At 39.2% G+C, this 129775-nt stretch overlaps 3 protein-coding genes across 4 annotated transcripts; all 3 read left to right on the forward strand.

Annotated features, from left to right (window-relative positions):
• Positions 1-7726: 7726 nt before the first annotated feature.
• LOC129766412 (peroxidase) lies at positions 7727-77330 on the forward strand. The gene is made up of 6 exons (XM_055766943.1): positions 7727-7931; positions 74366-74541; positions 74606-74982; positions 75044-75794; positions 75857-76184; positions 76252-77330. The coding sequence occupies exons 2-6, from the start codon at positions 74366-74368 to the stop codon at positions 76669-76671; spliced, it is 2052 nt and encodes a 683-aa protein (XP_055622918.1). The 5' UTR covers positions 7727-7931; the 3' UTR covers positions 76672-77330.
• LOC129766413 (uncharacterized) lies at positions 35095-36739 on the forward strand. The gene is made up of 2 exons (XM_055766944.1): positions 35095-36106; positions 36163-36739. Exons 1-2 carry the CDS (start codon positions 35159-35161, stop codon positions 36685-36687), a joined length of 1473 nt encoding a protein of 490 aa, XP_055622919.1. The 5' UTR covers positions 35095-35158; the 3' UTR covers positions 36688-36739.
• Positions 77331-89008: 11678 nt separating the features above from the next.
• On the forward strand, positions 89009-111253 carry LOC129768507 (uncharacterized). Of its 2 annotated transcripts, XM_055770206.1 has the most exons (10): positions 89009-89859; positions 89980-90145; positions 95589-95732; positions 95789-96407; positions 96468-96886; positions 108537-108717; positions 108785-109127; positions 109194-109341; positions 109406-110033; positions 110198-111253. In XM_055770206.1, the coding sequence occupies exons 1-9, from the start codon at positions 89265-89267 to the stop codon at positions 110016-110018; spliced, it is 3228 nt and encodes a 1075-aa protein (XP_055626181.1). In that variant the 5' UTR covers positions 89009-89264; the 3' UTR covers positions 110019-110033; positions 110198-111253. The 2 variants fall into 2 exon arrangements, with proteins under 2 accessions (XP_055626181.1, XP_055626180.1); XM_055770205.1 differs by having other exon boundaries at positions 89010-89859; positions 109406-111253.
• Positions 111254-129775: the final 18522 nt, after the last annotated feature.

The following is a 129775-nucleotide window of genomic DNA, read 5'->3' on the forward strand; positions in this document are numbered from 1 at the left end:
ATTCTCGGTACATACCTGTCATTTCTTACGTTTCGAGTTACCATACAGCTGCAGAAGTCGCTGTTATAACAAGCAACAAAACAGAACCGGTCAGTAAACAGGAGTTAGGCCGTGTAAACTTTCGCTAGTGGATTTAGGTGTTTTTATCGGAAAATTTAGAAAAACTCGCTACTTCTGTAAGCCTAAGTCATCATAGATCATTGTTCAATGTATTTTGTGAGACGGTAGGTGGTTTTGTTACTTATCGATGCTCGAAAGCTTTGTTTTGCAATTTCGAATCTGTTCGAGGTAAAGGCGCGTCTACATTATGCCGAATGATGCCGATCGGCCTGTACCAGGTGGCATATTCCGTTCGTTATGTAATGTGGACGCCCCATCGGGTGCACGAAGCCGAAGTCCCATCGGATGCACGATGTCGTCACGAACACACGAAGCACTATGTCGTCAACGCTAATTTACTTCGTTTTGTTTTGGTTCGACTTTCTCAAACCGGACCCACTTGTTTCGGGTTGGGTTCGGTTTGATTCGAGTCGGTTTTCGGCACGTCGGTAAGCCCGGGCGGTACGTCCACATTTAGTCGGCTTCACCGGGCGGCCACGGCCGATTGGCGTAATGTGGACGCGTCTTAACACTGACACCTTCAGTCAGGATATAACCGACACCAGGGTTTGTGTTCCACTGACAGGAAAAATGTGTGTAAGGGTGGGTTTAGACTAGGGATATATTCATGTGAAGAAATATGATGAGATGTATAGAAATCGCATCAACCGTTTACACTAGCACGAACTTATATAATAAATATATTCATATTTTCGGTGAATTTCTTCACCTCAAGTAGAACTGCATCCAACTTTAGTGATTTCTCACCAGTGAGATATATATATATATATATATATATATATATATCTCGAAGAAATGTATCATATATAGTCTCACCCGTTTACATCTATTTTCGCGTGAATAAATCCATCTATAGTTATAGATCTCCCTAATGTAAACCCGCCATAAGGAAGTAAGGTGTAAGGTGTAAAGGCGCGTCCACATTATGCCGAATGATGCCGATCGGCCTGTACCAGGCGGCATACTCGGTTCGTTGTGTAATGTGGACGCCACATCGGGTACACGAAGCCGAAGCCTCATCGGATGTACGAAGCCGCCACGAACACACGAAACACAATGTCGTCAACGCTAATTTACTTCGTTTTGTTTTGGTTCGACTTTCTCGAACCGGACCCATTTGTTTCGGGTTGGGTTCGGTTTGTTTCGAGTCGGTTTTCGGCACGTCGGCAAGCCCGGGCGGTACGTCCACATTTACTCGGCTTTACCGGGCGGCCAAGGCCGCTCGGCGTAATGTGGACGCGTCTTAAGGAGTAAGGTTCTGTAAATGCCGCATGTTATATTTAAAAGACAAAACGATAGAGCTGGATTGACAAACAGTCAAAACCAACGATGAATCGGGCATGCAATCCAAAAAGTCTGACAGAGCTTCAACGCTCACGCTCAAGCTGGGACATAAACATAAGTGCTGACTGAGATTTCTAGACCGAAATTCAGCGGAGAGAGCTGTGGGGTTCAATTGCATTTGAGTTTGTTTACTTTACTATTCAAAATATGAGCAATCCAATTACACACAATTTGCTAATAAACTCGCCGCCCTCCCCCTGCCCTCTTGAAGCGTCCAAATAGTTTATAGACAGCCTCTTGATACTTAGAAATTATTGTAACAAGTTTACATTCTTTTCTCTAAAGGTGTCGGTTTTACCCGCACAGTGTTCGTATTCTATCAAAATTCGAGTTCTACTCAAAAATGATCATCAGATACTGTAGAATGGTTCATTAATAGTTGAAAATAAGTTCTGTAACCATTTGAAATCGAAGAAACATTGGAGGTCCTGGAAATATGTGGAAATCCTTAGGGTGTTGGTTTTACCCTGATTTCCCCATTATAGGGCAAGAAACTCTTTTTTTACCTCCTCATTATATGATCTCTTTTGATATTTCTACCAATTTGAATCTATTCGCATGACCCAGGTGGTGCATGGTGCATCCATTTGTGGTAATCAATATTTACATTTGCGTAAATTAAGCAAATGTAATTGTTGATTCCTACAAATTTATAAAGTAAAAATATTCTGAAAAATTGTAGCGCTATTATGAGCTGTGAGAATATTGCGAGAGGTTATAAAGGGTGTGTCACATCAAATTGCATCACGGAAAAAACGCTGTATAAATTTAATTTTGAGGAATTATATCTTCAGCTTTCGCTTATAATCAGATAAGAGTGTATAGATCACGTTGGCCATGTTTCACTGTCATTTTTTCGTAAATTTGGAAAAATGTCGTCGAATGAAAAAGATCGTCGTGAATTAATCCTGCGCACTCATTTCGAGAATCCGGAGTTGTCACATCGGGACATCGGTAAGATGCTGGGAATCGTCCAATCCACGGTCAGCAGAGTACTAAAACGATACTTTGAGAGCCTAACCATCGACCGGAAGGTGAAGAACGGCAAAAATGGATGCTCCGTCAGTGAAAAAGATCACAAGCGCGTAGTTAAGCAGTTTAGACGTGATCCGAGAAGTTCGGTCCGGGATGTCGTCAATAAGCTGAATTTGTCAAGTTCATTCGTCCAGCGGACCAAGCAGCGGGAGGGCCTGCGTACATACAAGGTTCAGAAGGCTCCTAACCGCGACGAAAGGCAAAACATGGTGGGGAAGACGCGAGCCCGGAAGCTGTACACCGAAATGCTGACGAAGCCGCAATGCCTGGTAATGGACGACGAAACCTACGTCAAAGCGGACTTTCGTCAGCTGCCGGGCCTGTTGTTCTTCTCCGCAGAGGACAAATTCAGCGTTCCGGAGGAGATTCGCAAGCAGAAACTATCCATGTTTGCCAAAAAGTACATGTTGTGGCAAGCGATCTGCTCTTGCGGACAGCGGAGCGCCCCCTTCGTGATGACCGGCACGGTAAACGGGCAGGTTTACCTTAAGGAGTGCCTACAGAAGCGCTTACTACCACTATTGAAGCAGCACGAGGGCCCGACCATCTTCTGGCCGGATCTCGCTTCGTGCCACTATTCAAAGGACGTGTTGGAGTGGTACGAAGCCAAAGGGGTCACCTTCGTGCCAAAGGAAATGAACCCGCCCAACGCGCCGGAGCTTCGCCCAATAGAGAAATATTGGGCGATTATGAAGCAGGCCCTCCGGAAGAACCCAAAAGTTGTCAAATCGGAGGCGGACTTCAAGAGAAAATGGATTTCTGTTCAAAAAAAACTACAACCTGACGTTGTACAGAACCTTATGGACGGGGTAAAGAGGAAGGTGCGAGCATACGGGCTTGGGCTCGAAGTATGAATAAAAAGAAAATGCCAAAAGTTGTTTAATAGTTTTTATTTTACTGTCTAAAATTTTCAAAAGGATCGGTCTACTGGGCGAATTTCTACAGCGTTTTTTCCGTGATGCAATTTTATGTGACACACCCTTTATGAGAGCAGTATAGAGGAGAATTTTGAGATTTGAAATCCCTCTCTTGTTTGGAAGTATCGAAGTTCGTAGTGTTTTCCCATATTCTTCCAGTGCTTGCGATGACTTTAACCCTGCACAACCGACTCTCCAGGATATCGCAATCGAGAAGTGCGTGTGAAAGATTCTCTGTCGTATCGACCAGGGCCGAAAGGGGAAAAACTAGAACAATAAAAGAAACGTGTTTGCATGCAGAGGTTTTAAAATTTGAGTTTTCTAATTCAGGTTCCACACGTGGCGGCGAATTATGCATCGGGCTCGACTCCGATGCTCTTTTCTAAATTTTATGATTGTGTAAGGAAGAAACTAGTGACTACAGGCAGACATGTTATTATGCGATTCATCGTTTGTGCGACTATTTCTGTACGATTTTGTTATGCAATCCGAACTTGAATCCGACAAACCAATCGCATATATAATAGAATTACACAGGGACGCTCGTTTTTATAAAGGTTTTATAATTAGTATTCTCGTTAATTTATATCGCCGGTCCGATTGGTTTCAGAAGAGTTCTTTCGGTTACCTTCTAGGGTTTCCAAAAAATAACGCTTCGCCGTTGAGATAGGATTTCGATAAAAAGTACGTGTGATAATTAACAGAATATATAGCCGGTCCAATCAATTATTTAGGATTTTCCCCTTAGCTTACCTAAGGCGTGTTGTGACACATGAGATTTTAGGATTTTCTTTACATCAAGCGATGACATAATCACGTCACTTACCTTAGTGGATCCTGATTCTTACCTTTACCCACTAACAACTATCCTTTCCATGATAATAGCAAGGGAACAACGCTATAGAGGCGAAATCTATCTTTTCCTTTTTGGAATCCATGAAAACACAGAATGGCGCCAAAACGCTAGAATTGCTCTTATTTCCTTCGTGATTTTTCCGGTCACGTTTTGAGGAATGTATCGAGAAGTGAGAAAATGAAAACAAACAATGAGATTTTAAAAATAGCCCTGCTTGGCTTATTCAACTATGACATACAGCAGTTGCAGCAAATATTTGAACCAATTATCTGAAACTAACAAAAGCGACATTTATTTGCTAAACAGATTAACACGACATATTTTAATCATTGTGTTTCCACACTTATGTCCCTACAAACCATACGTGGAACAACTCAGGCACACCGAGGTGTTATTAGATGACAAAACAGTTGTTTCATTGATATCTGCATTCCAACTGAAGGTAAGATTATATTTATGGATTAACTATTTATTGTTATATCACCCAGGTTTCCAATATACCGGTCCGATGCCGTCCGGCATAGTGAGGCGTTTTTTCTCAATCAATCACCAGTTTTGCCCGCTACACAGTTGAACTTAATTCCGGTAAGGTCGATGCAGCAGCAGGTTACCGATCAGGGTATCACGCAAGACTTGGATCCAACGCTTGTGAGAGAGGTTAGGGGAGGGTCTGGAGGTCACTATTGGCTACAGGTTGAGCACAATATTGCATGCGTGTTTGAATCGTGCTTTGCATAATTTACAACTATTCTGTGCGCTATTTTCCGCAGTATTAATATATACGAGAGGATAAATCTCATACCAGAACTAGCTGGAACCTAGACACGATTGTTCCGATATGGTTTGTAATTGCGTGATAATGATAACAATAATTAGCTCTAATGATAAATTCAATTCCCAGTAGATTTGCCAATGAAAATGAATCTGCTATAGAACCGACAAAACAACACACTTGAAGCGTAAATATTCATTTATTTGGATCTTCTCTCAACCAAAATACCCAGGGGATAACCAAATTATATCATAACTTGCTTTCGCTTTTTATCTCCTCTTCGGAAGAACTTGAGTGAAGGTCATTTTCGAAGATATCTGGCGCTCTGCAGATTCGCTCGCCACGGATCGCTGTTGTTTGCCGAATTTCTGGTGTTTCCCAGTTTGCGCTGCATATAAACAACTCGATTAGTTTGGACGGGGTTTCACATGTTTCATACATCCGCTGATGCACTAATGGCTTTTGAGGAGATGGTGCCACAGCTAATGCTATAGCCGAATAATGCATAACATCTTAATTTCTAGGTTGTTGATTTGTTTTCGCATTATCACCAATAAATTATAGGACGTATATTCGGAGGATAATCACTTTTTTTATTAGAAGTAGTTCGGATAATTATTTATTAAAAACTATTATTACTATTACAGCGATGCAATATTATGTGATCGATCTCAAGCGCTGCATCTAAGTTTCGATTCTAAAGGGATTGATAATAATGGGTGTTTCAGATAAAAAAATCGAATTGCTCCTTATAATTTTTTTTTTCGCTCCGTCGATGGCAACACTGCATTCCCCACTTCGGGACGATAATATTCGAATACTCGTTCAGTCTGATCGGATGGTTTTTAGTGTCAAGATGTACATTTTACAAGAACGTGTATTTTTAGTGAAATCGTATTACTTAAGCAACCGAAGCCTTAATGAAACTTTGTTCCATCAGAACAACGCAAGGCCATACAATTATTTCAATAAATGTGAACAAACAATATTTCGCGCAACTGCGAACCAAATTTTATGAGCTTAGAAATGATATTCGTCTTGATAAATCGTTGATTGAGTGAATATAGCCCAAGTTCTTCCAAAAAAATTTTGATTATAACTTAAATCATATCCATAAAATTAATTATTTAAACGGCTTGTAACTAGTGTTGCCACATTTTAATCTGTACCAGAAGGGTAAAAAATCTTTCTTATCTGTACTTTTTCTTCCAAAAATCTGTACCATCGAACATATTCGTTGTAGAGAAACATTCATTTTAATAGCATAAAATATTCTCATTCATTTACTACAAATATCATATTTACATTTCATTCGTCATTCGTGTGGTTGATGATGCTTATACATAGTTTTTCTGAATCTAGATTGCATACTATCATTTATTAAAAGTTTCGAGCTGTACCAAAAATAAGAGAAAAAATGTGTACCTTTCTAGATAAATCTGTACGCGTGGCAACACTGCTTGTAACCGAATAACCTTTGATTTGTGATGTGGTCGTTTGAAAGATATGGCTTAATCTATTGTATAATATAGGCCCAGGATGATAAAAAAAAATGTCTCAAACATTCCAATCCTTGAGCGCAAATGGACTAATGTCTTCTATAGACAATATGATAATATATTCAGACCGCTTGAAGTTCTGCAGAATTTGAAGTAAAAGTCGCTTTGTCGTTGAATTAATTCAATATGCTTGTGGATTTTCTGCTTGGGAAAGTTTGAAGCAAGTGACTGACCCCGAGATAAAAGTTTCTGTTGATTACTAAGAACAAAAGTTAACAAGTGAAGATAATAAAGAAGCTAGCGAATGACACTAAGACAAAAGCCCTATTTCTTTTGACGATATTTTCGGTCAATAGTTAGAATTTCATGGAAATAATATCTCTCAAAAACCCACTACGCTATCATACTAAAATGTCTGCAAATGTCTTTAAAAAATCAAATGTCTTCGCAGTAAGTCAAATGTCTTCAAAATGCAAGAATAACAGATTTATTTACATTACACCTTATATAACATTACTAAACAAGCAGGTACTCAAATATCTATCCAATCTATCAGAATCACTCAATAAGCTGTTATCATTCAGTAGTTTTCCGGTTATTACATCTCAATGCTCTCCGAGAATTCCCAAAAAAGGCAAAGCCTCGCTCCAAGGTAGACAAATTAATACCTCGGCCCCATCGACAGCCCACCCAAGATCAGTGCCAAATGCCCGATTTGTTAAGCCTCGTGGAAATTTATAGCTAAGAAACGAAGAGAAAATATGGAGAATGAGAGCCCATTCAAACTCAACCGGCTTGTAATTTTATGGCAAACTCTGGCGGAGAATTGGCTCCGCGGGCTCACGCTATTTAGCTGAGCGTGAGCGCCACTTGCTCTTTGCTGCTCAGCTACTGCATAATGCATCGATTGTTTATGTTTTTGGATCGCTAATGTTTACTACGAGCGCTGCACACCTTGCCGATCAACCCATTGATTCCCCATTGAGAAAAAGGCTCCATGTAGCTCGTTCGGCTGAGCGAGAGAAACACTGAGTGCACTCGAGTGAGAGATCGAGGAAAACAAGAGGAAAACAAACGGTTGCGGTAGCGAAAAAATGTGTGCGCCTCCTGGGGCTTTCGGACCCCAGGGGGATCTAACCGAACAGCCATAAATTTATCGCGCGTATAAAAACAGATTCAGCCAGGTGCCAGTGATCACAGTCCATTTTTGGCATCGGTACCGGGTGCCCGAGTTGTGAGGGAGTAAGTGCGCAGAGCTACATTTTCGGCTATTTCGATAGTTGACAAGCGGTGTTCGCGGTTTATTGTTTTTGGGGAGCCTACAAATTCGTGCGTTCCAGAGCTTTTTGGATTAGTAGCGGTCGAGAGTTCAACGAGTTTCGATCAAGGTGAGCAGATTGGGCAGTGTGTGTGTGTGTGTGTATCTTCTGCCGAAGGAGTCACCGAGTTCACGTGAAAGGAACTTGAAGTCAGTGATTGATATTGAGTGACAGTTTGAAGAGCAGATGAAATGGACTCTTAAGGATTACAAGTGCTTTGTATCACTGAACAGATTTTATTTCCTGCGGATGATTGTGTTTGGAGAACAAGGATATTTGTCAAATAGGACTTCCATATCAATCAGAGAAAATAATAGTGACCTTTTTGTGGAATATTACACATTCTTGTGTGTGAGCTATGAAGTAGTGACACGGGATTTTGCGGGATCTTCTGATAAATGTTTACGCTGTTTTTCCTCTCTCAACCATCGAATCGTTGTGAAATGTGTACCCAAATTACACAAAGTGTGTCATGTACAATCTAAAGATGGATTAATTCTATTTTTATGTTGTAAATCTCAAAAAGATTAAAACCCCTCAATCATTTATTCATCTGTGAGCAGGCTCATATAATATTATCCCGAATACCATCCACCTGAATGTAATAGTAATGACAAAGTGTCACAAAAACGCAAATGAAGAAAAAGAAGACGCTCCAAAAAATTTGATCTTGATTTTTGCAAAATCGCCTGATGATAAAGAAAACAAATTAAACACATCATGAAGAAGCAACAAACATACAAAGTGAAAAGAAAAATTCAAATGATTAAATTTAAAAAGGATCGCCTCTGTTGAAGTCTTTGTTTTTGAAGAAGAATTTAGTTTTTGATTCATCAAATTCAAATTCGTGGATTTAAATAACATTTTGGAAGTGAAAAACTCAGAAGTTAGTGATTTTTAAAGAAACCTTGCATACTTATTTTACCCTAAAAATGCATGATAAACAAGATTGTTTCCATCAACCAAATTGAAGCTCTCTAATTTGTTCTTCCACATCCAACTTCTTTTCTAATTTCTGCATTTCTCTGCAATATAATTTCCAACAATTACTGGCGATCCTTTAATTAAAATCTCCAAAAATCACGAATTATACTATACACATTGAATTTTTCTTGAAATAAGCCATAAATGAAATAGAAATATTTTTTTCGACCGTATATAATCGAGTCTAAGATTGTATACAATCGAATCATATATAATCGAGTCCGACCTATATTATGACAGGGATCGAAAAAGGAACAGATAAATCTAACACGAAAATAACAACACCATAAGTTTCCGGAAAATGGCGAAAACATTGACAAGCAAAACATATTTTGCAGCATTTTTTCCTAACAGAAATAAATTGCCATGAAGTGTTATATATTAGGCTGTCAAAAAAGTCCTGCGGTATTTTTTTTTTAATTTTCATTTGTTCATAAAATTAGTTACAATCATTACCCAACGAGATGCCAACTTCATAATACCCCTGTTATAGAAGCTCGCTTCCTTATTGGTAAAAAACTCGGATAGCCAATTTTCACAGGCCTCTTTTGTGGCTAACTTCTGACTACCTAGCTCGTTCGCCATGGACAAAAACAGGTGGTAGTCACTTGGTGCAAGGTCCGGACTATACGGCGGATGCAAAAGAACCTCCCATCCGAGCTCCCGGAGCTTCTGGTGCGTCACCAAAGAAGTGTGTGGCCTGGCGTTGTCCTGATGGAAGACAATGCGGCCTCTGTTTATCAAAGATGGCCTCTTCTTCATGAGTGCTACCTTCAAGCGGTCCAGTTGTTGGCAGTACAGGTCCGAATTGACCGTTTGGCCATAGGGAAGCAGCTCATAATAGATTATTCCTTGACAATGAGGGCTTGGCCACCGTCTGAGCCGCTTCAGCGGGTTTCGACCACGACCGTTTGCGCTTCACGTTGTCGTAAGTGACCCACTTTTCATCGCCAGTCACCATCCACTTCAGAAACGAGTCAATTTTGTTGCGATTCAGCAGCGATTCACATGCGTCGATACGGTCAGAGATGTTTTTTTGCGTCAACGTGTGTGGCACCCATACATCAAGCTTCTTTGTGAATCCAAGCTTCTTCAAATGGTTAATAACGGTTTGATGACTTATCCCCAGCTCTTGGCCGATGCTACGGCTGCTACTATGCCGGTCTTTCTCGGCTAATTCAGCGATTTTGTCGCAATTTTCGACGACAGGCCTTCCGGAGCGTGGCGCATCTTCGACGACCTCTACACCAGAACGAAAACGTTGAAACCATCGTTTTGCGGTGGAAATGGAAAATGTATCGGGTCCATAAACTGCACAAATTTTATTGGCAGCTTGAGATGCATTTTTGCCTTTGTCATAGTAGTACTGTAAAATATGTCGGATTTTCTCTTTTTTTTTTGCTCCATATTTGCGACACTATAACTCACGAACGACTTAACCAAACAAAACACTGTCAAGGACTATATGCGCGCAAAAATACCTTTCCAACAAGCTATAGTATGACTCGATACAATGAATACAACTAGAACTACGCGCTTACAACGGCACCTCGCGGAAATACCGCAGGACTTTTTTGACAGCCTAATATATACAGCCATTCCATGCCAAACCGATATAGTGGTACTCAGATTTTCGTGAAAAGTGGTAGATTTGTTCTTAATCGCAAAACATTAGACTCACATTTTCTTTTATTTTGAAAAATCATAACTCAAAAACGAAAAAAAGCCCGCTTTTGATCCCGAGACTGTGAAAACAATAAAAAACGAATACAATCAACAATAACGAGAGCAGAATTCGAATTTTCTGCAGGAACAGGTGATTGGCTTTAGTTTGATATGTCGATCATCTTAATCGGTCTAGTAGTTCAAAAGTTATGAATTTTTGAAAAACTGTTTTTTGAAAATAGAGGCAAAAGTTGTTTTTTCGAACAACCCTAAAATGGAAATGGTCACTCTAATGAAAAAAATAAAAAAATACAGGTCGAATATTTTGCAATAAAGAACAAAACTACGAATTTTCACGAAAATCTCAGAATCACTATATCGGTTTGGCATGGAATGGCTGTATATATAGCTTTAACTAGTCATTTGCCTTTCGTTCCAAATATTTAAACGAGACATTCTACAGATAGCAAAAAAAATAATGATATTTTAGGAAAATTATTCCTTCTTTGGCAAAAAGAGCTGCCCACTTTAATTTTATAAAATTAAACTTATTTATTATTAGGATATTTATGAAATAGCATAATGCAATTTTTCATATTCCCTTCTTCTCAATTCTGGAAATTGTCTTTTGAACAAATATAATTCAGATCAATGTTTTAGAATCTTCAGAAAACCAGTAAAAGTAAGTCCATTTCATTCCAAAATAAAATCATCAAAATCAGTTCAAAATCCGCAAAAGTTTTCATCACACCTGCAATAAACCAATTGCCACATATTCATCTGATTGTCTCCGACCCCCAAAGTATCAGATCGAGCATGTCTAATGGTTCGTTTCCGCTGAAAAACTATTTCACTTCCCCCAAAAAAAATGGATTGAGATTAATACAGCGATAATCCATGTCGATTTCGACTCCGAATTCCCAATTTCCGCTTATCACAAGGCCCCCTCCGCCAATAAACCGATTTTGTAATTTACCCCGCTGCGGATGGAGACTACAATTCACCTCCTGTGCTGCCCCGCTGCTAATCAAGAAAACAGAAAGTCACGGACAAATATAAACACATTTCATTTCCGGTCCATAAATTTCCAAATCTGTGTCATATGTAACGCTGCGGCCGCGCGCTCTCGACATCTACCGACCTTTTTTTTCGGTTTCTTTTGGCGATTCCGCGTGTGAAAGTGTATATTTGCCGTGCCGTTCTGCGCATCTTCGCACTTTGTAATTTTAGCTTTAATGGCTTGTGGGTCCATGGCGCACCATGGCACGCATCTATCGCGGTTCAGGAGGCTCAAGGTACACCGAAATAGGCAAATTACCATCGAACCCATCGCGAGAATCATTAGTTCTCGTCGGATCCGCACGCAGAGTCGTCGTCCGTCGTGGGTAATCCGATTAATTTGCCGTTTCCGCGCCTGTGCGCGCTCTTCGGCCTCTCTTCCCGATCATCAGAGCTCCCCGAGGACCGAAAGAATGACCCAATTGTTCGATTTAATTGGACCCTTCTCGAAAGAGAAATGATAATTTAAAGCCACCGCTGTTTCACTTTCCGATCGAGAAGCTGTGAGGCTCACCGTCAAACATCAAACCAGCGAATGTGGGGTGAGTCTTGTGCAGATCTGTGGTTTTCCATGGCACACAACCATGGAGCGTTCATATTCATCGCCAAAATTCCCCGCTCAAGTTGCAGCAAGCTGACGTCCTTGGTGGTGAAGTTTTTTTTTCCGTACATTGGACCGAAACGAAAGGTAAAATAGTAAAAGTATTTCACCGGTTGTCCAAGAAATGAGAAAAAAAATTAAATAACTGGTTCCCGATTGGTTCCAAAAAGAACCGCAAAGACGCCCAGGGTGATCGCAAAAGTAAGCACTTTGCAATTGTGCTGGATCGGAATTTTCCGAAACACTTTTGTAGTACATCATCTGAATGAAAGGAAAACAACTGAGTGGACAACACGCAGCTAACTGCAGCAGTTAGTCACGGGTTGATCGTTCGATCTCATTGCTGTCCAAGTTACGCAATCTAGTTTCGACAAAGATGTTGACAATGGACATGCAGGTTTTGGAACAGTTTTTGTTGTCGATTGTTACAGAAGCGAGGATTACAAGTTTTTTTTTCATTGTCGTTTAGAAAGTGTAATTCGGTTCCAATGATAGGCAAGGTGCTTTTGAGAGTAAACAGGACTGTTCTCAAAAAAGGAGAACAGATATTTATGATCCATCAAGAGGCAGACCAATTTTACATTATTTCCTTGATGTTCCGTACACTCAAAAAGCCAGCTAAATGAGTATTTAGAGGGCGTCCTTGGATATATAATCTTCCGTTAATTCTTTCTCATCTGAATTATCTTCTCTACTCTGCTCTTCTATTTTTCGTCTTCTCATCAGAGATGCCAACCTTCCCGATTTTTCAGGATTTCCTAGACTTTTCAGCAGGCTCCCTGATATCCTGACGAACACTCAATTTATCCCGATTTTTCTGAAATTATCCTGACTTTTCCTGATTTTTGTACTCTTTACATTATTCGTTATAAATATGCTGGTTTTCTTGCCAAAGTTTTCTGTTATGATAGTTTTCCGGTTCGCACTTGTATCTTACATTAAGTTAAATTCTCTAGACACAAAGCTTTTGAATCCACAGTCAATATAAAATGATTTTATATGTAATTTGTTCGTCTGATTCAAAGTAAAATCAACTTCAATGAAGGGACTATGGTAAACATATCTATAACCGTGCTAAATATCATAAAAATTAGGAAAAATTGAACAAGTCTTTCACTGCTGACATGCTTTCCGAATTTGTCGAGTAAAGATTCATTCCAAAACATGGACGATGGATTTAGGGAAAAGTTGAATATTGATTTCTCTGCAATTGGCTGTAGTGATGCTGTAGGTTTTTTGGAAAAACGATAAATAAATCAGGCGAAACACTAGCATTTCCGCTTATGCGAGGGATTTATATCATGCTTATTAATTCTTTTACATATCGGGTCTTCGCCCGAAGGAAGATATACTCTGTTTCTGGTGGGATTTGGCATGGATTCTGTATTATGAGCTACTACCAAGCAACCTGTTTTTCACATGTATGGCTCGCAGCAGTTTTCGACGAGGAAGCAAACATGTTCTGGGAGGAGAGAATATTTTAGCTATGTGAAAGATGACGAAAGATTGTTAAACAGAATTAGCGATATAAAATTAAATTGTAATGCGTTGATTGAAAATGATATTTTTGTTTTCCCAAAAATCGACATTAACTTTTCAGACAACCCAATATGAGCAATCCTGATGTATCCTGATTTTTATTTTCATTCTTCCTGATTTTTTAAAATTATAGTTGGCAACCCTGCTTCTCATAGAATAATACGGTGTTGGCTGGAACATAGTTTGTAAATAATTATTGAAAAAGAATGTGCTTGGCTTAGATCAGTCACCTATACTACAGATCTCTTACTAAAAACTTTGACAGCATTTCGTTGTACGATTTTTTTTGTGTGATTTCCTTTTTGTTTGATTTTGACATGGTCATTTTTGATTAAATTTGGCTACAACTTTGTAGTACGAGGTTTTGCGTTAGAATGTTATGTACCACAATGAAGCTTACCTTTTACCCTTTCAATGAAAAATAACCAGAGGATTATTTATTTGATATTTTTCTTTTATTTAACGTCTTTATATTCCAGAATAAATTGACCAACTAACCCCACGCACAGGTTCAGTTGGTCAATCGTTTTTCCATCATAAATTAATAATTAAATCAAAACAAAAACAGTTAACATGTATCATGTAGTCAAGTAAAAAAAACAAATTAATGAAAATTTCAAATTCTCATCTTTGTTGGAAATTAGTCAGGCAATCTTTTTCAGCCTTTTCGTCTCTCTTCCACTTTGCGGCGCACCGGCGCAAGTTCTAACCAAGGCGCGTAGAAGTATATCCTAAGGTGGGCCAACTTGCTAAAACCACTCTTCAGCCATCTTGGAAGTCTACTGTGTTTTGTTTGTGGTTGGTATCAGGTTGTCTTGTATCATATGCTTTATGCATTTGTTTACTAGCTGACCCGGCAAACTTCGTCCTGACCAAAATTTATTTTTCGTTATCACATTCACGTTTTTTTACTAAGCGCACATTCATAGGTCCCATCGCAGAACTGTTCATTGATTGATTTTCTAATCTACCCTTTAAAATTAACTTTTACTATAAAATTCCTAGTACTTCTATCAAAACTCGTCATTGTAATATTAAATTATTTTCAGACACAATTCTCGTTCAAGATTTTTCATCCACTTGCAAATAACATGTTCCTCCGTTACATGGACAATTCTTTTCTCGAGTTTTGCTCTTATCAACACATTCGGTGATCCATTTTCATTTATATAGATAGAAGAAGATAAAGGAGTGCGTTTTATCACATTAAAAAAAAACAATTGTCATGTTTAGTTGAAATATGTTTGGTTGAAATATGTGTATTATTTTTGCGGGACCCTCTCTCCATTTCAGAGGGGGGAGGAGTGTCATACCATCATAGAAACATTTCTCATATTCAAAAACCTTCATATGTCAAATTTGGCTCCATTTGATTGATTAGTTTTCGAGTTATGTAGAAATTTATGTTTCATTTGTATGGTAACCACCATAGAAACGTTTATCGATCCCTAAAACAGGGGTTTTCTGATTTCTTTTACGGCAGAGCACTTTTTATAGCAGAAAAATTTGACGGAGCATCTCCAATTATTAACCAATAAAACAAATCCTATTTGCATTGGCATTATTCAATTGGGAACAATTCTTTTTCGATTGTGTGTCGCAGTAAACAAAATAAATCACTATATGCCCAGTGAAATTAATTTAAAGAATGTTTTTTTCAGAGTGGGTTTTCAAGCACTTGCTATAATTTCGCGGAGCACAAATTTCCCGCGGAGCACCAACTCCTGCCCTAAATCCTCTATATGCCAAGTTTAATTCCATTTGCTTGTTCAATTCTGGAATTGTTCCGCACCCTCCGCTCCTCCTCTTTAGAGAGGAGAAAGGAGTGTCAAACCACCGTAAAAACATTTATTGCACCCTAAAACCTCCACATGCCAAATTGGTTTCATATTTATAAATTTGTTACTGACTATTTGTCTAAAAATCCATACGTACCCTATGATCAGAAAGTACCGGGATTTTTTAAATAAAACAAAATAGAGTTAAATTTCAGGCAAATTTATTTTATCTTTTTCAAGATACGTTTCATCTGAAGCAACACATATGTGTCAACGCTTGACCCAGCCTTCCATGCATCCCTTCAAGTTTTCATCGGTGTTCGACCACGTCGGGTTCTCAATGTGATTTTGCGATTTTTTTTTTCGCCTTTAGCGTTCCATCGTCGATAGCTTTTGGATGTATCCTTCAATTTTGAAGAACCACCCGGATCAAAACGCTGTCAATAGTTTCACCATGTGACAACTAGGGGCGCTGAAGTGAATAAAAATAAGCGATATCACCTAAAACAGGGTACAGTTTATTTAATTGAATTTGATTAAAAATCAAACTTCAGCAATATTGCCGATGTATTCCTGGAATGAACTTTGTCTCAAGCCTAAACCGGTAAAGTGCACGGTACATAATCTCACTGAAATGACCGTCAACGTAATATTAGGCTGTCAAAAAAGTCCTGCGGTATTTTTTTTGAATTTTCATTTGTTCATAAAATTAGTTACAATCATCTGTTTTAAGTTAAATATGCGCCGTTTTGTTCGATGACTTGTTCCCAACGAGATGCCAACTTCATAATACCCCTGTTATAGAAGCTCGCTTCCTTATTGGTAAAAAACTCGGATAGCCAATTTTCACAGGCCTCTTTTGTGGCTAACTTCTGACTACCTAGCTCGTTCGCCATGGACAAAAACAGGTGGTAGTCACTTGGTGCAAGGTCCGGACTATACGGCGGATGCAAAAGAACCTCCCATCCGAGCTCCCGGAGCTTCTGGCGCGTCACCAAAGAAGTGTGTGGCCTGGCGTTGTCCTGATGGAAGACAATGCGGCCTCTGTTTATCAAAGATGGCCTCTTCTTCATGAGTGCTACCTTCAAGCGGTCCAGTTGTTGGCAGTACAGGTCCGAATTGAGCGTTTGGCCATAGGGAAGCAGCTCATAATAGATTATTCCTTGACAATTCCATCGAACACACAGCAGAACCTTCCTGGCCGTTAATGAGGGCTTGGCCACCGTCTGAGCCGCTTCAGCGGGCATCGACCACGATCGTTTGCGCTTCACGTTGTCGTAAGTGACCCACTTTTCATCGCCAGTCACCATCCGCTTCAGAAACGGGTCGATTTTGTTGCGATTCAGCAGCGATTCACATGCGTCGATACGGTCAAAGATGTTTTTTTGCGTCAACGTGTGTTGCACCCATACATCGAGCTTCTTTGTGAATCCAAGCTTCTTCAAATGGTTAATAACGGTTTGATGACTTATCCCCAGCTCTTGGCCGATGTTACGGCTGCTACTATGCCGGACTTTCTCGGCTAATTCAGCGATTTTGTTGCAGTTTTCGACGACAGGCCTTCCGGAGCGTGGCGCATCTTCGACGACCTCTACACCAGAACGAAAACGTTGAAACCATCGTTGTGCGGTGGAAATGGAAACTGTATTGGGTCCATAAACTGCACAAATTTTATTGGCAGCTTGAGATGCATTTTTGCCTTTGTCATAGTAGTACTGTAAAATATGTCGGATTTTCTCTTTATTTTGCTCCATATTTGCGACACTATAACACGACTATATCACGAACGACTTAACCAAACAAAACACTATATTATAGCGCGAAAAAATACCTTTCCAACAAGCTATAGTATGAGTCGATACAATGAATACAACTAGAACTACGCGCTTACAACGACACCTCGCGGAAATACCGCAGGAGTTTTTTGACAGCCTAATATATAAGTTGCCACCATGATGTCTCTAGGCCAGGATTCGACGATCTTGAATCGATATTTAGATGCTCACTGTGCCTCACTCCTCGGCAACTGTTGAGCGATTTATTCTGAATATAATCAGAACAAAAATAAGCGATACGATGAACGCAATTTTAAGATCTAAGGATTTGGTCAAACATCGTAGTGGCAGTATGCAATCTAGATTAAAAAAAAAAATTATGTATAAGCATCATCAAACATACGAATGACTTGCAAATGTAAATGTAGTATTTTTAGTAAATAAATGAGTATTTTTTTAATGCTTATACATTATTTTTTTCTCTACGAAGAATATTTTCGATGGTACAGATTTTTGGAAAAAAAAGTACAGATGACAAAGATTTTTTACCCCTCTGGTACAGATTTAAATGTAGCAACACTGGTTGTGACCTACCTCTTTATGCCACGCTTCAAGTAAACAATCCCTCTTCCGCCTTTTTTTCGTTTTGTTTCCACTGTTTCCACAAATCGCTCCCCTAGCTCACTTAACACGTTGAGCCCCGCGTCGGTCCCTAGGGGCCGACGTTGAGCTTTTTTTGTAGGAAACTGACTGACTAGAACTGACAGATACAAAATAAAAAAATAAAAATATACACGGTTTGTTTTCGGATGGTTTACAAAATGTGAATACTTCCTAGTCAAATTTCTGACCATTTTCTGTTTATAAAATAGGTCACTTTGGAAGGTGGGACCGACACTGATACTGTGCAAACACTTTTGATGCGGGTTGAATGGAAAGCGCGACAAGGAAACTTTGGGGCTCAACGTGTTAATGATCAGATAACCTTATCACGTAAGCGTACTCTCTTTTAGCTTACATGTATTTACGTTTCTCTATAGAAAACAACTTAAAAGCAGAATCACATTAGCTGTCAGAGTTATCAAGTCTCTCAAAACTAACTCACAAAAGTCGTACCTTTCTTGCCAAGCAGCTCTCGGATTTGTGTTCAAATTAGTCTGCGATTAACCTTTCGACAGTAGAAACAATAGTATATGAATCATCGGCAGCATTTGTCAAACATCATACAGGGGAATGAAAAAAGACATTATGAACGCCTCAAGAGCAAATCAATTGGATAACCACAACAGACACCACCTCAATGCCACCCAATCGATGAGGGCATGAATCTCTTCGATCATTCAACCCAACAACAAGTGGCCTTCCAATGCTTGCGTGAAAGTTGATGTTTTTGTTGATAGTTTGCGACTGACATATAAACACGTTTTGAGCTATTCTCCGTGGCCACAACCGGCGAAGCAACATCCAGATCTGCGAGATCTCCGCAACTCGCAGCAGCCTGGCCACAGTCGTTTGGCGCGAAAAAAAAATCGTATATATTTACAGGGAGGGCCAAACATCAATTATGTCATAATCTTGTCATAGAGGCCACTCTCGTCGGTAAGATATCGACTCACACAGAATTGCACAAATTTGTGCTTTGATTTATCGATCCGTTAAAAATGTAACGAACGTGTCGAAAGCCAACGAATACCGACATAGTTTCAATTTCGCCCTCGGCGGCGCTCGTTTCTGCCATTTCTCCGATGGCGTTGGATCTGTTGCTGATAAGCGTAGGCCGCCGCGGTCCCGTACCATACTTGTTGTTGACGTTAACTTTACTCCCATTACTCGCTCTGTTTGTGGCTGCTGCAGAGCAGCGTTGATTAGGTATTCATTTATTCCGAATGATCAAGATTATGACCAAGCAGAATGGAACCTGTATGGTGGTAACGACATGAGAAATTAAAGGTTGAAAGTGCGGATTTTGTTACGCGGCGATAATTTGTCATTTTAAATACCCTCCCCAGTGGATCTTGATGGGGACACCGCAAAATGGATGCAGGTAGCGAACGTGAGAAACAATCGAGTAGTTAGCTTGTTTTCGAATCAAACGTTTTTACGATCGATAATGTTAGGTTTATGAGCGTAAGCAAATCAGCTGAATCACCCATTAAGAAAGGCTCGATAGTAGTTCGAGTTAAGGATACAACAAAAGTTAATAGGACCTTATAGGTTCCTTTCTAAGACAGGACATGACAACTGGCCTCTTACTCATCTCTTTGCAATTTCTGCGACCAAGTGCTAGATAACATGGAAGCCGAGTCACGCAAGATGTGAAGGTTGCCAATTGTGATAAAATTTCGGAAGATTATTTTCCCATGAGAAAAACATGTGTTCCTTGTATCGGAGCTGTACCATTTTTTGTATTAATTATTCAACCGAATGTCACATATATTAAACAATTAGTATTTTCCTGCTCGTCTCAGATATACCTAAGACAAGACTGGCTTCTTACTCTTCTTTCTCGTCCTAGCGCGAACAACAGGGATGCCGAACCACTCGAGATGTCAAGTTTACGAATGAGAGTTTCTGAAGACTATTTTTCCGCATCCCTAACATATGTTTTCGTATCATATATTCATGAATAGTTTCATTTGGTTGAAGTTGTGCAAAATTGTTGAATTAATTAGTTGATTTGTCATGAAAACTAGTTTGAGAGTATTTACCATGAGTACATTATGTAGAAGTGTATTTTCAAATATTATTGGCAACCCGTAAATGGCCCCCTATTGTCTGATCTCATGTTAGAGATATACCACTTTCATCAACAAGATCCCAGGGTTGGTAGATATACTTAATTATCGCAGTAGGAGAGTCGATCGGATACGATACCCGCTTGATTAAATAATTCACGCAACTTAATCACTAATTAGTGTTTGGTTGACAGTTGCTAAGACGTTGTTAGAAAAGTCACACATTTTATTTATTTGTTCTTCAAATTTTCAAATGTAAAGAAAATGTAATTCAGCCTATGTATGTTTCACGATTTTCTAATCTTATTGAACCATTATTGTGAGTACTCGTCCTCGGTTTTAATCGATTACAAGAACTCATTTAGCTTGAAGATTTTCAATATGTTAGATTTCATGAGCTCGCGCGTTTTTTGAAATCTTTACGTTGTCTACAGTTTTTTCATTTAGGGAAGTATTCTAGTCTAGAAATTTGAAATGAAAAACAAAAATTTTTCCTTCATACTTTAGGCACTCAAGAATATACTCTACAAAGGACTTATCGAAAATCCTATTACTTACCGAGTTAGAGCCATTTTAGTGATGCGATAACAATGAACTTCAAATGCGTTTTTCTCGAAACTAGTTTTTTCAAACTGGCGTACACGATATCTCAAGTTTACTGATCCGATTTATGTCGAATTTATATGGATATAATCTGCAGGCATCTCTCTATCGCATGAACCTTTAAAAAAAATATTGTTTGATTTTTACTATTTTAAAAAAATCGGGTAACGTAAGAAAAAACGTTTTAAACCGCATTTTGTTCTTCAAACGGCCGCCATTTTGCCAAAAAAAACATGTTTTTGACTTGTCCGAGGTTCATGCGATAGCGGCATCTTTACTGATTCAGAATCTGTTCGATTTTTTTTTGTTTCAGATAACCAGAAGTTTTTTTGAACCTTCTCACTTCATCAGCTCGTAACTGTTCTAGTTATGAATATATTTTCACCGCTCATAGTTTGAACTCTCTGTTGGTCAACCTCAGCGGCCATTTTTTACTCCCCGAACTCTTCATGTCTACAGCACCGCGAGTCACTTCGGTACCCTTCTTCAATTTACGTTTGACAATTGCTCAATATTTTTCGATTAGGAGGACACTTTTCCCGATACATTTTCGATTTCATTGTCTTGTTGGTGACGAGACCCTTGGTTTTCTGTTAAGAGCTGCAAATCCCTTGCCAAACCAAGATTTTACTGGCAAAGTTATCAACAAAAACGAACGAAAATTTGCCGGTGACATCTCCTATGACAGTGCTTATATAGAATTTCCGGCCTGGGAGCTGTCCAAAATCGTGTTGTACAACCTTCGAGCTCGTCTTTTGGCTACCAAATTCTGCTTCAGCTTTCTGTTTTGTTGCTTGCAAGCACGGAAATTACGATAACTTTCTCGCATACAGAAAGATATGTTTTTGGAGATGTCGTAGTCCGAGAATTCCGGGATTGCCTCAACGGAAACGTTTCAGCACAACATAGAAGGTCGATTTAGCCACTTTCAGCAAATCCAAACTCATTTTTTTTTGTCTCGGCTTCCATCGTCCACAACTTTTTTGTAAAACGAAACGGATCATCATGAAATTATCACCGTGGAAAGATACAGGTTTTCCAAACAATTTGCTGTCAAAAGATTTCAAATACGCCTACTACCATCGGTGATATAAAATGAACAGTGATTCCGGAATTCTAACTCAATCAAACCGCAATTTAGCAATTTTGACATATCGTTTGCCTCTCTGAGATTGCTTTGATCTTTACGCCAGTATTTTCTATTTTGAGTTTTTGTATCCGACCAAGACGGATTTTTTAGATGTGTGTCCAAGATTAATTTTCTCCATTCGATTTCGCTTACGTACAGCTTTTGTTAAAAAAAAAATGGACCGTAACTAAACTTTCACCATCATTGATAGAAGAAAAAATTTGAAACAAGCTGTTGTCAAAACATCACCGATTCGGGGCACTGATAGGAAAGAAATCCAATCACGGAACTCCTTCATTTTTCCAATTTTTCAGTTCGCATGTACTTTTCTTGGGAGAAAAAAAATCGTTTTATATTTCAAGTTTTAACACAACTGCTACCATATACAATTTTACACTTACACTTGTGCCAAAAGTTTTACAATGCACGATCGGTCGTTGATATGAAATTGCACGAAGCAACCAACGCATCGTTTGTTAACCCTTTAACGGGTGCTGGCAACTGTATTGTCACCAACAAAAAATATTCTTTTCGCTGCACTTGGAATATTATTTAAATATTTTACTTAGCCAGAACCTTCTATAGATATCTGGCAATACTTCAAATTTCTTTTTTGGCTGTTGAAAATGTACCAAATTAATAGGGAGTCATTTTTATGTAACCATACCACGATTTTAGAGCGCCGGCAGAAAATTCTGTTCAAATTCGTTGAAAATGTCGTACTATTTAGGATGTACTGTGTAAGATCATGCAGTGTTTTCAATGAAAAAAAAGGTGTATTTGATGAAAAATTGAAATTTTAATTTTTTTCTCTGAAACTCTATAAAAAAAAGGTTTTTTCGCTGCACTAGTAATATTGTAAATCGCTGAAATAATCGGTACCGCTGCACTAGAAATATTGTTTTGATTTTTGCATAACCAAAGGCGCAATATAATGAATTTACAAGACAGTGTTTTTGTGGTAAACGAGCAATGGCAACACTATTGCAATTATTTTTCTCAACTATTTCAACAGTTAAAATTTTTTCAAAGGTAAATATGTGTTACTCCTCATGTAAGGATTATGTTCTCTGAAGTTGGAGACGATTCGTTGCTTAGTTTCCACGCCCCGTTAAAGGGTTAAACTATCGACCACTAGCGTATTTATATGCTGATTTCTCCCAGCTACCTTGAATTTGAAATCCCTGTTAGGGAATACATGTCGGTGGAAACAAAAGATCCTCCTACTTTCATGTATTTGCAACGCCGATTTCCCCCAGGTAGCTTGATTTTAATGTCTCTGTTAGGGACCACACGTCGGTGGGAACAAAAGTTCCCTTTATTTTGATGTAGGGTAGGGTGGAGCTAGTTGGTCATTTTTGAATGAATTTGGTTATAATTTTGTAGTACGAAGTTTTGCGTTAGAATGTTATGTACCACAATGAAGCTTACCTTTTACCCTTTCAATGAAAAATACCAAGAGAATCAATTATTTGACATTTTCTTTTATTCAACGTCTTTATATTTTAGAATAAATTGACCAACTAACCCCACACACGGGGTAAATTGGTCAATAATAGGCATGTCAATTTTGAGCAAATAATAAGCGTTTTTCCATTAGAAGTTTACTTCATTAGTAAACTAATATTATGTAGCAAGTAAAAAACAAATTATCATCGTTGAAAATTAGTCAGACAATCTTTTCTAGCGATTTCGTCTCTCTTCCACTTTGTGTCGAACAAGGAGATGCCAGGTTTGAAGACATGTCTTCATTTTGAAGACATTTGATTTTGTGAAGACATTTTGAAGACATTATGAAATATGTGAAGACATTTTAGTATGATAGCGTACGTGGGTTTTTAAAAGATATTATTTCCATGAAATTCTAACTATTGGCCGAAAATATCGTCAAAAAAGTAGGGCTTTAGTCTCAGCGAACGAAGCGGTCTGAATACATATTGTCTCTTGAAGACATTAGTTCATTTGCGCTCGAAAATTCGAATAATTGTGCCATTGTTCGCCCCAATGTATATATAAATAGCTACAGTAAAAAATATAAATATGACAATTATATTGCAAGTGCACTGGGTTTAGCAGTAAAACATATGCTTTCTATATTTGTTTATAGCCTGCGTAATGAAACACGGCATACCTGAAAATTTTATATGCGTTGCTCTCAAACGAGCAATTTGTGTGACCAACTAGCCCCTTTCTATATGAAAAAGAATATTCATAAAACTTAAATAAAAATAATTTTCAAAGCGATTTCCATTAACACTTAAAGCTAATACGTACAATAAACCTTTGTTTTACCAGTTTTAGAACACATTTTATTATGCGCAAACCGTGAATGATTTTTGGTAAAATCGGAACCATGTCCGTATTTTTTAACCTGCTTAATAAAAAGTTTTTCCAATTTGCTTATTTTTTTTGTATCAGCAATTCGCTATTTTTCATCCATAGATCGCTAATTTTTTGGACGCTCAGATTCCAACATATCGTCACTGACCAACTTACCCCTATGACCAACTAGCCCCGCCCTACCCTATTTGCAATGCCGATTTCTCCGTATCTTCAATTTCGACTAATCAGTACTATTGTGAAGTTTTGGACCGATTAAGAACCGCGATTAAGAACAAAAGGCCAAGTTTATTGACGAAAGGAGTGTTCCTCATCCACGATAATGCGCGGCCCCATTCTGATCGCGTAACGCAATAGTAAGAGCAATAGAAAAAACTCAAATGGACTGTGTTCGAGCATCCTCCTTACTCCCCAGTCCTCGCCCCTAGTGACTATCACTTATTCCCGGTGATAAAACAGGCGTTCGGCGGTTAACGATTCGATAACACTAAAGCAATTCGTGACGCAGTTACATCGTACTTCAAAAAGTTGGACGCTACGCACTTTGCGCTCGGAATAGAAAAACTCGTGCCGCGCTATGAAAAATGCCTCGAACGTTACGGCGATCATGTGGAAAAATAGAAAATAAAACGTAGATTACGAAAATCACCTTGTTTTTTGTCCAAAATTTATTTTTCCGCGATTTCCGCGATTGCACTGAAACTTATTTTTTGAACGACCCTCGTAGAAAAACCATTCAACTTCTTACTGAGCGTCATTAATGGTGCTTTATGTCTTACTAATGCAACTCCCCTCGACAATGAATTGTGGTCGCGAAATCAAGGCCAATACATTGTTTTGTTTGCTTTCGATTTTCCCCGGCCCTGCAAACGGGTGGTCATGGTTGTCTCTCAGTGTTCTGAATTAAGGTGTAACTCGTCCATGACACGGGAAATTCATGAAACAACTGTAGCCCACATTTAACAGTCGACAATAGGAGGTTCTCTTCCGCTTGAATTACTTGAATCAAGATTTGTATTCCAAAGGGTCAAATGAAGGCGAATGATATGGATACATTGTATGTGTAAACTTATGTAAAAATATGGGACACTGGTTTAATGGGTCATCTCTTCGCATTCGCCTTCTTCCAAAAGCAATTATGACATTGCGTTATTTTTTCATGCCACCTAATTTGATTAAATTATTCAACTTTCTAATAACAAATACGACTTTGTTGCACCAATAAAAAACAACAGAGAAAAACGCTTAATATGTTTTACAAGTAGTTCCATTCCAAAGCCACGCAAAGTTTGGCACGAACGCTTATCGTAGATAATAATAAATTTAAGTTTTACAACACACTAACACCCATTTAGTGTAAGCCGGGTAACTGCGAAACCGCTATCGATGCGGCCAGTCCGTGACTTCAGATTCATATCGGATTATTTTACTATTTTCTGCCCTCTTCGTCCCGGTCCAGTGATAGAAACGCCACCGCGGTGACGACGATGACGGTTATGGTAACTTCTCACACAGCTAATTTTCATCGAATTCAGGTAATACTCTCGCCGCGTGTAGGCCCCACTTGGTCTCGTCTCGGCTCGACTTGTTAATTAACTGAGATTTTTTTTTTCCCAAAATATATTTTTTATTAAGGCACATGTGGCGTTAGCCTGACGGGGCCGGGAGTCCAATATTTTGACAATTTTTGTCTTACAACTATGTTAGTAATATGTAACCGATTACTCGCGGTTGGCTCGAGGTTAGTATTATAATTGGTATAATTAACTGAGATATTTCAATTATTTCAATAATTAACAAGTTCGGATTATGCGAATTTGACGAACAAAATGAGGATTGACGCTCCATATGTGACAATGCGAGAGTAACGGAAACGTGATACTAAATTGGCGTCAATCCGAAGAATTCTCTCGCTGTCATCTAGTGGCGCTGTCTTGTTTCGGTCTGGTATGATAGGGTGGATGAAGCAACAAAGTATTTGGAAATTGGAGTGTTTTGGTCTGGGAGATATATTATCTTGATGAAATTAAAGAAAAAAAATGCGAAGCGTTGATCAATCACTCCGAAGTTGTCGCTTATGGTTAGTGCACTGAAGTGGTTAATTATGAACATCATCCAACACATGTTTCCGATGTAGGAGCACAGGCATTGACAGCGGCAAATGATGATTCTAGCGGAATTTGATTGCAAACTCGTATACGTGAGCGACCGTTTTTTTATTAATTCATTCAATTTTGCTTCGATTAATGAGCGATGTCGATGTAATAACGGAAAGCGGGGCAAGTTCGGCGCGGATTGTATAAACACGGAATGCCTTGCTAATTCGATGGTATTCCGGTACAGTCGAACGAGTTGCACAATATATACAACGCACACACCCCCGTAGCAAATTGGCGAACTGAAGGGTTGCCAGCTGTGACTTACTCAAACCTGTCAATTGAGAGATGTAATCTTTTTATCCATTACAAGCCATCTTTGCATGAATATCACGAATCTGACATTCAAAGAAGACATTCTGGCTTCGAATTCTCTCATACGATTTAGTTTTTGCGGAGGAAGCAGATCAATCTAAACACGCTACTGAACCAATATTTGCAACGCGAGAAAATGCTAAACGGCTGCTGATCGTTTCCAAGCGTGTTGCACACGTTCGAGAGAGAGGACTCATTATCAGCTGGGAAAGAAATATATTTTATTCGAACTCGACCTCATCAATACACTCGGTGGCTAGGGTACTTAACGGTGATGTTTGTACGCTGTGCAGACCAAGGCTAACCGGAGTCGAGCACATGTTAAATGCGGTGCAACAGCTAGACAGTTTGCCAGTGTGCAACGGATAAATAATAAAGGCGACAGACATTTCGCAACGATGATCGGTACATTAGTGCGTTTCAATTTAATCCATTCATTCCTGGGAAGAGCCTGGTATTTTGCCTTGTTTTCACATTTAACTTGACATAAAGATGACACCTGTACGACTTTTGTCACATCACTTAATGGAAATTCTGTCATCTCATTCTCATCGTGTTTCCGTGAAGAGTTCACATACGCTCAACAGAGCGTCTTTATACGAATATTTAGGTTATTATTCAATTTTCCCATTATCTCGTTATCTTCGAGAAGTGGAATTGAATTATGACAAACTGTGCTTCCGAAGTGAACCGCAATTTGTCGCTTTACCATTTGAACAATTTGTGTTTGTGATAATTCGTATCTTGTATCCTGTTGTTAGATCTAGTCTCGGCTTGAAATTGAGACTGGATTGCGGATTTTGACGACTAAGAAAGGCACAATTACATAATGAAAATTGTCAAACAAATTCTCCGATATTGCTAGTTATGCTCGAACAAAAACAAAAATAAGTAGCGACATGATCTGATGGGATAGGTACTGTATTTTAGATGTAAGCAGGCAGTAAGAACAAAGCATCGAATGTAGTTGCTCGACCGATAAACCTCAAATATCTCAAATATGGATAATTGGCTGCTACTAAGGGGATAAGCTGCAAAGAGTTGATGTTTTCTAAATTCCAGAATCCATAAGAGATTTCGCACAGATCCACTCGATCCAGAGATTCACAGACCCTCACTCGTAGTGAGGATTTTGTGCAATTCGAATTTCTGTAATTGAAATTCGCGTTGGGATTCATGTTCCGTTATTGTGTAACAAACATGATAATGTGTTTTCATGGTTTATTCCACCTTTCACGATTTCAAATAAAATTTGTGAATAAAAATCAATTTTTCTATATCGAATATTTTTTGTAATTTAAATATTTTTTTTTTTTTATGTAATTTGAAAATGTTAAATGATTTTTTTATGTATTTTGGGTAGGATTCAGTCAACGAAATGATATTTTCAGTTGTGTTAACTCGATAACTTTTTTATAGTATGATCGTTATCGTTGTTGGATAATTTTCTATCATGGAGTCATTTCTAGGCTGGTAACAGAATCCGAACGCGCTCATCGACTTTGAACACTGCGATAACCGATCATCTCGGTTCCAATCACTGTCAAGTCGAGCAAAATATCTTGTTGCAGAAGACGAGCGGCATTGAAATGTATCACCATGTAGACTAGCAAGACTTCTGTCACGTTCTATGAATACGAACAGAGGTGTTAGATGAGAATATTTTTAATTTAAGAAAAAAAACAACAACAACAAACTTTCAAAAATCTATATGCATTTATTTTCCTCAACTGTTATGCAATAATATTTCTAGTATAATACTTTTTACATTCATAGCAAGATAATCATATAATAATATGAATCAGAAAAAAACATTGTATGTTTTATCTTATAATATTGTTAAAAAAGTTTAACAATGAATATTTTTTCATGGATCATTATAATTGTCTGTTCGTGCCGTGAGGTACAGTGGAACCCTTATTATCCGCAAGTGGATGATCCGCGGTGTGGATTATTCACTACAGCGAGTTCCATAGTAAATCTATAGGCCTTCCCGGAATTTATCAGTGAGTGGTAGACTCATGCTCTTTTGTTTCAATCATGGTTTACACATTGTTTGACCACTGGTATACATGACCTTTATAAGTGGATTGTTTAATGATTTTTGTATTGATAAAGCATAATTTTCAAGATCTTTATTGCCTTATCCGCGATTTCCGCGTTTGTAACATTTTCCAATTTACTATTTCAATTAGGTGGTTGCAGTTGAAAATATTCATTGCTTATACAATTATTGTTCAGTCGTGAAACAATTTCTGGAGATAAACGCGGAATAAAGATGCACCGATGCTTTGAATCAACCAGGTGAATAAACTCATCAAAACGAACTAGACGACGACTCGACTGATTCACTAGCGACCGCGACCGTAAACGGTCGAGTCAAATGACCTACTCGTCTCTTTTTTTTGGTCGAGCTCGACTTCTGGAATATTGAAACAAATGAGACGAGCGTAAAACGTTCTACTCGTCTTCTGAAAAAGGGTCCATAGTCTAGTCTCCATATTATTCGTCGATATTCGACATAACAAACTGCAACGGCCTTGATTCAATTAGTTCGAAAGGGAAGGGAAACGTTGCTCTGTATGCTAGCAATGCTGTTAACAGAGGAAACTCTTTCGGGAATTAGTTCTTTTCGATATAACGGTGCAAACAACACGTTACGATTGGAGTGAAATATGAATCACACTCTTGTTTATTCAGGTTTCTCCATGAATCGAACACTACGTCTGATGCTGCGCCTGCTGCCGTTGTTGATGCTCCTACTATTTACCTTACAGGAGAATCACAAGGGGTGGAAATTGCGATGCAATACTCCCTTCTCTTCCATAACTGAGCAACAGAACTTCTACAACGAACCTGGTACATCTTCATATTTGCGGGAATTCGTGAAGTGTGACGTCCTCTCTTTTGCGGGCTACTTAAAATCACATTCGCATTTTATAGCATACAATCGTGAACGTTATCTTTATTCCCGAGAAAAACTCAGCGTTCGATTGACTATATCGCCAGCCCCAATGAAGATTGTTGTCACTTAACCCGTCCATCATAACTATTTTATTTTCGTGAAATCTTTCGAAGTAGGCAGCCTTTGTACCATAACGTCTCCAAAATTTGTGATAAAGTCATTTATGAATTGCGAAAAAACATACGAAATTGTTCGTTGAACAATTTCGTAATCATGCAAAACAAATCAAATCATGCGCCTAACATCGTGTCTTGAATTTGTCAATCGTATATAGTGTGTTATCGTCGGAATAAAAATTGAATTTAAATTAATATTGATTTTTTTCTCTCTCCTTGCAGGTATTGTTCCTTCCAATATTACACGCTTTCCCTATAAATATAGAGTAGCCGAAAACAGTGAGTAAAATTTAAAGTAAATCCTTGATTGTGAACTAAATCAACGTGATTGAGTTAAAACTGGTTGAGAACATAGAAATTTACTCGACTCACTCTCGTAGTCGAGTGGTTATCATGTTCATATCATGTCGAAGGTTAGAGTTAAGATCTTTTTCAGCCCGGGAGATTTTTTTCGACTGGCTGATAAACGGAATTTCTCGAACTTGTTGCAATCAGAACTTGTTAAATGGAAAACAATGCTAAATGAACATTACATCGTTCAATTAAAACAACGCAAGGGCCACAAACTTTCATTCAATTTTTTTTTAAATTATTGCGTTGTTCCAAAAATAATGCCGTGTCGTGCTGTTCGTGGAAATAAGAGACTATTTGTTTATTGTGTGTCACGACGTAATCATGAACGGTCCAACTCAATGCCTTCAATCTGTATTGAATTCCGCAAGTTGTTATTCAACAGTTGTTCGAACAGAGCCTTTGTTTTGTCGTCATCAGCATCACTTTGCCTGCTTCTTTATCTTCCATATAAAATTTTCCGAACAAATTTTTTACGAAGTGATTTCAACACTAGCGTAATGTCAATTCTACCACACACTCATTTTTTTCTTATTGGGACCGTATTTATTCCTATCCAACAGTGAAAGTGAAGTAAATACAATTTTGACTGTACATGCGGCTTAAAAAATTGACAAAATCAAACAAAATTGTTCACTTGATATCGAGACGACTTTGAAAGTAATCCAAAAAGTTTTACTCCCATCTTGATTTATTGGAAGACTGAATTGCTCATGTATAATGATTAATTCAAATGCTGCAAAGTTTTCATCATAACAAATGTTATAAATTATAACACAAAAGGATACACAAGCAAAACCTAACTCTTAATTGACACGTGTATTATATCATCATTGTTAAACTAATCCACAATCTCCCTAGTAACCCCATTAAAGCCCGTCTCGATTATGGCGTGAAAGTGCATTGTCATGTTTCGCCAACCACCAATTTGTCACTTTTCTCGTCACCACCTCTCATAACGATCGTGTGTGTGTTCTTCACCCCCACATGATTGTCCGTACAATGTGTATGCTGCAAATCTGACCATTAAATATTTTTTTTCACACCGTCATTGCTTAATTAATAAGATTGCTGATATTCCCCTCCACAACGGCTTCTCCCAGTGGTTACCATATGTGGGAACTAGTCTAGCTGCTACTAAATATTAGTGGTACCGATCCGATCAGCAATCGCATCATCTATCAATCAATGACACTTAGCGCACGCGTATGTTTGTCTTCCACCATTGGCGTGGGCATGAAACGTGAGGGATGGATCTGAGGTACTGATAGAGGAATCCACTAAACGATGTGCCATTGCGGCGCAATGAACTGCATCGTGTCGTGTGTCACGTGTCACGTGAGCTGATGGGATGTATTCAGGTGTTTTGGAAATTTGGATTTGGATTAACCTGAATTGAAACATGACAACTGGCTTCTCACTCATCATTTTGCTTTTTCTTCGACCAAGCGCGAACAACAGGGATTTCGAGCCACACTGAAGTCTTGCAAACATCGAATTTCTGAAATTTCTCGAATATGCGTAGGAGGATTTTTTTCATCAAATATGGTCGTCTATCACCTCCTGAGAGAATCTGGATAAATTAATTTTTTTCATGTGAAAAAGGTGTTTTCTGACTTTAAGGGGATGAATCAAAAATCAAATTCCTCTTTAATTTTCAAAAACCGAAAAATACATGCAAAAAAATAAATAAAGAAAAAAAATCAATACTCCCGATAATCGAGTCCGAGTGATTAATTCCCGAGTAATGCAGAAATTTGTGTTTCATTTGTATGGCAGCGCCTCCCTCGAACTATCATATATATATATATACATATATATGTATATATATAGGTACGAGACACATTGCAAAATAAGTACGCATTAACTCTTTCCTCATCCCCTATCCGAAAAGGATACAGGTTCACGATTATGTTCTTCTTTTTACTCTTAGAAAACACTTTCCATGTATAATTTGGGATCTAACTTCATTTCATAATGTTGTGTAATATTTTCACATATATGTGCAATAGCACCAGTGGCTATGTGGCTAGCGTGGTCGTGTAAAACAGCCTTGCATTCCATCCAGCATTGGTTCGATTCCTGCTTGGCATCATTTACACTTTTTTCTTGGGGTACAAATCCATACCTACCATCAATGTGCAGCTTTTGAAAAGGGTGCTTGTATTTGTTCATTTCACCCTTTTTTGCCGAAGATGATATTCTTTCTGCCGACGCCAACGCTAGTAGGGTTGTATACATTATTCCAATATGACAAATTGTTATTTTTATTCATTTAACATTATTGTCATTCAGCAAAAAAATGGTTGTTCAGCGTATTAAAAATGTCAGATATCGTTCTGAATGAGGATTATTTTCGGCATTTGCTACTTTTGTTTTTTTTTTCATTTGAAAGAAAAAGCAGTAGAAACACATCGTTTGCTTCCTAGCAGCTTATGGTGAACATGTTCCAGCAGTGAAATCGTGTGAGAAATGGTTTCGGCAATTTTTTTTTTTATCTTCGCTTATTTTTTGTCGGCCTATTTCCGCCACTTTAGTGCCAATCACCGACATCAGGGAGGCGACTCCACCTGTTCCTACCTATCAGACTCAACAACTCATGAGCCGGGCCAACTTCTTTTACTTCCGCTCCGAAGGAAGACGTAACCAGAGATTTTTCGCCTCAGAAAATCCCAACGACGCCAGCTGGGATTGAACCCAGGCCGATCGGATTGTGAGGCTGTTACGCTAACCATACAACCACTGGCGCCGTCTATATTTCGGCAATTCAAAAGTTGTAATTTCGATCAGACAATGGTCATCCTGGTGTAGCGAAACGATTTGAAGACCAGAAGTTGCAGGAATTGTTGGATGCAGACCCAACCCAAACACAACAAAAGTTGACAGAAACGCTGAAAGGGTTCCGAACATCCGGAATCCGGAAGCAAAACGAAGATACACAGAAACCAAATAGCACGATGAAAGTTCACGATAGAAGTTTTTAAAAGTGGCAAAATAATGTAAAAATGGGCAAGCTCACAAGAAACTCTCAGGAAAGCGTTGGTGCAACCTTATAATGTTCAGTTATGATCATCTGCCGCATACATTTTTCAGATAATTGGAGCCATCCAATTCACAGATCATTTCCAGCGAACGAAACCATGCACATTCCGGCGTGAAAATAATATTAGGCTGTCAAAAAAGTCCTGCGGTATTTTTTTTTAATTTTCATTTGTTCATAAAATTAGTTACAATCATCTGTTTTAAGCCAAATATGCGCCGTTTTGTTCGATGACTTGTTCCCAACGAGATGCCAACTTCATAATACCCTTGTAATAGAAGCTCGCTTCCTTATTGGCAAAAAACTCGGATAGCCAATTTTCACAGGCCTCTTTTGTGGCTAACTTCTGACTACCTAGCTCGTTCGCCATGGACAAAAACAGGTGGTAGTCACTTGGTGCAAGGTCCGGACTATACGGCGGATGCAAAAGAACCTCCCATCCGAGCTCCCGGAGCTTGTGGCGCGTCACCAAAGAAGTGTGTGGCCTGGCGTTGTCCTGATGGAAGACAATGCGGCCTCTGTTTATCAAAGATGGCCTCTTCTTCATGAGTGCTACCTTCAAGCGGTCCAGTTGTTGGCAGTACAGGTCCGAATTGAGCGTTTGGCCATAGGGAAGCAGCTCATAATAGATTATTCCTTGACAATGAGGGCTTGGCCACCGTCTGAGCCGCTTCAGCGGGCTTCGACCACGACCGTTTGCGCTTCACGTTGTCGTGAGTGACCCACTTTTCATCGCCAGTCACCTTCAGAAACGGGTCGATTTTCTTGCGATTCGGCAGCGATTCACATGCGTCGATACGGTCAAAGATGTTTTTTTGCATCAACGTGTGTTGCACCCATACATCGAGCTTCTTTGTGAATCCAAGCACCTTAAAATGGTTAATAACGGTTTGATGACTTATCCCCAGCTCTTGGCCGATGCTACGGCTGCTACTATGCCGGTCTTTTTCGGCTAATTCAGCGATTTTGTTGCAATTTTCGACGACAGGCCTTCCGGAGCGTGGCGCATCTTCGACGACCTCTACACCAGAACGAAAACGTTGAAACCATCGTTGTGCGGTGGAAATGGAAACTGTATCGGGTCCATAAACTGCACAAATTTTATTGGCAGCTTGAGATGCATTTTTGCCTTTGTCATAGTAGTACTGTAAAATGTGTCGGATTTTCTCTTTATTTTGCTCCATATTTGCGACACTATAACTCACGAAAGACTTAACCAAACAAAACACTGTCAAGTACTATATTATAGCGCGCAAAAATACCTTCCCAACAAGCTATAGTATGACTCGATACAATGAATACAACTAGAACTACGCGCTTACAACGACACCTCGCGGAAATACCGCAGGACTTTTTTCACAGCCTAATATGTTTTCGGTCCACGCTTGGAAGGATGATTCGGTTTGTTTCTACTAGAACCTAATTTTCATTTGTTTTCATTTCCCGTTTCGATCGAAAGACCAATTAGTTACGGGTTTGGTGCGCTATGGTAAAATAATCGAAGTTTAGGCTGACTGCTTCAGTCAGATGAATGAAAGGCGGGGGCGAACAATGAACCATTGGGGGCCGAAAGTTAGCCTTATTGTGAATAAATTAATTTAGTTACGTACACAAGCACAAGGGTGATTTAGCATCATCTCTGTTGGGACGCACGGAACGATTTATTGGCGGATGATGTGAGCGTAACTATAATCAACGCTGCTGTAAACGCTCAATTTTTTTCTATCTGCTGTTGAGGCCTGCGGACCATATGCGGTAATCAGATTGTTCCACTGTGTTTTGATGGGTCTTACGAAACCTTGGACGGGGTAGAAGGGGAACAAGGGAATAAGAGGTAGCGTTTTTTTCGCTCGATGGAAGGTACGTTTGTGCAATAAATCAGCTAATCGCTGAGGGCTGTAATTAGAGAAAGAGGCGCTTTCAGAGGCTGGATTGTAATTTAAAGTGTATGTTGCAATTATGCAGTTCTACTGATAGGGTTCAGTGTATTACCTAGAATCGGTGTTTGATTCAAGGACCCTGATTGAATTTTAAAAATACCCAAGTAGACTGGCGTCAGTAAAATTATTCGTGAAAATTTCAGTGACAGGATCAAGTCTAAATTTTGTGCACTTTCAAAAATTACAAATTTTCTCATATCTTGCGATGGCCCCCAACCGGATTTTTCTAGTGGAGCTGATTGTGGAGGAATTGCAAATGTTTCCGACGGACGACGAAGTCCCCCCTGAGGACCCGCCGAAGAAATCCCCTGAGACTAAGGAAGAGGAGAACGGTACGAGAGAGGAGCCCGATACCCTTAAGTCTTGTCCGGAGCGTTGCGTCCGGTTCGAGCTGGGCAGGCTGGTGCGATGTGAAGTATGCGAGAAGGACTTCGGATCCCATCTGGACATGACACACGCCAAACAGGGTGAAAGTTGTATGTTTACGCTCAACGAGAGCGATCTGGAGGATGACTCGCTGAAGTATACGATAAAGGCAATGGAGAAGCTGAAGGATGGCGGTGGTAAAAAGATGATCGGGAGATGGGACGAACCTGCGAATGAAATTTTCGCCACATTGGCCAGCAATTATGACAATGTGAACGGGACCGAAGGTGCCAGCGAATCGAAGGGAACGATTCGTTCCGAGGATTCGATGTCGAAGGGTAGCATTCCGGTGTCCGATACGGTCAAGTCGATGTATCCTTTGCAGGGCGAAGGGGAGAAGATCTGTGGCTATGCCATCTGTACGCTACGATTCTCCTGTTTGGGTTCGAGAATCACTCAGAAGGTTTTGTTCGGTGGAAAGGAAGATCAGCCGGCGCTAACCTGCTTCAAGGCAGTCACCGAGGAGAATGACGAGCGATACATGAAGTGCGTGGCTTACGACGAGGTCGCGCATCCCCATCCGGTCATTTGTGGGGAATGTGAAGAGTCCAAGCTGCCATCCACACCGGTGCCTCCGGTTCCAAGTGTGGAAATGGCTTGTTCACCTTTTGACGAGTACACGGCCGAACTGAATGGGAACGCAATCTCGATCCGGGTGGAGAAAAGCTCCGAGATAAAGGTTATGTTAGATGGCGAAGAAAGCAAAGGATGCACCAAGGGTTGCTGGGTGAGCCTTGTTTTATATTCTTCAAGAAATGCTTGATAATGTTGATTTTACTACAGACCTCATTAACCCTCCCGGAGGGAGTTTATGCGCTCGAAGAGCGCTACGTCAAACGGCAGGAAAACGCCTGTCGGCTTCCGGTTGTTCGGGGGAATCTGAAGTATCCGGCCGAGCAATGGTCGACTGATTTTATGATGTGCAAACGGAAGCGTCCCTTCTGTGCCGAGGATTATCGCAAGCGGCCCGAACCGATGCGCTCCATCTGTATGCAAACACGTGACCCTGAGTTGCAGGATCCGCCCAGTAAAAGCGGGATTGAAATCTGCAAAAAAGGCTGGCATGATCCTAATGTGGACGTGTTTGTACTCAAACTGGGCAAGAATAAAACCCTCCGAGGGGATGGTGCCGCCAATCAGATCGAACTCGAGCTGAGAACCCCCAAAGGTCCAATGGTGGAAAAGCGCCCGAAAGAAACCCGAGGTGTCCAGGTTATCGAGGAGGAGTTTGAAGACTTCCGAAAGGCTTCAGTCCCAGAGGAAGCTAAGAAACCCAAGAAGGCGGCGAAGAAGAGCAAAAAGAAATAAGTTTTTGTTTGAGTTCCGAGCATGAATCGCACATAACAAAGTTTGAACTGGTTGAGACGAAAAAAAAATCCATCGATCATTATCGCAATTTCGTTTTCTTCTGGTCGTCGATAGCTTTCTCGCTCAACTGGTTAAATTTGGGGCAGTCGGACAATTCGTTGCGTAAACTGCAGTTCGACGGTGTCGGTAGTTGTTTCATAAGTGACTTAATTGATTTTTTCCATCTGATTCCGAACGCTTGCAGGTTGTTTTTTTTCCTTCGCACCTTAACACCAAGCGCAAATTTCACGCTCTCAGTTGCGTTGGTTTGGGAACTCGATGGTCCAAGCGATTGCGATACTGAGGTACGACAAATAATCGTAGAGCGTATATACGCATGATAGGTTCTATTAGAGACAGAACTTCCGTTTCCAGGAGTGTCAAAATGCCTAAGAGAACGAAAACAAGCTGAATGGGCCGATTCGATTTGATTTACACAAAGGTAAACTTTTACATCAACAACCGATTTCGGTCCGGCCACAACAGTTGGGAACCAATGGATCGGAAATCAGTGTCGTAAAGTGCACACAGTGAAACAGATTTTGAAACTCGTACGGCTTAAACGTTCAGAATTATCGCGGTTCACTAGCTTCCCGTATCATTACGTCCAATGTCGATTCTCTCCACAGCCCCTTCCCGTGGCCATTCTGGGCTGCTACAAAGTAGAGAGCTCAAGATTGCATCAACCGCAGCGCACGCATTCAACTTTTGCTTCGCTCATTCACGATTATGCTGCGCCGTTGAATTATCCGCTTCTCATGTTTGCGGCTCATCTCTTTCCGTGACGCCCCGATATGTTTTGCATGAAAGTGAAATGATGTAATCGGCTCCCTCTCACCGGGAGAAGATCGAGAAAAAAAACATGCAAAACAAAACGCGTAGATATTGGGTCACTCACGAATTTGGACCTGCATTTGGCCATCCTGCAAGGAGGCTCAATCACGTTTTTTACGGCCAGATGGCGCATTCTGTGCTAGTTGGGAAAGTGCAATTCCGATTCCCATGTCTATTGCCGTATATGTAGATTACATCAGCGGCAGAACCTTAACCATTGCCAACTTCTCTCCTTCCGTAGTCTCATGCGGCGGTCGATCCGTACCGCAGTCGTTCAGAACCCATGTGCAGACAAAGCATACGAAGTTTCCGCTGTTTTTGTTTTGCTGCCGCTTTGAACATTCCTCTCAAGAGCGTGTACGCGTGCACTATGGCCAGGTGAGGTCACAACACAACAAGGTTTCCACTAGGTTTACATTTCTATGAAAATCTTGTCGGTACTGTTTTTTTTCCTTCTACCTTCTACCAATAAGCGATGATAATGAGACGACGCCCGGGTTGGGGCGCGTTGCCACACGAAAGTGGCAGTGGCAGCGGCTGATAGCGTGAATGAGCAACAGCTGCAGCAGCGGCGCGAAAGGAGGAAGGGCCCCTGTATGGGCGATTGTTACCGTAATACGTGGGAAAGTGCCGAGAAGAACACAAGCAACGTGTGATTTCAATGGTTGAATTGAATGGTTGAATTTTGCGTGTCAAAAACCGCACACAAGAACCCTGAGCAGAGCAGATTAATCAATCATGATTACCCTTGGTGTGAATGCATTCAAAAATTTAAAGTCACTCCGACAATTTCAGTGGTAATCTCCGGTCTCAGGTGACATTGTCTATTTTAGTACGGAGCCCAATTGATGCTCAGGCGGAGTTTCGTATCATGAAAAGACGTCCGATGGGGCCAATAATTTTAATATATCTACCCAGGACATATTTTTATTTTTTTTTTGTCCTAATCTTTGGGGCATTCAGTTTCTTGGACTGTTTCTGAAGACAGTTTGAAATATTAATTTGAATTACCCAAATCGAATCATATGTCTATTGTACAACTACGTATGGTTGATTAATGCTCTGTTTCCGGAATAGCAAATTTTGGTTCAAAGAAAACAATCGACATTTCCTAACCGTTCAATAATTCACAGTTCAATAATGTTTATTTGTGATATGGATTAGGTAGTAGGGGAAATCAGGGAAAATCCAACACCCCCTGATTTTGTCAGTTAGAAGCAATTTTTTGAAAATTTTCGATGTCCCCTGTGCACACTTGTCATTTCTTACGTTTCGAGTCACCCCACAGCGGCGGAAGTCGCTTTGCTGTCAAAACAAACAACAAAACAGAACTGGTTATCAAACAGGAGACAGTTCATATAACATTTTGCTCGTGGAAATTAGGTGTTTAAGTCGGAAAATTTTGGAATATTCGATACTTTTATGAGCTTAATTCATCGTAGATCATTGTTCAGTGTAGTTTGTGAGACGGTAGGTGGTGGTAGGTAGGCTTATCAATGCTCGAAAACATTGTTTTGAAATTTCGGGTCCATACGGGGTAACACCCCGTCGGGCATGTTGAGTCGGGCATGTTGAGTCGGGCATGTCAATAAAAAAGCCTGGTAGAGCTCATTTTATCCCTTCGTTCAACGTTCATCGGCACATTTCACGTGGATGTTCATCTAAATTTAAGATCATACAGTGTCCACATAGTGTATAGATAACCGCTTAATAATTTTAAATTATTGCAACAAATTTTCATTCTTTTCTTCAAAAATGTCGGTTTTACCCGACAGGGTGTCGATCCCAGATCCCATTTATTTCACCTGGAAACATCGATTTGTGTATTCTATTAAAATTCGAGTTCTACTCAAAAAATGATCAACAGATACTGTAGAATGGTTCATAAACAGTTGAAGAGAGGTTCTGTAACGACTATAAGCCGAAGACACATGGTAGATCTTGGGAATATGTGGAAATCCTTAGGGTGTCGGTTTTACCCTGATTTCCCTTACAGAGATTCGTCAAGTTAATTGGATGGACCTGTAATGCGACAGGAATAATTGAACATTTGATGCTCTAATTGAACATTTTTGTAAACATCCTTTTCTTTAACATGATAAATTTTTAGGAGTGTTTTCAACCATTTTCCAACCATTTTGCTAGTTTATGTACTATGCACACTTTTCTAATGGTGGTAAAGGGTGCAATGTTTCTTGTTTTTATAGTGACTTTCAACACTTTCGGCTGGTTCGTCACTTTTACCTTCCATTTCGGAAGAATTTCGGGAGTGAGAATTGAACTCGTGACCTTTGGCGTGAGAGGTTTGGATGTTACCACTAGGCCAGATCGCCTCCTCAGGTTATTGGTTAGATTTTAAATGATTTTCCTGTTTTAACTTGTTTTTCATATTGTGTTGTGTTTGTCGATGAGTCCAATCACAGGTCACAGTCGTCTCTAATGCTAAACTGGGTGGTGACTCGGTATCTCCCATTAGAGGCAAAACTCTGTATTCGTAATAATGGATTCAGAGCTCTTAAAGGTGATGGAATCGTTCTAAACGAAATAAGAAGCCGTTTAAATTAGATTCAAGGCTGGTTCAACGATGCTTGTTTGTTTGTGCATAACTATTATAACAACAAAGGGGAAATGAGTTCTTTACGATAACTCCCAGAACAGCAAATCATGACAAGGTCCAAATATTCAAGGAATGTTCACTGTATTTTGGGTTTGAGGTACTCGAAATTATACACTTCTCATCAACCGTAGCTAAAAGATGCAAGCAACTCTTTCATTTATACTATAGAAACAAAATCTCTGAAGTGGCTCTTTGATTACCTATTGGTGTTTTGATGTACGACTGCATTTTAGCAAACAGGTCACATTTTTATGAAATAATGTCAACGTTAATACCTATTTTTGCTACGAACAAATTCGAAATTTTTGATGTGTTCGAAATGTTATATATTAGGATTCCTTAATCCGCAAACAGTTTAAATTGATAAAAATTGGAAGAAGTAAATTATTGCCATACATTCGATCTGCTCACCCTCAACAACATGCAACATGTAACACATGTATTCGTGTCTTATTCACATTCTACTCGTTTCCAACTTATTTGATAGAAATAAGCGATTCGCGATAAGAAATCACTGTCTTAATCCAGCTAACGGGCAGACAGCATTCATTTGAATGCTGATATCACACACATATACACACAGCTCGATACGAGAATGGAAAGAATGGAAGATATTGCAAAACAGTGCAAATCGCCAGCTTCGAAGAAGAGGAACGCTTTGCTACGCGTTCATCAACAAAGAAGATGTCTGCAGTAAAAACGTTCAACGGGATAAACGTGAAATAATTCGCCCAAAGTACAAAGTCATTGCCGGGATGACGTTTCGTGGATTATTTGAATTTGTAGATTATTTCTTCTGTAGATTGCTTCCTGACAGCGTGGGGATATGCCAGAAGATGCTGTAACTAAGAGTTACTGAAAAGCTACTTGGATATTCAATAAATTGAGCGTTTCAGTGTCGCTCTAGACAACGAGCAATCGACAGTGCAATGTTAATTCTTCTTGAATGGCGTTAACGTTCCCTGTAGAACTTTTGCCGTCTTAACGTATGCATTAACTAGCGTCAATTATTGATACTTATTTGCGATTTCTATGGCCAAATAATACGCCTTGAATGTATTCCGAGGGGCAAGCTCTAGAATACGCGTGACCACAGTGCAAGTCGAAGGAAATTTCTCTGAGAATAATCCCCCGGTTAGAACGGGAATCGAACCCGAACACCCGGCATGATAATGTGAGATGCTAACCACTCGGCCACGGGTGCACTTAGTGCATGTTAATACTTAGAGTTATTTTAACAATTTGATCAAACTGGCTTTCTACTACATGGGCTGAAAAGTACCGACATTTTAAATGAAAACAATCGTTTTTTGGGGAAAGCTGCATTTATTCCTCAACGTAGTTTCCTTCGAGGGCAATACACTTGGTATAGCGCCGCTGTTTTTGGTCGACGGTCGGCGTCCTCGACGTAGCATCTTTTGGCCTTCCAGACCGAGGTGCATCTTGTACGGTCCATTTTAAATTCACTAAACCACCGATAAACTGTTGTTCTCGAAGGTGCAGGAGTGGAATAACATTCCGTTAACCACCGCATCGATTGTTCAGAAGTTTTTCCCATCAGAAAACAATGTTTGATCAAAATACGATATTCCTCCATTTTCTATTCTTTATACGAATGCTCAGGTGTACTTCTTGAAATGAATCTTGTTCATTTTTATTGGCGCCATCTGTTGAAAAATCTCGGGATTTTCCAGCCCATGTAGGATATGGCCGAGTGGATAGCATCCCACACTATCATGCCGGGGGTTCGGGTTCGATTCCCGTTCTGGCCGGGGGATTTTTGGTCAAAGAAAATTCTTCAGGCTTGCACTGTGGCCACGCGTATTCTCGAGCTAGCCACTCCGGAGTACATTCAAGGCGTGTTATTCGGCCTAGAAATCTGAACTACTAATAAAAATGATGCAAGTAATGCTACGTTGAGAAAACAAAAGTTCCACTGGAATGTTAGTGCCATCCAAGTAGAAGTATATGAAAGATCACATGAACCGCCACTTTTCCTAGCATTTCAAATGGAATTATACTTATAACCCATGCACGAGGGTAGGTTGATAAGTAATGCACATATGCTTGTAGATGACGAACTAAATAAACTTCAGAAGCGCGCCTGGTGGCATGTGGAAATACTATTTCTGCTCTGCACGAGTACTACTCCTGGCTACTCGAATACCACTCCTGGCTTGGATGGAATTACGGTTAGGCGTGGTGTACAAATTACTTAATGCTAAAAATTCAGAATTTGGGACCCGCTTCCCCCCTTACGTAACGCAATTTATATCTCCAACACACAGTTAGTAACGCAACCTCGACCCCTTCCACTTTCTCGCGTTACTTAATTTGTACACGACGCCTTTTTTGTATTGCCTGTATCTGATCATCTCACAAATTAGGTTTGTTCCTCTACTCACCGTATTTAATTGGTACTCGCCCTGTAATACACGGCGACCACCCTTTCCGTCTCGAAGCTTAGGAGCTATCTAGGGATATGGCCCAACCACTTGTGCAATATGGAGTCAAGCATTGTCATACTACAAAATCACATTATCCTTTTCTCGATGGATTGTGTTCGATCCATTTGCCTCAACTCAAACACAACCGACAATTGCACTTTTGAAGTCGGTTTTAGGAACCCCTAATACACTCGGCCAAGAAAGTCTCATCTAATCCAAAAAATAACATGAGTGTTTAACTTTCGATGTGGAACAAGATGATTTTAGGGCTCACTGATTCGGTTCGGACGACATACCCATTTCCATCGTCCACATACCGCCTAAAACCCCGTTTTCGAAGAATATTGTAGCTCAATTTATTGTTGTTCAATATAGCAAACGGCTTTCACTATAAAAATTAGGTCGCAATTTCGCATAAGGAGGCTTGGTTTTGCTGGTGTGGCATATTTTCCAGGATCAAAGTTACAAAAGCAACCCCTTCAAAAGCAGAATGTGATAAGTTATATCAGTTTTAGTAAACTGAACATTGTAAGTCCTTATCTTTGACTGACCACTTTGGCCCCAAACAACAAAGTAATTCCTATGTGAATTAATCGCCAAGATTAATCAAAATTAATGTTTACCTCTCCTAGAATATATTAACGGTCGTCCAAACTGATGATTTGTTCAAGGTATCAGATTGAATGAACTAAATTCCAGGAGAAATTCCTTAGATACGATACACACAGAACTACGGCCGAATGGCTATCGAGAGAGCGGTTTCTGTTTTTATTTAAATTTTGGCATGCGATTGCTTTACCGAAGTACGGAGTGACTCAAAAGTTATGAAACTCCTCAAACATAAGGTGACTATCAATATGACATCATTATTCAATAGTTATACTACCAAACAAGCAGGCGACCACTTTGCCCTCACAACCCTACTTGTTTCGCTTACCAAGGCACTCCCGATAATTGCGGCTATTCTTCTCTGTTTCGACACGACGCTCAACCCTTTGCGGTCGTTGGTCTGCTCTCAGCCACCACAGCAAGGAAATATACTAAACTTGTACTTCATCCAACAATATATCAGTTCACACTTTTTCTAGAAGAATTTGTATGTTCAGTGAATCTGTTCACGATTCCAAAGGGTGCTATAAACATAGTATAAACAAAAGTTGTCACCCATGCTTGAGGAAAGGCTTAATGTAATGTATGTTCAATCAGAAAAATCAAAGGCGGAAGACACAAAACTTATTGTTTTTGTGGTACATGCGAACACCTGAACTGCTTTTTGGGGACTGTTTCGTAAGATATCAATAATATAACATACATTTTTCATATGAAAACAACAAATTAAACGTATTGTTTAGTAAATAATTATCTTAATATGTAAAAATCTTGTTTATCCTTCATAATCTCGCAAGTTGTACATATTCTGCATATAATCTCACAAAGTTATACATCACTGATTTTTCAAGTAAAAATAATTCCGACCGCAAAACGTTAATCAAACTGTGCATATAAAACTGCATCTTCAGAAACCTGCTCTAATCCACCCTTTCGAGTTTAACATCAACTGTCTTGAACCGTTGATACATTTTTCTTCTAACAGGGGTCTGACATGATTTTTGAAATATACTACGAGACTGAAAAGCAGATATTCTTATACGTCAGCACGTGAACTACAATCTCCCGTAAAGTACGAGAATTTGGCCCATAAAACCGACATTTTCAATCAAGAATAACTGCAGACAAAATTAACTAATGTTTTTATGGGATTATAATGTCCAAGTGTATTTGTACGTCACGGTTAACCTCAGCGTTTGACAGCGTTTGTTCGCCGTGGAACTACCTTCTCGAAAACCAACTTGGTATTTGTCGACAAAGGATTCCGTCTCAATCTGATGAACAGAATATCTGAGGGTACTACATCTGTTGAATTGAGCAAGATAATTGCCATAATCGACTTGATTTACTTGATTACCAATTCAAGACTTCCCTTTTCAGAAGACATGAAAGAGAATTTGTAACAAGAAATCAAGCTGGTTTCGGAAAATAAGTTAGGAAAGCGTTGTTATTCTATGGCATGCTTGTATCATTTCGGATGTATTGTGTTTTATTGGCCAGTTCCTAATACTTCTCTGAAAGAATTCATAAAGCCACAGCCACTTGTGCGATATCCATCTATCTCGATTATCGTGTGATCCGTCGCTGGCTAATACGCACTGTAACCTTTTGGTGTTTCTCGCAGGGTTTTAGTGTTACGCCAATGAAGGTCATGTTGAAGAAATTCATGGTTATGACACGGATAATCTCCTCGAATAACCATAACTAGACTTGTGGAATATAATGAAACTCGATTATTCAACGCTTGATTCGCATCAAATCTGAAAACGAACAACTTCCAACCAAGGCTCAATTTGATGAGCCGCTCCACTAAATGTCGAATAAGATTGATAATGACACCATTCGGTCAAGTTCCGCCCTTCGCTCGATTCCATCAAAACCTAGCACTAATGATACTTAGTATTTCAAGCTCGGAACTACCGCCTCTGCGAGAGCGCAAGGACCAGTACGAAACGCTACACAGTTGATTTCCTTCGGACCTCTGCAGCAGCCACCATTAGCCCATGGCGCACACACTCAGTTGACAGATTCAAGAGACACGCGTAATTATAAATTATTTTTTCCCGCTACAAACGCGGTTACAAAATTTTTGCGACCACTAATGGTTCTTAATAGATGGAACCTTTCGGTGTACAACATGTTAATTATGAGCTTGGTGACTCTCGTCTCTCGATTCGGCCAAGTGCTTCGTGCTAATGACTTGCCGAGATAGAGCTGGATAGACATTCCTGCTCTGAGCGAGAGTGCACTGGGTCGTGTGAGGCTCACCCTCCCCTTGTTCATTACGCTGGTACGCAGAAGTCATCAACTGCAAGGTTGCCTGCGCCGGGGCAAAGGTGGAACTCGTGACATGCAGCGGTAATTGTTTTTGTTTCAACTTTGGTGCAAGTAATTTTGACAACCGATCGTCACAATTGGGTCAGATCCAATCGGTAATTGAGGCCTTCATTTTTTCAGAATCTTTCTTTCGATTTTTTTGAGAGAGCAAAAAAAAACACATAATTATCTCGATTGATCAGTTTGATTATTGCCAATAACACCTGTGTTAACCAGAGCGCTACTAGTGGCCGAAGGCCACAAGGACGTATATTGAGACACCTGCGTACGTAAAAACAATTCCGGCTTCGAGGGACCTTCACTTCAGCGTGCTTTTTGGGTACACAATCCTTTTCCAGGAAATAGTGTTACTTTCAAATCGCCTTTTTATTTCTGGCTGTGACCTCCAAATCTAACAATTTACAGCATGGTGCTGTTTGGTTCCCCTCTCGCTTCAAATAGTGCTGCTGACAAAAATACATGGAATCGTCGCCACTGCATCAATATACGATTAGTCTAGGACAAGTTAGCAATTCTTGCAATGGTTAATTAGAGTTCTTGTTTTTTTTTGCACGACGCACACTATCGTAACTGGTTCCGCCCCGGGGCGGCCAATACGTTAATGGAGATTATGTTGTTTTTTTCTCATTTACTATTTCACATATTTTTCGACGGCTTTTATGATTCATGTTGACCGGTGCAATTACTACATGTATGGGAATGTGACGCTATGAAGCGAGGAACGACTTTTTATTTGCACCAGTTCTGTGCGTCAAGGTTTGGAGGAAGGGTGTTCAAGCGCATGGAACCTATTCACCTCGGGACGCATGATTGACATTGTGCGTGTGCACGTGTATGTAGCAACCTCGCCTCGTTGAAGATTGAGAGGTGCAACCATATTCGATGCCAATGGAACTTAGCGGAAATATTAATGTCAAAATATAGTTATCAACACCAGTGCGAGGTATTTTGCCCTAGACTGAATGACTTACTTGTCGCAGAAAAATGGTGGTCAATTGGTAGATACCGGATAACCTTATATGCGCTGAAGCGATGCGGTGTACAAATGTCTCTTTTGAAGATACCGCCAGATTGATTGGCTACACGGCATGTTTGATTCATAATGGATTTCCGAAGCATATTTAAGCATATATAAAATTCATAAGAACGCACCCTCGAATCCCCAGAAATGAACCGTCAATGTGGGAACGGATGGTTTCATGAGTGTATTCTTAAGCTCATAGGGTGTTGCGGCTCATTCGCATGTTAATGTCTCGTGCAGTATAAGACTATAGTTCGAACAACTTTCTTTTACAATTTCCAAAGAATGATTCCTGGAATATTTACTTAAGTATCTCTTCGGTTCGGCTTAATCGGGTATACTCATCCACCTATAGGTAGACTTAGGTATACGGATCCAAATTATCGAGCCTTTCGCTTTACACCTGCCGTCAGAACCTTTGAAGTCATCTCGTCCAGTTTGTTCGACGCAGAACCCTAACATGCCTTAAACTGCTTCTGACTTCCAGCACTTCTTCCAATCTTCTCAGGTTCCTCTTATTGATGGCTCAATATTCCTCAAATAAGATAAGCTAAGGCGTGTTGGAAAACTTCTGGTCCCTAGGCAACATACCACTCCATGGTCGTTGTTCCGTAATGGAAGGATGCCTAATTCAAATCCAAAAGATCACGAAACAATAGTGTTGCTTTCTGAAAGGCAGCGGACGTTTCTCCAGTTATTCGTTCACGTGAATTTCCCGGATGCAATGGAAATATCGCTATGGCATAGATAGCCTCCCAAGCCATAATTTTCTTAATAAGAACTTTGACACTTTTACATGCTTCAAAGGTGGTAGGTGGCCACTACTGCCCAGGAAGCTGTTTTATGTCCCGCTTCACGTAAGTTTTATCGTTCATCACCACGCAATCGAACTTCGTCCGCATAACCGTAAGGATGAAAGTCGAAAATATCAAATTGGGGAAATAGTAATCCATTATTTATGGGAGAAATTCAAAACTTTTTTTAATAGACTTCGGATTTCTTTATTTTTCTTTTCCAAATGTCTTAAAATTACATGACACGTCGAGATTTACAGTTATCTAAAAAAAATTTTTTTTGTCAAAAATCGATTTTTCAGGCAAAAAAACGACCAAGTGCCAAAAAACATTTTTTTTGATAAAAAAAAATTCGAGATAACTCTAAATCTCGACAAATGCAATTTTAAGACATTTGGCATCATACTTTTTTTCTGATAACCTCCATTTTCGGTGATTTTTCGTTTTTAAAAAAATTGTAAGGAGTTGTATCTAGGATACGACCGCATATTTTCGACGTAGAACTACGCAATTATATTATGCAATCCACTTGTTTACCACTTCAAATATTATTTAAGAATGCATCGAAATTTGTGTGATAGATTATGTTCTTCGTTACAAATAAATTTTATGAACGTCCTTTTACGTTTGATATGATGCCTTGGACTACCAAAATATGTGAACGGAAGAATTGTGAAACGATCATTCACCTCTAATATCTGAAATGACGATTCTTCTCAGTTTGAAAGTACTGTTTAGGGAAACATATTCCGGTTTGCACAACGACAAGCGAGTACAAAAGTACTCAACACAAAAAATATCCCCGACTTGCATGTATTTGCAAAGCGGCATCCCCCAGGTACTTTAATTTTGAAGTCCGTGTTAGGGAAACACAGCTTGGTGGGAACAAAAATACCCCCAACTTGCATGTATATTTGCAGAGCGGATTTCCACAGGTACATCGATTTTGAAGTCTGTGTTGGGAAAACCTTAAATCGGGCCAATCAAAACTTGGCAGTTAGGGTGTTTAAATAACATTTTACAGTTATTCAATTGTTCATCTCATGAAAAATAATATTTTATTAATTGTAATAGACGCGTAGAAATATTTCCTATCAATTTATGCAAACATCTTTCTGATCTGTTAAGAAATGTTCGAGTTATAAGCACTCGAAATACGGATAGGTTTAGCACACAAATCGGCAGAACAAATGTATGGAAAAAAAGGAAGTTCTTCCGGTTTTCATGAATTTAAACCGTTTAGAGATTAGCGAATAGTAATGAATAATAATTTCCGATTCGATTGGTATGCAAATCATGAAAATTCGTTCACAGTGAAAATAGTTGTTAACGTTAACATTGTTTCATAAAAACGTGACCTGTTTTCTGATTTGGTACCCTTCCTGAAAGACGTAGTTCTACGTCAAAAAACTCAAATTTTAATGTCTGCTATACCAGTAAATGAAGTCCGAGTGAGCTAATATTTTGCATAGCGTATATTATCGTGCAAATCAACATTTCGTAGCAAGTTCCGAATGAAAAATTGAGGTAACTATTTTTATTGGCACCCAAAACCATACTTTTTCATACTAAGTCCTAGAATGCCGACTTTTGACAATATTTTTTTTTCGAGATGACACTAGATCTCAACGTTTCATTCATTTTTAAGACATTTGGCATCAACAAAAAAAAATCGAAAACCCCGATTTCCTTTACTCCCCCCTTGGGTGATTTTTCGATTTTCAACGAACTCAAACTTTTACCGCATTGTGTCACTCTCCCTTAAGTCCGATTGAGCTGAAATTCGGCATAGGGTGTTTTTTCGTGGTGGTGAACATTTTTCATGGGGTAACTTTTTGAAATTCGAGATGACCATAACTGCATGACCAATGGCACCCTTGTAAGTAGTTTCGTCAGTGCGTGTGAAGGTACCTATGAGAAATCGGCAGTTTTTGTACATTTTCTCTAATGCAAACGTTATGTGAAATTCAGCTAGTTCAGGTCAATCAGATCAGTAACTACGAAGTGTACAGTCTACCCAAGCTCAAGCTCAAATTCAACTGTCAACTTGGTCTTCAGACAAGTGGATAACACCAAGTCATGTTACGCTTGTGACATATCTTATGATTCTTTTTTGCTTGTCCTGACTATTTTACATATAATTCTAAAATTGTGAAGAGATATGAATATGATTTTTTAGAAATCAGACCTTGCAGTTCCAGGTTAATTTTGACGAAAAACACAGATTATATACAAAAATAAGTGCACATAGTGGTAAATGAAAAGAATAATCTTTCAATCAACTTGTGATCAGTGCAACGGACGAAAACCGTCATTGTGACAGGCGTTTCAACTGTCCATCGTGCCTGTGTTTTTTACGAGCTGCAACCGATTTAGCTGTTACCATTAGGATCCGCTCTGGTATGCATGACTCGTGCGAAAACGGTCACATAAATCGCTCACCTCGGCTGAGATCAGATTTTTTACGCCGACTGTCCGTTTATTTCCGCGTAGGGCGTTTTAATGCGCACAAAGCTTAGCCATGCACAATAATAGTGGGTACTTTCTACGACCAACTGCCAACCACCGGACCATGCGCTACCGCAAGCCAGTATGCAGGTGGTAATTATTCGCAGACAACAAGTGCTTTCACAGCAATCGATCTTGCAAGGAAATTGTTATTGAAGTTGGCAGATTCAAGCGTTTAGCATGTAATAAAACAAACAGGTCCAATTCGTCGTAGATGAGCGAATTGCTAATAGAATAACAATCCAGAGAAAATAAGAAAAACAAATGATCTGCCACAAACTTCCTGCTGTCCAGTTTCCATCGGTTGGCCAAATACCCCAACAGAAAACAATCCGGTGGAGATCGGTGCATTATTCAATTATTGAAACGCTTCATAACATGAGGTAACGTCAAAAGCTCTCACACATCTCGCTGATGATTGATCCACTTCTGAGCCTCTGGCGTAGGAAGTAATTTGCGAAATGCTGTCATATTGCTTCTGATCACGCCAATTTCGTTGCAGGCAGAAATGCAAACACGAGAGGCGGCCGCGGTAATCATGGGAACTGAACCACCACCCACAAAGATAATGATAATATTATAAAAGCATAACTCTCGGGCCTGCATCCCCCGCAGCGCAAATTGATTCCATACGCCGAGGCCTCGGTGTGATCAGGGTGGGTGTTTATTTATGCATGCTCTGGGCTGAGTATGAAACCAACATGTTCAAACTGAGAGCCGTTTGGCATGGCGTGTTGCTTACCGCCGAAGTATGAAGGAAACTTAATCTAAATGGCAGTTTATCAACATAGGAAAATCATCGAAGGCCTTAGATGGAGCGGTGTTTTCAGATGTTTGTTACAACAGTGACCTCCCCTCGCGAGAAGTTGGCATTGTTTGCTGTCGTTTTCTTATTGGCAACATATTGGCACAATGTGCAGTTCTGATTAATTTTCGCAAATGCAAAACGCAATTATCCGGTTGCGTTCCGGATCAGATCGTAACAAAATTACAGCTGTTCGCATTGTGGTGTTCTTTGCGTTCGGTCGAGCGAAAATTCAAAGAATCGCTAATAATTTGGTATGTGTTTTTTTTACTGTCGAGCAAATTGTTGAAGAAGCAGAACGCTTGTGAGATATGGTGTTAAGTGCTCGTAAAACGCCTTTCGTTTTGTAGATACATACAATGTTGCGATACATCCAACTCGATGAGTGCCCATTCCGAATCGCATGCTTCCGCAAGGTAGCTTCAACGACCCGTAAACTATCAAGGATGCTCGGAACATTGTTTGAATTGTAGCAGCATGCCGATGTTCAACAATCGCGCATGATCAGTGCTGTAAGGTGGTCAATAATTCGCGGTTTGATAAGGTTTTGGTTCACACGTTTCGCTTTGCATAGCATGCCTTCAAAAGTGGCCCACTGGACCGATGAAAAAGGTTATATTTATGTTCGTTGTAAAACTTCAAGGTTCACGTTTCCGTCTGAGTTTCTTTTAATCAGCATGCAATAGGTCATCTGTTGGGGAACAAATTTGGTGATGAACGTGACTGTCAATCAAGCGATGTGATGGTATCTAACTGTGCGCAAAACGATCTCCTCATCATAAACCGGACGAGCAGATCCCACGTGCCCTTTTAATGGGATTTCAAATATTACATCTAATTCTGCTAAAATGTTGTGAAATAGGTTCGTTTGTTTCGTGTTTAGAATTGGATGAAGGTCGTATTTTGATAAAACAGTACGTTACACCTCAAACAAAGATACCAGACGGTGCTGGTTGAATTAAAAAATGTGTTTTTGGTCGAAATTAACCTGAGACAACAAGAATTGGTTGTAATGACATCCTACAATTAGTTGGAACGATAAAATGTCGAAGTCAATTAGTCGTTACTTCACCTAAACTGAACCAATGCTGGGGTATTATATTTCGATGTCATCCACGTGTTTGAGTAACAAGACTGCTGATTATGAAACCTATAAAGACAACATAACGGGGCAAATATGGATCGGCTTCAACGTATCCGAAGTAAACATCTTTGAAAGCTTCTTCAATTCCACCTTGGGCTAGAACAACACAAATTCATGATGTAGGTGGGAGTGAAACAATCCTTCAAGCTGAATATATTTCAATCGAACTATTGGAGTCGATGCTGAACCTGATATGGGTCTGAGATTGATGATATGAGCTCATTATAGGTGGGGTAACAATTTTATAGTTACGTCATTAAAATAAAGAATGTCCAACTTATGTAAGATGAGGGGCTTAGAATGCAAGGGGTGTAAGTGACTTGATCGATTTCTTATCATCAACTGTTTCTTTAGTTAATAACTCAACTGCAAAAACGTTCAAATTTAAGTTTGCTATATAATCCGATAGTTGAGTCTATCGGATTATATCTATAAAGTTTATAAATATAACTGTGTTTGTAGAAGTGACATCAATATCATGTATGATTTCATCTCTTTGTGTGTTGGTGTGTGTGTGTGTGTGTGTGTGTGTGTGTGTGTGTGTGTGTGTGTGTGTGTGTGTGTGTGGGTGAGTGTGTTTATGTAAGCACGAGATGTTTCCTTTGTTTTTGCAGTATCTTTTTTCAATATGTGGTGAATATGAAATCCAAAGGAGAAGTTCTTATGAAGAAACAAAAAGGACAAATTCAATTGAATCATTTCATCATGACAAAATTTCGGAAAATATGAAAAAAACTAGAAAGACTCCACGTTAATCGAGGCTCTTCAGTTAGATGATCGGGACACAATATTCACTGCTTCAAATACCTCAATTTCGTTGATGAAAATCAAGCTATTTTCAAAATTAAATGGAGAATTATCATCAAAGGGACTAAAAGGGAGAAGTCTCTTATCTCACACATTTACAATTTCAATTTTTAACTTACATGGATCGACAATTGAATGAGGTAGCGTTACGTACATTTCAGTTTCTTAGGTCTTCACTGTGATCGTCTTCGAAAGAGAAACAATATGGGCCCTATTCCAGAAAACAAGACGAGAAGACGAGAGCTTATTCCCCCGTAAAATCCATTTGTTTGCCGCTGGATATAATTCTCAGAATGGTACAAAATTTTCGATGAGATATACATCTATTCCAGTGATTGCAGCACTGGGCTAAGGATCGGAAAAAATCTGCGCGCAGTGTTTCAGTCGTTGGTGGTACCGTATTCAGGTTTCGGCTTGTCAACTATTAAACTCATTTAAGCCTTAATTTAACTTTGAATACATACTCCGGACTATCTTCTGGCAGATAAGTGATCAGATAGCGAAATACGCATGAGGTTCTGTTATTTTCACTACTTTCCAGCCACTTTTCAGAAATTTGATGATTAAGGGACGGAAAAATTGAATACTTTTTAGAACTGTAGAAAACTATACCTCAAAGAGGACACATTTTGCAATAATTCTACGGAGGTTTGCGAGCGGAAGTCGGTGAAAGTTTTTTAACACTTTAGATATCGTTTGAATTTTGATGTCATCAACTTCAAATTCAACTTCATCGTTTCACAAGAGTACTATTAGAACCAAGCCATTTTTACATAAAAATATTCTCTACTTACCTTGAAAAGCCCATTCCACTTCAGTTGATTTGATGGCTCACAAAATTTGACTTTTGAAAACGAATTGCAATCCGTTTGAAATTTAACAAATACCTTCGCATGCAACAATCTCGGCAGAAGTTTACAGTTCAGCTGCTTTCGCTAGTGATTGTGATGCTTTATCTAACGTTCCAATACATGTTTAAATTGTTTTATGCATACATAATAAAGTATGAGTGCATTGTTCACCCGAAAAAAAAACTTGAAAATTGATTTTTGTCTACGGCTCAACGCATTGTGCGTCGTTTAGAAAATCGAATCATCAAGATCGATCTTTTTATAAAAAATTGACACGTTTCAGCGATTCTGCCAAGTCCGCGTGGGAATAAAAATAAAATAAAGAAAAAATAAAGAAACAAAACTCAAAATATTTATTGGCGATCTAACGTACAAATCTACACCTAGGCGGCGCTGCGGTGAAAGTGATGATGGTTTTAAATTTTGCCATTTGAGCTTATGGAAGGTTTGTAGTTCTTTCCATAAATTACAATGTTATAATCATAAAAGATTATTTGATTCCGATGAGTTTGTAAGAAATTTAATTCGGCGCAATTTTCTATATAACATGTTATTTATTTCGAAAAGTGAAAACTATAAAAATGTTGATAATGGTTGAATTAAAGAAGGAAATTCGAGAGCACAATCAAACACAAGTAGAAAAATGCACGATTCCTGCATGTGAAGACTACCTTGGAAAGCCCGGAAGTAAAATATACGTGATTTGTTTTTGAGTTTTAGGTTACATTAGCATCATTTTCTTAGTTCAAAAACAAAATCCAGATGTCTCACCGATCGTTTACGTTTTGCGTTAGATCGCCAATTGATATTCACGAATTTACGCAAAGCTGAATCAGCTCATGCGACATCTACATTAGAGCTCAGAACCACAAAAGTGAGGGTGCTTGTTTATTTTACGCACTGAAAAGCAATATTCGGTGGTGATTATTCATTTTATTTCAATTTAGATTCATTTCAGCCATTGAATGTCGTCGGTATATGGTAAGAAAGTTGGAGTTCTGTATATTTACGATGGTTTCAACACGCGATTTGACCAAAGTCATAGATAATCTTCGAAAATTTTAAATTTGATAATGCATACCGGTTATTGATACTATAGAAAATTGCGATGAAATCGATATCATATCAAATTGGCTGATGTCATTGATTATGTGGGGGCCGATACGAGAAGGATTTGCAGTATTTTTAGCGCAAAACACCCTATTCATCGTTTACTTAATTGAAAAAAATTAAAGTTACAATACTTATAACAAGCCATTCCTCGTAATATACACAGCACATTGTAAAATGATGATTTTCTAACCTTTTCAGTGTGGAAAGTATACATGAAACCGGGAAATTTGAATATAAATTCTGATTTTTCTAGAAAATTTGAACGAATTTCATACCAAAAAAACAAAACATCCTCATGTTGCTCGCTGCGCCATCTGGTTGTAAATCCAACGTAAATTCGTCAATTGGCGATCTAACGTACAAATCTACACCTAGGCGGCGCTGCGGTGAAAGTGATGAAGTGGAAGGTTTGTAGTTCTTTCCATAAATTACAATGTTATAATCATAAAAGATTATTTGATGGCGATGAGTTTGGAAGAAATTTAATTCTGCAATTTTTTATATAACATGTTATTTTCATACGTCTTTCAGTAGTGAAAACTGTATGAATATTGACAATGGTTGAGTCAAAGTAGGAAATTCGAGAGCACAATCAAAAGCAAGTGGAAAAATGCTTCGTTCCTGCATGTGAGAACTACCTTGGAAAGCCCGGAAGTAAAATATGCGTGATTTGTTTTTGAGTTTTAGGTTACATTATCATCATTTTCTTAGTTCAAAAACAAAATCCAGATGACTCGCCGATCGTTTACGTTTTACGTTAGATCGCCAATTGGTTGCGATTTATTTATCTTCTGCGTTTCAAATAATCGATATTCCGTCAAGTTCGAGCCTTTCAGCACCTCGGTCACAACCAGTGTTGCCACCCGTACAGATTTATCTGAAAAAAGGTACAGATTTTTTCGTTAGTTTTGGTACAGAGTACAGTTTTTCGTCAAAAAGTACAGATTGGAACAGATTTTTTCCGCGTTTGAAATTCCTTACATTCGATTGTTCGAAGTTTACGCCTTTTACGCCGCAGTATCGCTGGGAACGATTTTTTTTATAAATTTTAACTCATGATAGTACGCAATCTAATACACAAAAACTATGTATAAGCATTAGATAGCAAACGAAGTAGTAAATTAATGAGTATTTTTTCATGCTAAATTTCTACAACGAATATTTTCGATGGTACAGATTTTTTGAAAAAAAGTACAGATGAGAAAGATTTTTAATCCCTCTGGTACAGATTAAAATGTGGCAACACTAGTCACAACTTTTTAGAGGGTCTCTACGTCGCAAAGAGGAATCTTTGAGTGAGACTTGCCTTATTTCTTCAAGTAATATTCTCTGAGTATATTTCAAGTATGGAATTATCTGGTTGGATGGTGTTATTACATCTAATAGATCGACATCCATCAATTTAGGCGCCGTGCACAAATTACGTAACGCTAAAAATCCGGATTTTGGACCCCCTCCCCCCCTATGTAACGCAATTTCCTATCTCTAATACACAGAAAGTAACGCAACCTCGACCCCCCTCCCCCCTTATCACGTTACGTAATTTGTGCACGACGCCTTAGTAAAGCGGCACTTAGTACCGATCACCACCCAGTCCTAATGTGCAAACTGTGTGTAATCTACCCTCGTCCATAGACTGTTTAGATCCGCTAGATAGTCTCTGCAGCGCAACAAAAACCCAAGTCATGACACCAGCATCGTCCAATCGAGGTAGGAATCCATAAAGCTACCGTTTGGCGTTGATGGACAGATGCAGCCAGCAGTCATCGCGAACGCTGCACCGCTTTTTCCCCCGCCAGTATTGTACCATCCATCGATTACACTAAAGAGTACCTGGCAATCCGTTGCTGCGCTTATTATTAAGTCATTATATTATATGCTCAAATGGTCGCATCGTGGTTAGGTACGGTAGACGCGAAGAAAGGCAGTGGTAGCGTGCGAAATGTGCATCGATTTGTTGTCCGCTTTGTTATAGTGCAAAAAAACATAAACATAACCTAAACGATCAGTGATTGATTGAGTTTATTTTATCGTAGACAACTATGACACAAGCGATAATGTCAAAGCGAACTTCTTCGTTCTGACAACAAGGTGGCTTCACTGTTGATTATACACATTGTGACAATGAAGTTTCGGGATTGACAGCGCAAATGAACTTTTAACCCTCAGTGTTCCTTTTTAAATGTTGATATGGGTGTTGAACTGGTCGGAAATAATCTGCCTTGAAAGTGATCCTCCTATCTTTCCTCACTAATAATCTTTGAATACGAATACCGTTATCTATTATTCATAGATTCTCCATGTTAACAGGTTCACTAGGGATCAGAATTAGTTTAGAAAAATGTAAATGTAATTACATGGTTGGATATAGTATTTAGTATGATTCCTTGCTGTGGTAGCTGAAAGAGACATATAACCACAAAGTGTTAAACAAATTATTTTAATATTTGTCAATTTTATCATCCAAAGTAGTTTCTTTTAGTTGAAATCATTTTTTGTGTAGATTTAATAGCGATTCAAATGCGTGTTCTGGATCATTTTGGTAAATGACATTTAATGCTTCAGTTGAAGCCATCCTAATGATACTAATGCGGTCAAAATTTCCTTAATGTTGCTTTAATTTTTAAGACAGGCGAATGATTTAGGATATCGTGTAGGAAAGCTCAACTTTCTGGACTCAGATATTCGGGTCGAATTCAGCAGCGTTTCGAAACTCTAAGGTAATATATTCCGCTAACCGTTTAGTCAGATCGAGAAAGTTCCTTGTAGATAATGTAATAAATGTAATTAATGTTATAGTGCTCAATTAACACACTGTGTATGAACTGTATGCCTCATAACCATTTCCCCAAATGCAGGACATTGCTGAACAACACCAAAAACCACTCAAAAATATTTGAGGAAAACACCAAATCCAATCGAAACGAACACCGCAGTGTTGTTTTTCGGTAGGGAAATTATTGGTTGAAAACCAAAAACACCTCACCGAATGCAACAGGCAAATGCACTTAGTGAAATCACCATTTAGCTGTGCAGTTTTCCGCCCCGTCAGAGGGTTGGCAATCGCCAACGGCCTAACCGAACGAATTTTTTGCATGTTCAAGAAAGCCCCACAAGTGGCATAACAGATGTGGCGTTTGGTGATATTTGCGGTTTAGGTTGGATTGTTGTGGCTAACGGGTCTATAATTATGACGGTAGCTAATAGATATTATTATCGATTATTAGAACATAAATTGGTGGTGAACAATATATTAGCTCGGGGAGATGCCGGTTCTGACGATCACTGAGTGTACCTTGATTGCTGCCGCAAAAATGTGTAGATTAATTTATTACTGACCACTGGCCATGGGCGTATGAGATGGAATAGATAATTAGAGTTATTAGAAGAAAAACGAGACTCCCCTTATTGGAAATTAAGCAAACAATCATGAAAGCCACCAATGGCTGATACTCAGTTTAGAGATTATAACACTTTTTTAAATGTGCGCTTTTTCCAGCTGTCCATGTGAATTGTTTTGACGTACGACTACGTCTTTGATTTCTATATATGGGGGTCACTCTACGAAAAATGTAACGAAAAATTGAGATATTTCTAAAGCATATTACGCAAAATTGATACTGTGATATATGTAGATAGGAAATGTATTTAGAATTTTTTTTATTTTGACACAAACAGTGAAAATAGTAAAACGGGCAAACAATTTAGGGAGTAAAGTAAGTATTTTTTACTTTTCATGAGCTACTTGCGCTGCTACTTGCTACTTGCGCTCGATAAAAAGATTGAACGAACGGTCGTTCTTAAAAACGGTAGTTCGTCATAGGAAATGAATCCGAACGAACTGTTTAAGAATGAATGCAGCTGAACTGAATGCATGTGGAAAGCACAGTGCTTTGGACGAAACTGATGAATATAACGACAACGCTTTGAGAAAACTTGAAAAAATAACGATTTTGTCATTCACAAGCAAAATACATGTAACGATTGAAATAAGATCATTGCAATTAACTCTTTGTGGTCGTTTGTCTGCTCTCAGTCACCATACCTTTCTTACCGTTCTGGTCGTTTGTCTGCTCTCAGCCACCACAGCAAGAAACCATGCTAATCTTATATTTTACCCAACCAAGTATCAGTTTATGCTTTTCCTAAACGAAGCTTGATGTTTAATGAGCCTGTTCACGAATCAATACGGCGCTTCTATGAGCAATAGATAACGATACTCAGTATCAAACAAAGTTGTCACCCACACGAGATAACGCACAGTGCGTTGAATGCATAAGAATGTGGGACAAAAAATCATAACAGCAGAATTTAGCCATTGTAACACCTTGATGTGATGGAAAAGATTGTTCATAAATATCAGAACTACTGTTTGCATAAATGTCTCATGTTGTTTGAATAATCGTATAAGTATCTCAAGCGACAAAATCTTTTTTCCTCTAAAGTGAAAAGTTCTGATCATTTCGGATACGCTGAAACCAATAACCGCTGGTTTGAATTATGTTGAAGTAGTTGTTTTTAAAGAGTAGAATTGTATGCATAAGTGTCTTATGTCATCTGAATAATCAGTAAAAAAAATCTTTGTAAAATTTGAAAAATGCTGATGTTTTCGGATACACATAGCTGGCATTAATTATACATTTATTGCATTAATGGCAAAAGTGTTTCATATTCAACGGATAATAAAAATAAAATTATGTATTGATTATACTTCATATGATTATATTTACAAACAATATGCGACTATTAAAGAAGAAGCACCTTTCTATTCCCAGTAATTAGAAAAATTTTATACAAATTGGAAAATGTCATATTCAATTAAACGATATCAATGCCAGGACATGAATAGATGTGGAGCTACTTGTGTTTGTTGGGTTCCAGCTATCATTTAATTGTATTTTTTGATACCGGTATTGATACCGCTGAACGAACGAAACGACGAAAAATCGGTTCAAACGAACAGGTTCACTTAGGTGAAAGGTTAACGCCTGACCCTTACACCAAAGCCCATTTCTACTCTACTCTCTACTCTGGTCTGGTTTCCTTATACGTTCTCACGTGTTTTTTTTCATAACGGACAAGGTGAGTCGATGCGTATTAAAAATTATTGTACATTTGGCGATAGCAGGCACTTATCATGAATTATCCTCAAAGTCCTACGTCAAGTTTCCGTCTGTAACTCTAGGCTCAGACCGTTCTACTTTTGTGTTTAATGAATTTAATTTCTGAACGTTAGAATCAATCAGGTACCAAAGAATAATTACAAACATAGTGAGTGATGATTCGTTGCCGTTGCCGTAAATCTGGAAGACAGTAAATGATATATCATCGGTGGAACAATTCGGCCAAAAGGTGCTAATACGGCAGGCCATTTGCACATGTGGGAATAAATTGAAGAAGCTTGAAGAAGAGACCAGAGAGTACAACGAAATAGGCATCTACCCAACAAATTACCCCTAACTGCGACCAATCGAACGTTGTCAGGCAATTGTCAAGAATACATTCAAGAAGGGTGGTACAGTGTATCAACACATGTCAGACTTCAGGAAGAATTTGATCAGCAGCGTCCATGAAATCTACTGTGAGGAATTTTATGGGAGGTTTCAAATCCAAGGTACGATCATTCACCGAAATCAGCTATCTGCTCAACTGTCTGTCAACACTGCAAAACACATGAATCCGCCGCTTACAGTTAAACAGAACGAATTTCGATTCATGCTTTCAGAGAACCGTTTTTCAGAACTTCAGTGGCTTATAAGCATGTTCCTCAGCAAAATTAAGCCGTGTACAAATGCACCAGGTCGGGCCGTTTGTTTCAAAATAGAGATGGGCAAACCATTCATGAACTGATCAAAAGAACTAGTGAACCAAAAAGAGTGAACGAACTGTCGTTCCTTTCTGCTGGGCAACAGTTCATATGAACTGTATACCCAGTTCAGAACGAACTGTGTACGGTGAGCAGAGATGCCAGGTTTGAAGACATGTCTTCATTTCGAGGACATTTGACTCGAGAATTAATCAAGCAAATGAAACCAAATAAGGCATCTGAAGATTTTAGGCTGCAATAAATGTTTCTATGGTGGTTAAACACTCCACCCCCCCCCCCCCCCTTCCTCTCTAAGGGGGTGCTACCATACAAATGAAACACAAGTTTCTGCATTATTCGAGAATTAATCGAGCAAATGAAACCAAATTTGACATGTGGAGGCTTTAGGGTGCAATAAATGATTCTATGGTGGTTAGATACTCCTCCTCACTCTTTTAGAAGGGGAGGGAGGGGGGTCTGCCATACAAATGAAAGACAAATTTCTGCATGACTCGGAAACTAATCAAGAAAATACCAAATTTGGCATGCGAAGGCTTTAGGGGACACAAAACGTTTCTATGGCGAATAGACACTCCTCCCGTCTCTCTAAGGGGGGAGGGTGGCTGCCATACAATTCACGCATACATTTTCGCATAATTCAAGAACTTATCAAGCAAACAGAACTAAATTTGGCATGTGGAGATTTTATGGGGAAGAAACATTTATAAGGTGGTTCAAGGTCGATTAGAAGATCAATCAATGAACTGTTCTGCGATTGGACTCATGAACATGCACTTAGTGAGAAAACGTGATTTTCTGAAGGTATTGATAACAAAAAACTAATTTTGGGCGGGACGAAGTTTGCCGGGTCAGCTTGTATATAATAAATTCAACAACAAACTTTTACTTCAAATTCTGCGACTTTCACTTCAAATTCTGGAGAACTTCAAGCGGTCTGAACACATATTGGCTCTAGAAGATATTAATTCATTTGCACTCAAGATTTCGAATGATTGTGATATTGTTTTTTTATTATTTTGGGCCTATACAATACAATAGATTAACGCAATATATTCTCCGTTCACATTTATTGAAATAAACTTCAAAACCTCAAGATAGGTATAAGGAAATGCGCTGTATAACAATACCAATTAGAATAAACGTCGAATAAGGTATCAAACTTAGTTCAAAAGTAAGTTATGAATTTCAGTTTCCTCCGATATGATCGTGAAGACATTTGAATGCATTTTTACGTCCCATGTGAAAACATTTGATAAAATCACCTGGCATCCCTGACGGTGAGCGGTGTATAAGAAGAAAAAAATCGCATAAGTGATAGGTGAATGGTGCTGCTAGGTAAATAGTCCTCAAATTAATGAATGGAAACAAACGATAGCGATTTGTTTAAATGGTTTAATGGTTTAAATTGAATAGTCTGATTATTTATCAAATGAAATTTTAATTTCATATTTTGGAGGATACATATTTCAGTAAGTTGATATGCAAATCTACCTCACTTGGAAAATACAGTTAAAAACGGAAAGATTTAAACAGTATTGTTATACAGTAAAATTCGCGTCGCTGATGTGCAATATGTTTTATATTGTTTCATATTGTGCTCGATAATTTTGAGATGGACGTTCGCGGTTCGGGTACAATTTTGCTATAGCAGTTATTGCAATACATCGTAAGCAAAACAGCACAAAAATGAGTAACGACTCAAACAAAATCAAAGTTTGATTTTCTATTGTTTTACTAATGGTCACAATGGTACAATGCTCCTGCAGATGATTGTGCTACATTATTTCTAACAAAATTCATACGAATAATTATTAAAACGGCATTTTATGAATGAACAGTCCTACATAACATCCCACACTTTTTATACTTGATTTGACATATTCCTCCACTGCACGAAAGAGTGAGTGAACTGCTCAAAAGAACAAGTTTACTTAAGTGAACGGTTTATCACTGAACGGTTCATTAAAGGGAACCATTTTGCCCACCTCTACTTGAAAACATGCCAAAATGTCAAAACATAAACTATCGAGGGGTCTTTCGATGGAAACTTATCGAAAACATATCGATATTCAATTTGGGAACTTTTTTGTCACGGTATATATTTTATTTAAATGATTTCTTGTTTCTTTAAGTGATTTAAAAAATATATGGGGTGTGCACAATGTTGTAAACGGTCGACATTTCTCTCAACCATCACATACTGCTCTTGCGCGAGAGTCTCAGCTCAATATGTATTGCGAATGTGACCAAGAAAGCATTGCTCGGTTCCAACAGTCACCTCTGAAATGAACGCACAGCCGCAAACACGACAATCAATTGAACGTTTATATATTCTCTCTTTCTGTCGAGCGTACCCAGAAGAGCGGTGAAAATATGCTATTTCCATTCTACCATTCGTGCTCATAACCATTCTTTAATTCCGGCTACTTTGACTGTAGTTTTAATGTCATTTGACATTAAAACTGCAGTGGTATGCATTCTTCTTCTCTCTTTATTCTGCATTCAAGCGTAGCTGCTCACATACATCCACCTTCTCACTCACACATCCATACACGATGGATGATATTTAGACGGATTGTTTAGATCAAAGCAACCGACAAACTATCCCCTATCAAGTGCGAATGTGTTGAATGAACGTTTCAAGCGGTTAGCGTTCCCCGTGAACACTGTTGTTTAATTACGGGACGATGAACAGCTAATGAATAAGACGGAAAAAAAACCGAAATGTCATATGACATTTTTAGGTAGACGGTACTTTGACTGTTCATGTTATGATGTTCATTAATGACACAGCACATACGTCTCCATAATTAGTGATACGATGGTAACCATTAACAAGACTGGGTGTGCACTTTATTCTGCATGTAATGTGTAATGTTAATATTTGGTGGTTAAATCGTTAGGACAGTTCGAGACAAAACCCCAAATATTTCACATGAAAAGTATTCTCTCACCACTAAATCTGATAATGTTGATTCTTTGGTTTGGTTGAAAAAACACCATTCGTTCCTCTCGGTATGCTGTGTATTGCAAATATCCATCTCCATTTATATTAGATTAACTACTGTCGTGATCTCTAAAGGGTGTGTCACATCAAATTGCATCACGGAAAAAACGCTGTAGAAATTCGCCCAGTAGACCGATTCTTTTGAAAATTTTAGACAGTAAAATAAAAACTATTAAACAACTTTTGGCATTTTCTTTTTATTCATACTTCGAGCCCAGGCCCGTATGCTCGCACCTTCTTCTTTACCCCGTCCATAAGGTTCTGTACAACGTCAGGTTGTAGTTTTTTTTTAACAGAAATCCATTTTCTCTTGAAGTCCGCCTCCGATTTGACAACTTTTGGGTTCTTCCGTAGGGCCTGCTTCATAATCGCCCAATATTTCTCTATTGGGCGAAGCTCCGGCGCGTTGGGCGGGTTCATTTCCTTTGGCACGAAGGTGACCCCGTTGGCTTCGTACCACTCCAACACGTCCTTTGAATAGTGGCACGAAGCGAGACCCGGCCAGAAGATGGTCGGGCCCTCGTGCTGCTTCAATAGTGGTAGTAAGCGCTTCTGTAGGCACTCCTTAAGGTAAACCTGCCCGTATCGTGCCGGTCATCACGAAGGGGGCGCTCCGCTTTCCGCAAGAGCAGATCGCTTGCCACACCATTGTACTTTTTGGCAAACTTGGATAGTTTCTGCTTGCGAATCTCCTCCGGAACGCTGAATTTTTCCTCTGCGGAGAAGAACAACAGGCCCGGCAGCTGACGAAAGTCCGCTTTGACGTAGGTTTCGTCGTCCATTACAAGGCAATGCGGCTTCGTCAGCATTTCGATGTACAGCTTCCGGGCTCGCGTCTTCCCCACCATGTTCTGCCTTTCGTCGCGGTTAGTAGCTTTCTGAACCTTGTATGTACGCAGGCCCTCCCGCTGCTTGGTCCGCTGGACGAATGAACTTGACATATTCAGCTTATTGGCGACATCCCGGACCGAACTTCTCGGATCACGTCTAAACTGCTTAACTACGCGCTTGTGATCTTTTTCACTGACGGAGCATCCATTTTTGCCGTTCTTCACCTTCCGGTCGAGGTTCTCGAAGTATCGTTTTAGTACTCTGCTGACCGTGGATTGGACGATTCCCAGCATCTTACCGATGTCCCGATGTGACAACTCCGGATTCTCGAAATGAGTGCACAGGATTGATTGACGACGCTCTTTTTCGTTCGACGACATTTTTCCAAATTTACGAAAAATTGACAGTGAAGCATGGCCAACGTCATCTATACACTCTTATCTGATTATAAGCGAAAGCTGAATATATAATTCCTAAAAATTAAATTTCGACAGCGTTTTTTCCGTGATGCAATTTGATGTGACACACCCTTTAGGTCGACCTGACCGTAGGGTGAACAAAACACATTAGGTTCCCAGAAACATGGTTTCATCTGGTACACCTTGACACGAATCCTTCATATCCATCGGAATAAGAGCTTTTTTTGCAAAGAAACATTTCATCTGGATATGACAAATAGAACTCACCCTGTTGTCTGCACATGTCCTCTTCTATCTGCACAATTGATCCTATAGCTACTGGGGTCGTGTCGGACCCAGCCGCCTCATTAGTCCTACTCAAACCGTTTGAGGCTCCATATCTGTCATCGATCAAATCGCTGAGATAAAAACCATTCATTAGCACAAACTCAGTCACTTTTGATGCCATCGTTCAGAAGCATATTCTCACAATAAATAACCGACATGTGCCCTTCTCGACCGGTGTGGCTCGCGTATGCCCCCTGGGATGGCGTTCGCAGCTTCTCTGTGTCGTTTAAACGCCCGACAAAATATCGAGTTGAATGATCAAGATTATAATCGCAAATTACTCTTAAATAGTTCTCGTATCCGCCTGTTCTACCTACCCTCTGGTCTGATAGATTTCACACGTGCTCGTAAGCAGTAGTTTTCTATTCAGTTAGGCTAAGGGTGGGCAATTTGATCGGAATTAGCCGGTTATTTGTGGATGGAAATTGTTACAAGTGCAAGCCGTTATAATTGCGCAAAACTCATCTTAACGATTGCAATAATAAAACAATTGTGCAAAATTCCAATAACTTTATAATTGTGCAACAATCCATCGTCTACAACTGCGATGATGTGACTCTATTAACGGTTCCACCCACACTTCATCCTATCAGTTCAAAAGTCCAGTAACATTGAACTAGGCACAACCTTACCGCCAATAACCGTTGCATGATTCCGTGCTGCGCTAATAAACTGAATAATTCTCTCTCTATTTGGCGTCCTTCGCGTAACAACGCCCCTCTGTCCACCCTCTGGCGCGAATGAAAACAAGCTTCCATCTGCGCTTGCTCGCGGCTTTTCCCTCCTGTCCTCTTGTTGGAAGCCTGGGCGATGACGCACCTCATCGGCTCCACAATCACAGGGACTTGAACGCGCCAAGAGTAACCCGGCGAACGTTTCCAGGGAGGAAACAGAAAACAAAACAAAATCTGGACCTCTTTTATCCGCACCCAAGTCACCCTCTCCGGAACGGAGCACGAACAAGAATGCTCTTCCACACTGCGTTGTAAATTACGGCAAGGTCGTCCCGTCGGAAGGTGTTATAGCGTAACGTGGGGCTGCGGGTCTATTTTTGCACAAACCTCGGAGATCGAAGTTGCAGTCGTTGCAGAGAGCAAGTCGTGATCGTAATCGCACTCGCGCATAAATTCTCCTGCTTGCTCGTTTTCAATTTTTTTTTGTCGCAGGTCCCTTGCGACATCGAGCCAGAATTCGTTTGGAGACAGCGTGTCGCAACATGTTGCTTTGAACTCGAGTGAAGCGAGTGAGCAGCCTACGGGTTAACGGGATCTGCACGATGTGAAGGTCTACTAAGGAAGCGGCAGCCGTAGCAATGCCGCTATAGAAAGCGAATGTCGTTCGACGTGGGTAATTTGAAAGTTGCCCTGCTTGGACCAGTGGATCAGTCCAAATTTGGTGCGGTGGACTTCTTGCAAGAATTTGTGACCGAATGGTGATGGCAATGAGAGATCAAATCGCTTGCGGGGAATTGGGAATCACGATGATTACTGTCATCGTGGACGAGTTATTACACAACTACGTTTGGGATAATTGAGTGAGTTGGGTTCTCGCGCAGAGCAATCGGAATTAAGACAAACTGCTCCCAGGCGGTTTCTGTTTTTTTTCCGCACTATATTTCACGAATTTTCATCGAAATGTAAAATTTATTTGCCCTACAGACAATCAACAACCACGTGTTCTTGAATAACCGATCAACCCTCAGCAAATCACTCCTCTCGACCGTCTCGGTCGAAGCATGTTTATCTCGGTTCTGTCATCACAAGAGCACCACCGAGAACAATTATGCTTACAAACCAAGCTCAGTGTCTCACGAGTGTGGTGGCAGCAAAATAGCTGGTCCAACCAAAACCCGTAACCGGCTTGTGCACCCGGACAGAACTCGCGCTTTCCGCCTAGCACAAGGAACGAGTCATTCCAAGCTGGCATTCTGTTGCGGCTGCACCTGGAATTCCATTCCTGATCGAGTTTCACGAGCGATGATCGTGCCGCTTGCCACTACGGCAGCATTATGTAAGTCGAGCATAGCATCGGTGGTCTATGCATACACCGGAGCCCTAGCTCAACAGCGACAATAAGCGTCCATTATATTCTGAACTTAAAATTGCTTTATTATCGGAAGATCACGAGAATCGGTGCAGGTCGAGTACGAGACCGTAAATCTACATAACACGTTGATCCTGGCCAGCGGCAACTCCATTGACTGCGGTGTGATCTCCTTCCAGGGCTTACCAAACGGTTGTTGATTTGTTTGATCGTTTTGAATTAATTTATCTTTTCACAGTCCATAAACTACGTGTGGTTTTCCAAGTTAGGGATTATAGCTTGATTAAACAGCGCACTTACGTTAATAAGACGTTCAAACAATGGAATCGGCATCCACTCCCACGAGTGGTGGCACTTGCAGCGGCACATGATAATGCAACACGATCGACATGTGGTCGATTGCTGTCAATTTATTGAACTGAATAACGCGGAGACCGCAGTCTAGATCCTTGAGCGACCTCAACTACAAATGTGATCTATATAGTTGCGATTGTGCAAGGCTGTTGGGCATCGGGCATATGTTGTGTCAATAATGTGATCTTGATACCGTCATGTTCTAATACAATATTCAAATCCGTTTCGATTACACGAGACGCGGATTCATGCGCCGTAATTGGGGATGAAAGTGGTACTGACTGCTAGTCCGACAGAGCATGGGAAAATGTGAACGCTATTAATCGTAGTTATGGAAATTATCTTCTACTTGAGATATAGCGGTTCCGCAGATGTCAGACTTAATGGGCATACCTATTGGGTCAGAATTCATCGGAAAACTTATGATAAAGTATAAGAAATATTAAACACAGAACGATTTTGGTATCGTATTTGAACCTTCCGGAACAATTACTGTTTCATTCAGAATTTTACCACAACAACCCGATAAACTTTCAATTAGCGATTGAGCGGCTGCACTAAGTGTTTCAAGTACTATCTGATGATATCACTGGTTTGCAGTTAGTCAAAAATCTTCTCTAACCGATTGGTACGCTTCCATTGGGATATATCTCAGAATCTATCTGATTTAGGATAAAAAGTTATTAGAAGAAATTGTACTGTATTTATTGTGGTTTGAAGATACAATATTGCTTGTTCTCAATGGTTGTTTCACTTTGTTACAATATTGGCGATTTCCAATCCTCTCGAATGAAAATTTGAACTTTGGGGTTCATACGTTCCACCAACTTCTGCACAGTCTACTGATCACTGCAGTATCTGCAGTAAAAGCAGTATCTGTTTTTTTTCAGTTTCTGATCATTAAGTAGCATTTCTGGCAATTTTCCGCTCTTCTTTAGTTTAGCTTTGATGATACCCAAATACACTTCGAATTCTGGGTAGTTTGTCCGTTCATATTATTGGTTGAGTTTGAGCTCTTGAGCTTGGGTAGACTGCACACTCCGTAGTTTGCTCTTCGTGTTTAACTAGTCGTCGCCCAACGCGACGTTTTTGAGTTTCTTGCAGAGCCCAACAAGCGATAAATTATTAAATGACGATCAAACTTAGTTTGTAGATAACTTTTACATGATCTAGCAATGTTTGTCCGTACTATAAATTAATAAAAAGTATCGTATAAACAGTATAATATTATGGTTATGATTTTATTATTTTTCTTCATAACCAATAGTTACATTTAGGTGCCTATTCTATCAAAATCCTTCTAAAAATCCTACTCAATTTGAGCGAGGAAAGTGTCACCCATATCTGGGTGACGGGGCGTCGAAAGTGTTAACCTACACCAGCGAAATTGCACAATAAACACACCGAATGACGCTTGGGAGTAGCAAGTCATTCTCATTGTGCAAGTTACGGTGAATCGAGCTTCAAATAGACAATAACGACACCGGCCATGTCCTTACAGGCTGCAGGGAAAGGGAAGGAATGTTAGTATGATATTCGCCGCCCGAAGACCAGAATGGTCACCTCTATAGCGTGGTTCCCTAGGGAAGGGATAGTTAGTGGGGGAAGTAAGAATCAAGATTCACTGTGGTAGTGATATGATTAGGAGTTTATCCATTTCTTTCTTTGCATAATAACCATGGATAACAGCTATGACAACCATCCTCCTAAGGGATTTTCGACCCTTCTGCTCTAGTTCTCAATAGATTCAGGTTGTTTTACGGACATGCTACTATAGAAAACCGTCATTCGCAGGCGGAGTTGCTGTCCGTTCATATTGTTGGTTGTAATCAAACTCGGACTCTTCCGATCACCCCACAAGACCATCGCCTTACCGGCAAACTTTCACGCAAAAACAAGTTTATATTTCCTGGAACCAACTACGCGACCCCTGGCTACACAAAACTTCTGCCGCGGAAGCTGTTTGAAGTTCAATTTCACATATGATTTATCGTCCACAAAAATGCATCCGTTGAAATTGGTCAGCACCCAAAGCTTTCGGGTTTGCGTTTTTACCGTAATGTTTTGCTTTACGGTTCTGTTTGGTTTCCTAAAAGCCCGATACTTGTAGAAAACTTCCCGAATGCATATATTCCGAACTGTTTGTCAGCCACATCCACGTTCAAAAGTCGTGGATTCGCTTTGAAAGTCTTCATGCAATTCTAGTGTTGTTCCCACTGTACCGTTTTGACGTCTTGACTGAACGATTCAGGATGCAAACAAACGTTTCTTGAAATGTTTTAGCTGATGGTTTTGGCTATCTACAACTCCCTTACGATCCAATTCCATATCTTTTGAGCGAAATATTTTTTCGTTTTGTTTTTTGCATTGCAAGGCAATTTACGGGAGCATCAACTTTTGACGTAGGACCACGTATTTCAGTAAAGATGCTGAATCAGAAAACATTCACGTTTTCATGGAATAAAGTTGAATTCAATAACTTTTTTCATTACGAACGAATTTTAATGATTTGCATCCCAATCGAATCGTAAATTCTCTAAGATTTGCTTAACATGTTAACCATCGTAATTTCCCAATCCGTAAATGACTCAAATTAATTGAAAATCGGAAGTAATTCCATTTTCCTAAACATTTTTTCTCTGCATTTGTGTGCTACAACGAGTCGCAATATCCATATAGAGGAACCGCGGGTAAGACGGACAGTGGGGGTATAATGGACAGGTGGTTGATTTGTATAGTTGCATTATGAAATTCAAATTTCTGTTGATGGAAATACCTTCTACATGCTATTCTATAATTTTTTCTGCTTCGATATTAAGCATTTTGAGTGGTTCAATTGCAAAATTTGAAATGGACAGTCATAACCATAATCACATCCAATGCATGTTCTATTTCAGTTACTGGACACACAAACACTGAGAGAGAGCGAAATTATTTCTCTCACGAGCGATAAACTTCTACGCTTCATATATTATCATCCTGTCCATATTCCCCCCACTATATGTCCATTACACCCGCATCGATAAAAATGTTCTACTTTTCGGCTTGTTTTAATTTCAGTGAAAAACACAAAAAAACAATTTTTCATTAAACATTTGGTCAATTATTTCGAAAACCAGTATATTGAACTGTGAGAAACTGCATTTGAGTTTTGGAAAACATGAGTTTCCAAAGATATAATTGAAGTTCTTCTTAACATGTCCGTCTTACCCCCATTTCCCCTACCACTACCATTTTGAAACCGAAGACGAAGCGAAAGGGGGAATATTACAACATAAGCTCCACTCATTGACAGCTTATTGCGATGATCGAATAGTGTGAAATAAACCATTCTCCGATGGTTAATATAGCTCTGAGAGGCTCCAGCCAGCGGGCGGTTAACAATATTTCTTCTGATTTTTTTTATCCCTCTGTTTATTTTATTAGGCTCATTTAGCAATTCAGCTGTATCAGAGCCGAATTCATTCGTGTACATTTTTATTTCACGATAATTTGTTGTATATTACACAGTATCCATGTGGGCGTAAGAGTATTCCTAACTTATCGATACACATTTTTATCTATTAAACAGTAACTATTTAAACGTAAGAGTATTCCTATCTTATCGATATACATGTTGCCTTTTTCGGCGTAAGAATATTCCTATTGTTCGATTATTCACAGTTGGATCATACACAGCGGGACTGTTGATATTAGGCTTCCATTATTGTGTTATGTGACGCAGACTGAAACACTTCAATCCTGATACTAACTGTTCAAATCCGTTGCTCCGTTCTTGAGTTAAATCGTGAGGAACGGATACCAAATCATTTTTATTTATATAGATGCGTTGAAAATAGAGAAAATCGGTGCGGTCCGTGTTAGGATCCAATCCCATTGCGGTCTTCGCGTTTCTGGTGATCTTCAAGCCGAAGGCGTCTTTTGGAACAAATAAGGTTAACTTAATTCAGGAAATATTGAAACCAAGCCATTGAAAATACTGATGATGGCTGATGACTCTGGATGGCTCTAACTGGAATCTGTCGTTAAACGTAATATAGAGAACTACGACCTAAAGAAACCACAATATATGTACTTCGGTGATAAAGTTGTAAAAACAGAAGCTACTGAACTCATCGAGAGCAGAAAAAAACATAAATCTAAATAAAAATATACCCAATTAAATAATTTAGAATGAGGAAATTCTATCAGAGCCTGTCCGTATCTTAAGAAATTGGCTTCGAAGCATCTTTATGGTCATATTTCAAGCGTTGGCTGTTTTCCAAATTTTTGAATTGGAACCTTATTATGTTACATTTTAGTTCCAACCACTACATTTTTGTGTGTACCTGAGGTTTATTATGACAAAGCTACCCACGTAGCGCAAAGTACAGAAGCATGCCCTAGTTAATCTGTGAACTTTTAATATACCTCAATGAAGCATTGTATTTTACTACAGCTCTGGCTCTACGTGCATATCATCAAAATCATCGAATTCCTAATAACTATTTAAATCCATACTAAAGTCAATATTGTACTTCAAAATTGGACTTATAGATTTAATACAGATATCAATACAAATTCTCTGAGAAAAAACTGTGATAAAAAAAGTTTTTTTAGACCAAAAACACAGATTTTATCATGGCAACCTTGGACCCACACTAAACTATACATTTTCTAGGATTTCAGCTAAAACTCCATAATTATAATATAAAATAATATAAAATCATTATTAGAATCAATTTTCGAATAATTTATTTTACAGTATGTAAAAATATTCTATTTTATCGCATAGAATACATTCTGTTATATATATACCGGGAATTTGACCGATTTAATCCCGCCAAACATTTTTTAATTTGTTTATTAAGTTGGTATTACTGTCAGTGGTCTTGATATCTATTCGATCTGTCATTTAGTTTGTTTACAGCGTCTTCAAGAACAAGTTAACTTTTTTTTTGCTCGGCGTTTTTTCATATGAATAATTCTGTTGATCGAAGATATTTTGTGAAATTTTGTGTTGCAAACAAAATTTATTGTGCCGAAACGTTGAAAATTATTCAAAATACATTTGATGGCTCAACTATGTCAAAAACACTTGTGAACTGATGGTAAAAGGAATTCAAAGGCGCCCGAAAAGAGATGAACATTTTTTGGGACGTCAAGGATGTCCATCCTGAAGGGGTGGATAAAAACATCGACAAAATAGAAGGAATGGTGCGCTGAAATCGTCATTTAAGTTTGAAAGAGCTAGCCCCTGAATGAAATATTCCTCACGAGACCGTTCGTCATATTTTGATTGATGTTTTGGGCATGAGAAAAGCACGACTATTGCCGACTATTGTTTAATTTTCTTCGCAATCGAGTGGCTGAAGGCATTCTGGTACAATTAAATTATGGTACAAAAAATCCCACGTTCATCCAACGCATAATTACTGGCGACGAGACACGGGTGTACTTTTTCCTATTTCCGAAACTCAAATTACCATTTCGTGGGGCCTGTTTTGCGAATTCGCTGCGTGAACTGAAGGCAATTTCTGAATACAGCTACAAAAAGTGTTTCGATGACTGGATTCGTTCGTTAGAATTCGTTTAAAGAAGATAATATAAATTCAGATTATAAATGAAGCATTTTCTTCAAAAACACAAATTCTCGGTATATATTTGACAGGATGTACTATGAATAAATAGTTCTAAAAAGGTAAAAAAAAGAATCATATTCACACATTCAATATAATTTCGGTATTTCTTCAGAATGTATATATTTCATATAAAAGATGAAGTTCTATGGCTATCGTTTCATGCATAAAACAAATTTTCGGAAAATGTAGCAACTCTTCTTTCAATGTCAATAGGAACAGGATTGCCAAATTGACTTCAACCTATAGTTGAATTCGATGAAACCAACTAAATTTCATCATAACACTTCAATTGAATTAGAACTGCCAAACAATTGACTCGGATAATTTCGGAACACTTTGGAACGATAAAACAAACGCCAATTGAATCTATTGAACAATTGGTGGCATTTTTGATTTACCAACAGTGTCACCAACGCTGGTGTTCGGAAGCTTCAAAGCGCCTGATGCAGACACTGAATAAACATGAACAAAACTGTATCAATTGCAAAAAGTGGCACCTCTCGTGCCACTCGCCAACCCTGGTGCCGTAAATGAATTATGAATCAAAACACAAACTTCAATGGTACTCGGCACCGCCAAGCGCCAAGATGCCTAAACGTAAACGGTAGCGGAGCTAAAGCGCGCCGATTCCAAAGGGTGCTGCTGCTAGACACACAACTCCGAGGGGAGCTATTGCAGATGTATGCCCGCATACACTCCCGCAGTCCTCTCGTGCATCATTCCATTCAATGATCTGCAATGTCTACCGTAAACATACCGTACCGGCGATCTACTCGAGGTTCGTCGGGGACCATATGGGGAGAATTTCAACAACAGACAAGAGTTGAAGAATGATTTGTGCCCCTTGGAGTGTAAGCTTTCGGCATAAATTTATTCACTTGCATTGGCGATGAGTTACAACGCTTAAACGTGAACATTGTACAGGCTCGAGCGTGGTGATCTTGACTGCAGCGATTTCCACGGGTCAACAAGAAGGGTTGCCGAACGTTTTATTTTTCCCATTCAAATATCCACATTCTAGCAGTGGCAACTCGGTCGGGCATAATTAAAGTTCAACCGTGATTCGAATAGAAAACTTAGATTGTGCATGTTGCTTTTTTAGTCGCCATAGAATAACATGTAGGGGGAAAAAATTACGATTGAGGCTGCGAGGTGAAACGAGAATGTGCCTTTTCCCTTGTTTATTCTACGGCTACGAACGATTGAATTATAAACTAACGAAAAAAAAACAGAAGTCACGAATTTTGATGCTAATAGTAATTAGATCACTTTGAAAATGCTGTTTAAAGTCTAACGTCTTTCTCTTTTTATTCTCCATTCCAGATGATGCTGTTTGTTGTAGCATCAACATTGCTTGCGCTTGCGCGAACAGACGCAATCAACGTCGCCACTTCGTACAGTTCGTTCCACCACGAGCAGCATCCACATGCCCAGCTTCATCAGAAACCTTCCGTGTTTGCCTCATCGGAACACGTCGTCCATAGCATCCCACAATACGCGTAAGCATAGTTAAAATTAGTGCACTCTTACTTGCTCCAAACTCTCTATTATTTCATTCCGTAGCCCACTGATTGCTCCAAAGTCCAAGTACACGGTCCCATTCTTGAGCGCCTACAACCAGGCCACCCAGTGCCCAGCTCCACCAGTCTGCACTAAGTCACGCTACCGTACCCTCGATGGCTCCTGCAACAATCTGCAAAACCCAGCCTGGGGTACACCTAACCGCCCATACGGTCGTCTGCTCACTCCAAAGTACGGAGATGGCGTCTCTAGCCCAACCACTTCCGTCACTGGACAGGATCTGCCAAACTCCCGACTGGTTTCGCTGGTTGTTTTCGGCGAAGAGGATGTCCCAGATCCACAGTTCACTCTGGCTAACATGCAGTGGGGACAGATTATGACGCACGACATGAGTCTGCAAGCTGGTGGTACTCAGTCCAGTAAGTATACCCGACGACCTCATCTCGAAAAATTCGTCTACATACCACCAAAATCTTACAGAGAAACACGCTACCCAATGTTGTACCGACGATGGAAAACTGATCGACAAGGCCACCGCTCACAAGACCTGTTACCCAATGTTGGTGCCAGAGCATGATCCAGCCCACTCTCAAACCGGAACCGAGTGTGTGAACTTCGTTCGTACACTGACCACCCGCGATGATCCATGCTCGCAAACTCATCCCAGCCAGCCAGCTGAACAGCTCACTACAGTCACCTCGTGGTTAGATTTGTCTCTTGTGTACGGAAACTCCGACCAACAGAACGCTGGAATCCGTGCCTTCACCGGTGGACGTATGGCAACCGTTGAACGTAACGGCTACGAGTGGCCACCAAACAATCCAAATTCCACCACCGAATGCGATCTGGTTTCTCGCGATGAAATTTGCTACCTTGCTGGCGATAGCCGTGTAAATCAGAACCCAGGTCTTACCATCCTGCAGATTATCCTCCTCCGCGAGCACAACCGCATTGCCGATCAGCTCCAAAAGTACAACCCACACTGGGACGATGAACTGCTGTTCCAAGAAGCTCGTCGCATCAACACCGCTCAGTATCAGCACATCAACTACTACGAATGGCTTCCAATCTTCCTTGGCAAAGAAAACATGCTCAAGAACCGTCTGATCTACAACGTCAAGGGAGGAGACTACATCAACGACTACGACCCATCCCAGGATCCCTCTGTGCTGAACTCTCACGCTACCGCTGCTTTCCGTTACTTCCACTCCCAGATTGAAGGCCGTCTGGAGTAAGACAACCACGATTATCTCTATTTGTTTCAATTTATCTAACAACGCATCCCACCCGCAGTCTCGTCTCCGAAGTTCGCAAGCCCACTGGATCGCTCCGCCTCAGCGACTGGTTCAACCGTCCGTCGATCATCGAAGCCGGTGACAACTACGATTTCCTGACCCGTGGTCTCGCTACCCAGCCCGAGGAGCTTACCGACATCAACTTCGACGCCGAGATCAAACACTTCCTGTTCCGTCGTGGACGTCCATTCGGTGGTGATCTGCGTGCCTTCGACATCCAACGTAACCGTGACCATGGTCTGGCCGGATACAATGACTACCGCGAGTTCTGTGGATTCAAGCGTGCCAACACATGGGAGGACTTCCTGGATCTTATCTCGGCTCAGGTAATTTTGTTTTTTTTCCTTCTTATGAGATCCATACATCCAACATCCAGCTCATTATTCCCTCCAGGACGTCTCCAAACTGCAATCGCTATACCTGAGCATCGACGATGTGGACGTAACCGTTGGAGCTTCCCTGGAAGCCCACGTAAACGGTGCCCTGGCTGGGCCAACCTTCCTGTGCATCTTGACCGAGCAGTTCTACCGCACCCGTGTTGCCGATCGGTACTTCTTCGAGCGTGGCGACAAGGACATTGCCTTCACCCGCGAACAGCTGGCTGAAATTCGCAAGGCAAGCATGGCTCGTCTGTTCTGCGACAACGGAAACCACGTAGCCTCGATGCAGCCAAAGGCCTTCTGGAGACCATCCGCCAACAACCAGGTCGTACCATGCTCGCAGATCCCAGAGGTCGACCTGAGTCTGTGGAAAGATTTGTCGTACGACGACAACCTGCACTCGTTCCACTATTACCACAACTATAAGAAATAAGCTTAGAACTGAAGCCAGTCAGCGTATCGTAACTCAGTAGTTTATTCCTACCCCACATACTGCCGGAATACTGATTCCTCCGGGGTCAACCAACCATACTTTTTGTTCAAAATTGACGCATTTCCATTTTTTGTTTGTATTTGGCTTGAACAACTCTGTGTGATATTGTATTTGCTTTTTTTATGTCTTTATTTTTGTGGACACGTGTTTGGAATATTTTGCTATGAAAAAAAAACTCTCGAAACAATTCCCAACTGCAAACGAATTGGTTTCTGCCGATCAGCACAGCGAGAAAAAAAACTTCACCCACGTATTTAGATTATTGTTTGCCATAATGTTGTGAGTGTAATAATTGTTAAATTGAACAAAACAAAAGCAAAAGATACAAAACAAAAACGAAACAGGACCTTAAGAACAACAGAGGCAATCGAAACAAAAGAAGTTTTAAAAAAAAAAGTAAGATAACGAAAAACCTGTGAGGTGTACGTGTAGGATAACACATCCCTTATATGGACAGTTGAAATTCACCAGTTCATCATAAATATACACATTTTCCATTATCGTCGTTAATAGTAATAGTGCTACGTTTTGTATAGACTTATTTATTGTATAGTGAAATCGTGCGTACTCAAGTGTAACGTATCATTTGTTGTGAATAAAAACCATAATTAAGAATTTTCTCAATTTTCTGATTTGTGACAAGGAAAGCACTGGGAAAATCCATTATTCCTATCGTATGCGTGATAAAGTTTGCACCATCGTACAAATACGGTTCCCATTTCCCGTTTTCTGTACAGTGGCGTAGCGGATGTCTTGGATGTCTTGGATGTCACTCCCTCCATTCAAACTTTGTTTTCAAGTATTTTGGCGTAGCCTAGGTCCGAGTTCCAGCCTAACTATTGTCAAAATGTTTTTTTTATTTATTTACTATTCAACTTAAACATATTTTCGGCGTCAGTGAGATATGACTGATTCCGTACCGAAAGTGATTATAACATTCTAATTCAACTGCTTGTGTATCATGAATTCCTAATCGAAGCAGAGTTCACTCGTTTTCGTTTGTGTCTCGTTTCGTAGCATGTAACAACAAACGAATGTCACTGGGGGAATGATTCCTGCGAGATCATATTTGAACAAACGAAAGTGAGCTATTCACCTGTGAAGACACCGCATGCTGTCAAAAGAAAAATCTCTGTAAAATTAACAAAAGCGCTTATTCTAACACTTGTCAACTGGTCAGCTAATTTCCGGCCGGAAAAGGTAGAGAAGGAGGAGAGAGAAGAACAGATTTAAATGAAGAGAGATTTTGAAAAGAAAGAGGGAGTCGAAAAGTGATACAGATGATGATCAACTCCTTCTTGGCTCACGGACGGTCGAAGAAATCGGATCGATCAAGATTTGAAGAAAAAATTACTTGCAAGTTGAAAGTGGAAGTGCGAGAGAAAATAGGGGCTGGAAAGTCGCAGCTCCTAGGAACCGCCCACAATGAGTAACATCCGCCCTCCTCGCAGATATCCGCCGATGGAGGTACCTCGAAAAAGGGCCGGTGGGCAACAAGCCCCAAACGACATCGTTAACCCACACGCGTTAGGGTGGGTCGATCGGAAGTTTTGGAGGTAGCAGTGCGGTGAAAACCGGGCTGAACCGATGAGATCGACCACCGTGCGTGCGTAACCCAAGAAACCACAAACCATCCTCTCTCTCTCTTCTCCGTATCCGACAACTTACCTGCGTTCCAGCAGCTCCTGTTCTGCCGCATCGTTGACCTAACCTGAAAAAAAAAAAAATATATATATATATATATATATAATACTTACCATTCTTTTCTTATTATACACAAATCCTATGACATAGTATTTCTACCTTCTACCGCTTAAGCCGTGCTTCGTGTTTCTGGTGAAGTGCCGAACCTGAGGTAACAATAGCCTCTGAGCTAGCCGCTACTTACAACACTAGTTCCATCCTGAAAATTGATGGACTAGCACCAGGGCCCTGGCATCCCTACTCCAACCAACACAAATTAAATTAAGCGTAGGCAACATATAAAGGACTCAAGCTGTCAATTCAGTCGAGCTGTGAAGTTTGAAATTTGTTTCGCAATGCGAGTGTTGCTTGGGGTGATTTTTCAAACTCAAACTCAGTTTCAAACTCACTATATGGTTTGAAAGCGTTTCTTGAAAGTCTCATTATTCCGATATTATTCCGTATATTCCGATGAAAACGATCAATTTACTCCAACATTCTCACCCTATGGCTTTCGACTAGACTATTCCTGTTAATCAATAAGAAAAAATACCAGTGCATTATGTCTGTCACACCCTTATCCAGAGTTAATCCTTTAGTTTGCAAATTTTTCTGCTTTAGATCTTCTTCACGTACTACATCATACCAGAAGTATAGATGATACAGGATTCTGAAATCAAAAACTGCTGGTAGAAAGGACTGAGAACTTGATCTAGTAATCGAGCTCTCAGCAGGATCGCATAAAACATTGGCTCTGATCAACCCATCGTAGTTCGTGTAAAAGTTTCACAACATTATAATAAGCACACCATCGGTAGATTCAGATTCATTCTCAAATAGGGTAAATGATCTTGGTTTATCCGATTTAGGGTGTTTTCACACTACTAGTAAGTGCAAATCGATTTTTCTTCATGAACCCACATATATATTCGATACGAGTTTGGGTTTGTTGAAAAGCCCCAATTCTCTAGTTGCAAATACTACCATAAGGCGTTGAAATTATTGAAATTTTTATGTTTTTTCACGATTTTCCTTAATGAGAAATTATGAATATGGTTTGTCCACCTCTGATCATGGTGGGCAAACAAAAAATAATCATAGTTTGTCCGGTTTTAGAAATCACCATTTTTGAATGAAAAAATTCGAACTTTCAAATAGATGTTGCATTTATCATTGTTTGAGTTTACTGTCATCATATTGATCCATTCATAATTTAGGCTTTCTTCAGAATATTGCCTTTTCTTGTGCATTCTAAAAGTGTTCACCTTAACACTCTCAACACAGAGAAACTTTATTTCTGCTATGAGCGAAGGACACCATAAATAAACTGCAGCGCGCCGAGCGGTTGTCATATAAATCATGTGGACGAAACAACATTAGTGAATTGGACAACTCATGTGGTCATCGAAATGCGTTATCTTAATGGTTTAACAGTTCGGCTGATAAGTTCATAAGGTTGACGTCTAGATTTTTTTTCTGTCTGTATTATAGTGGTTTTTTAACACGTTAGGCTGGTTCGTCACTTTTACCTTCCATTTTTGGAAGACTGTCGGGAGTGAGAATTGAACTCGTGACCTTTAGCGTGAGAGGCATGAATGTTACCACTACACCAGATCGCCTCCACTGACGTTTAGATGGCACCTCTTGCAAACATCTACTTGACTATCACAAAGCACTGCTTTTCAATGGATACGTGTCAAAATTTGACAGCAATCGGTCGATTGGTTCGTGAGTTACAGCATTGAGAGTGAAGCAACTTTTGTTATTGTTATATTGTTGTTATTGTGAAAAAATGGAAAAAATTGAATTCCGTGTGTAATTGCATGAATTGGGCTTCGAATTGCTTCCGCATCCATCGTATTCTCCAGATCTGGTCCCCAGCGATTATTTTCTGTTCACAGACCTGTAGAGAATGCTCGCTGGCAAGAAAATTTAAGACCGATGATGAAGTGATTAGCGAAACTCAATTCCATTTCGTTTCTGCAGCTGAACCAAACGGAGCATTTAGCGAAAATCGAGCTATCGATGATAATTCGATACCGATGGGTGCCATTGACTATCGATAGTAAATAAAATTCGAAATGTATAATGGTGTAGTGGATATTTCACCTCATCAAAGAAATCACATTGATAAAAGAAGCGTTACAAAATCATTTGTTAACGAATGCCGCGATCGATCGACGATTCTAATTTGCGCTGGGTATTTTCTAGGAGGAATCAATTCCTCCTTAGAGCATTCATAATTAATAAGTTTTTAATTTTTTTCAGAAGCAACTTTAAACAAATGATCAGTAAACCAATGGTAGTCCTACGTAAACTTCGCGTGAATATCATTTGGACAGAAGGAGACTGCAACAAACCACGAAAGCGCGTACTCTGCACTACCGAAAACGAAAATGATCTCTTAGTGTAAACTGACCAGACGGTGTTACGCGGAACAGTCCCACATTTCAACAAAATGTCCCGCGTAAGATTTCGTCATGCGAAACGTCCGGCATTTGGCAAAAGAAGTGAAAATGTCCCGCGATAAGCCGTGTTAAATAAGCTGGAAGAACTAGTATATGCTGGACAGGAAGAGGCCGGGTTGTGCGATGAAGTGTCGCAAATGAAGTGCCGAGCGGCCTAACGGAAGTTGGCCGGAACCTCAACCATGGCCGATGAAAAAATATATATCGGCGTGTTTTTTAACCTTTTCGTTGCTTTGGTGATCAGCTGTATCTCCGTTTTGGCCATTCGCTCAAAAGTTTCCTATCGGTCACAGCTGGGGGATGTTGGGAGGGTTGATGGTGTTCGCTACAATGTTTATCTCCAGCCGATCCATCCTCCAGTGATTTTAAGGCATTTTAAGGCAAAGATGAGTGAAGCCGAGCGTTGTCCTGGTGGAAAACAACACCATTCCTATTGATCATTTCTGGCCGCTTCTGGTCAATCGCCTGCTTCAAACGGTCAAGCTGCTCACAGTAGAGAACCGAGTTGAGGGTCTGGCCATAATTGAGCAGCTTATAGTGGATAATTCCCTTCCAATCCCACCAAACACACAGTAAAACCTTCCTGGCCGTCAATCCGGGCTTGGCGATGGTTTGGGCCGGCTCACCGCGCTTCGAGCACGACTTTTTTCGCTTTAGGTTGTCGTACGTGATCCACTTTTCTTCACCAGTCACCATCTTCTTCAAAAATGGGTCGAGTTCGTTCCGTTTCAGCAGTACATCGCAGGCGTTGATTCGGTCTAAAAGATTTTTTTGCGTCAACTCGTGTGGCACCCATATATCCAGCTTTTTTTGAAATTCAATCTTCTGGAAATGGTTCCAAACGGTTTTATGGTCTATACCCAGTTCCTCATCGTTACAGTATCGGGTCCATAAACTACACGAATTTTGCAGCCTTCGTTGCAGTTTTACCTCGCAGGTAGTAAAAACGTAAAATATGGCTAATTTCTTGCTTGGTGGACTCCATATTTGACGCGCTATAACTTGAGACTGAAAAGGATAATCACAACACTGACCGTTGTAGCACAGATTGTCGTCTTTAAATAGCCGTATAGTATGACCCGATGCGATAAGTACAACACAAGATATGTTTAAGTGTTGCCATATATTGACAATATACGACATTTGTTTTTCCCCAACCCAATATAAGCTACTCCTTCTGGATGATTGCCTGCTGCTCAGACACGGCCGGTCTCGTCTGACGCTTCCGCATAGAAATGTCCATTTTGGCCAGATTCTTCTTCACCGTTTGGTCTCTAGACGTCTTAAGAAGCGGCAGGCAGAGGATGTTGTAAATACCAGATCGGCTATATCTGGCGGACTCAAAGTACCTCAGGATGTCTAACTCCTTCGCTGTGTGGTGGACCTGGCAGTTTGAAAAAATCATCAAGTTGCTTGACAGTGCTGCTGCTGTGAATCTACAGCCTTGAATCATTTTCATTGTAGGCTTAATAAACGTAAGATTTAAGGAAAATTTGTTCCATTAAATTTTCTTTTATAGTTTTGTTCCATCGTGATCCGGAATTAGTACATTTTTAATGCATACGTTAACACTAAAATTGATGAAAAATGAATTGGAATTTTTAGAGCATTCCATTCGGTAATTTGAAGGAAATGGTAGAACTTAAATCGTGCTTGCCAGGCTTAAATCATCTGACTGAGCGAGTGGTTTTTTCAGGATCAAGCATAAACAAAATCTAAACCACCGAAAAATCACAAGTAAATGCCGATACTTAGAAAGAAATAGTATAGATTAAGTTTAATTGCAAGGACATATGTTAAGAGTTTCGCGAATAAATGAGACTCGCTAAACTATGGCTTATCCCAGCAAACATTAAATCGTATAATTTTGCACGTGCCAAGTCTTACAAGAAATCCGAATATATCATAATCGTATATAATATCAATCAAAGTATGTATCTTGTATATTTGAAATCGTATAAAATGTAAATACTCGATTTTATATACCATTATCAAATTAAGTCGCAATTCGGTATAATGAACATCAATTTTATGATGTACATTATCGTAAAATATATTTAATCCGCATCATATGCGTATATTACGCTGATGCAGTTTGTGTGTCGTAGAAGCGTATAATTTTAATCGATTTAGTACTGTAGTAAATCGTGTTGCATGCTGAAGAAAATCATGAAACAGTAAATCATATTAGATCCTAATAAAGAACATATTACATCATATTGAAATGTCAATGATAGGCTGATGCACTCGAAAGTTTTAACCGCTGTTGAATCAAATTTCAGATGACCGCGCGAGATAGCTGGTGGATGATAATCCAGATGACCGGAGTTCGAACCCGCATTGGAGCAGTTTTCACCAAACATCAATCTGTGCCATTTTAAACATTCATATTCCACTCCCAACACGAGTCAATCAAACAATTATTATTTCTACAAACATAAATACTCATATATAAAAATGGCGATTCGTGAGGCTATAATAAATATTTCACGAAAATATTTTGCTTGTTTTTTTTCTATGTCTGTAATAAATCGTATATGAGTGTGACGTATTTGGTGCTTTGACAATTCATGAATATATTCATATAAGATCGCAATTCAATTCCAACATAATCGCTATTATAGCCGGTCAAAGTTGCATATTCATTCAAAAAAATTCGGTAAGCATTTGCCATGTATGTATATGGCCTCTCCACTATTACATGCATATGCCAGTTAGGCGCATTATATGCCAACCAAATTTTAGGGCATATGATGTTATATATACGCTTGTTATGCAATTTAATGTTTGCTGGGATGTTCACATAACGTATATACATAAGTTTTTTTTTGTGTCCCGCGTTAAGCCTCTGACCATCTGGTCACTTTATCTTAGTGAGAAGCGCATTTCTTTCTCTTCTTCAAAACAGCACTGGCAAAGTGATGACTTTTGAATTCCAGTGCTTTTCGCTTGGCCAGGTCTATGTTGTATGTCGCGTGTTGAAAATTCGTAACGTAAAAATTACTTTTTTTAAAATCTCATTTCAAAACAATTTTCAAAATTTCATAATAAATATTCATTCGTCCCGAAAATGCATTATTAGTCTCGCTTTTAGGAATTTATTATTTATTCAATATTCTTAAAAGTTGGAGCATGTTTTTATCTGCTAAATCGATCGTAGAATTGTATACAGATCAGAGATGCCAGGCTTGAAGACATGTCTTCATTTTGAAGACACTTGACTTACTGTGAAGACATTTATTTTGTGAAGACATTTTGAAGATAATATGAAATACGTGAAGACATTTCAGTATGATAGCGCATGTGAAGTTTTGGGAGATATTATTTCCTTGAAATTTTAACTATTGGCCGAAAATATCATCAAAAGAAGTAAGGCTTTTGTTTCAGTGGCATTCGCTCACTTTTTTATCAGTGTCAGTGTACATTTGTTCTTTGTAATCAACGGAACCTTTTGTCACTCGCATTTTATAAACTTTTCTAAGCAGAAAATCCACAAAGCGTCTTTTACTTCAAATTCTGGAGAACTTCAAGCGGTCTGAATACATATTGTCTATAGAAGACATCAGTTCATGTGCACTCGAGAATTCAAATGATTATGGCATTGTATTTTTACTATTTTGGGCATATAACATACAAGATCTTTCTAACGACCAATTCAATAAATAAATAGATTTTGCGATTACATATCGTTCCAATAATTAGTTTCATGAATATGGTTTGAGTTACAACCAAAACTTTAAAGCTGAAATAAACAAATTGGGTTATCACAGTTCCGTTTTTGTGGCAGAACTGGGGCGAGATTCACTCAATCAACGGTGTATCAAGCCAATTATCATTTATAAACTAATAAAATTTATTTTGCAGTTGCGGAATATATCCTTTGTTCACAATTATTCCCAACAAACATTAAATGCGCCTAACTGGCATATGCAGGCAAAAGTGGCAAATGCTTACCGAATTTGTTTGGATGAATATGCAACTTTGACCGACTATAATAGCGATTATGTTGGAATTGAATTGCGATCTAATATGAATATATTCATGAATTGTCAAAGCACCAAATACGACTTTTGCCATACTTATATACGATTTATTACAGACATAGAAAAAACAAATGGCGCAAAATATTTTCGTGAAATGTTTATTACAACCTCACGAACCGCCATTTTTATATATGAGTATTTATGTTCGTAGAAATAATAATTGTTTGATTGACTCGTGTTGGGAGTGGAATATGAATGTTAAAAATGCCACAGATTGATGTTTGGTGAAAACTGCTCCGATGTGGGTTCGAACTCCAGTCGTCTGGATTATCATCCACCAGCTATCTCGCGCGGCTATCTGAAATTTAATTCAACAGCGGTTGAAACTTTCGAGTGCATCAGCATTTCAATGACATTTCAATATGATGTAATATGTTCTTTATTAGGATTTAATACGATTTACTGTTTCATGATTTTCTTCAGCATGCAACACGATTTACTAAAGTACTGAATCGATTTAAATTATACGCTTATACGACACACAAACTGCATCAGCGTAATATACGCATATGATGCGGATTAAATATATTTTACGACAATGTACATCATAAAATTGATGTTTATTATACCGAATTGCGACTTAATTTGATAATGGTATATAAAATCGAGCTTTTACATTTTATATATGCGATTATGATTTATTCGGATTTCTTGTAAGACTTGGAACGTGCAAAATTATACGATTTAATGTTTGCTGGGTTTAAATAAACTTCACAACTTCAAGGTAAGCTTAATGGAATACGCTATATAACAATTTCAATTAGAATAAACATTAAATAAGCTATCAAACTTTGTTAGAAAAATGGGTTATGAATTTTAGTTTCCTTTGATATGATTGTGAAGACATTTGTAGACATTTTTTCGTACCATGTGAAGACATTTAAAAAAATCACCTGACATCCCTGATACAGATTATCTCGCGAAACACTAATAGCGAATTCGTTTTTAAAACTGAGTCAGTGCCAAACTGACTCTGTAATAAAAAAACGTTTTCAGTTTCACGAATGCGGTGGTTTGTTGGTGTGCGTTATATAGTCTGATTTGTTTATATTTACGACGGCAAATGTACAGTGTCGACGTCTGGTGGTGATATTAGTGCTTGGGAGGTAAATTGTTCTCCATCAGATCAGAAGGGCTAAGTGCAGTGTAAACATATAAAAGTTTGAATGAAAATTTTTACTTAATATTGTTTGATTACCTAACACATGTAGTTCTGACACTCACTTAACCCTTTGTCGATGCATTTCCTGTTTGTTCCACAAATAATTACTATTATAATATAAAACCATCATTAGACACAGTTTTCGTTCAATATTCTGCGATATCGGAAAAAAAACTTTTATTTAATCACATAAAATAAATATTCGATACGTTATTTTCATTCATAATTTTGATTTTGAAATTTAAAGGGTGTGTCACATCAAATTGCATCACGGAAAAAACGCTGTAGAAAATTAATTTTTAGGAATTATATCTTCAGCTTTCGCTTATAATCAGATAAGAGTGTATAGATCACGTTGGCCATGCTTCACTGTCAATTTTTCGTAAATTTGGAAAAATGTCGTCGAACGAAAAAGAGCGTCGTGAATTAATCCTGTGCACTCATTTCGAGAATCCGGAGTTGTCACATCGGGACATCGGTGAGATGCTGGGAATCGCCCAATCCACGGTCAGCAGAGTACTAAAACGATACTTCGAGAACCTAACCATCGACCGGAAGGTGAAGAACGGCAAAAATGGATGCTCCGTCAGTGAAAAAGATCACAAGCGCGTAGTTAAGCAGTTTAGACGTGATCCGAGAAGTTCGGTCCGGGATGTCGCCAATAAGCTGAATTTGTCAAGTTCATTCGTCCAGCGGACCAAGCAGCGGGAGGGCCTGCGTACATACAAGGTTCAGAAGGCTCCTAACCGCGACGAAAGGCAAAACATGGTGAGGAAGACGCGAGCCCGGAAGCTGTACACCGAAATGCTGACGAAGCCGCATTGCCTGGTAATGGACGACGAAACCTACGTCAAAGTGGACTTTCGTCAGCTGCCGGGCCTGTTGTTCTTCTCCGCAAAGGACAAATTCATCGTTCCGGAGGAGATTCGCAAGCAGAAACTATCCAAGTTTGCCAAAAAGTACATGGTGTGGCAAGCGATCTGCTCTTGCGGAAAGCGAAGCGCCCCCTTCGTGATGACCGGCACGGTAAACGGGCAGGTTTACCTTAAGGAGTGCCTACAGAAGCGCTTACTACCACTATTGAAGCAGCACGAGGGCCCGACCATCTTCTGGCCGGATCTCGCTTCGTGCCACTATTCAAAGGACGTGTTGGAGTGGTACGAAGCCAACGGGGTCACCTTCATGCCAAAAGAAAATGAATCCGCCCAACGCGCCGGAGCTTCGCCCAATTGAGAAATATTGGGCGATTATGAAGCAGGCCCACCGGAAGAACCCAAAAGTTGTCAAATCGGAGGCGGACTTCAAGAGAAAATAGGTTTCTGTTCAAAAAAAACTACAACCTGACGTTGTACAGAACCATATGGACGGGGTAAAGAGGAAGGTGCGAGCATACGGGCTTGGCCTCGAAGTATGAATAAAAATAAAATGCCAAAATTCATTTAATAGTTTTTATTTTACTGTCTAAAATTTTCAAAAGGATCGGTCTACTGGGCGAATTTCTACAGCGTTTTTTCCGTGATGCAATTTGATGTGACACACCCCAGCAAACATTAAATCGCATAACAAGCGTATATATAACATCATATGCCCTAAAATTTGGTTGGCATATAATGCGCCTAACTGGCATATGCATGCAAAAGTGGAGGCCATATACATACATGGCAAATGCTTACCGAATTTGTTTGGATGAATATGCAACTTTGACCGGCTATAATAGCGACTTTTGCCATACTCATATACGATTTATTACAGGCATAGGAAAAAAACAAATGGCGCAAAATATTTTCGTGAAATGTTTATTATAGCCTCACGAATCGCCATTTTTTTATATGAGTATTTATGTTTGTAGAAATAATAATTGTTTGATTGACTTGTGTTGGGAGTGGAATATGAGTGTTTGAAATGGCACAGATTGATGTTTGGTGAAAACTGCTCCGATGTGGGTTCGAACTCCGGTCGTCTAGATTATCATCCACCAGCTATCTCGCGCGGCTATCTGAAATTTAATTCAACAGCGGTTAATACTTTCGAGTGCATCAGCATTTCATTGACATTTCAATATGATGTAATATGTTCTTTATTAGGATCTAATATGATTCACTGTTTCATGATTTTCTTCAGCATGCAACACGATTCACTACAGTACTGAATCAATTTAAATTATACGCTTATACGACACACAAACTGCATCAGCGTAATATACGCATATGATGCGGCTTAAATATATTTTACGACAATGTGCATCATAAAATTGATGTTTATTATACCGAATTGCGACTTAATTTGATAATGGTATTTAAAATCGAGTTTTTACATTTAATGCGATTTCAAATATACACGATACATACTTTGATTGATATTATATGCGATTATGATTTATTCGGATTTCTTGTAAGACTTGGCACGTGCAAAATTATACGATTTAATGTTTGCTGGGACCCTTTATTCCACCTGAATATCCATCATTATTTTCACCTCCCAATGAAAGCACACGTAGCTTAATGCCGTCTACTCTACTCTTCAAAATCAGAATCCGAATTGGATTACGATTCCAATAATACAAAAGCAAAAGCAGCAGATTTTCCATTTTCATAGTCTTTATTTTTAGATTTTCCAAAACAATATTCGGAACTTGACAGTTTAGTATAGTTGTATTGGTGAACCCGAGTGCCAACCCGTGAAACATCTCAGTGCGAAACTAACAGCTTTCGGGGCGAACTAGTGCGACACTGAGTGCGAAACTGAGTGAATAAAAAAACGTTTTGACAGCAGTTAGTGCGGCACTGGGGTTGAAACTGAACAAAAACGAATTCGCTATAACTCAAATTGACACAGCCCTATCTACGTCCTGCCCGAACGTTTACTTCAGTGTTAACTTTTCCAAGCCACTGTGATCCATGACATTTGAGGGGCTAGTTTCACGCAATCGAAACACAAAACAACTCCATTATTAGCACCAGCAGTAGCAGCAGCTCGTCTCTCAATAGCTTTTGTTGCTTTGTTTCCGAAACTGTGATTCTAGGGACAAATTATTCATTAGATAATCGTTAAGGGAAACCTTTCGGAGCTACACACTACGGGCGCTTCACAATCCATCGTTATGAAAAGCTAGTATACGGCTCACGGATCGAACAATTAGCATAGTGAAAACAACATTGAAATCGGACAACGTTCAAGATGGAGAACCTCAACTTCCCACCGGTGGAATTCGAACGTCCCGCCTGCTACGACGAGGGCAGCGGGACGGTCTTCCAGGAGTTCGCGATAATTCTCCAAAATTTCCACCACTTCAAAAGTATTCCCACGGAGCGGTGGTTGTCGGTGCTGCAGGAGAAAGCAATAGCTCGGCGTAAGCTGGACCACCGGGAGGCGGATCGGTTGCAAAATCTGTCCGTGCAGATGGCGGAGAACGACGAAGCGGACAAAGCAATGATCCATATCACCCAAGCGCTGTTTCGGTGTCCACCGGATAGTATACTGGCGAAGGCAATCCTCTGCCAGAAGGGTGAACTATTACGCCGGAAGGAGCGAATGCAGGATGCGATACGTCATCTGGAGCAGTGTCTCCGGATAGAGGGCGAGCGCTTCTCGTTCGGGACGTACCTCTGCCTGCTGCGCTGCTACAAGGCGATGGGAAATGCCCCGAAGGTTAAATCGACTCTGGGTCGGTGTGCGACGTTTTTCAACCGGTGGAAGGACGAGTTCCAGCGATACGACTCGCAGCTCAAGAACGAACCGGATGCACACATGGAGGAGATGAAGAAAGAGTTCGGTGAGTTGATACGGGAGGAGTAAATGCTCTGAGTCACATTATTTTGGCATCGTTGAATTACGTGATTAACAGTCGTGGAAAGCGGGGCAAGATGGGCATTAACGATAATTTTTTTTTTAGATCTCCACGCTAATTGTATTCCGAAAGAAATTGTAAACGATAAAAGCTTTCATAACGAACCTGCCGTTCAGGACAATTATGAGGAAGAAATCGATTTGGAACCTTTCATGGGATTTTCATCCGATTCAGAAATAAGTGGCGCTTCCAGTGCATGCAGCTTAGACATGTGAGTATAGCATCTTCTATATAATTTACTAAGTTACGTCATGATCGTTTTTTAATTTAATTTATTTTCCACTGGCTCAACAGCGTTAAGCATCAATCAGCCGTGTTTATGAATAGAGAAAAGCCTCTGTGAGTAGAACTATGCAAATGTTCTTTCTCAAAAAGGCATAAAACCCTATCGTTTTTACAAGAAATGGTACAATATAACTAATTATATAACAATTAATAATAGAATATTATTTAAGGCTTCTTGTGGATTTTTTGATAGAGATAACCACATAGATTGCGTGCGATCTAGAGATGGGCAAACCGTTCACGAACGGTACGAAAGAACTAGTTCGCCGAAAAGAGTGAACGAACGGTCGTTCTTTTTCAAAGAACGGTAGTTCTCTCCACGAACTGATTCCGAAAGAACGGTTTGTGAGTGAATTGTTTGAGAGTGAACTGTTTGTGAACGAACTGTTTGCGAGTGAACTGTATGAGAAAGAACTGATTGGGAGTGAACTGTTTGAGAACGAAGTGTTTGCGGGCAAATTGTTTGCGAACGAAAGAGTGCAGCTGAACTGATTTGCGCTGGACGGAATGGATAAATAGAACGAGAATGCTTGTAAGAAAAATAAAACGATATTGTTATTTACGAGCAAAATGCATGTAACCCAAGGTTTATTTTGTTGATGTATACTCAATTTTGGGTTAAAAATTAAATTAGATTTTCGTAGTTTTAAAGGCGAAGCTGTATATTTTCAATTCAATTCCGCGAAACTTCCTGATTATCAAAAAAAAAAACTAGGGGAAGTTGGGGCGATTCAAGAATTAGGTAAACATAAAATCTCATAGTGAGGGCAAGTTGAGAAGAAAGTTTTTTCGTTGCTTTCAATCTATTGTTTGGCCTATTGCGTGTACGTGTTATCGTGATTGTTTATTAATTGATTGTTAGTAGAAATAGTTGCTGAATTTTTCCTCTGAATAAAATATGATCTTACATGGAATCTGTGTGCATCTTTTGTTAGTAGAAATAGTTGCTGAATTTTTCCTCTGAATGAAATATGATCTTACATGGAATCTGTGTGTTGTCCATACAGAAAATAAGAAAAATTGCACATATTTTATTCGCATTAAATTATTACTTATACTTTTGTCGTTCGATAAACATATTTTCACATACAGTTTGCGACTTTTAAAGAAGAAGCACCCTATCTTTCCCCACTAAATTTCAAAAATATAAATCCCATACGTACACTATCCAATCCAACGATATATATGAATAGCTGTCTATAGATGTTGGGTTCTAGCTAATATTTTATGTTGTTCTGAATACCGCTGAACGAAAGAGCGAAAGAACTGTTCAAAAAAACTGATTCACTTAGATGAACGGTTTGTGACTGAACCGTTCATCAAAGTGAACTGTTTTGCCCATCTCTAGTGCGATCACGTGCATTCGAGTATTTTTGAGTTCTGAAGGAAATAGTTGAAAATGAAAACGTTAATAACCATAGATTATTGGTAAATAGTAAAATTATTCATAACAAAAAACAAAAAAGTTGGAGACGTAAACGATAATTAAAAATAAAAGAAAAAATACACACATACTCATACTTGAAAGTGTATGGACTTGAGGAAATAATAAATTACCGAAATAGCATCGAGATTACGAGTAGCGAGAACATCGTGGATCGAAACATTGAGTGACATTCTCTTTTTGCGAAAATTTTCCATTAAAGATATCCTGTTGTTTTGAAATTTAGAACAATACCACACAACGTGATCAATATCGTGGTAACCTATACCACAAATACATTGGTTACTATCACTAATATTAATTCGAAAAAGATGTGCATTCGAGGAATAATGATTTGACATGAGTCTGCACACTACCCGTATGAAATCACGAGAATAATTATATCCTTTGAACCATGTTTTGAGGAAACCTTTAGGAATGATAGAACACAGCCACCGACCTCTATCACTACCTTTCCAACTTGTCTGCCAAAATTCAAGTGTACGTTCACGAGGAAAATGGAGATATTCATCAAAAGTAATGGCCCTATGAAATAAGAGTCCTTCCATAGCGCCCTTCTTAGCAAGAAAATCTGCTTTTTCATTTCCTGGTATCGAACAATGAGAGGGAATCCATACAAAAGTGATATTAAATGATCTACTCATCAAACACTTAAAAGCTGTTGGATTCCAGAAAAGAAATACGAAGAATATATATAATATAGAAATATAGAAAGTACCCCTAAAGAGCTGAGGCTATCCGAAAAAATGTAAAAATGTTCGGGTGACAAGTTCTGAATATGTTGTAAAGCAGTCTATATTGCAGCTAATTCCACAACAAACACCGAACAGGGTAAACTAAGCTTACGGAATGTGTAGAAGTTAATATTGAATACCCCAAAGCCTTTGGAATCATTAAGACTAGATCCATTAGTAAAAAAATGTTTTGGTTGAGTCAATATGTTTATATCTTGACAAGAATATTGCAGGCATAACTATTTGGCGGGAATCACCTGAAATACCACTAACATGAACCTTCATTGACAGGTCAAAATTAATAGAAGGATTGAACAAAATGAAAGGAATGGTCTGGAAACCATATAATGCAAATGGGCTTTCCAGGGTCAGAAATTCATGATATAGCAACATTCGCTTAGTTTGAGTGCCTGAGGTTAGAACGGGCAGTGGTCCTGAAGCAAAAACTCCCATACTCCATAACAGATAGATGAATGACGACGAGTGCCTACTTGTTCTACCCAAAAGTATAAGTTACAGTTGTGTAGGATGGTGTTTTCTTGAAAACACAACCATCTCTGATTTTTCAGTAGAAAACTCAATACACAATTTACAAGCCCAATCAACCAAATTATCAAAAGAAATCTGCAAGGGATTATACAGATCAATACTGTCTTTGCCCATTACTGACACTACACAATCATCTGCATATTGTCTCAAAGTACAGTTACCTCATAAACAAACATCAATGTCATTTACATAAAAGTTGTGAAGTATTGGACTAAGACATGAGCCTTGAGGGAGACCCATGTAGCTAATCCGTAAAACTGACGAAGAACCATGGGAAAAACTCATAAGTTTTCAACGTATTAAGTTAAACAGAAAACTATTTAAATTTGGCGAAAATCCATTTAGATGAAAATTTTCAAAAAGAATCTCAATGGAAACTGAATCAAACGCACTCTTAATATCTAGAAACACTGATGCCATTTTTTTGCTTTCTACACAAGGCGATGTCAACCTCTGATGAAAGCAGAGCAAGACAATCATTAGTTCCTTTGCCTCTACGAAACCCGAACTGCGAAGGTGAGAGATGGTTATTGGATTCTATCCAGATGTCTAAGCGATATAGAATCATTTTCTCTAATAATTTGCGAATGCAAAAGAGCATTGTTATTGGTCTATAAGAATTATAATCAGACGCAGGTTTACCAGGTTTCAGAACAGCTATGACTTTAATCTGTCGCCACTCATGCGAAACAACGTTCTGCTCAAAAAAAAACGGAGGCGCAATATCATCAGATGTCTCCAAGAAGGGAGGTGGAGCGGGTGCTGAATCTGGGCATATTTTCTTGACAAAGTCAAAGATCCACCTTTCAGAATATTCAACTTGTTCATTTGAAGGAGTTAAATTTCTCATTTGTCTGGCAACTCTCCAAGAAGTGCTCAAAGAAGACTCTTGGGAAAGCCCATTCACAAAATTACGCCAATAGCCTCTCTTTTTGGCTTTTATGAAGCTTTTGAATTTACGCTTCAGATAAATGCCATGTGAGTTGAAATCTCCCAAAATAAGATGAGGTTGCGGTAGAAGTTCATTTATATTCACATGTTTTCGATAATTTTCGATAATTAAGCATTCTACTTGGTGGAATATAAATAGAAGCAATGCACAAATCTCTACCCTTGATACGTGCCTGCCACGCAAGAATTTCAATTCCTGTGACTAAAGGCAGGGGAATCCTGTAAAATGGAAAGCATTTTCTAATTCCTATGTGAACTATGTGACGAAGCTTATCAATGAGCACATAACTTGGACGAGCTGTGCCCTCTAAGGATATTCTAAACGAACCAGATGGGAAATTTTTCTTTTCGTTGTCATCAATTATCAATGAATGACGAGAATAACAGAGTTTCATTAAAGAGCCTCTCTGGATACACTAGAAGTAAATTCTGACAATGTCATACAAAAATTTGGAGAGAGGTGCTCCACTTCTGGTATGAGATTGTACGGAATTTGTATATAGTAGTTTAAAGTAAGTGGTTTTATTATAACAATTAAAAAAATGCAAATGTTTATCATTTTAAAAAAAATTAGATATAGTAAAAACAAACGTGCGTACCTAACATTCTATTATGTAAATTGAGACGAAGAAAAGATGTAAAGTGTTAACTGGCCAATTAAAATGTATAGAACTTTGTATCAATCAAAAACGTATAAGAAATAAAAATGAATTTATGCAAAAAAAATTGTAAATAAATTCAGGGATCTTTCCTTCAAAATTTTCACATTAGGAAGTTTTACATCATGAAAAATATCCTCTGCTTTTTGGAAATCTTTTAGTTGAAGAGATTTTTCCGAAACCACACCATCGATTTCAACAATGTGTGCCGGAATATACATTCGATATTCATCAGTGAACAAAGAGTTAATAACAACCGCATTAGCGTCTTTGCATTCCGAGAGCACAACACGAAGTTTATCTTTATTCACTTTTGTAATTTCCAAGACACTTGAGTACTTAGACTTCAGGTCTTTACAAATTTGGGTTAATCTTAAAAGTTTCCCTTTGGGACGGAAGAATACCACCCAACGTTTTTTCGATGATCCAGAAACGTTCTGGTATTGTCGAATTTGAGAAAGATTCTTGGAAGGAACATTCTCAATTATTGGATGTTGAGGAGAATTCATTGGATTTTGAACCGAACTGAGTGAAACAGAATTAATTGTGGGTTGTGTCGAATTTGACTGTAATTGATTTTTATTTTTCTTCGAAGGACGAACTTCAGAAAAACAATTACTAGGAGAAACGACGATGCTCATATAAACATCGGAGGGTTCGTTTTCCTCCGATAGAATGGTGTAACAAAAATGAGAGAAAAAACAGCATAAAATACCTAACACTCCCAGAGGATAAAACAATTCTTTTTGTATATAAAAATAAATAAATCAATTGAGTAACACAAAACAAATACTTAGCTGTTTTTAATTTGGCATTTTTTTTATTTCAAAATTCGTTTATCTTTTTCGGAGAATTCCACTCGTTAAACAAATGGTTCCAATTACTTCACAACTTCTTCTGGAAATAGTCTTCCAAACACTGAAATAGCTTACAAGAAAAATCACAAAGAAAATCTGCAATATTCGTTGTGATGAAAATTACACGTCACCTTTATTCCACGGCTTGCTGATGTATGACTTTTGATCGTTACAGGGAGGAGGAATTACCCAAATTAGTGGCAAATAGGTTTATTCCGGAAGGCTCAATTGTGCTGATCGAACGCCCGTTCGCGTCACATTTGGAATTTTCTAAAGTACAATGTTACGTTTGCCATATCGTTTATCCCCATCTGATACCGTAAGAGACTTCTTGTTTGAGTTGTCTATGCTCTTATTCTAACCATTTCCTTATAGTTGTTTCAACTGCCACGGTGTGTTCTACTGCTCGTACCAATGCCAAAGGCTTGACTCGGCAATTCACAAGTACGAATGTCGAGCCTACCAACTGCTGTTCTTCCCGTTAGTCAACGGAAATTTGGAAATTCGAATGCTGATTCGAACGTTGGATGTGTTCAAACGTGTTCTGTCCGTTAAAGGTCCCAATACGATAAAATTCCTACGAACAGCGAACGATTTCATTGAGCTTTTGCTGGAGGGCCGAGCAGCGTCTGCGGAAGTGTTCAATGTTTTACTGCTCAATCTGGATTATACCATCTTCCGGCCGGAGGATTTCGACGCGCTCATGATCAAGACGGAAAAATTGCTCAGCTACGTGAAATACGATGGCCAAATTCGGGCGCACTATTTCTACCAGTGCCAAAAAATCGACGATCTCCAGTTCGATATTATCATTGGGGGTCTGCTGCTGCACTTTTGTACCTTAACGATGTCCAAAGTGAGTCGTCTGTCGTTCGAGATTCCCGCAACGGAAGATTTCGTTGGGCGGATTGATGACTACGAAGCAACCGAAGCGCGGGAGGAGGTATCTCTCAAAAATACTATTCACGAGACACTGAAGCGGTACGGCAAGGAGGTAAGTGCTTCTGATTTGCAATTGTTTGCGCTTAACAAACTGTGTCACATTGTCTTCCAGCATTCCACCATGATGCGTGGCAAAATAGACGCAGATTTTCTACGGGACGGTGTCTTAAGTCACCTGGAGACGCTGCGCAGTGTGGCGAAGGAAAATCAATGCAATTCATCGGAAGTGACGACGATGGCTAGCACTCAGGTGTGGACACGGGCCAATGTAAAACGTCTGTGGCAAGGGTGTTTGGAGAGTGTCAATTTTAATAATGTCCAGCGACATGCCACCAGCATGTATGCTCTTCGACGAGGAACGGAAGACGATGTGATAGCAAAGGCGCTCATAGCGTTTTTCGACAGTTACTTCGAGCACTTTGGAGACATCCCGATGTGCAGTAGGGGGCGAACATTTCCGAACAGCTTACGGGGGTTCTATCCGACCATGATGAAGTTGAAGCACTCCTGCGGGCCGAATTTGTTTTATTCGTGAGTAGTAATACCTTATCTTATTGCAGTAATCATTCGATAACTGAATCTGGTTTAACCGAACTGCTTTTTAAGTGAGCAAACGTTAACTGGACTTTGGCCCAGTTAAAAAGCAGAAAAAAAATAGTTTTTCACGTTTTCTTGCTAAGCGAACATTCATAGGTCCAATCGCAGGACTGTTCGTTGATTGATCTTCTCATTGACCCTTTACAATTTCCTTTTACTATAAATTTCCTAGTACTTCTACCAAAATTAGTCATTGAAATGTCAAATTATTTTCAGACACAATTCTCGTTCAAGATTTTTCAATCACTTGCAAATAACATGTTTCTCCCTTACATGGAATACAGTGACGTCTCTGATATTATATCAGGCTCAAAACAAAATTTCGCGTTATAAAATGGAAACTTGATATATTTGAAACAGATATTTTTATTGAACGAAAATTCTTTTTTTTTCTCCAATATGTATGAATTAAACATTTGGTTTCCCAAAAATAGCTCTCTGTTGCCACGATTACGGTTGGAAAAGAGAATATATCGCTGGTTCGATAAGGTTCAAAGGAATTATATAGGTTACCTTCTCAGGTTTCCCTAAAATAACTATCAGTCACCACAATCGCGGTTAAATAAACACCACGCGATGATAAGAGAATATATCTCCAGTTTGATAAGGTTTGGAGGAGTTATTCCGGTTACCTTCTCAGGTTTCCCGTATTTAACTCTCCCCCATCGCGATTAGAGTGCGCGGGATGAAAAATACAATATATAGCTAGTCAAATAATTATTTTCTCTGCCGCGTGTTGTGACATATAAGATTTTCAGTTTTTTTTTCAAATGGTCGATAATTCGGGTTTACATAATCATACACTTACCGCAGTGAATCCTGATTTTTCTTAACCATTCCCACTAACAACTATCCCTTCCATGATAAACGCTAGGGAACCACGCTATAGAGGCGACCCTTCTGGCCTTTGGGCAGCGAATATCATACTAACATTCCTTCCCTTCCCCTGGTGACTGTGAGGACGTGGCCGGCGTCGTTATTGACCATTTAAAGCTCGAATCACCGAAAATTGCACAACGAGAATGATTTGCTAGTCCCAAGCGTCATTCTGTGTGTTCTTTGTGCAATTTGGTTGGTTCAGGTCAATCACGGAGAGCAACTACGACTGTACAATTCGTAGTTACTACCCAATCTCAAGCTCATGCTCAAGCTCCAATATGTATGAACTAAACATTATTTTTCGTGCAACATGCAAAATTTATAGCATGTCATTTATAATATTGACATGTAGAACAACACAGTATAACATGATATAACGAAATTATAGTTGCAGTGCTTTTCTCATAGCAATTTCTTTTGTTTTCTCGGAGAGATTTTGAGAAAGACATTGTAGCTAAATTTGAGTTATTTTGTTCTTCCCATTCTATCATACTATTCAAATTTTGAATTGAAGTTTTGTATGAATTGCATTCTGTTTTTCAGAGCTGCTCCGGTTGATTACTGTTATTATTCTTTTTTTTTCTTCATCTTCATCTTCCTCAATATCGGTATCTTCAACCTTTTCTGATGGATCATTTACGATAAATTGGTTGTCGGAAAGTTTTGTGTGAAATATTTTTCCTTCTTCGAGGTCCTGTACCACTATTTGATTACCAGGATCAGTAATCAAAAATAAAGTGGATACAGAAATTCTGTTTTCGTTAACCAAATACATATTTGTTTTGGACCACATAAAATTGCTTCCAAGATTTTGTGATTGTGGTTGACGTGCTGCCAATATTTAAATTCGGAATGCAACTCGGTGCTGATGCGCAACAAGATTTGTGTACCCAGTTGAGCTCCCACTCCTTGTGAACCGAAACACAGATGAAATGTTTGGTTATCTGCACCGTTCATACGCAGATATTTGCGCCCAGTTTTAAGCTGAGTTTTACGCTGAAATTTGCACCGTGCTTGCACCGTATTTCTATACTGCGCGCTTGAATCTGGATTGCTCACTCTGTTGAGGTATTTTTCTTCACACAAGCGTATACGGTTCATATGGGGGCACGCTGTTATTTTTATGCTTTGCTTAGAACGAACGAAGACGAAGCGGGCGCTAGAATTTGATGTGTATGTGTGTGTGTGTATAGAATGAGACGCGTATCACATAAGTGAGGAGAAATGTTTAGTATCTGAGTTTTGCGCCGGGTACATTTTGTGCTGTCGTGCTTATGAATTTTGTGCTCTTCGCACCAAGAGAGAATACGAGTTTTCTTTGAGCGCACGCTGATGAAAATTAAACTCAAGCGCAGCGCTGCGTTTGTTTTCTGAAGACTGGCAGATACTTTACAGCCGTTTCTAGCTTGCTGTATTTTTCATTAAAATAAGTATAGAATAATTACGATCAATTAATTGAAACATTGAAACAATTCTACCTTCTGCAGCATATTTAATTTTTCTTATAGTGCTTACAGTCAAAACATACAGTTTCACAAATTAATCCTTCTACTTTAGTATTCTTGTGATTATCGCATTGTGTATACCGAATTGTTGAGGGATTTGTGATATGTATTTTTTCATTAGCTTATATCGCCTTATTGTCACTACACAAGAATAAATCTATTACAAAAAAGTATGATTATCTCTTCCACGGCTCAAAGTTGGAAACGGCATTGGTCGTGCATCTCGTGCATTGGGAGGAGTGTCGAACCACCATAGAAACATTTATTGCCACCTGAAATCTCTACATGCCAAATTTGGTGCCGTTTGCTTGCTTAGTTATGTTATGAGTTATGCAGAAATTAGTGTTTCATTTGTATAGCAGCCGCCCAGAGGAGACCTGTATTCAAACCACCTTTAAAGATGGAAAATGTTTTGCATCTTTTGGTCCTAATTCCAACCGGCAAAAACGTCATTTTCCTAATTCCATTGATTCATGTTCCTAATTCCAGTAATCAAATTGTTATAATAATGAATCGTTTCAAATAGTCTGGATTTTTTTTTAAAGCGATCTTATTTTTTGCGCGCACCCATCAGTCGCGTAGAAAAAGAATTCAGTATAGTAGATTTGGCAATGTTTTGCGTTGTAAACAAGTGAAGCTTTTCTGTTCTCTTTTGTGTTTTTGGCGACAAGTTGTTGCTCTGATTTCTTTGTCTTTCGTATCTTTTCTTTTGTTACTTTTTTTTCTTAAGTTCTTCGATGTTTTCCATGTACAAACGATAAGCCTGACTGGTAGCTGTGGCAGGAACAGTTGGCTTTACAAGACTGCGTTTAGTCGGAGTTTTTGTAGATACATAAGGCATACTAAATGAAATTATAAATGCAACATGTGATACTAGATCTTCTTTCTCCGGGTTACTTCCCATCGACGATTCAATCTTTATGGATGTTACATTTTTAGTTTTTAAAAATGTTGAAATTATAGAATACGAAAATAAACTAACACAGATTTTATAATTACCTCCTGAAAATATGTCATCGAATCCGTACACTAGTGATTCGACTGAAACTGCTGTCACTCCTTTAGCTTTTGCCCACACATGATATAGATTTATATCTACTACAGCCCCCTGCCACTTTCCAATGGAACGACAAATTTCGAAAACACTCAGTTGATCCGATGATATGGTCGATTCGAGGCGCTTCAAAAATGATTCGTTGTTGCTCTCATCATTAGCTTCCTCTGTTTCATTCATTTCCATTGTTGGCAACACAGCTTGTGATGAAGACGCTTCGCTGAATTTTCCAATAAGACATGAGAAATTAACCGCATCTAACGGATACAATCCATATCGTCGGAAACCGTTGATCAATATCGATTGAAGGGTCGCCATTGCGATTTCTTTCCTCGGGAATATTTCACCGTTATTGTCGATCCTTCATTCTGCTAGATCTTGATTCCGAAAGTTTTTGAGTGGTCTGAAAAAGCTGACGTCCATCGGCTGAGTGATTTGAGTGGAAGTTGATGGAAGACAGACCAGCACTATTTCTTTTGACGTAGGACTACGTCTTTCATTTCTATACCGGGGTGTAAAATCAAAGTCTCGAAAACGAAAGTGTTACGCCGGAGACCGAGATTTTGAGTGTTAATAGCTCCTAAACAACTGAACGAAATGGTATGATAAACACTTCATTCGAAAGATAAAATGTCTACGCGTTCTATACTTGTTACTTTCTGATCCAAAAACTTGTTTCAATAGTCTTAAATTTGCTTTCAAAATAGGCTATTGAAATCACCAATCGGTATATAAGCGAGCGCCGCTCGGAAATCCACTCAGTTCTAATTGAACAGCGATTGGAGCATGTTGTCGCTGTTGTGGTGAAGCTCTTCATTTATCATGAAAGCGCGGATGAACGGTGTCACCAAGAGCCTGTTTGTGCACCTTAGGCCAGAATGGAATCCATCAGGAGGAGAGTGATGCTACAAACGGTTTTCCGGGAAGATCTCGAAGCAGCCGCTACACACACACACATACACGCACGGAATTCTTTCCGTTTGGATCGAGAAAGATCCGGAAAATAATCTGCCAGTTCCTCTAGGAATTTAAAAGGAATTTAAAATTACATTCATATGAAAGAGTTTATTTTAATGTTTTCTATCCATGTAACAGTGTGACCAAATACATTAGGTTTTGTGATTTTTCAATCAATCGCAATCAACAGGATAGCTTCTGAAGATTATTCTTCCCCATCAGTAGGATATTTCCATATCCAATATTGGATGCATAAAACCTTGTGCCTCTAACGTAACGCTCTCGTTTTCAAAGTTCTCCAAATATTCATTCATTCAGAATGAATTCAGATTCAACTTCATACAAATGATCTCTAAATCAACGATAGTCCTACGTCACCCTTGCGGTTATACCATAGATATAACCCACTTCCTGTTTTTTCGTGCATAGCTCGATCGTATCATTTGAGACATGTGACTTATGTCCATAGTGCTCCCGTAGCCAAGTGGTGTGACGCTAAACCAAACATGCCGGGGGTTCGATTCCCGTTCTGGTCGGGGGAATTTTTCGTCAAAGAAATTTCCTCCGACTTCTACTGTGGTCAAGCGTACTCTGGAGCTTGCCACTCAGGATGCACTCATGCACACGATGCTTTGGCAATACGCTTGGTACCCGTCTTGATATTTGTGGATACCGTTTAATGAACCCATTAATCCATTTACGATCCTACATTACAATGTATGATTTTTTAAGAAAGATCTCTGTAGAAAAGTTAACATATTTTTGAGTTTTAAAAGGTTTTGTTTTTTGTTAGGTTATGTACTTTCCGCCCATAGTTGCTTCAAACCGAATTTTGTTGCCCAATAAAGTTGAATGAATGAAAATTGAATGAAAATGATAGTAAGTGATAGCTAATAGACTAAGCTTAAGCGCTCAAAGTTTTGATTTTTTGATCCTCGAAAAACTTCCAAGGGAAGAGTAAGGGAAATTTGGAAAATCGAGTTTTTTTTATGCCAAATGACTTAAAAATGCATGAAACGTCTAGAAATGGTGTCATCTCGGGAAAAAACGGTTGGCCGATAATCGACCTATAATTATAGAATTTAAAGAACCGACCATGTACATTTTGTTCATTGGCTCAAACAAATTACCTGTGTAAAGTTTCAGCTCAATACATGATTTGCCTCAAAGCACTCAAAGTTTTCATTTTTTGGCCACTCAGGCTAAGTCCCAAATAGTCGATTTTCGGCCAAATTTTTGTTTTTCTAGATAACACCAGAACTCGACGTTCATGCATTTTTAAGACATTTGGCATCGAAAAAAAATTCGATTTTCCAAATTTCCCCTAAATCATGTCCGATCGAGCTGAAATTTCCAATTATCTGGAATCTGTATATACAGATTCTTGATCAAAAATCATGCTGAAATTCTGTATCATTACAGAAAAATCTGTATATGTGGCAACATCGACGGAAGAACGCGCTTCAGTGCTGGACACTGGTTTTTACACACTAGAGCTCCCAAGAGTAAAGAGAGTGTAAGAGAGTGTGACTCACTCGCACCAAGATTTCTCCCTACTTGCGCACAGTGGTTCTTTTGATGTTCGCCGGTGGAAGGGAAAAACGCATGGTTTCTCTTTGGCGAGTGATGACTGTGTTTTCAGTTTAGACATGAAACTCGCGCGCTGGTGTACCATTTCAGTGAAAATGCTTCCACTGCTAATCGTAATTCATGTTTTCCATTTCGTGACATCTGATTTTTCCTATCATAGAAGCTTCAAACTATAAAATGTTTAGTGCATCGGCCTTGCCCGGTCACACTCACCCACGGCGTTTAGCCATAAAGGTGGTAAAAACCATCGCAAGTAGGAGGCAGTTATTCGGGGGCAACGTTACCAGAATAAATGGATTCGGCTGGTGAACAATGTGAGCTTATTATATCGCGCATTACTGGTGTTCGCAATGACGATAATGTTAGGGACCTTGCTCCCGCCCCTTTTCTCATTCGTAAATCTATTGAGAACTGTGTTAGCGAATTCGACGGTCCCTTTGTCGAGAGCAACGTTGCGGCTTATGCTCCTAAAGGTGCATTATGCCGAATGATGCCGATCGGCCTGTACCGGGTTCGTCATGTAATGTGGACGTCCCATCGGTTTTCGACACGTCGGAAAAACCGGGCGGCACGTCCAAACTTTTTCGGCTTTACCGAGCAGCGAAGGCAGAACGATGCCGATTGGCGTAATGTGGACGCGTCTCAAGGTTCGAAGTCGGAGACAAGCAAAGGCTTTGTTACAGCTAACAGAACTACCTGATGGTACAAATGGCAAGGTCACCAACAACAAACACTTGAACAACAACAAAGTGTGTTGTCATCTGCGCACAGACAATTCATATGTCGGAGGAGAACATTGTGAACTGCCTCAAAGATCAAAAAGATTGAATTGCAAGATTAAATTGCAAGATTAAACTTTGAGGCAGAAAATGGTTGGTCAGTGAGAAATGCCCAAGCTGTCAGAGAAGACAGAGTACCCGAGTACGTTCCAAACAAAGCGACAGTCCGGGATCGAAGACTGGTAAAAAAATAAAAGAAAAATCACATTAACATCATGGCCGCTTCAATGGAGTTGAAACACATCGAGACGTTGAAAAACACGGACATGATCAAGTATCTAAAAATCAACCAGATGACCAACACACTAACGGTCATGGAACAACGATTGGCCCAGAACGGCAAAATCATTGCTCTGCAGCAGAAGGAGATATCTAAAGCCCGTTCATTAATGCTCCAAACAAAAATTTTCGAAACATCTGGGGTAACACAAGTTGCTCATGCCAGTCCCTCTTCCTTAATAAATACCACTACATCCTCCCGACAGACCAAATCCGTTCCATCTCAACAAACAGCACCGAAGGAAAGGATGAGTATATCACCGCAAAACTCCAGCTCGATTATTTTCTCCGAATCCAACATAGAATCCACCGAACTTAACGACACTCTTACAAAAACACCCTCTACGTCCACATCAGTACTTCTCCACGGCTGCAATGGTCGGCAGCTTTGAGGCAACCACTTCCTCCTCATTGGTCATCTGGTCCAGCATAAGACATAAGACTACCGATGGCTTAGTAATCATTTGTGTGTATTGAATAAATATTCAATTAAATAGCGATTGAATTAAACAATTTCCGAATTCAATTGAATTCAACATATTCACTTTACAAGTAAAGTGTTTGAACAAATCTTCTGTTAGGTCAATTCGTGCATAGTGATAGATTACATTCTTCGTAAATCTAATGACATAGTCTGACAGTCCATTATCCTTTTAGGTTTGTCAAACGATCATTGTATTTCAAATTCTCCTCTGAAGTTATTTATCTTCCAAGAATACGTACTTCACGAACGGCAAATTTGTTTGACTAAATGAACTTCAGGCGCTTAGTTTTGATTTAGACATACACGTTGAACATATTTTTGAATCAATCGACGTTATCGCAGCAAATTGTTATCAACATTTTGCCTAATCATCAAACGGTATGCGTAGAAGTTCAGTGAGCTGAAGACATGAAGGAATATCTTCCAATGCAGTCTTGAATAAACGATCCACAGTACAGGTAAACTTCGATATAACGTACATTTCACTTTCAAGATTGTACGATGTATCGAATTGTACGTTATATCGGAACATAATAAAGTACTCACAAACGTAGTCTATAATACATTATTGTGTTGCTGTTTTAGTAAAGTTAATGAATAACTTCAATCAGAAGACGAAGCCAGCCTTTCTCATGATGTTTCCCTTAGTACTGTTGATTATAGCAAGATTCATTTAGAATCCGGAATCACAAAACCAGCTGTATTTCGGGATTGATTGAAGGTACAAAACTTGTTTTGGCATTACAATACAGATAATTCATTGTTCTATCAGGAAAAAAATATTGGAATTTTTTTTCTTTTACACTTTGGAAATGTGTACGTTATATCGAGTGACGTTATATCGAGGGTACGTTATAACGAGGGTACGTTATATCGAAGTTTCCCTGTAATCCTTTTTCCAGTCCGTGTTAGGAATGTGTTTTGCAGAAATCCATGCGGGTATAAAAGTACCGCATGCTTGCATATATCTGCAATGCAGATTTCCCCAGGCTCGTTAGTTCTAAAGTCTGGGTTAGGGAAACATATTCCGGCGATCGTACATCAATCGCTGCACAAACATAAATGAGTGGATTTCCTTACTTCCTTGTTCAATTATAGTGACTTTAAACTTCTGCAGTTCATTTGTCTCTAGACCTGAGTAAGAAAATAAAAAGAAACTCTACTTCAATCTCCTTCTTTGTCTGCTTTGAAAAATACACTTCATTATCGTTCGATGCTCCTCAACAAACCTTGTCCGCTCTCAACAACATCAATCGACGTCCTTGACGGGATTTCCGAGCGGGCACCCGCTTATATACAGATTTGTGTCTTTTCAATAACCTGTTTCCAAGGCAATTTTCAAGCTATTGAAACAAGTTTCGGGTCAATAAGTAGACATTTTATCTTTCGAATGAAATGATTATCATGCCACTCCGTTCAGCCTCCAAAGAGATATTGGGCCTGATCGCGAACGTCACTTCACGGTGAAAACGAAGTGAATTGTATACAACCTTATTACGGCTGTCACCGTGTGTGTAAAATCCAGAAGAGTTCATCCGTCGTGACAACTTTGATGAACTCGGTGTTATTATGAATACCACGATACTGTCATGTCACGGAGGAAAACAGGTATATTTGTCACATGTGTTTTAGAGGGTGAAAGCTAGTCACGCGGAATGGAGTAAGTTTAATTTCGTATTTATTTAGCTTTTTTGCTAACATTTTGAATCTTGTCTTGTCTTGTTTAAGAAACAATAGATAAGCAAACAGCAATTTACCCGGCATTTTTAGAACGAAATTCTGAAGTATTCAGAGGACGTAAAATTGTTTATTTGGATTCGGTATATGCACTATGGGATGTAATTAAGGATTAAAAATGTAGTTCACGTAGGCCCATTGAAAAATGGCGAAGGTCTGCTTCTGATTGTCCTGAATGAACAGAAATTTTTCTTTCTATATTTAGGATTAGACTAAGAGAGAGTTGCAACACCATAAAATGGCAATGGAGCCCACTGGCCCAAATACGATGATTATTTTTTTTATCCCATTTATTTATTTATCAGGCTCATTAGCATTTTATCTGTAACAGAGCCAGGTTTTTATCGTGTACATGTACATATATTCATGTCTCTTCTTCTTCTTCTTCTTCTTGAATGGCGTTAACGTTCTCTGTGGAACTTTTGCCGTCTCAACGAATGCATTAACTAGCGTCATTTATTAATACTTAGTTGAGATTTCTTAAGCCATATAACACGCCTTCAATGTATTCCGAGGGGCAAGCTCTAGAATACGCGTGACCACAGTGCAAGTCGAAGGAAATTTCTCTGACGAAAAATCCTCCGGCCAGAACGGGAATCTAACCCGAACACCCGGCATGATAATGTGAGACGCTAACCACTCGGCCACGGGTGCACATGTCTCTATAAATTGTAAATTACACAGTAGAAGTAGTAGCCATTTAGGCGTTAGATTTTCTGTTCCATTACATTATGGTAAATTACACTGTAGTAGCCATTTAGGCGTAAGGGTATTCTATCTGTTCTTCCATTGTTCAGCAGACCGGACAGCGGAGACAGCTGATATTGATCATTGTTGGGTTATTTATAGAACAGCAGCCCGATGTTTCTTGCAGAGCAGAGCAGTTGTATGGATGAATCGATCTTTGTTCCACCGTGGATCGATCTCCATAGCTGATGATGGTTGCGTGGACGTAGTTATTCTATAACAACACAAAGATGATCAATTGAGGGTCCTGAGTTTGAACTCACGATCGATCGCTTAGTAAGCGAACGCGTAACCAAGTGGCTACGAAGTAATACGATAATTATGATTGATTATATATAATATTGATGTGTTGATATTTTGGATATAAAATAATAATATTATAAATATTTTCAACGGTATTGTTTTAAAGACATGCCTTGAATGAAAGAATATTAAAAAAGTGATAGTAAGTTTCAAACGAGGAAAAAATGAGTCTATCATTGCAAAGCATTCACAAGATACTGTTTTTAAATTCTTCTCTAGTTCTTTTTCCATAATTTTGATATCCGTCCAAAGAAAATCTGAATCACTTTCCGCTTTTGTCAAATTCCTTGAAACCCATCGGATTTTTTCTATGAGGATTATGCTTCTGACCGACGCTGCTGACTAGTTTCTGTTTAAATAATTAAATCAAACCTCATGTCCCGTTTATCAAATTACACGAGAATGGGAAGGATAAGAGGATTAAACTTCAGAATCCCATATTTTGTTTGTTCTGAGATATAGAAGATATTATTATTCATCAAAATTGTACAAACGGTTCATAAAAAATGATTCTAAATATTTCTCACTATTCAAACGAGTAAGACAGAGCTAAGTACAAGAGTAAGCGAGATTTCGATTATTAAACATTATAGTCATGTTTTATCTCTAGTTCAACAACTACATTATTCCCGAGCAACCAAGTACTCCTCCTCATCTTTGAGTCAGTATTTGATTCAGCAAACTAATCATGGAGGTATAATCGCAAACTTGTCATTCTAAAATATACGATTAATTAAATGGAATATTATTTCATACGCTGTATTAATTTTACCTACATAAAGTTTAAACGTCCGAAATTATGCAACCGACACAACGTTCAAACACCCGACATTATGCAATCAACATGTCTCTTATAAACGGGAATGAACACTTCCACTTCACGAAGTTCATTTTTACACGCAACGTGACAATGATGATAGACTCAAAAAGATAAAGTGAAGTGTAAGTGACGTAAAAGCGTATGTGGCAGTGATGTTCGTGATCAGGTCCATTAACGTTCTAAATACTCTCGGCTTCGTAACACTGAACTTACACTCCGGTACAGAAATGAAAGACATAGTCCTACGTCGAAACGAAACTCAAATCATGATGATGAAACCTGGTGAATTATAATGAATTGCGGAAGAATCCTTTCAATTTCCTGTTATTTCATTCCAAACTCGATTACACTTTGTCTCAGATTAGACTCGATTCCCCATGCATCTAGAAGCACAAGCCATTCTATGTGTTGTGCTGTTCAATAATTTGTGTGAACTTTTCCATCTTGTAGAATGATATCTAACGGTCTGTTCGTTGCACGTGCCCGCCGGGACATCAATGAGGGCGAAGAACTTACACTCAACCACGGGCCACACTACAAAGATGCACCCCGGGAAGAACGGAGGGAGTATTTGAAAAAGATCTACATCGACTGTGATTGCATCGAGTGTGGCCGAATAGATGACCATTGGGTAAAAATGCTGTACATATATGTTCCAATCAATTGCTGTTTCTTACGATTGCTTTCACACCCTCCAGATCCGCTACCGGCGCGTCAAATGCGAGGACTGCCTGTTCAACACGAACGCCCCGCAAACCTGCCTCAAGTGCTTACAGAGCAAAGAGGTCCCCGCCGAAATGCGAGTGCTGATCGAGCAGCTGCAAGACATCGAGTCGTGTCTGTCGATGGACCAACTGACCCAGTTGTTGCCCGTTTCGACGCTTCGCTCCGAGGGCCTGCAGACAGTCACTGCGCTGGGCAGGCGAAAAATGGTGCTGTTCAAGTTTTTCGAGCGCGTCTGGGCCATGATATTTGTGGACGCGATCAATGTGCCCACTTACAACACACTCAAAGAGCAGCTGTCGTGCTTCGTGGAGGAAGGTTAGGAGGAAGTTGAGACCCTTTTCCTTGGGCTTCTTAATTATTCTTTTTTTTTTTTCCTTTTAGTGATTCGTGATTCCATCGACGGTATCTACATTTTGCTAGAGCGTTGCAAAAATATCATCGATACGCTGTTCCCCTACATGAGCGTGCGGATGGCGAAAGAATACGAGTTCCTGGTGAGACGGACAGTTAAGTATATGATACCGGCAAAGTACGTGAACCCATTATAAGGGAAGCGGATTTAGTTTTCAAAAAAAAAAAATATTTTCTCACAGATTCCTCGCGGTTGACATGCCTCAAGTGTTTCGGACAATCGATTTGGCGCGATCGATGACCAAGCTAGCAGCTCTTATTTTGGAGGGCCACTTTCTGTATGACGACGAAAACCACCATAAACTGATGCAGGTTAAGTTCTCGCTACAAACATACGAGGAAGGCATCCGTCTGAGCGGAGCAAATGACGAAAGTGAACTGTTTCTGGATCTTATCAATGCAATGAAGCGAAGGAAGGACAACGCCGACCGGTTGATATCCCAGATCGAGCTGAACCATCATGAGACAAAAACCTCCGATGGGAAGCTGGTGGAGAACGGGAAGAAGAAGAACGGATTTCGGAGTCAGGAAGCGCGCAACGATTATTCACACCAGAATGGCACAAGTGGCACAAACGGTGCCAAGAGTGAAAGCAGCACAAATAACAACAACATCAACTATGACGATCACGACGAACGCTCGAAGTCGGCACAGATCATCAATCCGGAGGGCGACCGTAAAGTGGTCAACGGACAGGATGGGCTAAAGAAGAAATCGGAGAAAAACGTGAAGCGCAAGGAAACAGGTGCTATCCCGAAGCCAAGCCGTACAACGAAACACCATCGGAAGGTTTGAGGTGCCTTTCTGTCGGTAAGATGCATATAGTTGCTTTAGTTGCCTACTGGAAATCGTTTCCAACCGTACATTTTATTTTTTATCTTGCTTACCAAAAATGCGTCGTTCCTTTCTAATTTATCGCGCATCGAATTTTAACGTGGTCCTTTTGCTTTAATGTCATTTTATAATACCATTAGCTAAAACCGAACGTAACGCGTTGCGATATCAATTAAACAATAGATACAATACTGTACAAATATCACAACAACAACAAAAAACACATTCGTAGTCAGATGTATATTAATAAAAATAGGAAAAGGAAAGTGGGCCAAAGTAAGTGCTTCTCACGTAACATAATACATACACTGACACACAAACAAACTTGTACGCCAAATGCTGTCAATGATTGCAAAACGTATATGGAAAGAATGGACGAGTATAACTATCAATATAATGTTTAATTAATCATAACTTATGCCATACGAAGCCACCAACGAATGTTTCAACATAGGCAAAATATACAAAAAAAAAGTTATTTAACGCATAATACACTCGCACAACGGGTTATAGGTTTTTTGTTGTTTTTTTATTTTATTTTTGTTTTCGTTCGAATTCTATATTTTTTTGCTGATATGTTCGCACCGTACATATTCATATTTATTTTATTTTATTAACTTATTATTATGGTTAAACTCACACCCTCAAAGGATTGATAATTAAAACTAGTCAATTTAAAATACGCATAATTTGTATCGCCAAGAAAGGGCTGAATGCTTGCAAAGTATTACTTTACCTCGAGTTGCTCAATTATCGGCAGCGCGCAACCAAACACACACACACACACACTCAATACTATCTATCATCAAGATTATATTCATCAGAATTAGTGCTAAAGAGTATAGGGAGCCATATAACTCCAGTTATAGGCTAGGCTAGGCAAGAGGTGTGTCTAAATAATTCGTTATTTATCGATAATAGCTAATCGTAGTCTGAGATCATTGACCTTTCGAACAGCACTGTGAACACGATGGAATTAAAGACATTAATATTTAAGGCAGAAAACCCTCGTGAGCGTAGTGATGAAATCCAATCGAAGCCTTCTATACTTGGTTGACTAATATTTGGGGCAATATCGATAGAATGATAGAATACGTGAGACAAGGCAATTCTTATGAGCGAGTAGATAGGAGCTAACCAGAGTTAATTTGTTCTTCCAAGCACTTCAATTGACAGTATTAAAAATCATGAACGGAGTGCTGTCATTTTGGATCGTAACCCAAAGAATTTGAGACATGTCTGTTCTTTGGGCGTCTGTTAGCATCCAATGCAGGTTCCAGAGACCATCATAAAGTTTGATGCGAAGATACGACGTCATCCCTCAATCCAATTTGTTAAGCAATGATTCGATTCTTGATGGTCAGATTTTTCACAGTATCCGCGGACTGCAATAATTTTTCCCACCACTGTTCATAATAAAATGTATAATATGCAGATTTGACTGGTACTTTCTATGACTCACTACAACATTTAACTTAGAGAACATTTAGTTTATGAAATAAAAATAAAAAAGTTTATTTCAAGATAAAAAATGTTGAATTACAAACATACTTCAATACATACTATTCTAAGAGATTTACCCGAATTATCATCAGCTATATCACTATATCAGTTGTGGTGTTCGATGCCGTAGTCCGCACATCATGCCGGAAGTCCGCCTTGATGTAAGTATCATCATCCATGATGAGACAATGAGGCTTCGTCAGCGTGTGGGTGTTTCCGAGCCCGGGCCCGTCGTATTTTGCCGTTCTTCACGATTTGGAGCCTTCTGCATTTTGTACGTATGCAGTCCCTGCCGCTCCTTGCATCTCTGAACGAAAAACTGGGACAGATTCAACTTTTTGGACAAATCCCTCGCCGAAGCATTGGGATTCCGCTTGAACGCTTTCACGGCACGCTTGTGATTCTGATCACTAATAGAACATCCATTCAGATCGTATTTCTTCTTCCGTTCGATGTTTAGAGTTTCGTAGTAACGTTTAATCACACCAGTCACCGTTGACTGCACGATTCCGAGTTGTTTTCCGATGTCCCGATGAGAGAATTGAGAGTTTCCAGGTGCTTGGGCAAAATCAATTCGCGACATTGCTTTGCAGGTGACGCCATTTTTCCCAATTTTCGAAAAACCGATAGCGAAACCGACAGTGTAAACAATACACTCTGAACTACTTCTACACAAATTTTCAAGAGGAAATACCCAATGGGTAATTTTCTACAGCGTTTTTTTAGTAGTCCTACTTTTCTTCGGTTATGTCCCCAACATTACCTACCCGTCTTTTTGTATAGACGAAATCAGAGCACCACCACCATCGACTATCCTGTTCTTTAGTGTCTCTAGACGGTTACAAATTTCATCCGCTGATGCTTTCACCTGTTCATCATCCATCTACAGAAATTGATCTGCGATATGAAACACTTAGGACATCATCTGAACAACTGCTAAGGTTTTTGTTCGTACTAAAGACCGAGGTTTTAGATGAGAAAAGAATTTCAGTTCCGGTCCTTCGTCGACTGCTTCAAGTATTGTTTGTTACCTCAAATTTAGCATGATTTCGAAAGCTCTATCAAACTACTAGTCTACTTAACATGACAAAAATTAGGTTGTAAATATGATTAATTTATAGCACTACAATATAATAAAAACTTATAAGTTTATTTGCAATGTTGAAACAGTGTACTTAAACGAGAGTAAACTTACTAAGCGCAAATCACACGCGCGAAGTGAAGAGTTAGTTACGTCATACCATTAGATTTTATGAATAATTATAAACTATCGAATAACGGAGAAAGCTCAGAATGGCACACAGAGACAGAATCATTGACGGCACTTAGCGTAAAAAAACTAAACAAAGCTAGAAGCGGAACCGAAATTTTGCCAAAACTCAGATTATCGGATATCCTCCCGCTGCCGTACATTCAGCCCATCGAAATTTAGGGCAATTTGCCCCCCGAAAGAGTTACTCTATAAGAAAAAAAAAACTCTGCATGATAATCCATATCTAACCAAAAATATGCAAAACAAATCGTAAAAAAAACTTTTCGCTATCTGATCAGTATTTCTGTATAATGGAACCTAAACCCAAACGCTCTACTATCCAGATAAGTAACCAGAGCGAAAGATTTGATATACGTCCTGTCGAAAACTCGAATACCAAAATGTGAAACACTGTAGGAAAACATGAAAGACAAGCTTTTGTTGGCCCCTTTGTTAGTGCGTGTGTTGTACCGAACGAATTTTATTTTGCTCTCGCTCTGTCTTAAAGCCTAGCGTACGATAGAGGAACACACGGAACGATCGGTGCCAATCGTTCCCTAATCACCATACCACCTAAACCAAAAAAAAACAAAAAGAAAAAAAAGAATACTATACGCACACTCGCTAACGCACGTACATAAAGGATAAACACAGAAAAAAAACACGTAGATCAATACCCGAAACTGAAGTGATCCAAAACTCGTATTGAAAACGTAGAAGAAGACATATACACATTTCATCGTTATACCTGAAAGTTGTATATAAGTATATATATGAAAAACAAAAAAAACGCCAGTATAATATAAATCGTTTAAAATTCGCACAGTATCCCGCCCGTCGCCCTCGCAGAATTCTTGTGATATTCCGAATGCGGAAGAATACCGGTAAGTGCACGCGGCGACCAGTTTTCCGGCGAATTTCACTCAGGATAGGTAGTTTGTTTGATTGTTTGTTCTTATCTCCTTTATTTCGAACGAGAGAATGCTTTACAAGAGTGGTACCTGCTTCAACGGAACCAAACACGACCATTTGGTTTGTATATATGTTAGCTAGATGCAATTTTGTGTTGGTTTTTTTATTTTAGAATAAATAATTTATAATGAAATCGGTAGCAGCAGCAAGATGACGAGAAAGAGATGGGGGGAAGAGAAACTAACGGAGTTGAAATAAGATAGGCGAGTTACAATAATAAAAACATAAAAAGTGAACACAACAACCACAGTACATTGTTAGCACTGATTTTGTCAATCATATTCGAAACAGTCCTTAAATCGTCTATAAACTCATCGAATGGTCACAATCTTTTGTTCATCAGTTCATACCGGACGTATAGATGTTTGCGTCCACGTTACCGGTAACACAATACCGTTATTGGATAAGTGATGTTATTTTTTTGTCCTAACGGTTTTTTTAATTGCGAAATTCATACCGCGCAGAAGTTCACAAAGCAACCCCCAGCGGAAGAAGACTTATTTTCACCGCGGGCGCCGTAATCTTTTTTCCGTTCATTGGAATAGATAGCCCGTTCGCACACTGACAATAGAGAGGAGTCACTGGTCAATCAGGAACAAATCATACGCACTATGCGAACTTATAAAGGTATAAATATGAAAATAAATATAAGTTTTTTTTTCATTATATTACATTATGTTTTTAAAAATAATAATGATTATAATTTCACATAGTGACAGAGAGTGGAGGATCTCCAGATACGTAGATCTCCGATCTCGAATCGAGTGACTTCCTCTTTTGTACGAAAAAGGGACAGGAAAAATGTTGAAACATTGGAAGATAGTTCTCCTGGAGACGAGTCAGCTCACCCTACCAAACCTCCCTCAAAAATACTAGAGGTAAGTTATATCTGTGATATAACCGTAAGGTAGACGTAGACGTCCTCCAACTTGCACTGTGATCACGGGTGTTCTAGAGCTTGCCACTCAGAATGCATTCAAGGCGTGTTATTTGGCATAGAAATCTCAACTAAGTACTAATAAAAATGACGCAAGTAATACTACGTTGAGACGGCGAAGTTCCTCCAGAAACGTTAGTGCCATTTAAGAAGAAGAAGATGCAGGTATTTTATTTATGATATCAAAAATACCTGGACGGAATCGACAGGACCAAAATAGTATGTAATTAGCTGTTACAGTATCGGCGCCATAAACACCATTCACAATTTCTGCGACCTGGCTTGCATTTCCACCTCATCGAAAAAAAGTGTAAAGTGTACCGATTTTTCTCAAATGTTCTCTTTGTTTTATTTGCATTGTTAACTCCCTGTGAAAGGAACTGAAAGGAACAAACAAAAAACGGCTAAATAATGTTTTTAGTAGAGGCGAATGAACTGAAAAATTTAAACCCTCTTAAAGCCAAAAAGAAGAAGAAGAAGAATGTTTTTAGTGTGGCATCTCATCTCATAAAGAGCCTGAACTTGAAATCATATAATCGATATTACGCGAGATATTGATCACTAAAGCCAGCTATCGAGAAAATAATGGTGGTTAATTAAAAAAAAGACGAGTGGGTAATGTCGGGGACATAACCGGAGTGACGTAGGACTATACAAAGGGGACAGCTTTTGCTAAATATATATTTTAAATATATTGTTTTATTTTCTTCTCCTACGTGAATACCTACCTATCTACCTTAAAAATGGATTAGTTTACTGTTTACTCTTTATGAACATTTTGAAGGTTCTGAAAAAAACCTTTGATGATGCGTTTTTGTGTTTTTTTTTTACAAACATTCTCAATTTTTTCTCACTATCTTATAGTTGCTTGTTGATATTTTTATGAAGGCTTTGTACTTATTCAATGTTCAACGCCGGGCATTTTTTGGCGTATGCGCATATCGTACAATCAAAATGATGGCTATGATAGGGAAGTTCAGCTCAATCACTATCATATATTTCACTATTGAGCACATTACCGTACCTTAAACTGTGGTTTCGGAAACGAATGAATTGTAAGATTTGTAGTCTCCGCAAACAATGTAAATAAAAATGAAATGGAGACGAACTTTACGATCTGTCGAGAAATAGATGAGCTATAAGCGTTCTGAAAAACCAACAGTGAATACAGGGACGGATGACCTTCGGATTAAAGTCCTTTAAAATAAGAACAGAGCAGCAGGAAATACATAGCTCATCATGTTGCTCCTTAGTTATGTTTCTATACAATGCAGATGTAACCTCAGTCAATTTTCAACATCAGTTATCAACCAAAGAAAGCAGTTCTTGCTACCGAGAAAATCGTGAATGCCATCCTGCATACAATGTGATGTAATTTGAAGCCACTTTCAATTCGGGAACCATGCATGGGTTTGTGAAAACTGAATGATCAACTTAAAAGACCCCAACCACCAATAAGTTCAAAAACAAGCATAAACAAAATAAATCAGTTCATATTATATATCATATTATGTCACTTTAGAATGCATTGGTATTGTGAATAACTTTTAATAACTCTTCTTTAAAAGGTTTAATGGCCCTGAAAAGCGCCCTGAAAAAAAAGGTTTAATGGCCCTGAAAAGGTTTAATGGCCCTGGCTGCTTGTGTTGATTTGTTGATCTGATGTGATGCGAAACGATGTGGTGTACGGTTTCGATGAGAATGATCGTTACGGCAGCGGAGCGAGGATTTTTAAGCTGACTGGCTGGCTCGAGAATTACGCATGTGTGAGACTGCGACCAATGTTTCGTTCATATTTTTTCTTTTTCCTTTCCAATCGTGCTTCATTGTATTTCGCTGCTGCTCTGGTTGCCCGTTTTGGTCGGTACGATTTCAGGAGCACAAAATGGACCAATCAAAAATGGGCACATAGTGCATTTGGACAATACTTGATATTTCACAATTATTCAATTATTTATCTCAAGAAAAATGAAATGTTATTCGTTATGATAGATGCGTAGATATATTTCCTATCAATTGATGCACAAACCTTTGCGATCTATTGAGAAATGCTCGAGTTATAAGCGTTCCAAATCTTGCATTTTTTCCTACTTGTTCAGTGCCTAGATTTTCATTTCACCCCCTATATCTTCCGGTTAGACGTAGTCCTACGTCAAAATTAAATTAAGGTGGCCGCGAAAATGGTCATGTCAAATTTCAACAACCGACCATATACATTTTGTTTATTGGCCAAAAAAATGACCTTTGCAAAATTTCAGCTCAGTCAGATTTGATCTGGGGGTGCCTCAAAGTGCTCAAATTTTAATTTTTTTTTAACCTTCGAAAATCTCCCAACTTGAGGGCTGTGGAGTTTGGTGTATGAAATCGGAGTTTTCTGAAGAAAAATTGATGCCAAATGTCTTCAAATTGCAAACGTCAAGATCTACTGTCACCTCAATTTTTTGACGTAGAACTACGTCTAAAAGGAAGGGAGCCAAATCAGAAAACAGGTCACGTTTTTATGAAATAAAGCTAATGTGAATAACTACCATACCAATCGAATCGTAAATTCTCTAAGATTTGTTTGATATGCTATACATCACAATTCGCTAATCTCTAAACAGTTTAAATTCATGAAAACTAGAAGAGCTTCCTTTTTTCCCATACATTTGTTCTGCCGATTTGTGTGCTAACCCTACCCGTATTTCGAATGCCTATAACTCGAACGTTTCTTAACAGATCGGAAAGATGTCCGCATCAATTGATAGGAAATATTTCTACGCGTCTATCACAATTAATAAAATGTAATTTTTCATGAGATGAACAATTGAATAACTGTTAAATGTCAAGCGTTATCTAAACGCCCTAACTATCAAGTTTTGATTGGCCCGATTTATGATTTCCCCAACACAGACTTCAAAAACAATGTGCCTGGGGAAATCCGCTTCGTCAAAACATGCAAGTCGAGGGTATTTTTTTTGTGTTGAGTACTTCTGTACTTGCTTGTCGTTGTGCAGACCGGAATATGTTTCCCTAAAATGCACTTTTATCATATCAAACGTAAAAGGACGTTCATCAAATTTATTTGTAACGAAGAACATAATCTATATAATATATATATATATACATAATCAATATATATATATATATATATATATATATATATATATATATATATATATATATATATATATATATATATATATATATATATATATATATATAACTTAACTTCCCATGTGAGGAAGTGGAGTTTTTAAAAAAAGACTAACTAAACTAAGCTAAAGCTAAAAAGGAAAACGCGACTGTTCTCGTCGGCTCACTAATTTAATCTGAATCTTTATTCAATTTCTTTTTGGTACAATACGAGTTGGAAATCATTATTACTTGGAGAGATGTTGAATCGGCATAATTTGATGCCTCCGCGGTTGGTCTCTGCTGCGATCCGGTTCCGTTGTTTACAGTCACAGCACGTCTTATGCCGTGGGTATGGTTGCTGGTTTGATTATATGGGCCTGGCGATAACTTGTGGACCTGGCGATAACTTCTCCCTTTGGTAAGAATGAGACGTCCCGGCTCACTAAGGATGATTTAGCTTCTTCGGATGCTGTTATGGGATTTTCTGCTGGTTTTGGTAAACGATCTAAGAAAGATTCGTGTGGTTGAGGTTTTCCAAGAATTCTGATATTGTATCTATTCTGTTATTCAATTGATAATTTATCTTGGCTTGTTTGTTATTTTCATTGATAAGTTGATTGCCTTTAATTCTTAGCTCCTCCAAATCTTTAATAATTTCATTGTAATCTTCGTTATCCAAGTTTCCGGTGATAAATTTTATTCCGCTTCCCACAAAATTCAATAATCCTCTTTTGGGTCGTGGTTTATTCTGAAGGCTATGATAAAGATAGTTAAGATTATTAAATTTTGAAAGGATAATTTCGTTCAACTCCGATGTATTGCAAATATTCTTTATTCCGTCGATCATATTTTTTATCGTTATCAAAGTGGGGTGATAAATTTCGAAATCTATGATGTGGTAAATTTTGTGTTCCCCATCTTTGATGTAGTTTTTACCTGATGCTATTGCTAGCAGACCTGGATTGTGACTAAGTTCCATTATTTGTATGGTAGGTTGCCTGCCCATAGTTCCAGATACTAAAACGAGAAATAAGAAAGTTCGGACGGCGGTCCATATCCTAAAATAGAAAAATAGATTAGAGTTCATTTTATTACTTCCTTATTCTACGCATTTTTGCTTTATGTAGTTTCCTATTTTTATCGTCTTCATACGTTTGGTTCCTGTCTTCGACAACTTTAACAGGTTGAAACCATTCTTTAGTTTTTGCTTTAATACCCTGCCGTCTATTAAAAACTGTTTGATCGGCTTCAAGTAATGGTGGGTCTTCTCTAGATGCATTTTGTTGTTGATGTTGTTTCTGCTGTGTATCAGTAGCTCTAGCCTCTGCTTCTTTATAAATTTTGTCACGGTATTCCAAAAGCTGGGCTCTATCTAAAGGTCGTTCTTCTTCGCTTTTTATTCCGTAGAATATTTCGCGAGGTCTCATATTGGTAGAGCTGTGAATTGTATTATTGTACAAGCTACACGATATTTGAAACATTTCCTTATTGGTGACATTCTCATATTTGTCTTTATTGCATCTGAAAATTTCTTCTATTGTTGAATGGAATCGTTCTACCGTTCCATTTTGTTCACTGTAGTTGGTTGGTGTAAAATACTGTTGAATATGAAGTTTGTCTAGCATGTCCCGCATTTCAATGGATTTGAATGCTGGTTCATTATCAGATATTATCATTTTAGGTGTTCCGTATAATGAAATAAATTTGACAATAGCTTTTCTAATGTCTACTGTGGTTCTTGATTTAATAGGAAGTAGAAATCCAAATTTAGACAGTTTGTCTATAATTGATAAAAATAAATTAGGTTGGGATATTAACACATCAATGTGGATAATATCCAATGGTTGCTTTGGGATAGGGGTTTCGCCTAGAAGAATCTTATACGGTTTTCTCTCATACTTCATTCGATTGCAGGTATTACATAATATGATAAACTTCCTTATCTTAATTTTCATTTTTGGAAAATAGAATCTTCTTCTCATTACTGCCAGATTTTCTTGAATTCCACGATGTGCAATTTCGTGAGTTTCTTCAATTAAAGTATCTTGCTCCTCATCGGATCTCACGTCTATTAGTAAGCGTTGTGATATTCTAACCTTGAAAGTACGACATCTACTGAAATAATTTTTATAAACTATTTGAATTTGGTTTATGAGATTTTCTGGACATATTATGCAATTTGTGCGTCGAGGGTCCATATATTCTTTAAACATTTTAATTAGAAACGGTACGCCAAATATTACTTTGGTAATAGTCCGCCTGTAAACTCTGGGAAACACTTCTTCGAGAGTAGTACTTTCTTCACCAATTTTGAGTATAATTTGATTATGGAAATAATTTATGGGAGCCTCTGTGCATTGTATGAATTCTGAATCATCAGTATTCGCTGAATGCACGGTGATATCGTCGGAAGATGAATCAGTTTCATTAATGTTAAGTTCGTGGAAAACTCTGGACAATCCATCGGCTACCACATTCTGTTTGCCAGGTTTGTATTGGATGTCAAAATCAAATTCTGATAAACTTAACCGCCAATGAATGAGCCTTTGATTTGGTTCTTTGAGGTTTAGGCTGTAGGTGAGCGGTTTGTGATCAGTATAAAGTGTAAATCTGTTGCCATAAAGGTATGGTCTGAAATGTTTGCAACCCCAAACTATTGCTAATAGCTCCTTTTCTATGGTGGAGTAGTTCTCCTCGGATTTATTAAGGGTACGAGAGGCATAGGCAATTGGCCTATCTTTACTTATTGGCCCTTGCGAAAGTACGGCACCTATTGCGTGATTAGACGCGTCAGTGGTCAAAATAAAAGGTTTTGTGAAGTCTGGGTACTGAAGGATGTCACTACTGGTCAAAATGTTTTTGCATTTGTCAAATGCCTTTACGAAGTCTTCATTGTGAACTATTTTTTCACCTTTTCTCAAAGAGTTAGTCAAAGGTTTTGCAATTTTTGCAAAGTCCTTTATAAATTTTCTATAATAACCGAGTATTCCTAGAAATCCTCGAAGTTCTTTATCACTCTTAGGTAAAGGCCAATTTTGAATTGACTCGATTTTATCCGGGTTGGGTCTCACACCTTCGGATGTGACGACATGTCCCAGAAAGGCGACTTCTTTACTTAGAAATTCGCACTTATCCAGCTGAATTTTCATATTATATTTAGACAATGAATCAAAAATTTTCTTTAGATTGTCTAAATGTTCTTGCAAACTTGTAGAAAAAACGATGATATCATCCATATAGATGAAACATCGCAAACCAATATGCTCTCTAAGAATATTGTCCATCACTCTTTGAAATGTGGATGGCGCATTCTTGAGTCCAAATGGCATTCGTAAGAACTCATAGTGCCCATTTTCGACACTGAAAGCCGTCTTTGGAATGTCTGTTTTCTCGACTTCTATCTGGTGAAAACCAGACGCTAAATCAATAGTAGAAAAATAATTACATCTCCCAAGCTTATCGAGAATATCGGAAATGTTGGGGATTGGGTACCGATCGTTGATTGTTTTATCGTTCAGTTTACGATAGTCAATCACTAATCTCCATTTCTTTTTGCCAGAGGCGTCTAGCTTCTTGGGAACTATCCAAACTGGAGAGGTCCACGGGCTAACTGAGTGTCTTATAATACCCTGTTGTAACATCTGGGATATTTGTTTCTGCACTTCTTCTCGATGGCAAAAAGGGTACCTGTATGATTTGGCAAAAATTGGTAAATCGTCTTTTGTTTGAATATTATGCTTAATAGCATTAGTGAATGATATAGCTTCTCCTTCTAATAGAAAAACATCTTGGTTTTCCGCAATTATTTTCAGTAGCTTCGATTTTTCTTCTGAGTTGAGGTGATTCAATCTTAGTTGATCAAAAAGTCTTCGGTTTATTGGAACTGGAGTTGTTGAGCGAATTTGTGTTTCAAAATTATTCAATTCGAATTCAAAGGGTTTCTCAATGTTAATTTTAGTAGGTTCCTTTGAGTAATTAGTAATTGTCATGAAAGCACGATTGTTTACGGCGTTTACGGCGATATTCCAGAGTGAATAAATGTGGTATCGGAAATATTCATGTCAGTGTTCACGAAGAAATCTCCTTCACTGATTGTTACTGGAAGGCTCACTACTTTCGTTTCTTCAGGATTCAATTGTATTTCAGTAGCAAACGGATATTTTCTTTTCATTTTTATTTTCCCAGTAGGAAATTGTAACTCATTTGTATTTGTGAGAATGTCGATTCGAAGCATTTGTAAAGATTCGTAACCAATCAGTCCATCAAAAAATGGATGAAAGTCAAAAACGTAAAATTGCAATTTTTGTGTTTGAGGCACTTGAATGAATGGATTGAATTCTACAAAACGATTAATTGTATGAGAACCGTTAATATTAGTGACAATGGCTGGATCGGTGTGTCTGCAATTTTCAAAGTTAACATGTCGGGTGCTTATGTAGTTTTTATTTGCCCCGGTATCTATTAAAAATTTTAAAACTCCTTTCGAAGTAGGAACTTCGATATAAGGTATGAAATTATTTACGTTGGATTGAATTCTGCATCCTGCTGTCGAAAATTTAGGTCATCGATTTCATTTGTGATTTTCTCTTCGTTATTGGTTTCAATTTGTTGGTCTGATGGCTGGGTTTCTGAGCAAATCTCATTGCTTTGGTTTTCGAAATATTGATATGCGTAATAGTATTCGTCATTATTGGGGTAATAGTAATTTTCAGGATTTAATTCCTCAGAAATTTGGAAGTTGGGTCTATTCATATAATTGACTTGACGAGTTCTCATGGAGTTGTCAACCTCCATCGGTACCGGTCTCGGATGTTGATCGTTGGGTCTTTGTACATACGCGTCCCTTTGGGGGTTCGGTAAGTTGAAGCGTGGTTGATTGAAAGATTGTGAGTGATGAGCTCTTGGAGGTGGATGGAAAGGTGGTTGCAATGCTCTAGGTTGTGGTTGAAATGCTCTATGTTGTGGTTGGAATTGTCTATGTGGTGGTTGGAATGGTCTATGTTGTAATTGGAATGGCCTAGAATGTTGCTGTGATGATCTAGGGTATTGTTGGAATAAATTTGGGATCGAATTGTTGGGTCTTGGTGGAATTGGGGGTGCAGCTTTAAAAGGGTTTCTAACATAATTATAATTTCCTTCCTCGAGGCAGAGTCGTAACGCTTCCTTTAGTGTTTTTGGACATTGCGCTCTTATGATTGGTCCAAGTGGATCCTTTAATCCTGCCAAAAATACTTTTAGACCTAATTCTTGATAAAATGAATTTTTCGCTGCTTTCACGTCAGCATTATTTTCGTTCAAATTGAGAAGATTCACTAGCAGTGAAATTGAATGAGAAATCCGACTATAAAATTCTTCTACGGTAGTGCTCTGGTTCGATTTAAATAAATCCCGCGCGAGGGAAATTTCGTCCCGCTTATCGCTATAATGTGTAATCAATGTGTTTTTAATATCGTCCCAATCTGTCGAGGTGCCGTAAATTTCCAGAACGGTATCGGCATCTCCTATTATTTTGCTACGGATGGCTTGCATCCAGACTTGAAATATAGGGGAATTTCTAGCTTCGGCCAGAAGTGGAATTAAATTGTCGATGCATTTGATGAAACTGTGCAGTTTCACTGGGTTTCCATCGAAACAAGCGATGTCCCTTATGATTTGTGGTGTTTGCAAAGATTTTATGATTGTTTCTGTTCTGGCAAAATTGTTGGCAACATCGTTTTGAACGTTCACAGGTTCAGGTTGATGTTGAATAATTTGTGCTGCTTGCGGAGCAACAATTTGTGGGGCGGCATGTTGAGCAGCGCGTACTGCTTCAACGGCGCCTTGTATCTCAAGCTGAAGCTGTTGAATTTGATCATCTCGGTCCATGATGGCTTGTTGCAATTCTGCAATATGCGCATCCATTTTTACTTTAATTAATTCCGCACTTGATAAAAGTAAATAATCAAATCACTATTTTACGGTGTACTTATTGTTCTTTTGAAAGTATTTTATTTCACTTATATCTCTTATTTATTTAATAGAATAAACTCTTTAATTATTTTGGCACTTGATAGATAGTTAAATCGTAATTGAGTGATTGGTATGTATTGTTTTATTTCACTTTTATTTTTCTTATTTATTTAGTAGAATAAAATAAAATTCTTACCTTAGAAAAAGAAATGGTCCCATATCCTTTGGGTTCTTTTTATGTAGAAGCAGGTCGTTAGCTCCGTGATGTGTCAGCTGCTGCGTTTTGTATCTGATATGCACTCAGGGAACACTTTCACTAAACACTCAACACGGGGCGCTAACTAATCCTACCGACTGCGCCACTTAACTTCCCATGTGAGGAAGTGGAGTTTTTAAAAAAAGACTAACTAAACTAAGCTAAAGCTAAAAAGGAAAACGCGACTGTTCTCGTCGGCTCACTAATTTAATCTGAATCTTTATTCAATTTCTTTTTGGTACAATACGAGTTGGAAATCATTATTACTTGGAGAGATGTTGAATCGGCATAATTTGATGCCTCCGCGGTTGGTCTCTGCTGCGATCCGGTTCCGTTGTTTACAGTCACAGCACGTCTTATGCCGTGGGTATGGTTGCTGGTTTGATTATATGGGCCTGGCGATAACTTATATATATGTAAATGGTCTACTATAAAAATTTCTATGCATTCTAAAATAATATTCAAAGTGGTAAACAAGTGGATTGCTTAAAAAATTGCGTAGTTCTACGTCTAAAATATGCGGTCATGTCCTAGATACAACCCCTTACATTTTTTTTTGACAAAAAACGACTCTGGGATTTCGTTTTTGCGTTTTTTCAGAATACAGTGGTAGAAATAAATATAAAGGCGCCTGTATAAAGTCTGCTTCATTTAATATTGGAACAAATTCTTTTTCTCATTGTGGCGCTCCTAGTGGACGGATTTGGAAACTTTTTTCACCCACGTGTCGGGAAATTCATTACCTTTCACCATGTATTTATGTCATAACACCAAACGATAGCATTTTGTAAACAACCGCCATGGAAGCCGAACGGAGAGATAAAATTGTGCACAGTTTTCTTGAAAATCCATTGTTGTCGGCATCTAAGCTAGCTAAACAGCTTAAAATGTCCAGAAATACCGTATGGCGTGTTATCAAGCAGTACAAGGAAACATTGACGACGGCTCGGAAGCCGCATTCGAAGCGTCGGAGTGGAACTGTCGACCGGAAACTGCGTGGGAAAGTCATCAAGGCCGTCAAGAGGAATCCCAATCTTTCAGACCGCGATTTGGCCAATAAGTTCCAGGCCGCTCACAGTACGGTGCGACGAATTCGTCTCCGGGAAGGAATAAGGTCATTCCGAGCCAGCAAACAGCCAAATCGGACGCTGAAGCAGAACAATGTGGCCAGAATCCGTGCTCGAAAGCTGTACGACCAAGTGCTGACCAAGTTCGACGGATGTATTCTGATGGACGATGAGACCTACGTGAAGGCGGACTTTGGGCAAATCCCAGGTCAAAAATTTTATTTGGCGACGGCTCGGGGGGATGTACCTGCAAAATTTAAGTTCGTGTTTCCGGATAAATTCGCCCGCAAGTACATGATTTGGCAGGGGATATGCAGTTGTGGACAGAAAACCAAAGTCTTTCTCACTGACAAGCCAATGACATCAGAAGTCTACAAAAAAGAGTGCCTACAGAAACGGATTCTGCCGTTTATTCGTGCCCACGACCGTCCAGTAATGTTTTGGCCGGACCTCGCAAGCTGCCATTACAGCAAAACGGTTATGGAATGGTACGCAACGAACGGGGTCAGCGTAATACCGAAGGACCTCAACCCCCAAACTGCCCCCTAGTTCCGGCCGATAGAGAAATACTACACGCAATTGTTTGTGTTCCAATATTAAATGAAGCAGACTTTAGTGCTCACAGGGTCACCCGATCGATCCACACTGTGCAGGAAAAGCAAAAAAATTGTAATGGGTTGTATCTAGGGCACGGCCGCAGTTTTCGACGTAGAACTACGGAATTATATTATTCAATCCACTTGTTCATCAATTCGTATATTATTTTGGATTGCATCGAAATTTTTGTAGTAACTTTTTAGCTATTTAATTTTTTATTACTTTAGTAGACTCGAAAGAAATTTCCTCCGACTTGCACTGTGATCACGCGTATTCTAGAGCTTGCCACTCAGAATGCATTCAAGGCGTGTTGTGTTATTTGGCATAGAAATCTCAACTAAGTACTAATAAAAATGACGCAAGTAATACTACGTTGAGACGGCGAAGTTCCTCTAGGAACGTTAGTGCCATTGAAGAAGAAGAAGAAGACTCGAAAGAATCGAGTTGGGTCGAAAGCTATCAGCACATCTCGTTTATTTGGCTCAACTCGCATCAGACTTTCTCCTTCCCACTCAGATATCGATCACAAACTATGAACCCTTCTACTCCTATATTCCGCTTGAGATATGATCGAAATCCACAACATGCCGCAGTAAGGTTACCCTGCTGGAATTTGAAAGCATATTTTCATGGAATATACGTTTATCTAAATAAATGCAGTGTATATCTATATTCCAAAATTCTGAATACTCTTCCATATCTGCACTAGCACAAAAAAAATCTCGTATGCTGCTCTTTGTCGTAGCACACCTCGATACAGAGGGCTTCCTCTCCTTGTATCGAGCTGTGTGTGTATGTGTGTGAAATCAGCATTAGGCATGAATGATATCCGCTCGTTGTGTTATACTAGCCACTCGCATCTGTATTTTCATTCTATTTTATTTTTGGTTTTCGTCTCTAGCCCTGAGAAGGGCCCTTGTGGGAAGAAACTCTATTCAATAATTCTCCTTCACCCGACAAGAAAACAATCCTCTCCCGCTCGACGCTTTGCGACAACCATGTTGCTTCGGTGACCACCATACGAGAAGTGGTGTGGCTTCAGCAAGGAAGGTTATGTGTTATAGAGACTTTAAACTTTTCAGTTCATTCGTCTCTAGCCTTGAGAAAGGCCCTTAGTAAACTTTACTCTACTCCAGCACTACACCTCCACCCTCTTGCCTTGAGAAAGGCACTCGATCCCTCGCCGTCCAGCTCGTCCAGCAACGATGTTGTCTAGTCGGTGTCCACGCAACGAATGGTGTGGCTTCAGATCGCGGATGGCATATTTAAACCAAATATGTTGAAAACGAGTAGAAACGAATGTATCAGTTGCTCGTTATTGTCAGCTCTGTTCGGGAATGCACACAAATCGGCAGAACAAATGTATGGGAAAATGAGAATGCTTCTAGTTTTCATTAATTTAAACTGTTTAGGCATTAGCAAGCAAACCATTTGTCATGACAATTGTCATGCGTAAATGCGAAAACAGAATAGAAACATACGGTATGAGGCATGATGTCGACGCCAACCTCTCTCAGTTTCTATTCTGTTTTCGCATGACAATTGTCATGACAGATGGTTTGCTTGGGCATTAGTGAATTGTACTGTATAGTATATCAAACGAATCTTAGAGAATTTCCGATTCCATTGGTGTGCAAAGTATCAGAATTTGTTCGCTGTGAAAATAGTTATTAACGTTAACTTTATTTCACAAAAACGTGACCTATTTTCTGATTTGGAACCCTTCCTGAAAGACGTAGTTCTACGTCAAAAATAGGACAGTAATGACCATACGACGGGAGGCTTCAATTGCCCTGTGTACAAACAGGCAAGGGCAAGCAGTGATGGAGATAAACCAAATTAAACTCAACCATTGTGACACCGCACAGCAACTGTTGTGGCTGTCAACGACCATCGTGACTGTGCTCCACACGATGAGAGTCCCAGACTACCTGTACAGAATACTGAAAAGCTACTTCGAGAACCGGGTGCTGGTGTACGAGACAAACACGGGCCAGGCGCATATTAAAACTACGGCGGGAGTACCGTAGGGCTCTTACTTCTATTCTGCATTTCGTTCGATTCGAAATATTTCGAACGACTTGATGAAATTCCATTCTGTATTCCGTTCGAGTTGTTTTTGCATTTCGTTCGATCTGTGTCTCTTCGAACATAAAATGGTCAAAACGTTCGAAATAGGGAATGTGGGATTATAACTCGTACGAAATGGAAATCCGTCATAACACAGAATAGGGCTGTCTATCCTGGGCCCATCGCTCTGAAACACTATGTATGATGGGGTACGAAAACTGAATCTGCTCAAAAGTGTGGAGATCATTGGCTTCGCGGATGACATCGTTATGCAGGACAAGAGAATTCTTGGAACGGGTCGAAATGCTGGCGACCGAGTCGATAGACATGATCGGATGGTGGATGCAGGTTGGTCCCCATCGACATCATCTTGGCGGAGGATGGCGAGTGCAATAGGAGGAGGAGAATCAGAGGAATCCGGAATATAATGAGGGCGGAGTCGATGGCTAGGTGGCAGCAAAAGTGGAGTGCGGATCGAAACGGCAGATGGGCGCACAGGCCCATACCGACACTAATGGACAGGGTGAACAGGACACATGGAGAGGTGAACTTCTACCTAACACATTTTTTGTCTGATCATGACTGCTTCAGGCAGTATCTGCTCCGGTTTGGACACGCAAGATAACATCTTTGTCCGGAGTGCGGAGATGTGGAAGAAACACCGGAACACCGGTATTCGTTTGTCCCAGATTCACCGAGAGGCGCGAGGGGCTGCCTGTTCTTCATGCTGGGAACATCGTGGAGGAAATTTGTCGTGACAAGGGCACCTGGAACGCAGTGGATAGTGCAATCGTACATATCATATCTGGGCTACAGCGAAAGTGGAGGGCCGACCAGCGTGCTGATAACGCCTGATTATAAATGATGAACAACTGCGAGGGCTGTAGCAACGGATAGTATCCCACGAGAGTTGCCGTGACGGAGTGCGCGTTATGTTGGAGGGCACAAGCTAATCGGCGCTCCGCTGGGAAGAGAAACCCCGCGAGGATGGCTGTGATGGGATGCGCGTCAAGTTGGAGGGCAATCCCTAATCGGTGCACGTCTCGACTGGTGAACGGATGCTGCCGTAATGAAATGAAACTAAAACAGTGAGAAAAAGGGTTATAACAACCGATGAAGTGCATGAGCACCGCTGCCCCCCGAAGTAGTCGTCTAGATGTGTTCCGAGGGAAACGAGGCGATGAGTAGAGGGCTTGGTTTTTGGTGGGTGTGAGCTCTACACGACGTCAGGGTAACCCATCTCAGATAAGGCCTTAGAGCATTTCCTAAGCTCCTAAGAAAAAGGTCACCGTTGTGCTGAAGATTGTGTTACCCTGTGAATTACATGCAGGTAGTAGACGTGGTAATGGTAGTAATGGTGAAGCGTCATTTTCGGCTGGAAATTATTTTGAAAGCAGAAAAGATATTTCAACGAGAAATGTCGTTACTGCATGAAATGGGAAGAAAAGTAATGACATATTATAATTTACGCATACCAGTTGCTATTTCACGTATGTTAATGCTTGCTTTTGTATGTTTTTTGCAGCTGCCTCGTGGAAAACAGTTGATTGTAGATGAAATTAGGAAAATAACGGGTGTTAAATAAAAAATGAGAATTTTTTCAATCACACATAAAAAAATTTTTTTTTTCATCGATTTCAGTATTTTTTATTAATAACATAATGTATTTTCTTCAAAAAAATGTCAGTGAATGTTTGAGTAAGGGCCGTGGTCTGCTGTTCGACGCAACTTTGTCGCGATGCTCTCACAAGAACGTTGTACGGCACTTACGTCCATTTTCCGGATACAATTCCGGATTCTTGTAGTCAGTTGCTTCGTGTCCTTGGTCCTCCAATTGTTTTTATACACTAGGGCACTGAGTGTTTAAAAAAATCCTCTATTGGGCGGCACTGGGGCAAGTTTGTTGGGTTACGATCTTTCGGCACGAACGGTATCTTTTTCTCCTCAAGATACGCCAGCGTCTTCTTGGCGTAATGGGAAGACGCCTTGTCCGGCCAG

Source organism: Toxorhynchites rutilus, chromosome 2 (genome assembly GCF_029784135.1).
Source record: "Toxorhynchites rutilus septentrionalis strain SRP chromosome 2, ASM2978413v1, whole genome shotgun sequence".
In the NCBI taxonomy this organism is placed as follows: domain Eukaryota; kingdom Metazoa; phylum Arthropoda; class Insecta; order Diptera; family Culicidae; genus Toxorhynchites; species Toxorhynchites rutilus.

Excerpts from the sequence above, each read along its gene's own strand:
- LOC129766413 (XM_055766944.1), top strand. The coding sequence starts at position 35,159 with ATGGCCCCCAACCGGATTTTTCTAGTGGAGCTGATTGTGGAGGAATTG. Across the intron at positions 36,107-36,162 it reads GATGCACCAAGGGTTGCTGG|ACCTCATTAACCCTCCCGGA; the intron begins GTGAGCCTTGTT and ends ATTTTACTACAG.
- LOC129766412 (XM_055766943.1), top strand. The coding sequence starts at position 74,366 with ATGATGCTGTTTGTTGTAGCATCAACATTGCTTGCGCTTGCGCGAACA. Across the intron at positions 74,542-74,605 it reads CATAGCATCCCACAATACGC|CCCACTGATTGCTCCAAAGT; the intron begins GTAAGCATAGTT and ends TTCATTCCGTAG. Across the intron at positions 74,983-75,043 it reads AGCTGGTGGTACTCAGTCCA|AGAAACACGCTACCCAATGT; the intron begins GTAAGTATACCC and ends AAAATCTTACAG.
- LOC129768507 (XM_055770206.1), top strand. The coding sequence starts at position 89,265 with ATGGAGAACCTCAACTTCCCACCGGTGGAATTCGAACGTCCCGCCTGC. Across the intron at positions 96,408-96,467 it reads TGAAGCGGTACGGCAAGGAG|CATTCCACCATGATGCGTGG; the intron begins GTAAGTGCTTCT and ends ATTGTCTTCCAG. Across the intron at positions 96,887-108,536 it reads GGGCCGAATTTGTTTTATTC|AATGATATCTAACGGTCTGT; the intron begins GTGAGTAGTAAT and ends TCCATCTTGTAG.